At 33.2% G+C, this 112,453-nt stretch overlaps 2 protein-coding genes across 2 annotated transcripts; both read left to right on the top strand.

The window, feature by feature from the left end:
• The first annotated feature begins 13,882 nt into the window (after window positions 1-13,882).
• On the top strand, window positions 13,883-102,294 carry LOC149899537 (atrial natriuretic peptide receptor 3). Its single transcript, XM_090114028.1, has 6 exons — window positions 13,883-14,007; window positions 58,013-58,266; window positions 66,606-66,795; window positions 96,539-96,722; window positions 101,719-101,924; window positions 102,185-102,294. The coding sequence occupies exons 2-6, from the start codon at window positions 58,063-58,065 to the stop codon at window positions 102,292-102,294; spliced, it is 894 nt and encodes a 297-aa protein (XP_089970154.1). The 5' UTR covers window positions 13,883-14,007; window positions 58,013-58,062.
• LOC149899538 (uncharacterized) lies at window positions 74,079-77,240 on the top strand. The gene is made up of 2 exons (XM_090113840.1): window positions 74,079-75,087; window positions 76,890-77,240. Exons 1-2 carry the CDS (start codon window positions 74,599-74,601, stop codon window positions 77,238-77,240), a joined length of 840 nt encoding a protein of 279 aa, XP_089969966.1. The 5' UTR covers window positions 74,079-74,598.
• Window positions 102,295-112,453: the final 10,159 nt, after the last annotated feature.

Genomic DNA, 112,453 nt, shown 5'->3' with positions numbered 1-112,453 from the left:
TAGTTTGAGGGTAGTCGTTTATCGTCGTTGCGCCGACACGGCCATACTGACAGGCGGTGCGCGCTCTGCACCAGCCTCGTTGTAAATGTCTCGTTGTAAAAGCAGGTCACTAATGCGCTGGACTGACCAAGTGAAATCTGCTATAGGAATTTGTGTATCAGACTGCACCAGACAGTCTAGTAACAGGAAGACATGGCGGGAGATCGTGCGGAAAGCTGTGTCCGCCTCCACTACCAATGTGGATGTCTCAACGTGACCACGACCACTCTGCCAAGAGTGAATCGACAAAGAAGAAGAGAACGATTCTCAGCGTATTTTGTGTCGGTTCTCGGAGAGTCTCGAAGGTTCTCGTAGATTTCTCGGAGGTTCTCGTAGATTTTAAGTCTAACACGGCCATACTGACAATCGTACGTCCTCGTACGCCTTTTCTCGTATTACAACACTACGGTAGTTCATCTCGGGATTTCAAAAACACACTGCCTCGGCCACACTGACCTTTCAGAATACTGAACACTCCACATGACAGACACAGTCCGTTCGCGTATCATGTGATCAACACCTACTCATTTGTGATATAGGCAGATTCTCGAAGGTTCTCGTAGATTTCTCGGAGGTTCTCGTAGATTTATGCTTATCACAAAGAGAGGCGCAGCTCAGATAACACACACAATTCCTTCGATGAACTACACTCCCGTTACAATTATCCACGTAACAAACTTTTACTTTACACAACGCACGAAAAAACACAAACGCCAGTATGCCGTTACAAAACTACGTAAACGTTAACATTTAAAAATAGAGAGCTTGAATTCTATCCCACTTCTGATGACGGAAGAAGGGCCCCAAAGGCTATTTTTAAAAAGAGTGACGCCAGCAATTCTGACGTCACCATCATCAGGGCAGACGCTCATACTCGAAGTAGAACGCCCGTAGGTATTTTTACTGCCTTTTTTAATCTACGTGGAAATTATAGAGAGAGCTCCGAACGCTCCGACGGCCGGCGAGTGAATGTGCTCTGTGCCGTCGGTCGCTCGTATTTAAAGCAAACAATGACTCACAAGAATTAGTTTGAGTGTTGCCACTCGAATTTTTACAATGAATTTTCATCAGTTTTAACAAACATTACTTAATTATTTCGTTAATTTAATTATTTCATTCGTGGTTGATTAATGAATCAACCACTTATTTAAAAAGATCAAAGTAAACTTTAGCTAGTTATAATTATTTAGTAGTTTGAGGGTAGTCGTTTATCGTCGTTGCGCCGACATATCTAATAATGAATTTAAAACAACGGTCGCAACGGTCTTTTTGAGTTCAATCATAATTCCTGATTGATACTGTGAAATGATAGATCGTAAAACTATGTTATAACGAATCAATAGCGCTTCTAGAAGAAGTCTAATTGAATAAATAAAAGTTTGAGTTTGCGTTTGAAATGTTTAATGAGGTTCCTCAAAGGTTATTTAAAACTCGACACACAACTAAGTGTACTTATAATATTATAAATGGTACTATCTACCTTGGTATAATTTTATCAGTTTTAGTTACGTACGTAGTAAAAAGTTACTGTATTATACTCGTTCAAGGAAAGCAGAGTGCCCAAAATAAGCCACTTGAAATATAATCTTTTATCTAGCCGTATCGGCTGATAACTGAATACACAGTACATAGGATAACCATCTAAAACTTCTAACAATATGTCCGTTGTTATTTTTATTGAAAACTAGCTTTCCGCCCGCGGCTTCGCCCGCGTTTTCAGAGAAAAACCCGTTCCCGTAGGATTTTCGGGATAAAACCTATCCTATGTCCTTTCTCGGGTATCAAAATATATCTGTACCAAATTTCATGCAGAGTGGTTCAGTAGTTCAGGCGTGATTGAGTAACAGACAGACAGACAGAGTTACTTTCGCATTTATAATATTAGTATGGATTGTGTTTGTGAAACCCCAATACGAAGTCATTTACCTAGAATATTAAAGGAAACTTTACATACAGGCTGTTAATTTATATTATTATCAGTATAATACCATGTAGGTTGTGCCACGTGACGTCGAATGGTGCAATTCTATTGGTCGATATTTGGGTCGGAAAAATAATCTTAGATGTTAGATATTCATTGACTGTGTACCTACTGTAGACAACAATATTAAACCTAGTATTTCTAGAGCCTATTATTCTGATACAGAAGCTGTAATATAATTGGCTATATAATTGCCGAGTGCATCAAAATATGTTCAGTAGTTTGTTTGACAAAAATATATTAGGTACATATTGAGCCTGAAAAAACCTAAAAGATTGTTAAATTACATCTTAAGAGTTTATTTCAATTCTATTTCACATTGTTAGATGCAATTATAATAACTCCGATCAACTTGAGCAATAATCGAAGCAAGAAAAGTAAACGAGATTTATTCCACGCTTATTATAAGGTATACATTTTCCAGGATTAAGGCCTCACTTATATTGGCACTTAATAATGTTTTTACAGATAATAATAAAACAAAAACTTGTATGAAACAAAAAGTAAAATATAATCATATCATTAGACCGTTAACCTATTTGTGGTAGTAATGAGTTAACAAAAATGTAGTATTTCTCTTTCTATTGTTTTAGTCTATTACAAACCAACGGTATTTTTCAGAGAAATTTTAATTTTCAGAGAAATTTTAATTTTAATATAATAGATATGATTGTATTGCAATACCTGCATAATAAGGTGGCTAATATGTAAAAATGTATTGGTATCCAATAAATTATTTGAATTTGAAAAAATTGCAACGCATTAAATAATGTTGTATAAAAAATAACTTCCTCTAGAACTTAACTTCATGTTATTTTATCTGTACATTCTAATTTCAGCTTTACAAAATAAAGCGGGAAAATTTAAGCATCCTCGTATTTTTCTACACTTTACGACACGCTACAAAATATATTATTCCAAAACAACGATTCTACACTGAGGTTTATTTATGGTAATGTAGAATGCAAATAACATATTTAAGAAAATAATGGTTTTATATAGAATTCAATTATTTTTCATAGTTATAATACAAAGGGGAAAGCCTCGAGGAGCGGCTATAAATAAATATATATCTAATATATATTTAAATAGATTACAAAAATTACAAAAACTGGAATAATTATATTCTCTACATAAGCACACATCTATTTTTACCCGACTACGGCAAAGCAAAAGGAGGGTTATGATTTTGACAGGCTATGTATGTATGTATGTATGTATGTATATATGTATGTATGTATGTATGTATGTATGTTCATCTGTTCCCTCGTAACTTCTAAACTACTTATCAGAATTCGACAAATGACATATCATTAGAAGCGTCTTAATTGTCCGCTGGTTATAGGCTATATGGGGTTTCACAAAATCTAATGTGGCGCCCTCTAGCGGACAAAACATACAGAGTAAAAAAATAAAGTTAAGATAAATATGCCGTGTTTGGTAATTTCATTCATTTGAAAGCTTTTTACTTGCACATTTTGAATATATATATATTAAGTACTAGCATTTGCTTGTGACTTTACCTGTATTCATGGGCTGATTGCATATAATTCACATCTTTTCGTTCATAGCTTCTTTATTAGTTCATCAATTTAACTTTTGTTTTATACTTTTTCAGCGTCGTTTTTTGTCGTAGTTGGGTTTTAGTTGTTTTACTTTTTATCTTGTTATTGATTGATATCATTACAAATTTTAAGTTCTGTCAAGTTTACTTATTTCTTTTTGCTTATCACGTATTAAATACCTACTTAGCTATCATTTATTTCTAAATATCTTGTCGCTCGCGGCTTTGTTCGGTTTTATATAAATTATAGTCCAAAACTTTTCTTGAGAACCTCTCCATCTAATAAATAACATTTTAATAATGTTCAGACTATCTTTTACATACAAGCTGTACGTACCTACGTAGATTGAAAACGTACCAACTTTCGCCCAGAAAGATAAATATCTACAGAAATCAAATTCACTACCCTCATAGAGTCATATATTGCTAATTGAATAGATGTAATGAAGCAAATAAAATACTCTAATGGTGGCCATTAAACTGGCAAATTAGCTGTCTGTGGTCCTTGTTACTAATTTGAGGTTAATTTTATATTATGTATCTAATTTATTTTAATTAAATTGGATGATTTTGAAAGCTTAGAACGTTAAATGTAACACACTTATTCAAATAAATAAGTATGATAATATTATAAATAGGTGAAGTTGAGAATTTTGTGGGATCCTATTGTGAAAATTATTTCAACTATTCAGGAAGGATATTTTCAAATGAAGCAAGAAGTGAAGCTGGGGCAAATGGCTAGTTATAATATTACGACAGATCTAATAATTATTTAAACACATGTATTGTCAAAGATATTTTACGCTACTTTTAATCAGAGCAAAAAAAAAACTAATTTGTTGTGATCGAAGTTGTGCGCATTCTCTAGTCTAATGAACTTTGTACTTCCTCTGTGATTAAGTCTGAACTAATAAATTTTTATCATACCATAGCTAAATTTTTGCGCAATGATTCTTTCATTTATAGATATCTTAAAAATAATGGATAAAAATAGTAAATATCATAAGATAATACAAATTTAATATCAGTAATTGAATCATATTAGGGATTTGAAAAGATTAAATAGATACCTACTGGCGCTAAATCAAATAAGTACAAAGTTTGAAACCTATGAAATCTTCGCTAGCTAGTCGAAATTCGGCGAAAAAATTCGGCAATTCCGATGAAATACATAAGAAAACTCCAACTCAAACATTTATTTATTCAATTGGACTTCTTCTCGAAGCACTTTTGAATCGTCATGACATAGTTTAACCATTTACCACTGACGTGTAATCAAAACGCGTGGAAGTAATATTTTTAACAGATAATAATATAAATGGCATAGGGAAATGAGTATACCAGGGACTTAACAAAATCCCTGAGGGTATACCTACTACGAAATCTCAAATATTATTGTTAATTACATCTTTTGTATGAAATGTTTAGGAAAATCGCGACGATATGAAAGCATTTGTATAATTATGACAGATGGCACCGTTTATCACAGACGAGGCTCTTAATTAAACGGCTGATTTAGCTACTTGAAACATATCCAAATCACGTTCCTTACTGTTAGATTGAATATCTAAATATCACATATTTTTTAATATGCCGGTAGTATAAAGGCGTCGTTTAATAAAGCGGCTAGGCTCTAAATTAAACGACTATTTGATAACAAACTGTTGGCAGTATACATATAGTCACTGTAGACTTATACACCCCTCTTTCGGGGGTTAAAAAGTAATTAGACGAGACACAATACTGCAATATAATATCTAGATATAAATTAAATACTGGGACCTTTTTCATTTACAAACAATGTTATTTGTATACCGCCTTAAAATTGCGCTGTGTAGAATAAAATGTACGAATTGTATTTAGAATTGCTTTCACCATTTGAATTGTAAAACGTAATTTAAAAATATGCCAATGATTTTAGGAAAGTCTATGTTTTATTGTATGTTATGGATAAACACAAAAAAACGCTTATGATGTGATTTATAAGTATTGTCCTTAATTTTGTATATTTTTAACATAAGTCTTATAATACAGGATGTTATATTATAGGCAATGGTAAAAAAATAATATTATCCATACAGTATGTATTTTTATAACTTTACCATGTAAAATATGGAATAATTATAGAACATTTATACAGCTACGTTTATATCTGAAAATCTCAAAGGTTAGATATAAATCATTATTACATAAACATTCTGCATAAACTAATAAATTCGATTGATTTATTTTGATATCCGTATATTAATAATTCGTCCTTGAAACCTGAAATTAAGTCACAAAAGTGTCCTTATACACTTAAACTGTTTAAAAGCAGAAAAATGACGACTAGGCCAAATATAGCGTAAAAGTGAAGTCCCGTGTCCCAAGTAGGGTAACGGGCACGGGGCACATGCATTATGCATTAGGGTTGTTGAGGATTCCTCTTCCGCTTCCTCATAATGCGGAAGTTCCGCAATATTTTGGGTTCCTCTACCGTTACCGCATCCTCAAAAATGAAAATAAAAAAATCCTCTTCCGCTATCGCTTCCTCAAAATTTAGAGGAAATTTATGAGGATGCCGATCCGATCGGGCGGCGAATTTACAAAGCCTATTTAAACTAATATATGTATGTATTTGAGTTACGAGTCGGACTCTACTAACGAACAAGAGTAGAGTCTTACCGCCATATTTATATCTGCGCCTAACACTTATCCCTAAACATAATAATATAACATTTTCTCTCATACTCAGAAGAAACATATTTTACCAAAGATATCAAAATGATGAATCGAATGTCAAAAGTCATTTTAAATTAAAAAACAAACAAGTTGTTTAAGCTTACATAATATCTACCAGTTAGTTTATTTTTGTCGAAATCGCCTAATTTCGCTTCTGGCACTGAGATGAGATAGGTTTTTTCGAGTAATATGCATAAACAAAAGCTCATCTGAGTCCGGCTCGTGACTCAAATAGTACTTAGAGGCTTTGTAAATTCGCGATCGGGCGAGTTAACCTCCCCCTAACCCTAAAACATCAATATGTACAGACAGGAGAATGGCTTTTGTTTTAATTTTAAAAGTTTTTGTTTTTTAATTTTGATTATAATTTCCTATCATCCTCATCCTCATCCGCTTCCTCTTCCGCTTCCTCATCCGCATCCTCTTCCTCAAAAAATATCCTCTTCCTCATCCGCATCCCCTAAATTTGTGTGTGAAAATTCCTCTTCCTCCTCCTCTTCCTCATAATCACTTCCTCAACAACCCAATTATGCATACATCTGTTTCACTGATCGATTTTCTTTAGGGACAAGTAGGTGATCAGCCTTCTGTGTCCTGCCAGACCGAGACAATTTTTTTTCTTCGTCTCCACCGGGAATCCTAGGAGTCGGTCCTACAGTTTTTAAGTAATTTTTCAGCATTAGTTAAACATTGCCGTATTGGCTTTTTTGTAAGATAAGGTCATCATAATTTATTTAAGAAAAATAGACTAATTTACAAACTTTAATCACATTTTCCAATATATTTTACTGTTACCATAGTACCTAATTAGAAGGAATTTGGACACCTGCAGATTATTATCAAAAACTGTTGTGCAGATTATATTAAATTATAAGATAATAGAGATCTTTTATCAAAATTAGATTATGATGTGTAATGTTACTAAAAATATGTTATAAATTTATCAATATACAATCTTTTCGTCAGTTGATTCGTCCGCTTTATACGAAATACATATATAGGTATTGAAATATTTCTCGGGAACCACTTTATCTATTACAAAAAAACTGCATCAAAATACGCTGCGTAGTTTTAGAATTAGATATGTACATTATGTACACCACATTTTATGAATTTTGGTTCGTTAATAAATCGTCTGGGCCAACAGATTATTTATTCATACTTTTCTTTTATTAAATTATGAATCGAATTACGAAGTTAGTTTACCTGTCTTATTTGGAAAGGATCTTCAATCTAGTTATGTTACCTATATGTCTTTCACAATAATAACTCAAGAGACAAAGTTTCGTACGAAGTAATTATTTATTAGAAGGATAAATAAGTTCGTGAGTTACCCTTGTCACTAACAGTTATTAAATCAATACAATACAACACAAAATTCTTTATTTAACACACACATACAGAAGAAAAGAAAAAGAAAAGATAAAACCATATAAGATAGGTACAACATGTTAAATAGGCGGCCATATCGCTTTCAAGCGATCTCTGCCGGGCAACCTTTGGATAGGATTAGTTTTATGAAATAGAATAAGATAGAGATCAAAATTCTTGTACAGTTTTTTCTTCGATATATATTCACGGTTTATCCAATCATTGTATTTTAATGAATTAAAGGTATAAAAAATTATGAATAGATTATTGAAAGTCTTTGTTTCAACGAAATAATAATAAAGTATTGGTTTATAAATCTAAATGAATGTATTAAACAGATTAACAGTTATTTTTAAAATTGTATTAGAAATAATTTTGAGTTTATTTTAAGATTATTGAGTGAAAAAACATATTATATAATATAAAAACATAATAGAGTTACGTAGAAAATACAATTGTTATGAAATAATAATCATGATTAAAAAATTTCACGGCTCTAGACATTTAAATAAGATAAGGAACCTTATTTGAATGTCTGAGAAATTCTCAAGATTACGTTTTAAGCTAAATCATCTAAAGCGTAATTTTATAATAATAAATGTAGTAAACATTAAAAACACACTTTTTTCACACTTATTTTTTTGTAGTTTCGGAAAATAAGATAATCATGAAGTTATTGTATTGACACCGATCCTTGATAAGTGTACAAAGTTGGAATAAATCTGTCCATTTAAAGTGAGTCCAAATAGACTTCAAAATAATTGGTTACATACAAACGTACAAACATATATGTGAAGCTAATATATACGAGTGTTAAAAACCTAAAAAAAACACGCTTTTATAAGACAAACTCATGAAATTCTTGCAAGTAAAATTATTTTAAGTTTAAATTAAATCAGTCCATTTGAAGTGTGTTAAAATCGACTAAAGGAGTCGGTTACATACAAGCCAAATACAAACATACAGGTGTATCTAATATAAGGCTAAAAATAGTTTACAGAAGACACGTTTAATACGGTCAAGTGGTACTTAAGATTATTGGCTGAAGATCTCCGTTGCGAGAATCATTGATTAGCGATAAAGACTGTTGTATTGTCATTACAGTAAGATATAGTTTGTTTTTGTGTCCAATACAAGTAGACCGGGAGATACTGACACAAAATTTCGAGTCATTTGTAACAGGATGGCGGTTCTACAGGGTTCTTAGTACGCAATGACAAAAAGAAAAATGATGGTGTGAACGCTGGTACCGGCGGCTTAGTCGCGTGGGCGTTAGTCGAACTCGTCGGAAAATAGCGAAAGTCAAACGATTTGTAACAGTATGGCACTTATTTTTCCTGTAATTTTGAGGATCGACAAATATAAATACAAAATTTCAAAGATCTAGGTGTTGGAAATCTTCATTTATATAAATTAATAATAAATTTATTTTTCAAGTATGACAGCACTTTTTCCCCCTACTAGAAGTATGGCAAATATAATAATGGTCACATTTTATCAAATACTCTCCAAAAAGCCAAATGCAATACTGGTACAAAAAGACAGGCGAAATAAAAAAAATTTGCAGATTTTCGGCGGTATGGCGACCGTTTGGAATCGTCCGAAAAGTATGGCATGGCGATTTTCGTAAATGGCTGCACGACGATGGTTACCTGTGCAAAAGTTAGCTTGGTACAAATGGTTGAATAATTGTTTTTTTTAAATCAACACATTCGCGTCGGTATGGCGGGCTGTAAGTCATACCGGAAAAGTATGGCATGACACTACCGCCTACTTCTTTTTTATGGGCTATCGGTAAATTCTAAAATTTTTGTGTTACAAATCGTTTGACTTTCGCTATTTTTCCGACGAGTTCGACTAACGCCCACGCGACTAACCCACCGGTACCAGCGTTCACACCATCATTTTTCTTTTTGTCATTGCGTACTAAGACCCCTGTAGAACCGCCATCCTGTTACAAATGACTCGAAATTTTGTGTCAGTATCTCCCGGTCTAAAGGTATAGCAAAATTATTGTATTCCATATGCATTGAAATTAATTACTTTTAGTTAGTCTTGCTAAAGCTTGATTCTATAATTATTATAGATAGCTAGGTTTCCGCCCGCGGCTACGCCCGCGCATTAAAAGAAAAACCCGTACAGTTCCCGTTCCCGAGGGATTTCCGGGATTGTGTCATTTTCCCGGGATAAAAAGTAGCCTATGTCCTTTCTCGGGTATCAAAATATCTCCATACCAAATTTCATGCAAATTGGTTCAGTAGTTTAGGCGTGATTGAGTAACAGACAGACAGACAGAGTTACTTTCGCATTTATAATATTAATATGGATTTTGGTTTAATTTATGTAGTACCTAGTTATGGAAGATTTAAACGGCGAACAGTAAATAAATATTTAGAAAAAAATCATACCATATCAGGATTAAAGGTTGTCTTTATTGGTATAGTTAAAGATAATCAAAACTCACATATCCGAACTCTAAGTAGCCCAAGTTTACTAGTGTTAGAGTACAACTCTATAATAAAAATAAATGTGTGCGTGTGCTAGTGAACACACGTAAGAAGTGAAACTTCTGTATGACTTTATTTTTCAAAAAATAATATATGCAACTTTACAGAAATACGTCGAATCACGCGTGGTAGGGAAAGAAAAAGATGGCGCGTAACGGAAAAATGTCAAGCGTAACGAAAAAATGTTACACTAAATTTTTTTCCAACCCCGATAAAGAAGTTTCACTTCAATAATGATTATTGATTAATATTTCATGGAATAAAACACTTTAGAAGTAAATATTGCAAAGTTTCTAGGAAAGAGATACTGACAGACACTTTAAGCGCGTCACACACGGTGAAGATACTATCACACACTCATTTGTAACAGGATGGCGGTTCTACAGGGGTCTTAGTACGCAATGACAAAAATAAAAATGATGGTCAGAACGCTGATACCGGATGCCTTAAGATACTGTAATATAAAATATTACAAAATATTATAGTATATTCACCGTGTGTGACGCGCTTTAGAAGTAAGTAAAGTAGTGAGTAATATAGTTTGATATAGGAATCTCGTCTAAGTAAATTATACAGAATTAAATTATCATTTAGTTTAAATAAAATATACTTGATTTAATTAATCATGCACAAAAAAGGATACAAACGATTTTAAAACTTTTCATCTGTACAACATTAAACTAACTCTCGAGTGAGTAGCTCGATCGATTAATAGCTACCGCAACTCCCTGCATACTAAATTTCATAAAAATCGTCAAAACCGTTTCCGAGATCCAAATAATTTATAAAGAATTGCTCGTTTAAGATTAAGTTTAGATAGATAGATTTATCACTGATCATAAACGATACACATGTCAAGATATACAAGAAATAACTCCAATAAAATGCTAATCTTCAAACAAAAAACAAAACCCGAGTCCGTCTATTTTTAAAAGCACTCAACATCATTCATAACCTAAAAAATGTCACTATGATATAATAGCAAATATTGACCGAAAATCATGTATGTGTGAACAAACACTAATAAATCAAAGCACACATTGAAAGAATCACACAAATACCGTATCTACCACTTGAATTGTGATAAAAGGTTTATATTAAACCATCTTATCATGGGAATATATTAATTTACTTAAAATATTAATTGAGTCGACTATCTTATCGGCCGATACGTCGCCTATCTATAAATTGTTCTTTATTTTTGTACATTTCATTTAGGGTTGACAGACTGAACTGCGAACAAAAAAAAAGACATCACAAAATGTAGAGCGTAATTGAAGAAAGAATGCGTGTGAAATAAAAGAAAACAAAATATGAATAACTAAGGAACTGACCGGTATACTTTTTTCTGCCAGGAAACCTTTTTTATTAAAGAAAATAAATCCATATGATTTATAAAATACGTTATAAGTATACCATACATTTCGTAATACACACAACATTTTCACTAATAGTTTTTTTACGGACAAAATTATAGGCTTATATGTACGTATTATGTGCCTATCTAGTTACCATTAAGCAGGCATTTATGAAGATAATTTGTTTGAACATGTAGGCAGTTATCATATTATTTTCAAATTCTATTATTTATTCATAGAAATAATAGAATAGATAAAAAGTTAAATTTGAGCAACCTGCATTCCATAAAGCAGCCCGCTCCGAAAAGTTGATTTTGTATGAAAGAACATATTAAATCATTCATTCATTATAAAATACATAGTTCATTATTTTGGACATGGCATTATATTCTAGTTTTAAAGATTTAGTTCGAATTTATGTAATAAGCATGTACAGTTTCTTATCACAAGGCAAACTCCACTGTATATAAAAAAATATCACATTAAATTGTGACGTAGTAGCTACTCTGAGACGATTTTTATCTATATGATTAATATTTACTGTACGCCAATATAATTATTTGTATATGGCCATGGATAACAATGTTTATATTCGAAGATTATCCAGTAATAACAAGAAAATGTCAAGTACTGTTGATAATTTATTTTTTTCAGTTCATATTAATTTAAAAAAATCTCTGAAACTCTACTAATAATGATTCTAATGTGTGATTAAATATACAAAAATACAGTAATGTTATGTTGTTTTAATAATAAAGGATGAGTACTGAATAAATAAATAAATAAAATAAATATTTCAGGACAATTTTCACACACGGCACGATCTGATCCCATACTAAGCTTTCGCTTGTGTTATGGTAACCAGATGGCTGATAAACATACATATATAATTTTAAATAAATACTTATATAGATAATCAACACCCAGACACCGAGCAAACATCTATGTTCATCACACAAACATTTGTCCCGGGCGGGAATCGAGCCCACGACCAGTGGCTTGGAAGGCAGGGTCACTACCAACCAAGCCAACCGGTCAGTCGTATATTCTAAATGAATAATATGCAAATTCGAATGAATTATTCTATACAATATTGTTTATTTTAGTGTTAGACCGGGAGATACTGACACAAAATTTCGAGTCATTTGTAACAGGATGGTGGTTCTACAGGGTTCTTAGTACGCAATGACAAAAAGAAAAATGATGGTGTGAACGCTGGTACCGGCGGCTTAGTCGCGTGGGCGTTAGTCGAACTCATCGGAAAATAGCGAAAGTCAAACGATTTGTAACAGTATGGCACTTATTTTTCCTGTAAGTTTGAGGATCAACGAATATAAATACAAAATTTCAAAGATCTAGGTGTTGGAAATCTTCACTTATATAAATTAATAATAAATTTATTTTTCAAGTATGACAGCACTTTTTCCCCCTACTAGAAGTATGGCAAATATAATAATGGTCACATTTTATCAAATACTCTCCAAAAAGCCAAATGCAATACTGGTACAAAAAGATAGGCGAAATAAAAAAAAATTGCAGATTTTCGGCGGTATGGCGACCATTTGGAATCGTCCGAAAAGTATGGCATGGCGATTTTCGTAAATGGCTGCACGACGATGGTTACCTGTGCAAAAGTTAGCTTGGTACAAATGGTTGAATAATTGTTTTTTTTAAATCAACACATTCGCGTCGGTATGGCGGGCTGTAAGTCATACCGGAAAAGTATGGCATGACACTACCGCCTACTTCTTTTTTATGGGCTATCGGTAAATTCTAAAATTTTTGTGTTACAAATCGTTTGACTTTCGCTATTTTTCCGACGAGTTCGACTAACGCCCACGCGACTAACCCACCGGTACCAGCGTTCACACCATCATTTTTCTTTTTGTCATTGCGTACTAAGACCCCTGTAGAACCGCCATCCTGTTACAAATGACTCGAAATTTTGTGTCAGTATCTCCCGGTCTATGTCTAACATTGTTAAATAATACATTATTGGTTAAATAAGCATATTAAATTATTATAGCATTGGTTTGAACGGTTGATTTAGATGATTTCTACATTAATAAATAGTGGTTAAATTACGTAATATATTATACGCCCGTTTTTAATACAAATATTAGATAATTACCGTGAAAAATAAACATTACAATGACACCTAGAGCCGTGCGTTTTATAAATAATTTTGCGCGAGACAGCTTTTATATAAGTATTTACTATTTAGTTTCCATAAATGTAATTTATAAAAGTGAAAGCCCTATATATATTTGCATTGATAATTTTGATTTTTTTTATATCTTTTTGGTTTTAGCAGATATCGAAATCTTAATCAGTTGAATACGTGAAGCCGGCGCGGGTGGACGTGTGTCGATTTTTCCGTCGATAGCTTTTACGTATCCCGTTCTTGTGATAAATATTGTGTTTTAAGTGCTTTTAACTATTGTGAAAGTGTTTGGATAATTTTTGGTGAGTTTTTAGTCATATATGATTTGATAAAAAATATTGTAGAGGTTTAAACTTTCCACTGTATTGTTCGTTTTCCTTACATAAAGACAAAATAATGATAAGATTTCGAGTGTCTATCTAATAGATATTATGATAAATATATACAGTAAATTTTCAAAACTTTGTTGATATTAATAAAAACACAATTTCAAAGTTAATCGAATTAAACTTTTATTATATATGTAATAAAATTCAATTAAGATTATATTTATCAATATTGTATATTGTTAGATTTATGCCTTTATCGGTGTCAGTAATGCGACATATTAATTTATGTTCTTAATAAATAATATTGGTTGTATAAACAATGTTTTTATCAAGAGATTTATGAACCACGTGGTGACATGATTTTTTACATATTATAATAAAGATAGAGTTCGGCGAATAATTTACGTTACAATTTACAATAATTTATGTTACAATTAGAATTATTTAATAACAATTTGTTACGTTGTAAAAAAATTGAAATCTTCTTATATATAAAATTCTCGTGTCACAATGTTAGTCTGCATACTCCTCCGAAACGGGTGGACCGATTCTCATGAAATTTTCTGTGCATATCGGGTAAGTCTGAGAATCGGCCAACATCTATTTTTCATATGTACCACGGGCGAAACCGGGGCGGACCGCTAGTAATTTATAAAAATAAAATAAGGACAAATTAATTAATCACTACTATCATAAGCTGTGAATAAAATATAACGTGTAAAATCATTTACGGAATGCAAAGCTTTTCTGGTAGCGTAAGAATACTTTAAGCTGCTTCAATTGCCAATAAGCTTTAAGCTCCGAAAAATCAGCGATAATAAGCAATAGGGAGTAGGATACAAATAAAGTTAGTTTTACTTATGCTAGCTCTATGTTAAGAAAAATAAAATAAAATTCATCACATTGTTTACTAACACATACCAAACAGTATCAATCTATCATTTAACATACATAATCCATACTAATATTATAAATGCGAAAGTAACTCTGTCTGTCTGTCTGTCTGTTACTCAATCACGCCTAAACTACTGACCCAATTTGCATGAAATTTGGTATGGAGATATTTTGATACCCGAGAAAGGACATAGGCTACCTTTTATTGCGAAATAATATGTACCACGGGCGAAGCCGGGGCGGACCTCTAGTTTGTTTATAAATACATACTTAGATCTTCTCTTAAAGCTTTGCACTTCTTTTTATGTAGAGCCTGTAGAGAAATACCTTAAAAAAGTAAAGTAACATCAAATAATTAAGAATTCGATCGAAGTACAAAATAATTAAGTATACATATAATTGTACTACAACTGAACATGATCTTTTTGTGATAATTTTTTATCCATTAAGTTTTTATTCCCATCAATTTGGACCAAACTTATTATTGTTCGATAGTTTACGCCTGCCTATGAAACTACGTTGAAAAAGTGTTAGTAATATTACCTCAAAAGAAACATGTGTACATATAGATACTAGGTATATTATGATTTTTGTTTATATTATTGGAGGGCAAACGAGCAAACGCAATGCCTGATGTTAATAGCGAAGTGCGTCGCCCATAGACGTCCACAACGTAAGTTGTGAGTGTTGCCTACCAAAGAGGGGAATGGGATGGGATAAAAACGGAACCAAGAGATGGGAGGAGCTGTCCGTGAATTAAAAGGCCGGCTTGCTTTCGGCCTTTGAGAAACTGATATGTTCTTTTCTTAAAAGTCCCCAAGTCATAGTTCCTCGGGAACACAGCTGATTACTGGATTATCTTGCTTTTTTTTGAATTGTTATTAATTATTATTAGCGGTGGCTCTTAGCAATAAGTATTTGAACACTTCTTATAATTCTGCTGATCTAAAAATTTTGTTCAAACTTATTTTATGACAAAAGTTACCGCTTTGCTGAAAATCGCATAAAAGCTGTTTTTATAACCTTTGGTCCCGAGTTATTTTTTACAGGTATCGGATCAAGGAGGACTATTCAGAATTAATAATTTTGTATGTTTTGAACAATCCAACCAACTTTCTTCTTCTGTCTTGAAACCACAGTTGACAGTTAAGAAGAATTGATAACATAACCTTTTAAGCTATTGCATAGCTATTAGCTTCTATCGCGGGCCTTGAGCGCGTGTTAGGTTTGGCGTGTTAGGTGATTGGGTAAAGCCAAGGGTAAAGCTAACCCCGTGTTAGGTTTTTTCGTTACACACGTATTTTTTTATCTAGATGTGTGAAAACCGATAGGTGAAAAAGATACTATTTTATCCACATAAAAAATGCAAAGGTTCGAAAACTTGGTGAAACCTAGCGCTTTTTACCATCTATGTAGAGTATATAGGTCGTTGTTATTGTACGCTGTACATAAGTATATATTATACTTTAGTAAAATCGATTCTAAGCTTTTAAACCTTAATATATAACTAACTTAATAACCATTACCTTTTAATTCGCAAAAGATGGATAAAAATATTATCAGATAATAAATAACAGGGTACTACGTAAATCGTAGCAAGATGCGAATTTAAACAGTGTTTTACGTAGGTACTAATGACCAAAGTTCGGTTTTATTCTTCACTCTAATTCTTTATGAATTATGATGAATATCGCTTTAACAATTTGTTTGAGTAATTCTGCTATAAATTTTTGATAAAGAAAATTTTCTACTCAATATTTTATTTACATGAACTTGATTACGGTTTTGAATTTATGAGTAATAATAGTAACACCGATCACACTAATTCATTTGTTGGCGATCTACAATGACGGTCGATCATGATAGACATAATATAAGCCCTCTACGCTATCGTGCTTGCCTTACTAGCTCAACGCTGCCCAGGGCCCATCAAATAACGTTAACGTTTTATGTTTTCATACTTATCTATATCGGTTTAGGGAAAAATTTGAAAGAAATCAATAAAGAAATCGGGTTAGCGGTTAGCCCTTATTTAGCCAAATGTAAATATCTTCGCTTTCATTCAAACAATTATGAATGTAATATCCGCTATTAAAATTAAAAACTTGTACATTAGTACTCAGGAAATATCACAGATTAATGTGACAAGAAAGACGCTAGATTTTATGGATATAGACAAACATTTTATGATGAGATTATCATAAATTATACACGTTCTTTTTATAGAGATAACCTAAAAGTTATATGAGGTATTCCTTTATTTTCAATTAGTTTATTCTATACGTACATTGGAGTATTTTTGTGTATTAAAAAGGTATTCTTAGAAATGATAGAGGCTATTTTTGAACGGTATTCGGAGCGAATTTTGTAACATTTAATTGGAGTCGAAAAATGTGTGTTTTATTTCTACAGAAAAATATAAGCAATCCTCACTGTTATGCTAAATGTTATCGTTGCGTTAAAACAATTAATAATTAATTTGTAGAACTATAATATCCAATAACGTAGAGTCTAAGGGCTCTATATTATTAAGTCGTTATTTTATTATGTTCTATTTATTACATCTGATAATACTATTATATTTTCATATTTTAAACACTGCATTATAACGTTTTGCATTCCTCCTCTTAAAAGTATTTTCACATTGTATTAAATTAGCATTCGACATAAGGAATGATACCAACATTGATAGGAGGATCTATCTAATACTTCCTTACAATACGTCATAGTATACAAGCCTATACGTAGGTATATAAGGGCTTTGAGGGCTTTTCAAGTCCCTGAGTGACAACTGACAGCGTGGAAGGTGATTTCCTGCCTATTTCCAACCTTTGTCATTTTTCTTTGAAGTATCCCTTATACTAAAATTAGCAAGTATAATTTTAACAATTGTGTGTGATATTTCTTTGAGCATTGTTTTGATGTTTGATGATTGATCTTTCAAATTCAAAGGTAATTCAATTTATTTATTTGTGTAACATGGTTGATGGTATAGAGATGTTATGCGTGTTTTGTTGTTAACATATTACCATGGACATTTTTGTAGTCAAATGTCAATTGTTAATTGGTTAAATAAGTGTATCGTAATATTTTAGGTATATTTTTCATTCGAATTGGATTAATAGTAAGATAATTTAATTGACCGACCCGCGAAGGCGCAAAAAAAAACGAAATAAACTTTAGAATCATTTATTGTATAAAAATTACATTTAAAATTATAACCATCTTAACTCTGTCCCTCCCATTCGATGTTAGAATGAAGAGTGTCTTCGTCTTCGGCGGGGCGGGCATCACGGTGAGTGCCGTCATAAGTTGCAGGAATCGCAGGTGTACACGATGTCGCAATCTTTACTGGGTATAGCCCTCGCTGGGTGGCATTATGCTTCTTCTGATTATGTATAATATATATATTTAATGTGTTTTATATGTACTTAACAAGAGTATGAAAATTTAAATAATAAAGAGTTTTTACAAATAAACAATATGAAGTTTTCACCTTTCCACAGGGTCGGGCATATTATTTAGTTTTCCAACATTTACTTGTTTCTAAAAACTTTGTTTAGTTCGGGACTAGACTGTATTTAAAATGTCTGCGAATGTTAATTCGGGTTTCATTTAACACTGCTTATCTGAAACAAAACAGAACATATTATTGTTAAATATAAACATAGTATGTAGGTGCTATTCTCTCTTTATACGATTTTTATATCCATCAACAACAACAATTTATTAGCTATACTTTTGATTGTGTTTTACAACGAATCTTGTAGGAAAATCATAACAATTACAAATTGCTGGTTTACAAAGAAATTGACTTGAAATAGATAGGTATCGATTTTGTATTTAAAGTTATTCAGTCTTTATTGTGTGTTTAATAAGGGAAATCCACAAAGTGTAGATTTTTCAATTCAATTTTATATCACTGTCTACAGACTACAGATGTTGTTTAGCTTTTTCGTGAAATTAATATACGTATACTTATGTGATCTATTTATACATACAAGTGCCAAATTTCGATTACTTACATTATATACCTAGGCTAAATATTTAATGGCGGAATGTATTTTTACAGTTATTATTTTATCAAGCGATCAATCAATTTCGACGCAATGGAAATAATAGTTTTCAGGACCATTTTAAGTCCACCTTACTAATATATACTTATCTCATACAATTTCTATTCTGAAATTTTCTATATTTCTTATTCTAGGTATTATAACCATTAAACCCATTACAATTAAACGAAGGGACATAAAAATCACGATCTGGTAAGACGCAGTCTGCTACAAATCTATTTTAATGCCAATAAACAGTAATTGTCCTATAAAACGACCTAAGAACCATTTTAAAAGCTAGGTAAAGGTTCGATTATAGAATTGACTAAAATGAAATTTTAACGTTTCAACCTCTTCTTGTTTTAGCAATATAGTTGAAAGATCATTTATTAATATGCAGCATTTTACTGAGGCTGTGTTCATTTGCCTCAATTAATTAATATTAAGATAAATTGTGTATTTAATGTTTTTGGCAATAAATTTCTTTTATTTCTCTTTCTTCTATATGATTTATTTTATACATTTGAGCATAGGCTCACCTATAGAGGTATCCCCTTTTAATTATTATTTTTGTATATCACAAGATTGCCTGAGAGAAATCGCTTCAGAGCGATAAAGCTAAGTGTAGATGTTGGTATTAATTTATCTGTGTTCTAATAAATGTACAATAAAACATGTATTAATATATCAAAATAAACACGCAACATGTCTACAATTTCAATTTATTTTTCCTTCTATTATTTGATCCCGAATGAATAAACTCCTTCAAAAACTCCACATAGAGTGTTAAGAAAAGATAAATATAAGCTAGGAATTGAAATTGATTTTGGGCGCGTTGGTTGAAAAGATAAGGGTCAATATAGTTTTGAGAGAAATCTGGAGGTCTAGTCTAGTCCCTAGAGGCTGTATTTAGTTAAATATTCTTTAACAAATATGATTATTGAATAAAAGTGGCATTATTACAATAGAACACAATATGATAAGAAAATTATAAAAAAATACAATGAAAAATTTATGAAAATCGATCAAGCCGTTTCGGAGGAGACAAACCTCGTGGTGTGAGAATTATATTATATGAAAATATACACATAAAACCCATAAAATTAAATGTTTACATATCCATTAGCCACATAGAAATAGGAATTAAATAATTGGTATTCCATAAGCCACGGAATGGCTTTTTCATACCTACATTCAAAATAAACTTTTTCGAGTTTGGTATTTATTAAAATTTTGTTGAATATTTAAATTTGATGGGGTTTGATTATTTTTTATCAGTGCGTTTGTTTCCTGTTTATATTTTGAATTAGGTAAAAATGAATATGGATGGGAAAACAGATAGGTTTTGCATATTTTTACATTGCCTTTTGTTGTGTTTGATACACGCATTCCGCGCGTTTTTCATTAAAAAAATATGGGGTTTTTGATTTGATATTATTTATTTATTTCACGTTTTCCATCATTTTACTGTTGTATATAATATTTACTTTGCATAAATAATATTTACTTACTATAGTGCAAAGGATTCATTCGTATTTATTTAATACCAATAGCACAGATAATACTATAATAGCTACTAATTACTTTTCAATGAAGAGTTTGAATTTACTATAGTAATTTGTGATATTTTTATTAATTTAGCAATACAAATTGATTATTATATTAGATGTAGCAAAACTTTATAAATTATTTAAGCTTATAAATATTATAATCGATTATTAATTAGTTACAATAGAACCTTTGTATAGTTTTAAACAATTCAAAATATCTCGCTTCCATAAACCTATTAATAAATATATAAATGAAATAGTAACCTACTGAAAATTAATTATTTAATAATGCATAACTCACTTAAATAATCATTCCAACCTATTGAAAATACCACGAGATTTTAATAGCATGCATAATTAAAATTTTCACTTTTACTATAATTGTTACAATTAAATCCCTATTGAACTATTTATAATAATAATTGAACTATTTCGTTCACATAATAAATGCCAGAAGTTTTTACATAAATTTCTGTAAAATTTGATAAGTTATGACATGAATATGTGACGATAATTAATGAATCGTTAAATTTTAAGTGAAAGAACTTTAGAAAGAATTTCCTATTAAAAGCAGGAGCATACGTAAGTTTTCATTTCGTAAAGGAATATATCCATATGTGCATAGAAGCATATTACCTTCATATACATGCATGAATATTATGCAACAGATCGTAATGTAGCAACAATCCAAAGATATTAAGTCACGATGAAACGAAAGTTACAACAGACCTTAATTAAGTCACGATGAAACGAAAGTTACAACAGTCTCATATTTTTTTTATTAAAACATTATAGTAGTTTAATAGATTATTTTTTAATTGGGCGATCAGCATTTAGACTGCTTTGAGATATTAATTTTAATATTATTTATAAATTAATGACAATGGTAAAATTACGACCGTCTTTTGGGTGCATATATCCTAAAAATAATCACATACATGCGAACATAGTTCTCAGGTCCTTTTGTTTTTTGGAAGTAGGTTAAAAAAATTCCTTAATACTTTAAATGTAAACTTTCGCATTTAAAATATTACTATCTAAGATTATTAAGCTATTGCATAGCTTCTATCGCGGGCCTTGAGCGTGGCGACTGAATGTAAATATTCCGTAACGAAAAAACCTAACGCCCCCCACTCCAACCGGCACAGCGATGCTTCATGCTATGCAATAGCTTTACCGCGGCAGTCCTCGAGTGCCACAAGTATGTTTTTAGTTCTCACTAGCAAGGATTAAATAGCTATAACGTTTGTATGACAAGACAGATATTTGCCAAAACAAACTTGTTAAACCCAACAGAGGGAAAAGGATAATCTTGGATAACTAAAGGATAACTCGTTTTATTTCGAGAATCGACAGCAATATGCAGTTATACGTATATTTCCAAATACTTTTTGGATCAATTTCATCATAATTTTATATTGTATTTCGTCTTTGGAGATATTCTTGTACGTGTTTCGTATTGGACAGTAACAAAATTATTAGAATGAAACACTTTTATATCAAGATTTAAAAAATAATGATATAAAATGAAATATTAGATATATGGATTTAGATATACATAGTGTACATACAATTACGATGGGCAATGATTGATTTTGTTCCATTAACTCTGTATAATCAATGTTCTATAATTAGCCTATCATGCTGTTAATGCGTGAAGCTAATTAGGTATTTTATAAGTATTGTAATAAAAATGATATTTGTATGATATGGAATCGTCCCAAGTGCTTTTTACACGCTTAATATTAGCTTCACCTGTATGTTTGTTTGTAACCGACTTCTTTGGGCGCGATTTTGACCCACTTTAAACGGCCAGATTTCGTTCAAAGTTTGTAGATTTATTGAGGACCGATGACAATACACTAATTTGATAAAATTTTCTATTCGGTTTTCTATGAAAAGCGTGTTTTTTTAGTTTTTTTAAACTATTATTATTTTTACTACAACTGGCAAAGGAGCGGGCGGTGGTACATCATGTAAGGTGATCACCGCCGCCCATGAGCAATTGCAACGTCAGGTAACCTTGCGATTGTTTTGCCGGCCTTTAAGAGATCCATAGGCTCTTTTTTTGAAGGCATCCATATCGTAGGTAGATGGAAACACCGAAGATGGCAAGCTATTCCACAATTTTGTTGTTCTGGGCAAAAAAATGCTGTTTGATGCAATTAGCACCGTAATGTTCTTGTTGTTTTTCCTTTTTAATTTCCATGTCTCCATGTGTTCTTTTCGAATGTGTAAAAACTACCTCGACAATTGAATTATTCGCTTGTTTTTGTTTATTATCCTACGCAGAAAAATGTATGCGAAATGAACTTATAGTTATATTATATTAAGCAAATAATATTTCAGGAATAAGATGGTGTTCTCTGAAAATATTTCCACAAACTTTTACAACAAAAATACATAGGTTTAAATATAATATTATCAATTCGTAGTATTTTACTTTGTTTTCATTAAATAAAACTCAGACTATGAATTAGTGGAAAACACACACATACATACAAAGTCATACAAAGTCTTGAAAGACATCTTACGTAATATTTTATTAAGTTGATTATTCCATTGTAAGATTTCGTAGGATTTTCATATGGAAATATGAATGAAACGAAGAAAAGTATTTTTGTATGCTCTTTCAATACATTATTTAGTAAATATAAATCTTTAATGTAATACTGTCTATATTTTACAAAGAATCATAAAATTACTCGCAAACTAGGGATAATCTGAGATTAATACGAGAATAATGTTTTGATATGAGTTCAATCTTTTATTAGGTCCTTTTACGAAAGAGAGGCGTTTCATAGCAAATTTCGTTCTTTACTAAACGTGTGTTTTACATAATATAACACTAGCTTTCCGCCCGTTTTGCTTGCTTTATCTAACAAGGGGCCTTAGACAAAGTAACAATTACAAAACGATAACGAAGTTAGAAATCGCAAAAATGTATGGGATTGACATTAGATAGACCACGTGATCTAACGCGGCGTATGTCAATCCCATACATTTTTGCGATTTCTAACTTCGTTGTCGTTTTGTAGTTGTTACTTTGTCTACAGGCCCTGGTATATGATGTTAAAGCTTCCAATGTAATCACTCTATCTATAAAAAAAAGAAAACCGCTTCAAAATCCGTCGCGTAGTTTTAAAGATTTTAGCATACATAGGGACGGACAACGACTTTGTTTTAAACTATGTATTTTAAACTATTGTGTAAATACTAGAAAATTTATTTATTTATTTGGAGATATTCAAGAAAAAATAATAGGAGTTTATGTACAAACATTAACAATTGTTGCCTCTACGTCTCAGAGTGAACATAAATAGAAAAATATCAAATAAACTCGCTTCTACATTAGTAGCAAAGTAGCCAAATACTTAAAAACTAATTTAGACTTCTGAAATATTAACAATATTAATTAGTTTTATGTACAACTGCAAATTTCACTTAAAAATCCAATGTTTAGGATAGCATGCAAATGACAGGCTGGCGGTTCAAAGCGTAATAATGTTAATTAATTGTTGCCTGTTAATTTGTTACAAGATGCTGTTGAACGATAATTATTGAAAATACTAACAATATAGTGGATAGTTATTTAGTAGTTAGTTAATAATAAAACATTTTTTTGTTATTGTCTTTTTGTTGAAAAATGTTTATTTCATTACTTCATGGAATATGGGATAGATAGATTAATAATTGAGTGCCTTTCTTCCTGTAAATTACCGTGATAAACCTTTAAAATATGAACTCTAGCAATTATTATAATCCTAGCATATAAACGCAAAAAAATAACCGTACAAGATCTTATCCCATACTAAGGTTTCGCTTGTGTTATGGAAACCAGATGGCTGATAAACATACATATATATATCATTTTAAATAAATACTTTTATAGATAATTAACACCCAAACATAGAGCAAACATTATATTCATCACATAAATATTTGCCCTGGATGGGAATCGAACCCGCGACCTCTGTCTTTGAAGAAAGGGTCCAACTAAGCCTTTTTTTGTAATAGCTCTAGTTAACTATAAATATTAAAATCAATTCATATCTTTCGATGTTTTATAAGCTATTTTAGATACATAATGTTCCAAATAAATATATGTACATACCTACATACAGACATACTAGAAAAACGTACCTAACACAGTAAAGTCCATTTATAACAAAATATATAATGTATTCGTCCCCGAGACATTCTGTCGATCAAAATTATAGTTCGTGCATTCGCATAACTAAGCAGGGTTGGTCCGCTAGATATGGATTATCAAAAAGGAATGATTTTGTCGAAAATTTTAAAATTTTAACCTGAAAACTTTAAACGTATGGATAAAAGTTATAATGTTATATAGTTTGCCCTGAATTATTCACGTAGGTACATTTTAAACTAAGAGCAAGTAGATACATTTTTAAAAATGTAGAGTTCGTTTGAAAATATATTAGCTTGGCTATTATTCTAATAATGTACTTATATATGAACTTACTTTATTACGAATCAATAAAAACTAATTTTCATAATACATTAAAATTGGTCTGTCTATTGTAAATGTACCTTGCTTACATTTCGAGAAAAGACGCAATATGAGTGATCATATTTCTTCATTTAGTTTGAAGTTTGAAGCGTTTAGTTAAGCGATACTATTGGTTATTTACAAACACATTCCTCGCTACACATCCTCGCACATTATTGGTGGAAAAGCCCCCAGTATCGATGGGATTGTCATTTCAAAAGTTGCATTGAAGAAGAAGAAAGAAATTTTGTATGCCATCATCATCATCATCATCATCATCATCCCATATATGTTCCCACTGCTGGGACACGGGCCTCCTATGAGGGTACAGGCCATAATCCACCACGCTGGCCAAGTGCGGGTTGGCGGATGACACATGTCGTCGAACTTTTTAATTCTTCGACATGTCGGTTTCCTCACGATGTTTTCCTTCACCGCTCGAGCAGTGGTAATGTTACAACATGCGCAGATGAATTGAAAAAATCAATTTATTTCCTGCGCGCTCGCCTGGTCTCGAACCCCGGACTTATCAATTCGAAGTCCGAGGTCTCACCACTGAGCCACCACTGCTCCATTTTCCATTTTGTATGCCATTCTTAACTTATTACGCAGTGTACGTAGGCCAGAAGAAAGACATCTGAACTACCAACTATAGAAGGGTGATTCTTTACCTCCCCTGTCTCCTTCCTTATCATGCGTAATATAAAATATAAACTGTCCCAAAGAAAGTCAAGCTAACTCTTACGGTCAAGTGGCTTTCGTTATAATAAAATTCACCCTTAAACCTGAGTAGATAAATATATTTGGAATCATGAATTTTACGCTTCAATATCTTCATATTATTTCAACTAAAAGTTATAGGCACAGTACGTGTAAAAGTTCTTTTGAAAGTTACTTTCTTTACTCAAGTTATTAAATATGTTCTTGATAGCTGTTGAAGTTTTTTCTCGTTTGAAACCGAGTTAACCAAAAAACTAATTCTGTAACTTACAAAAAATATACGTTGAAATTACTTTACCTTGATTGTTTTTGTATTTTGGAATAATAAAGTTAGACTTAATACCTTTTGTTAAATAAAACTTTTGTAAAAGTGAAGCTTGTTTCAAGAACAATTAATCTTCTAAAACAATTTTTTGTTGGTCCAATACCATTAAGGCTTAATTGATCAAGCCTTAGAATTTAATTCTAATTTGAAATGTAGGTAATTTATATTTGATTACAAATTTCGAAGTCGACAGATATATATTTAGATTCCATATAGGTATATTTTGGTTTCATAGTATAATAAAATATGTTGAGTGTTCGATATTAATATAGCTCTATTATACGAAAACACTAATTTCTAAATTAAAAAAATATTTACTTATAGTAATAACTAGCTGTGCTCCGCGGTTTTGCCCGTTGCTTGTTGCTTGGTCTTTGCGAGATGATATATTATTATAGCCTTCCTCGATAAATGGGCTAAGTAAGTTAAATATTGAGGTCAGATCCTTGTAAGATATATTATGTAACTAGACACATTATGAAGGGTTAATATAAAACAAGATTTTTAGGTAAAAGCATTCACATTCTCTCCTCAAAGGTCAGGATTTACGGCGCGTCGTAATGGACAGCAAATGTCCGAATTACGAGTCAAAAGCTTCGGGAATACCTTCAGTTTTATCGCTTTTACGAGACTCTCAATTCTGAAGTCTCGCATTTGGTGCAATTTTAGTTTTTTTTGCTCGTGGAGGGTTATGTTTTTCGAGTGTATGTATTTTATTGAAACTTCTTATATTACTTTGTACTTAGTGTTTGTTCCAATATCGTATATTTTATCGGGTATTAAATAAATTGGGGTTGGAGGATTGTCATTGACCGAGCAGCTTCGCGCAGCAATTGCTTGGCGAGGCTGCTCGCTTTGTGTGGACCCGACTTGTGACATACTCCTACATATATATAAAAAAACTCCAATTATATGAAAATTGTACCAGTCACATTTATTAGTGTATACTGTTTGGTAACTCCACCTACGAGTTTTTATTTGTAAAACAACCTTTTGTACGATCAGTAATCTTTACATGCGACTCGCTCTAATCTTTAACCTATCTACTTATCTTTTAAAATAAAAAAGAGCCTTACGTATTTCATAACATTCGAAAGTCTGTTCTGAATTGGAAACATCATTCTTTACTGTCAGGACTAAATTTTTATACAAAAGAGAAACACCTAACAGTAAAAAAGGATTATTGTAACCCATAGAATGACGGAAAGGCTCCTAAGGCATCTTGTTTTCATGGGATCTAGAAAAACCGAATTTTGTATTCACACCTTGCATTGTCATAGCCGACGGCTTCGTTAATACAAAAATAATAAAAAAAAACTGAAAAAATAATCAATTTTGGCATCATGGCTATTCTAAAATAGCGTATTTCGTCGTTACGTAATATTTTTCGGCTTCGTATTCACAATTAATTCCTGCAAATGTTTGCTCGATTTAACTGATTGTTTGAACATTCGTAGATATTCGCCATTCGGCTTTACTAACAGGTTAGGCCAGTATGTTGCTGTCAATTTTAAGTAATTGAACCATCTAATCTGAAGGCATTTAAAAAACGTGATGAATTGATTTTCCATCATAGGATTGGTTCTTTACAAACATGTCCTCGCTACGCAACCTCGCACATCCCTAGTGGAAACGCAGCCTAATATAAAATTCACTCTCATTTTTCAACATGCCGCATTTGTCATACGTACAAGTCGTGTAAAGATAAATAAATCATCCCCGATCGTCCATAAAATATTATGTTCTCTCAAATAAAAATTATTTTTTTACGCAATTTTTATTGTTTTACTCCCATGTAAAAATCCGGAAAAGAGGAATATTTCATTCGTTGGCTGTTAACATATTGGCTGGATGGTTTTATCAATCTCTATTTAGACGCAAGTTTAGATCAACGAAGAAAAGTATATAGTTAATGTACCTAATTCTTATATTATAATGATGATTCAAGAGCTCTTCAAACCCAAATTCAGTTAAATAAATATTTGATTCGTACATCTTACGTACAAATTACCCAATGACAACTTATAATTGAACTGAGATACCTATAGGCTATATTATATGAATTAATGTTGGTGTAAGATATCTTCGGTCCAAACTAATCAAAACTTATAGTGTAGACGCTTATGCGAAATTGTCGGGGTGATTCTCGTATGAGAGAAGTTATCGGACTTACCACACCATCGTCATAGGATTACAGGCCAATATAATACAAATAGTAGGTAGGTATTATATTACATAGTAGGTAGGTATTTCTATTATAATATCACTACACAGTATAAAACAAAGTCGCTTTCTCTGTCCCTATGTCCCTATGTATACTTAAATCTTTAAAACTACGCAACGGATTTTGATGCGGTTTTTTTATTTGATAGAGGAAGGTTTTAGTATATAATTTTTTTATGTTTTAGAGAAAGCGGGCGAAGCCGCGTGCGGAAAGCTAGTCTATAGTATAATATTCACTCTCATTTTCGTGGTATATTAAAAATATGTTATATCAATTCGAAAGTTCTTCTAGAAGAAGTGTAATTGAACAAATAAATGCTTGAGTTTGAGTTTAAGTAAGAATATACAGCTGAAGAGTTTTTTCGATCGCGTTTATTTCAGGACCTACTGGACCAATTTCAAACGTGTTTCACTGTTGAATATGTATTTGATCCCTAAGTGCTATATATGTACCACAGAGGAAGCCAGGGAGCACCGCTAGCAGACCTACATTAGCAGAAAATAAATGTATAAGTACTAAAATAAACTAATAGCTAATTATTATTTGTTATGTATGTATTCTTAGCGTCAATTTTCATACGTTAGTTACGCTTAATAACAGTGAGATTTCCTTTGTATATTCATTACCTCATTATGTTTCTTTATGGCGAAAGGAACTTCTTATTTGGTCATAATACGGGAATATAAAAGTAAGTGCCGGATTACGGGGCCATTGGGGCCCTGTGACGGCGTGATAGTGCGTCTCTACATATAACTGTTTTGCAAAAAATTTGGGTGTATAATTTAACTAATTAGTAGATCACTCTATGAAGATTCTGATATTGATTTCGTTATCTATACCCGTATAATAATGTTTAATGAAATAAATACTTCACTTCAAATTAATAAACTTAAAATGATTTTACAATAATATAAATAAATTATCTTTATTAAACTTTTAAAATAAAATATTATTATATAAATGAAAAGGCATTATCTATAGTATTCATGTTTATTTTACAATATAACAGATGCATCATTTACATAAGCACTATAAGTCATCTGTTCCTTCATTTGAATTTTTATAATATGATAGAGTGATATTATTTAATGTAAGGCGTAAGCCATATACGCTATAACGGTCTACCATACAGGTATACCTGTATAGGTGTACCGTAGCATGTGTGATGGTTATTAGGAGGACTGCTATACGTTTTCAATGTCACACTGAGATGAATTAATTATATTTTGTATTAATTTCTCTGGGGCCCCGTGATCTATGAAGCCTTACCTGTATAACTTCAGCCCTGATGAAGACATTAATGTATGAAGCATATTATTGTGATAATGATCTCGTAAACTTTTATGTTCTGATTATATTCGCCTCTAATTATTAATAAAAACAAATAGAATGAAGATACGAGGTATTTGATTCCAACCATTGTGTATGTTGAGCGTGGGTGTTCGGTTTATTTATATTTGTTTGGTGGTAGTTAGGTATTGTTAATTTTGAATTGATATTTATCAAGGCGTGAGTATACAGTGTTGTTTGTCTTAACGTGAATGTAAGATATATTATTATTATTCTATAGATACTCGTTGATACTGTAGAGATACATGTAACTATAAAGAAAAAATATATTGCTGGTATATTTCATTAAAAAAACATAGAAATAAAACAGCTTTTCCTGAATTTTATAGTTTCTGCTTCCGAATTTTTTCCTAAAACTGAAGCAATTTTAACGGACGTCGGTCTCTGTTTCCTTTCGCTATGTTTATAGAGTTGTCGACGAACAATATTTATATTTTCCTAGTTTCAGGATACAGCCTTCGGCTCAGTTATTATTTATTTACGAAGTTTTGATTTTGAGGCTATGTATTGTGAAGTTTTCGAGAGTTATATTCACTACCCTGTATTTGACATGATTCTTTAGTACCTATCTCTTTGGGCTCATAAGTATTCGTACTGCTAATGATAATAATAATTGACTAACTACGATATAATTTAACAGAATCCTTCTATCCTACACAATATTATAAATGTGAAAGTTTCTTAGAATAAATGACCGGATATGTATGCAATTTGGTGTAGAGATAGATTAAAGTTTGGATTAGCATACCTATAGGTCATACACTTCTACACAAGAGATTCACGAGTAAGTAAGTTAGTCTTTATATATTATATAGTCATGTAAATATTATAATAAACTAGCAGTCCGCCCCGGCTTCGCCCGTGGTACATATTTACGTTTTCTCTACGTAAAAACCATCCTCGTACTTCAAGGAATATAATAAAAAAAGAATTATCGAAATCGGTTCAGCCGTTCTCGAGTTATGCGCTTACCAACACATTTTGCGATTCATTTTTATATATAAGATTCTATCATATTTTATAAAGTGAATAATAAATGAACAAACAGTGTCCGCCAGAAATCATGACAGTGTTTGCTAACTCGGCTTAATTCAGAATTATAGCTTAGTCAAATAGGTTTGGGCGAAAAATCATAAATATTAAAAAGGGTGTATTATCCTGAGATTAATTAACTAGTAAACAAGTTTTAATGAGGAAACTTTTAGTTATATTCCGTGATATCCGTGTCACATATTATGTAATTATATTTATTAAAATATAATTTACATTGGACGGGAAGATTCGTTTCTGTACGGTATTTTTTTCCTTCCCAGAAAAAAAGTTTACAGCCTTTTGATTATATTTTTCCAAATATCTTCAACCTCAGATATTTCACTTTGCCGGGGCGAAATACGCGGGTTCGAATCCTGCCTCGTGACGTCGATTCTTTTCTATTCTTTAAAAATTCCTCATTAAAAAGCATTAGCTTTCCGCCCGCGGCTTCGCCCGCGTTTTCAAAGAAAAACCCACATAGTTAGATTTCCGGGATAAAACCTATCCACATAGGATAGGTTTTATACAAGTTACTCTCTATATGTGCTGAATTTCATTGTAATAAGTTCTTTAGTGTTTGCGTGAAAGATACATACATACACATACACATACATCCATCCTCACAATCATTCGCATTCATAATATTGGTAGGATTTGAATGCTATAGAACTTTATATCAAGTTACTACACCAATTTCACAGTCACATTACTCTAAATTTAAACTTGATTAGCAACAATATAAATTAGCAGAATAAAAGTGCAGTTGTAAAAAATAGCCAATCTAATCGTAATAGATTTCATGCAGACATCGACTGTAACTCCGGAGAGTTTTTTGGAATTGGTTTTATTTTTATTTCCGATTTCAAAAACTCATTCCATTTTTATTTGGTATGTTTTGTGTATTTTTCTGTGTGTTGAATTAATTGCTGTATTTAGAATAATTTTATTAGGGTACAAAGTTTATAGGTTTTTTTTTGTTAAAGCATTACCTACCTTAGTCCTAAACAATAAGTAATAGGCCATATCCTTTCATATTACGGCGAATTTACCCCACAAATAAGAAGTAAATCCGGCTTACTGAATGTTTATAGCGATACCCCATAAATGTTTAGGTACCTTTTACGTTCTTTATGTCACTTGTGGGTCGTATTTTTACCCGACTGTGCTAGTAGGAAGGTTATATATTTTTCAAAGGAGATACTATTTAACTACGACAATGTACCACGATAGACATTTTTTTTTATTTATCACTAAGCGTTTAAGTGTTTTTCGTCCATGTTTGCCGCGATAACGGCGATTATGAATAACTAGCGGTCCGCCCCGGCTTCGCCCGTGGTACATATTTCGCAATAAAAAGTAGCCTATGTCCTTTCTCGGGTATCAAAATATCTCCATACCAAATTTCATGCAAATTGGTTCAGTAGTTTAGGCGTGATTGAGTAACAGACAGACAGATAGAGTTACTTTCGCATTTACAATATTAGTATGGATTTAGGTGCTCAACACTATCGTGATTGCCTCTATTCGCCCAACGCTGTCCAAAGAGGGCTCATTAGGGTGGTTTTCCACCAATAATGTGCGAGGATGTGTAGAGGAATGTGTTTGTAAATGCACTAATTAGCTAATCATATCGCTTCATTTAGTTTGAAGTTCGAAGCGTTTAGCGTTTGAAGCGATACTATTGGTTCTTTACATTCCTCGCCACGCATCCTCGCAAATCTCTGGTGAAAAAGCACCTTAAGCTTAGCGTAAACAACACATACGCCATTTTAAATCAATTAATTTCCTATATGTCCTGTATGTATGTTTAGTAACAAGCGTTATAGAGGACGGATCAGTCCTTAATCTGATTGGATCCTATGGCAGGCAGCTATCTCAGCTCTCCAAATACAATTGATTCGATTACGCCATTTCAATACTTTAATATTACATACGTAAATGGAAATTATTGGAGAAATTTGGTATAGCAGCAGATAATTTGAAGTATGAGATCGCATATGTTTTCTTTTTGATTATAATCAACCCGTGGCTTGAGAAGAGGGGAAAAACTCCCCTTTTATAAAATCCATACTAATATTATAAATGCGAAAGTAACTCTGTCTGTCTGTCTGTTACTCAATCACGCCTAAACTACTGAACCAGTTTGCATGAAATTTGGTATAGAGATATTTTCATACCCGAGAAAGGACATAGGCTACTTTTTATCCCGGGAAATAGGATAGATTTTATCCCGGAAATCCCACGGGAACGGGAACTATGCGGGTTTTTCTTTGACTGCGCAGGCGAAGCTGCGGGTGGAAAGCTAGTGGAAAATAAAATATTTAGTAGTAAGATGATATGTGAAGCACGAAGAGGTTCCATAGAAATATGTAGTTCTGAGGCTCTGATGATGAAAAAGGAAAATGACGCATTGTTATCCGATTGTGAAAGAAAGAGGGTTCATATTTTCGAGTGTATGTATGTATGTTTATTTCTTTGGCACGCTCTACAGCCCAAACTGCTGAACGAATTTTGATTTATGACGCGTCGTTGTAATCATCAGAAATATGCCACATAGGCTACATTGGGCTACATTAATTAGCAGTCGGGTTTTATGTTTATAATAATTGTTTATAAAAATTGCATATTCATAATTATTCTTGTTTAAATTCTTATAGGAAAGCATTAAATACCTATATTTATAAACTTCTTTCATAATTTTCTATTCATTTTAATGTTTTACTTCATTTTAAACAGATTCAACGCTACATTTTAATTCGCAAAGACTAATTATCTTCAAAGAATTTCCTCTGGAATAATATTTACTTCAATACGTCTTTGGTAAGCTTTTATAAAATTTTCTGAAGTCGAGCTTTGTGGCGCGGTTTTCTAAGAGAAATGTTATTTTATTGCTTTGCAGTCAATTTAGTTGCATTATTGCTTACTGCACTGGTTATATTGTATTTATTAGGAAGAAAAGGTATACAATATGTTATAGAAAGGATATGAAAAGGATTGGGGCATACCAGTAGATTATATAATATATTATGGCCACGGAATAGTATGGGTAAAGCAAGTACAATATTCCATAACCTAACTTTTTATTTGATTGGCAATTGGGCCTGATATAACCCACGCTATTATCATCAAGGGTAGCTTTGTGTACTTAAAAAAACTAAATTATCTGCCATTTCAGACGTTCTTTCCTAATTTTAAAAAGGAACGATAAAAATCTCATATTAACTATTATTACACAGTTAACATAACCATAGTTTACAAATTAATGGCTTGAAACATTCTTCATAATCGTTTCTTAATGTAGACTCCCATTTATCAACAAAAATATGACCCACTTTCAAATTCCATAAATAGATAAATTCCTCATTACGATTACAAAAACATAACCTCAAAACGAAAGATTATAAATAGACTGGACATTTTTAACTGACATTGAACTTACAGTGAATTGATTTGTTTGAAATACAGCTTTGTTAGTAACGAGTAAACATCTGTGTTGAAAGCGTGGATCTTATGTGTGAAGAATTGGCTCTCCTGATAATGGATTTTGATTTGTGGGCGTTAATTTGGATCAAAGTTGTGTAATAGAACATGCTAATAACGTTATACTAGGTTATGTATAGTAAAATAAATTAATGATACTGATATACATACTAGGTTATGTATAGTCAGAGGTTTGAATGTTTTTCTTAATGTGTCTGCTAAAATAATTACCTATAGTACACTGGACTGCGACGCTTTATCCTTACCGTATCAGGAAAAGATAAACGTGTGTGCTAATGCAATTTATAAACTGTTTCTTCACCAAATCTCATACAGATCTGATTAGCTTTTTTGCGTAAAAGGAAAAAATATCCACGCATCTATTGTGATTCTCACAGCTTCACTTCACTACATATTATAAATCTAAGTCGCTATCGCTGTCTGTCTATCCCTATGTATGCTTAAATCTTTAAAACTACACAACAGATTTTGATGAGGTTTTTTGTAAATAAAGATACTGGTTCTTGAAGAAGGTTTAATTTGTAAAATTTTCTACAAAACGGGCGAAGCCGCGCACGGAAAGCTAGTTAATAATCTAAGAATGAAGTAAGGTTACTAATTCTAGCTAGCTAGATTGAATTCTTGACTAAACCTGATATCCATGGGAAAATATACTTCGAGAAACAAAAGCTGTTAACATAATGTAAAGATATAGAAGGAAAATATCTATGATTGAACATTGTTTGACCTCTTAGACCAGCTATACTCAACCTTTTTTTATCTTGGGCCACATAATTGCTACTGTTTAACCTTGCGGGCCGCAGTAATTTACCTACATACCTATGTCACCTACGTCATCAGCGAATATTCTATCTATGTACCAAATTTCATCAGAATCGATTCAGTGGTTTATTCACGAAAGCGTAACAGACAGACTGGGTTTCTTTCGCATTTGTTACTAGTGATGAAGCGAAGATTATGCGACAGATAAATAAAACTATAAAATATAAAAAAATTAGCATTTATTTCTGTCATAAAATTTAATGTGATTTTTGACATTGTAACAAATTTTTGACAATTTTTGATAAATCAGGCACATAGTTACTGCATGCTACTCTCAAGACGTCGTCTAGATGCGAATCGGTAAGCCGAGATCTGTAGACATTTTTTGCATATTTCATTTTTGAATATGAGGATTCACATAGGTAAGTTGATGCAAACAATGTCAAGAGTAAATGTGCGCAATTTTTTAAAGTTTCATAGCTATTCGGTACTTATTTCCAAAATTCTTCATATTGATGTGTCTCTCTTTTCTCTTTGGGCCGCAAAAAAAGCGCAGCGGGCCGCAGGGGCCGCTGGTTGAGTATGGCTGTCTTAGACGGAGCTTTATCGCTTAGTCGTAAGGCGAGATTCCTTGTTTGTAAATGGTATTATGTTCAAAACAAGATGATAAAATATCGAAGAATACCCAAATATTGTGATTGACATTTGTAAGGGACTTTGTAGTTTGTTATTTCTGGATTCCAGAACTGCTGAAACGATTTTGAAAATTTTAAAGCATAATGTAGCATAAAATTTCCTGAGTCATAGTCTAAATATTTTATAGGATTACCACAGTTAAGTTAAAATAAGTCTATGGTTTTTACCATAATATTAATATTTTTTTTTATACGCACCACATATAAAAAAAAATATTACCAATATAAAGATTTGAATAAAGTAAGCAGTCATAAGTTAGAAGTATTAAAATACATTTCAATGTATTATCAGGCCTGTGTCACTCCGCGTATAGGTAATTAAAACATACCTACAGTTGGCGGCCATTGCGCAAGGGCCAATCTGGCCAAGGCTGCCGCAAGCGAAAGAAGACACACGCGCGCGCGCTATTTGTTCGACTTACGCTAGTTACTAGTAATTATTCTGTGGTATTAGTTACCATGTTGGCGACGAGAACCAGTTAGGTATATTTTACTCTACCGAAATTAAGTGCTTTCGACTATAGAAGTTTCCATTTCAACAAATATTTTTTTCTTTATAAAAAATTGCATTGGACTTAATTATTGTAGATTTATATCAATTGACTAGCTGGTGCGTTGTGCGCGGGCTGCAAGCAGCCCGCGAGCCCTTTTGCCCCTGGGTTGAAGCAATAGGGCAGTCATTTGAAAATGCATTCGAGTTTTCTGTCCATTTGTTACATCTGCTAACAGCGAGTCATCTACAGTCAGTCGGTAATGCTTATAAATTCCCCATTCAAGTATTTTCCACTCCGGGAGGCTGTCCACCTTCGAGGGAGCGTGGTGCGGAAGCATCCCAGGGCAGAAATCTTCAGTCATTTGAAAATGCATTAAAATTCCCCGTCAATTTGTTATTATCTGCTAACAGCGATTCCACAGTCAATAGGAAGTGCTTATAAATTTCCTATTCAAATATTTTCTATTCCGGGGGGCTGTCCACCTTCGAGGGTGCGTGGTGCGCGAGCTGCAAGCAGCTCGCGGCTCATCCCAGGGCAGAAATCTTCAGTCATTTGAAAATGCATTCGAATTTCCTGTCCATTTGTTACATCTGGTAACAGCGATTCTACAGTCAGTCGAAACTGCTTATAAATTACTTATTCAAATATTGGTTAAATTTTTGAAACGTGATCCCGAATTTCATTTATTTGAGGTGTCTTATCAATAGCGGTGACTTTTCATAATAAACTGTTCAAGACAATAAATGTGTGAAGATGTATAAAACATATTGAAAACTTCAAGTCTTTTTAGTAGCGTCGTTCAAAATCAAATTCATTATGCTTTCGGCACTAAAAATATCTAAATGCAAGGCCATAGGACTACTACAGTCAAAGGGTGTATCGAATAAGATATCGTTACACTATAAAAACTTTAGAAAAACCGACTTCAAAAACGGAAAAGTAAAAAATAATTAATTACTACATAATATTATTTAGTTGTGTTATTCACTATAATATAGGTTTGAAGTCGGTGCCAAGCACTAAGCACTTATTAAACTACGCTATTTTTTGATACAAGAACTACGATTATTTCGATACAAGAACTACCTACTTGCAATTCAATTACATTATTCGCAACATTGGCTATTTTCGATATAAAAACTACACTACTCTTGGTGTAAGTCCTACGCTTATAAATCATCTCATTCACTCAATAAATGTGTGAAGATGTGTAGATATATTATTACGTATTGAAAACTTCATTAGTAGCTTCGTTTAAAATCAAATTCAGTATGCTTTCGGCACTAAAAATAAGAACCTACTTTTCCGTTTTTGAAGTCGGTTTTTTTAATGTAGTCTTAATAGTTTTTAACCTACGTAGTTTTTTTGTTTGACTGGGAATCGCTCTAAAGTCGCTTCTGTTCAAGAGTTTACTTAACACGCTCGTCGCTTCGCTCCTCGCTACCTATTTGAATATTTACGCCGGCCGCTGACGTGAATTGCTCGCTTCGCTCGCTTGGCTAGTGCGGTAGTTCAAAAGTTAACCTAACTCACTCGTCGCTTCGCTCCTCGCTACTTCTTTGAATATTTACGCCGGCCGCTGACGTGACTGGCTCGCTTCGCTCGCTTGGCTAGTGCGGTAGTTCAAAAGTTAACCTAACTCGCTCGTCGCTTCGCTCCTCGCTACTTCTTTGAATATTTACGCCGGCCGCGGACGTGACTTGCTCGCTTCGCTCGCTTGGCTAGTGGAGTAGTTTAAAAGTTAACCTAACTCGCTCGTCGCTTCGCTCCTCGCTACTTCTTTGAATATTTACGCCGGCCGCTGACGTGACTTGCTCGCTTCGCTCGCTTGGCTAGTGCGGTAGTTCAAAAGTAACCTAACTCGCTCGTCGCTTCGCTCCTCGCTACTTCTTTGAATATTTACGCCGGCCGCTGACGTGACTCGCTCGCTTCGCTCGCTTGGCTAGTGCGGTAGTTCAAAAGTAACCTAACTCGCTCGTCGCTTCGCTCCTCGCTACTTCTTTGAATATTTACGCCGGCCGCTGACGTGACTCGCTCGCTTCGCTCGCTTGGCTAGTGCGGTAGTTCAAAAGTTAATCTAACTCGCTCGTCGCTTCGCTCCTCGCTACTTCTTTGAATATTTACGCCGGCCGCTGACGTGACTTGCTCGCTTCGCTCGCTTGGCTAGTGCGGTAGTTCAAAAGTTAACCTAACTCGCTCGTCGCTTCGCTCCTCGCTACCTATTTGAATATTTAAGCCAGCCGCTGCCGTGATTCGCTCGCTTCGCTCGCTTGGCTCGTGCGGTAGTTCAAAAGTTAATAAATATTTTCTACTCCGGGAGGCTGTCGACCTTCGCGGTTGCGCCGTGTGCGGGCAGCAAGCAGCCCGCGGCGCCGTCTTTTGCTATTGCTATGCGATTACCCTTCCTACTATGGAAATTTCCATACAAAATTTTCGAAAAAAAAAAATTTCGCTTTTTACCAAAACTTTTTAAATGCCTGGAAGCGGACCAGGTTTTGAAGCATTTTTTACTTCGGCGACCCCGACCTACCTGCCACCGGTTCAGAGAGCCGTTGAATTTCGCGATGTATGGAAAATGGAAACCGGGGGTCGGAGAGAAATTCTGAGTTTGCAGTTTTGTAAATATGGCCGATTAGAGCACAGAAGTCAATTTTCAGACCGATCGTAAAGTAACCGGCGCCACCATCTTGCTTTGAAAAATTGGCCATTTTTGAAAAAAAAATTGCGTCCAATTTGAAATTTCTCGATTGCCCTGGTAGCGCCCCATCTTCTTGATCATTTTTTAGTTCTACACCCCCCACCTATCTCGCGCCGTTTCGGAGAGCCGTCGAATTTCGCGTTGTATGAAACTCGGAAACCAGCGGTGGAAACTCGATAATGAGTATGCTATCTTAATGTGAGGCTCAATTAAAGCCCCTGTGCCAAGTTTCAGCGCAATCGGACCAGCGATGGCCGTTTTAGAATTTGTATGGCGGCGGCCATTTTTTCCGCCATTTTGAATTTTTTTCACTATCTGTGGTAATTGCTCGAGGCCTACTCCAAGTTTAGTTCGAGCACCCCAGATGTAGCTGCTACCGTTTGCGCAGGCCGTTGACCGTCTTCGAGGGATGAGGGAAAGTTTAGGATTTCGTATTTTTCTGGATATCCTGGGAGCTGGGCGAGTACGAATGCATCATTGGTGTATTTATCCGTTGCGCCACCTCGTCTAAATTTACGTTTTTATGTTTGCGCCAAAAATGGAAAAATTCCAAAATCGAGCGACCCACTATGGCTCCCTGGTAGCGTCCCAGGGTGGTGATCATTTTTAGTTCCCGGACCCCCCACCCAACTCGCACCGTTTCCGCGGGCCGTTGGATTTTACGTTGTATGGAAGTCGGAAACGGGGGCCCGGAGCCACTCGAACGGGGTACCGATCGATTCGCCGGCTCGAACAGAGCACGTGTGCCAAATTTGAGACGTAAGGATTCATAAACGGCGATTTTGGCAAAGTACGGCGGCCATCTTGTTTTCGCGAAAATCGCCATTTTTCCACCACCCCTGGTAATCGCCACCAGTTCCGAGCATTTTTTGTTCAGACACCCCCCCTCCAGGTACCACCGTTTTCGCGCACCTCCAGGGGTCCACTCGGTTTTCGAAGGTGATCGAGATCGCTATATTTTTCCTCTGGTCACTCGGCGCACCTCTACACGATCACGTCGTTATCCCCCCCACTTTCCGCGTAGTTTCCGAGAAAAGCGATGTCAGTGAGTGAGTGAGTGGTAGTGTAGCTTTATATATTATAACTAGCTGGTGCGTTGTGCGCGGGCTGCAAGCAGCCCGCGAGCCCCTTTTGCCCCTGGGTTGAAGCAATAGGGCAATCATTTGAAAATGCATCCGAATTTTCTGTCCATTTGTTACATCTGCTAACAGCGAATCTACAGTCAGTCGGTAATGCTTATAAATTCCCCATTCAAGTATTTTCCACTCCGGGAGGCTGTCCACCTTTGAGGGAGCGTGGTGCGGAAGCATCCCAGGGCAGAAATCTTCAGTCATTTGAAAATGCATTAAAATTCCCCGTCAATTTGTTATTATCTGCTAACAGCGATTCCGCAGTCAATCGGAAGTGCTTATAAATTTCCCATTCAAATATTTTCTATTCCGGGGGGCTGTCCACCTTCGAGGGTGCGTGGTGCGCGAGCTGCAAGCAGCTCGCGGCTCATCCCAGGGCAGAAATCTTCAGTCATTTGAAAATGCATTCGAATTTCCTGTCCATTTGTTACATCTGCTAACAGCGATTCTACAGTCAGTCGAAACTGCTTATAAATTACTTATTCAAATATTGGTTAAATTTTTGAAACGTGATCCCGAATTTCATTTATTTGATGTGTCTAATCAATAGCGGTGACTTTTCATAATAAACTGTTCAAGACAATAAATGTGTGAAGATGTATAAAACATATTGAAAACTTCAAGTCTTTTTAGTAGCGTCGTTTAAAATCAAATTCATTATGCTTTCGGCACTAAAAATATCTAAGTGAAAGCCATAGGACTACAGTCAAAGGGTGTATCGAATAAGATATAGTTACACTATAAAAATAACTACTTTAAAAAAACCGACTTCAAAAACGGAAAAGTAAAAAATAATTAATTACTACATATTATTTAGTTGTTATTCACTATATAGGTTTGAAGTCGGTGCCAAGCACTAAACACTTATTAAACTACGCTATTTTTTGATACAAGAACTACGATTATTTCGATACAAGAACTACCTACTTGCAATTCAATTACATTATTCGCAATACCAAAAATTGGCTATTTTCGATACAAAAACTACACTACTCTTGGTGTAAGTCCTACGCTTATAAAGCGTGAACGATTGGGCTCATTCACTCAATAAATGTGTGAAGATGTATATAATATTATTACGTATTGAAAACTTCAGTCTTTTTAGTAGCTTCGTTTAAAATCAAATTAATTATGCTTTCGGCACTAAAAATAAGAACCTACTTTTCCGTTTTTGAAGTCGGTTTTTTTTAATGTAGTTTTAATAGTTATTAACCTACGTAGTTTTTTTTGTTTGAGTGGGAATCGCCCTAAAGTCGCTTCTGTTCAAGAGTTTACTTAACACGCTCGTCGCTTCGCTCCTCGCTACCTATTTGAATATTTACGCCGGCCGCTGACGTGACTTGCTCGCTTCGCTCGCTTGGCTAGTGCGGTAGTTAAAAAGTTAACCTAACTCGCTCGTCGCTTCGCTCCTCGCTACTTCTTTGAATATTTACGCCGGCCGCTGACGTGACTTGCTCGCTTCGCTCGCTTGGCTAATGCAGTAGTTCAAAAGTTAACCTAACTCGCTCGTCGCGTCGCTCCTCGCTACTTCTTTGAATATTTACGCCGGCCGCTGACGTGACTTGCTCGCTTCGCTCGCTTGGCTAGTGCAGTAGTTCAAAAGTTAACCTAACTCGCTCGTCGCTTCGCTCCTCGCTACTTCTTTGAATATTTACGCCGGCCGCTGACGTGACTTGCTCGCTTCGCTCGCTTGGCTAGTGCGGTAGTTCAAAAGTTAACCTAACTCGCTCGTCGCTTCGCTCCTCGCTACTTCTTTCAATATTTACGCCGGCCGATGCCGCGACTCGCTCGCTTCGCTCGCTTGACTCGTGCGGTAGTTCAAAAGTTAACCTAACATGCTCGTCGCTTCGCTCCTCGCTACCTATTTGAATATTTACGCCCGCCTCTGCCGTGATTCGCTCGCTTCGCTCGCTTGGCTCGTGCGGTAGTTCAAAAGTTAATAAATATTTTCTACTCCGGGAGGCTGTCGACCTTCGAGGTTGCGCGGTGCGCGGGCAGCAAGCAGCCCGCGGTGTCGTCTTTTGCCGTTGCTATTCAATTACCCTTCCTACTATGGAAATTTCCATACAAAATTTTCGAAAAAAAAAAAATTCGCTTTTTAACAAAAACAATTATATGCCTGGAAGCGGACCAGGTTTTGAAGTATTTTTTACTTAGGCGACCCCGACCTACCTGTCACCGGTTCAGAGAGCCGTTGAATTTCCTGATGTATGGAAAATGGAAACCAGGGGTCGGAGAGAGATTCTGAGTATGCAGTTTTGTAAATCTGACCGATCAGAGCACAGAAGTCAATTTTCAGACCGATCGTGAAGTAACCGGCGCCACCATCTTGCTTTGAAAAATCGGCCATTTTTGAAAAAAAAATTGCGTCCAAATTGAAATTTCTCGATTGCCCTGGTAGCACCCCATCTTCCTGATCATTTTTTAGTTCTACACCCCCCACCTATCTCGCGCCGTTTCGGAGAGCCGTCGAATTTCGCGTTGTATGAAACTCGGAAACCAGCGGTGGAAATTCAATTATGAGTATCCCACCTTAATGTGCGGCTCGATTAAAGCCCCTGTGCCAAGTTTCAGCGCGATCGGCCCAGCAATGGCCGTTTTAGAATTTGTATGACGGCGGCCATTTTTTCCGCCATTTTGAATTTTTTTCACTATCTGTGGTAATTGCTCGAGGTCTACTCCAAGTTTAGTTTGAGCATCCCAGATGTAGCTGCTACCGTTTGCGCGGGCCGTTGACCGTCTTCGAGAGATGAGGGAAAGTTTAAGATTTCGTATTTTTCTGGATATCCTGGGAGCTGGGCGAGTACGAATGCATCATTGGTGTATTTCTCCGTTGCGCCACCTCGTCTAAATTTACGTTTTTATGTTTGCGCCAAAAATGGAAAAATTCCAAAATCGAGCGACCCACTATGGCTCCCTGGTAGCTTCCCAGGGTGGTGATCATTTTTAGTTCCGACACCCCCAACCCAACTCGCACCGTTTTCGCGGGCCGTTGGATTTTCCATTGTATGAAAGTCGGAAACGGGGGCCCGGAGCCACTCGAACTGGGCACCGATCGATTCGCCGGCTCGAACAGAGCACGTGTGCCAAATTTGAGACGTAAGGATTCATAAACGGCGATTTTGGCAAAGTACGGCGGCCATCTTGTTTTCGCGAAAATCCCCATTTTTCCACCCCCCCTGGTAATCGCCACCAGTTCCGAGCATTTTTTGTTCAGACACCCCCCCTCCAGGTACCACCGTTTTTGCGCACCTCCAGGGGTCCACTCGGTTTTCGAAGGTGATCGAGATCGCTATATTTTTCCTCTGGTCCATCGGAGCACCTCTACACGATCACGTCGTTATCCCCCCCACTTTCCACGTAGTTTCCGAGAAAAGCGATGTCAGTGAGTCAGTGAGTCAGTGGTAGTGTAGCTTTATATATTATAAATACAATACTCGCGCTAAATGCCGGTCATTATATTATTATATTGATGACAAATCGTTGCTTGACTACAAAGGGCATTGGCAACAATGATTTTCGCGATTAGATTTAATTATTATTTTATTATTGTTTTATTTTTATTGAAGAAGAATATTCCTTTTCATGATCTAAAGTAATAATAGACTTGAATGTTTTTTAGTTTATTACAATTTAACCCAAAAATACTGGGCGGATATTTTAAGGAGGTTTGTCATTAAAACTATTTCTTAACCAACGCATTATTTGATTTAAAGCCCAGATCAACTAGCTTTCTATAAAGGGGGTGGAAGCAGAAAACAACAGGCTATTTACGTTCAGACGCGTGGCAAGTTGCCTGGCAAGCAGCCCGGCAAGTAGCCCGGCAAGCAGCAAACAAATCAACACGGGCGCATGCACAAATAACATGTTTACATGCTTGTGCCCGTGCTTGTGCTCGTTGAATGTCACTTTGAACGTAGGCGTCTGAGCCCACCATAAGAAGCGAAAAGTTGTGCAGCTGATGTAATTTTGTATAGCGAAAGGCCTTAGTTGCGAAAAAAATAACTGTGAATGAGATGCTATTTTGTTGAAAGATTATCTCAAGATAAACTGAAAAAATTTTGCAGTAGGAAAGTTACTGCTTCACAATCTTTGTTGATAAAACAATAGACATTTCGGAGTCTTTGATTATTTATCATATGATTACAATCACGCTTCTGTTTTTAAAGTGATATGGCGTTTTTATACCAAGATTGCGATAATGCAGTATTTTTAAATTTTTAGAAATATACTTTTCTTTTTGATATAATTTTCGGTATTGAAAAATATCTTTAGTTACTAATCTAACGGTATTTTAGATCATTCCTGGTACTTTACGCCGTTAGTACACCGACGCATTCGCGAGCGGCAACGAAACAACGAAAAATCTGTCAGTAGTACGGCAGGTTTTCGCATATGATATGTCTCACTCTAGCACATAGATAGATGAAATAGTTGCGTCCTTGTCAGTATTGTTTCGCAAGGAACGGCGAAATGGCCATTACACAGACGCATTGCGAAAAAGTTGCGAAAACATTGCTGTTTACTAACGTTCCGCAGATATTTCGCTACGCAGTAGTTTCGCAGAGATTCGCTGCCGCACGCGAATGCGTCGGTGTACTAACGGCGTTAAAATATACACTTATTGTAGAGTGTAGACTGTAGAGACTATATTCTGTAGTCTATGAATAGTCTTGTTAGAAGATAAATTAAGTTTTAATAATATTCATAGATTTAAATTGTCGTTATATTGATACATAAAAAAACAAAAATGGTGATTTTCATTTGTTTGTTTAATTTATTAATGAGTTATCTTAATGATGGAAATTTTAATTAATTGATGGTTTTTCTTTAAAAAACGTCTTTTAAAACTCTGTTAAAAGCCGTCCAATCTAATTAAATGAGGTTTCCTATCATTCTTTTTTCAAATACAAGCCAAGCGCGGGAAATCATCGATAATGTATAATTTTGGATCATTTGATGTTTTGGTTATCAACTGAAAACAATATTCTGTTATACGAGGATTTCTAATTGCACTATGAAGGTTATTGTAAAGTAATAATAGATATCATTCATATTCCAAATAATTTGGGTAAAATGGATTTTTGATATTGGCTTTCCATTGGTAAAAGCATTGCTTCTAACATAGTTTTTTTTGTGAAATGGTAAAAATTCCCTTTTAAAAACAGACGAGGATGCCTGGTTTAGTTAGAAGGTACCTATATGAACGCTATAAACTAAATAAACATGTTAAACTTTATTTAAAAATAATTATTATGTATACACGGAGAAAAAAGCGTTAAAGGCATAATCAACTTAATTTAAAGTATAATTTAATTCAACGCGCTTTGATCAGGCTGTAAAGAGTTCGTATAAAACATTAAATAGTTTTCAATATAATGAATTAATCTAAAAGGTAACTATAGTGATACAAGTTAAATTATAATCCCATTCCCTAAGCTCTAATGCAATGATATAACTTCTGTTTAATGACTCGATTTAAATGCGCCTTATTTATGAAACCATTATGCTATTTTTGAAGTCATCTTACGTAACTAAGAACTATTAAAACTATTACAGCATAACGTTCTGTTTTGTATTATAGTGCATACGTCTTAATTTATGTGTTGTTGGTATACAATTTGATATATCATAGAACCTAATAAAAGCTATATTAATAAAGACTTTCACAATGGTTCTTAAAGGTTTAAAGAATAAAAACAAAAATTGTAAGAGACAGTGATTTAAAAATTTCCGTAGTAGGTGTAGATAATTTCCAGTTCTGATGTAGTAATATGGTATATCTATTACCAAATATATAAAAACTAGCGGTCAGCCCCGGCTTCGCCCGTGGTACATATGAAAAATAGATGTTGGCCGATTCTCAGACTTACCCGATATGCACAGAAAATTTCATGAGAATCGGTCCACCCGTTTCGGAGGAGTATGTAGACTAACATTGTGACACGAGAATTTTATATATAAGAATATCTATGAATTTTTACATCATCCAAATCTCAGTGTACGTGTGATTAATAAACAAAATAATATAAAAGTTATTTTATGCTTAAATACAAGTGTACTAAGGTACATACATTTGAAATACTTGAAGCTGTTCTGCTACTTGGTCTGTTTTCAAAAGGAATATTCCCGCTTTTAATACGTTTTTTATTGCTGCTCCGCTATAGGCTATAGCATTCCTCTATAAATGGTCTATCGAACACAGAAGGAATTTATCAATTCGAATCAGTGGTTCTTTTAAAAAACAGTACCTTTCCACAGTCATTATTCTGTGATATTAGTTATTGAAACAATGCGTGCAACTAAAAAAAAAATTCTTCAAATAAAAAAATTCTTGTGTTCCATTTTTGAAAAAAAAAAAATAACGATCAACTATTTGCATTCGAAATTTCAACCAAATGGGTACTGCTATTTGGCCGTGAATGTATACAGGCAGACTTTAGAATCTTATGTTTGCAAACAGTAACATTTTTACGTGTATAACTAACATTCCTTTCAATGTCATGACGTACCGTCAGCCATTTGTAAAACTGTAAAACATTATTAATTACAAACACGCGTAGATTGTTTCTGTCGATGAATCTTTTGTTTCACTTTTATGTTTACAGTCGGTATAAAATTTATATTTGTTGAGTTGCGTTTATTTCATCGAGTAACTCGCGCTAGTGTATTTTTTTCGATTTGTTATTGTAGTCAAATATGATGAAAATTTGTTAATTTTATTTAATAAATTTTTATATCATAAATAAATAAATAAATTTAATTACGCCTGAACTGACTTTGTGTACAACATCAACATTTTGTGTAAAAAATGTTTTCAAACAAAATTCTTTAGATACCTACCAATGATACCATTTTACTCTATGATGTGAGACAATGTGATAAAACAACAAAAAATCCCTCCTAAGGACTCTCGAGGCTAGAAATATTGGGTAAAACCCAATACCCAATATTTCTAGCCACACACTTTCGATAAGATGCTGTTCATATCAGCAACCTATTATTATGGTTAACCGTACCCGTATCCTTCAATCCATTACTCTGTAGATATGGAAAGAAACTCTAACTTTCTTTATGTATAATCTAAATCTTAAATACATTCAACCAAAATATACCAGCCAAAAATATTTGTCATTTATATTCAAACATTGTTTAAAAAATGCAGAATATTATTTAATATCGCATAGTAATCAACATGGCAAGTACGTTCAAACGGGCATTTGTTAGCGGAATTATTCTTGCATAATGAAATTACAGATTTAATCGTTTCCGTATTTTATTTTTGTGTAAGGTCGATATGTTTGAAAATATATTTTTAAAAAGTCGTGTTAGTAACGATATTACAGTGCATTTACATCAATCGAGCGTTTGCTCATTCTAACCCCACTATGTCCAATTATTTTAGTGTAAACAGGCGTAGAGCATTCTTTCGTTGTTCTTAGTGCGTTCGAAAAGATTCTATGCAATGTTCTAATACTGAACAACACTGAATAAAACTTTTCGTTTACACTAAAAGCCAACGAAAGGCTGTCCTTGCTCTAGCTTTAGCTCTATGTTCGTTTGATGTAGATGCACCGTTACAAAAAAGGCTGAATGGATTTCAGTAATTTTTATTCAATTTGTTTCTGTCAGATAATAAAATTTTTCAAATTTGTAAAAAAACTTTTAAAAAGAAAGTTTACCCAGGCCGGAACAAACAGCTTTATAATTAATAATTTGTAATAACACTTAAAATAATCGAGATTATATTCGTATTGTTTTGTGTATAGTAGATATGATTTTCATGTTTGTGTTTCAACATAAACGACCTTTTATACTTACACTTCTTTTATTTTAAAGTATTATACAAAATTTCACTCGAATTTCCTGATGTCTCTTTAAATTCAGTCGTAAATCAAATAATAATCACAATTTGATAGCGCAAAGGAAATAATTTAAATCAAAAGAGGGAATAATGGGAGTTTAACCATGGGTATGGTATCATTAGTTATTGTCGCCATTTTATTTTTCAATTTTTTTGTTTTTGAAAGTTATTCCGTTTTGCCACAAATCAATTTTTCACTGGTAAGTAAAGAAGGTTTCTATATCAGTATATGGAAACGAACCATTGTACAGTAGTTAGTGGAAAGAAAGATAGAAAGAAAGAAAGATCATTTATTTGACTAAACAAAATTGCAATAGACACGATTAGCACACACAATTAGAATAGGACAATACAATTCAAACACAACAATAAATGTACAGTAAATTCAAAATTAAAACATGATATAAAGCTAAGAAGTGGAGCCAAAACGGTAGCCACTCAGCATAAATTGCAACGCAGTTGCAACACTGATTTTCAGTGGCCCCTCTCTGGAGCGATTAGAGCGGCAGTACGTTCATAAATATAATCCTATTATTATTATAAATGCGAAAGTTTGTGAGGATGTGTACGTGTGTGTTTGTTACTGAACCGATTACAATAAAATTAAGCACACATATAGAGGGTAACTTGTATTAACACATAGGATAGGTTTTATCCCGGAAATCCCACGGGAACGGGAACTATGCGGGTTTTTCTTAGAAAACACGGGCGAAGCCGCGGGCGGAATGCTAGTGTAATATAAGTAGTAAAAACTTACACGATAACAAAAGTAGGTACCTACTACGGAATTAGGACAAAATATTTTTGGAATTGAGCATTAAAATGATTAGAGAAATCAATTAAAGTTATTTTCACCTTGTATGTTACTAATAATACAATCACACAAAAGGCTAATCACTCATATTGTCAATTGTGCAATAATATTATTGATAATCTCGCGACGATTCCATGACGTTTATCGGTAGTACAAATACAGATATCTTTTACCTACAATTTAGGTCGATAAGTATGCTTCAGGGAGTTATTATGACGTCTTGAAGCAGTACTAAATCCAGTTTAGTCAGTGATGACGCTAGACGACCTATATAGTATATAGGTCTGTCATTTTTCCACATTGTAATTAATACTGCTTTAATACATTACCCACGAACTTATGATATGATTAGCTGACCGAGGCCAGATAACAGGAACCTTTCCCGCTTTTCAAATATTTTTAATAGTTGCTATACGATGTAGGTATGTGTTGTAAAATGTAGAGTTTTTTGATTTAAAAAATGTATTATAGAATTTAATGCTGATATTATTTATTATTATAATGATGAAATGAAATTTTATAGAATAGGAAACACAAATGATTATAGAGCAAGATATAACATTATTTTACAATAAACAAATATAATTTTATATTTGAAAATAGCTGATTAATCCATCAGTCCTCGGAATCACAGACACAATAGAAAATCTATTGTGTCGCGCCCCGATCGGGCCTTACGGTGGTCAATGGGTTAAAACGGTATATGAATAACATCTCCACATAATAATTATAATAGTTCGTAATACCTGGTATAAGCCACACGTTTGAGAGCCATTCCTTACAAACTTCTGACATTGACGGCCTTTGAGCTCCTGTAAGCCTATTTCCTGTAACGCTCTTTCTGTTTACAATAAATATCTTTTCAAGACATAACTCGTTCGAAAATGCACTCTATGCCTTTAATATTTATGATTCAATTTCGCTTCACAATATTTACAATTTGACCCGTGTATGATAGCAAAAGATGGGATCTAATGTGTTATTTCATGTTAAAGATGTTGATGAAATCGATAAGTAGCATGCCTTTTATTGTAAACACTAGCTGCTCCGCGCGGTTTCACCCCCGTGGCTCCACTCCTGTTGGTCGTAGCGTGATGATATATAGCCTATAACCTTCCTCGATAAATGGGCTATCTAACACCGAAAGAATTTTTCAAATCGGACCAGTAGTTCCCGAGATTAGCGCGTTCAAACAAACAAACAAACAAACTCTTCAGCTTTATAATATCAGTATAGATTAAAGTCTATTAAACTATGGATATTGTAATAAACAAATATATCCTTCATGTCGACTTTCCAGTCAAAAGGAACGGAAATTCCACACCAAGATAATGAGCGTGATGACCTTTATATACCATAAAGCAGCTTTCCGCTGTTTATCTGTCGCTATGCATCTATAAAACTACGCAACGTTTTTTAATAGATTGAGTCATTCAAGAGGAAATTTTATGTATACCTATATAAAATGAATAATAGAAAACGGGGTGGGTCGCTGGTTAATATCTTTCTTTTTTAAATCGGGTGAAAATAAACAACTTTAACCAATGAGGAATTGAAATTGTTATCCATAATTTCGCATGACACATTGCCTTGTCACATTATCCAACGGATTATTATAGAGGTAATGCATAATGATAACGGTCTTTGAATAGTGTGATATTGTTAATGTAGGATGTGAGTGTCAAATCAATTATAATTAGACTATTTTTATCAACTTTCGAGGTTATAATCTATTAATAGATAGAGCTTATTAATATAATAATAATAATTAATCGATTAACAATGAGTATCGTTACAATAGTCTTATCGTTAATAATTATTATTAATGATAAGAATAGTTCATTGTTAATCGATGTTTATGTTTTAAAATGTAGAATGTAGAGCATATTATATTAAAACAATTTATGATTTTCCTGAAATCAATTATAAGTAGTAAATAATAGTTATTGCACATGTAAGTATATATTTCCTTTATTTGTTTAATAATTTGCGTAAAAATACAAATATTAATATCGAATGTATATGTCACGGCTAAAGGTAGGTGAGAACATAAACTTAAGATTAGCCGGCTAAACTTAGGTTTATTTTCGACGAGGTGTTAATGTTAGTTTGTTCTATCTTTAGCCGGCTAAACTTAAGTGTAACCGCAGGCCCGTGGCTAAAAATGTCGGGGTGGGTAGATTTGGTTAGCGCCGGGCCGGTGGAGGGCTTGAGGGGCCCGCACAGTGCCAGAAAACACTCGCCCTGTTCCTTACATGTATTATAGTAACCAAATCTACCCACCCCGACTCAGGGCAGAAAGCTGGTGGCTAGGTTAGGTTAGGTTAGAACTCTTAAGACCCGCACGAGCCGAGCGAGCGCAGCGAGCGTGCTGCGGCAGCAGCCGGCGAAGTGCCAGAAAACACTCGCCCTGTTCCTTACATGTATTATAGTAACCAAATCTACCCACCCCGACATTTTTAGCCACGGGCCTGCGGTTACACTTAAGTTTAGCCGGCTAAAGATAGAACAAACTAACATTAACACCTCGTCGAAAATAAACCTAAGTTTAGCCGGCTAATCTTAAGTTTATGTTCTCACCTACCTTTAGCCGTAACATATATATAGTATGTTCTATTTAGAATAAAATTAGTTGTAGAACTTGTAGGACAAACTTGTAGAACCAAAATGTTCTAGATTTTATAGAGAAACTAGCGGTCCGCCCTGGCTTCGCCCGTGGTACATATGAAAAATAGATGTTGGCCGATTCTCAGACTTACCCGATATGCACAGAAAATTTCATGGGAATCGGTCCACCCGTTTCGGAGGAGTATGCAGACTAACATTGTGACACGAGAATTTTATATATAAGAGATATAAAAAGTCTTGGTCTGGCAGTGCGCGGAAGGCTTAGGTACTTGACTGTTGACATGTACAAAATCTAAGAATGAAAAATAATATTATGTGAAATGCATTAGCCCGATATTTTATAAAAGCCTTTCACTGTACCAAAGAAACTAAGTGCCATGCCGGTTGTTCTTACTGATAATGTGCCTGATTTAAAACTTTTTTACAAATATCTACGTCCATTCATTATCATTTTAACTTATGGATAAACTAAACAGAAGCTGTGAAACCGGCTCGAAGTAATAATATTTGATTTTATCACATTAATGATGCGGACAAAGCAAATACGGAATTGTCAATTTATTTTTTTGCAAGTTCACGCAATCTCGTACCCTCACCTTCAATTAGGAATTTTATCGCTGAGTCACTTTAATATAGCTTTTCACCCAGTTTTGCTTGCGTTTACCTTTACGAAGTCTATTTTTACTTTCGAGTATTGTTTTACTAATAATTATAATCTTAAATTTTAATATACGTATCTAATAATAATTCTAAGTATTGTTTTCCCAATAATAATCTTAAATTTTAATATATAAAAAAATCTGTCCGTTCCATCTTAGGCCAAAGATCGTGTTAAGCATTGCCCTGTCGTCAGAATAAAAAGCTGAAGTGAAAATTAAACTATCACTACATAGTATAAAACAAAGTCGCTTTCTCTGTCCCTATGTCCCTGTGTATGCTTAAATCTTTAAAACTACGTAACGGATTTTGATGCGTTTTTTTAATGATAGAGTGGTTGACGAGGAAGATTTTAGTATATAACTAATTAGGTTTTAGACAAAGCGAGCGAAGCTGTCTGCGGACGCGGTTCTATCGAATACCCGCGGTCCCGTCAATACAGCGGCACGGCGGAACACAGTGGAGTTTAGTCGGTAGGTCCCTGCAATCTGCAGGGTGAGTCCGACATAACCCAGGGCCCTTTGGTATGCCTAAATGCATTCTCCACTATAAAAAAAGAAAAAAAAGGCAAGTGAAGCTGCGGGCGGAGAGCTAGTTAATTATAATATACCTCTAGTATAAAACAGCAGTAATCAATCATATAATTTCGCCTTGACCACTTAAATCTTTAAAATTACCTGAGTTTATTTATTAGCCTACTAGATTAAAGAGAGCTTCCAATAACAATGTTTCAAAAATTATTGATCCGACGATGGATTAATGTTTTCAAGGTTACTATAAAGGCCAAAGACTTAATGTATTTTATAAGAAAGCGTATTCTTTTAATAATATTGACTTATCTTAATAATATCCTTTTTAATTTTACATTGTTTTAATTTTTTAATCTCATAATATTCTCCTGATAAAACCTATTCATCATTTATGTAATTTTAATTTATTAAAATAAAGTATGATTGATTCGGATCATATCTATCTGCATTAAAAATTTACCAAAATTGGTATTTTATCTTTAATAACGTACCATTTAAACTTTTGTTAATTAGTAAAAATATTCATTTCATAGAAATCTTGCTATTTTGGATTCTATGATTTAACTACTATCCTACTATAATATTATAAATGCGGAAGTTTGTGAGGATGTGTGTGTTTGTTACTCTTTCACGCAAATACTACTGAACCGATTACAATGAAATTTAGCACACATATAGAGAGTAACTTGGATTAACACATAGGATAAGTTTTATCCCGGAAATCCCACGGGAACGGGAACTATGCGGGTTTTCCTTTGAAAATGTGGGCGTAGTCGCGGGCGCAAATCTAGTTTTTTTATATTTCTATAATATAATATTTTTAATATACCATAGTCCATAATATTTAGTCATTAGTAATTTAAGGCATATTCTATTTCATCTCTAATTATTTGCTAACCTTGAAGTCTTAAGAATTGACTCTAAAAATAAACCGTTTTGAGTGACCAATTCGTTAAAATGTTTGCTTTTTAATCAAGGTAATATAATGTGTACATTATGAATTAACTGTTTATTAGTTTGGAATTATACAAATAATTTTAACTTCTTTTCATCTGTTGTGTTATTATTATGTAATTGATATTAGGCACTTTAAGAGCATGGTGTTTGTGAAGCTTAAAAGGCCGTTGATAATATATTTTTAATTTTTATCTTGTAAACATATCTAAGATTTTAAAGTAAATCGGTACCAAAATATATTGATGAAAATTATAATGTTTTTCTTAGTATTGAAGATTTCTAAGAAAAGAAAATACTGGCCTAAATGTACTTTTTGTTTTAGCTTCTGTATTGTTATCATTAAATACTTAAATGAAAACACATATAATTTATTGAAGAAGAAGGAACTTCGTCCAATTACTTAATGGATAAATAATCTTATATATAAAAATGAATCGCAAAATGTGTTGGTAAGCGCATAACTCGAGAACGGCTGAACCGATTTCGATAATTCTTTTTTTATTATATTCCTTGAAGTACGAGGATGGTTCTTATGTAGAGAAAACGTAAACATGTACCACGGGCGAAGCCGGGGCGGACCGCTAGTATTATATACATTTGTCTCAGTGCTAAAGCTATAAAATAAATTATTTCTGAAATTTTAATAACGTATTAAACAATGCAATTTACTAAACGACAACGAAGCGGCCACTAATTTTAGTAATTACCTTCGCAATCAAAAAGGAATAAATCGATGCCTCTAAGGATTTAAATTTAAGTGAGAAATTGGTACATTCCCCATTAAATAATAATTTAATTTTTTTTTTCCGTAGAGTTATATATTCATACTTTTTTACTTATGTTTATGATTTAAAAAGATTGCAAATAAAAACGTAAATTTGAGAGCAAGAGTATGTTTTCAAGTTCATCAGTTTGTTGAAAAAACAATTGAATCTCTATAAGTATATGACCGACTTCAAAATTATTACATCGTTCTTATAAGGGATAGAAATCCCCGGTCAACCGGACAAGTCGAAAACTTGGTAAACAACGTAATTTTCCTTTTAAAGGTTTCTTCTTTCTTTTAAAGTTATTTTTTAAACGAGACATTCGGAACCAATACCTAATTTCTTGCAGAGATCATGTACATATCTATGAGTATGTATCTTTGAACATTCTTTGTGAATGACGGCATACCAAGCTTCTTTGAAGTCCTTTGCTATCAGTGAGTGAACAAAGCTTTGCAAATTCACCATTTTGACACGTTTGTGATGTTTTTAGGTTCTCAAAACGCCTTTTTAAGTCTTTGGAACAATGACGCACGGAAGATATAATATTGTGCTTTACCGAATATCCGGGTAAATTGTAAGGGCGTAAAAATTACATAAAAACCTAAATGAATAATATACCAAGAAATTTGTTTATCTTTAAAGTCCGTGACTACTATTATTAAAGTCTTAGTCTAAATTTAGATTTAGATGTTTAGAATTAACGAAAATATAATATACCTACTTATAAAATGGAGAATGTTATATATGAAATATAAAACCCTATTATTTTTAAATAATATAAGTGAGTCACTGAATTTCATGAAATTGACTGTTCGAGCGAATCTTTGTTCGCTATAATGCTATGTAGAAACAGTACAAAAATAGTAATTCTGAATATATCTAATCGCTATCATTCGTATAAAATTGACGCATCACAAGATCAAAATAGGTATCAACGTCACACGTTATGGTAAACAATTGCGATGATAAAAAATCTATTGACAGTCTGTCGATACATGGATGTTACTTTTGATAGGAGATAAAATTCTCAATGTTGTTAGTTTTATTGTTGGATGAACATTGGATCAGCAGGCTTTAGATGAATCATTGTTATAATTTCTTTGTATCTACGGAAGTAAATGTAACTCAAACATTTATTTGTTAAATAAGACTTTTTCTAGCATTGTTTAATCGTCATAATACAGATTTACTATTGGCTCGGAAAGCAGTTTCGACGGAGAAGAGGAGGCAGAAAACTCTGTAGTTCTCTTTTAAAATCTTATATTAAGTAACTGTGGTATAAATGGCTTGAACATAATAAGTTAAATGATTGCAAACGTTATGATAAAATGGATTTTCCAAACAAAGTTGTTGTGAAGGCGCGTCGAAACAATGTTTTGGGATTGGCACAGTTGTCTTATGCAAATGAACAAGTTTCAAATTTTCATTTATATAATACTAGCGGTCCGCCCCGGCTTCGCCCGTGGTACATGTTTACGTTTTCTCTGCATAAGAACCATCCTCGTACTTCAAGGAATATAATAAAAAAAGAATTATCGAAATCGGTTCAGCCGTTCTCGAGTTATGCGCTTACCAACACATTTTGCGATTCATTTTTATATATAAGAAGATAGAAAAGATGGTAGAGTCTCAATTTATTTAAAAATTTAAACTATATAAAAAATTCAAACTATATTTAAATAATTAGTAGATTTAGTCAAAAGCTCGATGATAATAGTTTACTGACTCTCTATAGTGCAGGATACTGACTATATAATATGTATATATTATATAAATAGTACATATATGTATATATATGTACTATGATGACAATGGCAATGATAGTGAAAACGTTTGAACCATTTTGCAAGCAATTGAACGGAAACTTATTGGGCCGTTAATCGTTATAATATAAACGATGGTCTTTAAAGAAAATATTTCCACGGCTACTATAGTGCTAAAACTATGACCATTATTAGTATAGTAATAATAATAATCAATTGGTTTTAAGGTTATTGCTTTACACTCTGGTCTGAAAATACACGGTCTATACCAAGATTATATTTTTATAGCTTTTTCATCTTACACTTCACTTGAAAGTAACAGAAATATACATTTTACTTCCCTTCCTAATATGGCTACAAATAATTCATTCCAAGATCCAGAAACGACAAGATGTTTGTGACTAAACATATTTCAACTTACATTGCTTCTTCCGCGAATACATTATTTATGCATTTAAACCTTCGCAAACAGCAATGGTATTTACCATTGCTGTTGTAATGTAAATAACATTTATTTATACTAATATTATAAAGCTGAAGAGCTTGTTTGTTTGTTTGAACGCGCTAATCTCGGGAACTACTGGTCCGATTTGAAAAAAACTTTCGCTGTTAGATAGCCCATTTATCAAGGAAGGCTATAGGGTATATATCATCACGCTGAGACAAACAGGAGCGAAGCACTGCGGGTAAAACCGCGGTGCACAGCTAGTTTGGAATAATCACAGCGACGTTAATTGCTGTATACGAGTTATGCACTGAAACGTTCTTGAGGTAAAGTCCACAAGAACTATAGTAAATTCCAGAATTTCTAAGTTCTTATGTTTGCTGTTTCTAATTCGATTAAATTTAATGTTGTTTCATTGTAAGGTGCAAGTATAGTTTACGGTTAAACATATTTATATCTCAAAAGTTTCCATTTGAATCATTTATACTCGTAGAGAAATATATTTTAGCGTTGTAGGTTAGACTTACAAAAGAAATAAGCAAAAAGTCTCTATGAACATAAAACTAACACACTTTTATTTTGCAAAATTTGAATGAAAATGTATTGGAAAATGACGTAATAGAATGTGATATAGGTGGTCTTTTGTAATTTGATCCATAGATGTCCCAATTTGAGTAAGCATTTTTATTTTTAAGGGGCTTGGCCTCTTGTTTCTTTAATATATAATACTTATCATTGGGGCTTGGGACATTCATGAAGTGTGTCACCTCACGCTCGAATTTTGGGAACAAAAAGTATAAAATTAGCATATTTACAAAATTAGTATCCATTCTAATATTATAAAGCTGAAGAGTTTGTTTGTTTGTTTGAACGCGCTAATCTCAAGAACTACTGGTCCGATTTGAAAAATTATTTCGGTGTTAGATAGCACATTTATCGAGGAAGGCTTTAGGCTATATATCATCACGCTAAGACCAACAGGAGCAGCGGAACACTGCGAGTAAAACCGCGGAGCACAGTATATTTTACAAATAGTATATTGTATTTTCTTGTATTTGATTAATTTCTAAATACTATATTTTTAGTTGACCTCTATTCTTAAACAAATTAAGGACAAAGTTGATATTTCAGACATAATTTGCTAGACATTTCAATTGTAGAATTGTATTTCAATTGCTTTAGTTATTATAACGAGGCTATAGAGATGGAATATCAATTTTCAATAATAATAATTAGTTATGGTTGCTTGTGGTTGTATCTATTCCTAGGCTCTATTTAGGCTAGGTTTGTGTTTATTATATAATAAATATATTGTTGTTATTCTGTAGCTTTGTACTAAGTAAATATGTATATGTACTAGGATTATATGCAAGGATGTTTTTGTTTGTTTTAACCTAATTAGCTGCGAAACTACTATACCAAATTCGAAAATTCTGGCAAAATAAACTATATTCTAGAAAATAAATTATTTGTCAGTGATATAGGGTATTTCTTTGTTTTTATTAATCGGAGAAACTAGCTTAAACTCAAACATTATTGTATAAACTTATTGTCATATAAATTAAAACTCGATAGAATCAATTATTAATATATCTTTCTTGTTTCAGATGTAGTGAAGTGCAGTGAATTATGTAGTGTATAATGTGATAGTGATGTGATGTGTGGTTATATCGCTAAAATGGGATGGCGGGAGGTTCTAGTGTTGTTGCTGATAGCTGGGGTTGCCAGCTCGCAAAATTGCAGGGGGGAAGAACCGAAGCCGAGGTCCTGTGAGAATTTGTGTGATGAACATGGCAACTGTAAGATTCGAGCTGCGTTACTGCTGCCTAGGAATACTTCGTTCTATGCGTCTTTGCATGTGGTAAGTTTTTATAAGTATATGTGTGTGTGTGTCTGTATATGTTTGTGTGTGTGGAAAGCGTATTATCTAGATTCCAGTTAATGTAATTTGGATGAAATTCAAAACAGTTAGACGTTTAACAAATTGTTTAAAAACTATTCTCACACTTATTATCAAGTGTTTTCCAAAAAATATGCATTAGCTTTAAAAATATAACTCCCCTCCGATACAGATACGTGTAAAACGAATATAAAATTGCCAAATAACCTAGGTAATTGTAATATCTTCTATTCGAACGATCTCTAGAATTAAAGCTCTTATAAATAAATAAATAAATATTTCAGGACAATTTTCACACACTGTACGATCTGATCCCATACTAAGCTTTCGCTTGTGTTATGGAAACCAGATGGCTGATAAACATATATATATATATAATTTTAAATAAATACTTATATAGATAATTAACACCCAGACACAGAGCAAACATCTATGTTTATCACACAAATATTTGCCCCGGGTGGGAATCGAACCCACGACCTCTGGCTAGAAATTTATTTGCACAATTACCGCTAAAGATAAGTAAAATAAGTTTTTCAAATTTATACATCAATTCTTATTCGAGTATATCTCTTATAATCACATACTTTCAGATGTTTTAGAAATTAAAGACCCAAAAATACGTCTTTTGTTTTACTTAAAGATTACACTCAGTATAACATAGTAACAAATTAATTCCGAATTTTGTCTAAAGTACAACAGCTTTTTCTTTTGGAATACGATTTAGCGGTTTCCCCGCGTTTGCTTTTTATGTTGACTTAATTTTTAATACCAGTGGAGCCGCAGGGATTTTATTTTTATTAAAGAGAAGTCTTTGACTTTTAGTACAATCTTTTAATGTATGAGCTTTTATTGTGAAGATTATTTTTATAATTGAAATTATTATAATGAAACGCAGTAATTATATTTTGAAATTATTGAAATACATGTTTACGGTATGTACAAATAATGGAGTATCTTCTCGGAATTTATTATTTTGTACTTTAATACAATTTAATAATACACATTGTAAAATTATGTTACTAGTTTACATAATATACCCCTTTTAGAGGGTTACAGGCATATATGCACAACCATCCATCAAACCCAAAATGAAGGCGTTGTTATTTACTATAAAAACCGGTATGAAGTAATGGTGGATGAGCCTGATTTAGTTGATGCTAATTGTTTATGCTTAAAATTTAGTAACGAGATTTGTATTTTAGGTCTTTATCGCCCTCCAGGTCAACGTAATACTACTAATTTTATTAATTCTTTAGATACACTACTGACTAAATTAAATAACTATAAAACAATAGTAATTGGTGGAGATATTAACATTGACATAGGTCCCAATAGTACCGATAAGCGCTCTTCTGAATATTTAAATATTCTGGCGTATCATTGTATACTACCCGCTCATACTTTACCCACCCACCAACGCACATGTCTAGATCATTTTATGATTAAAACAAAATTGGATACCACATGTTGTGTAGCTGCCTCATCTGTGACTGATCATGAAAGTGTTGCTATTTCTGTTAATTTGCAGACTAAACTTAACTTTAATCTATCAATCATAAAAAGAATTAATTATACTGAACTAGATAAATCTATCAATAAAATAAACTTCCAGTCAGTAATAGAGTACAACGACGTAAATTTAGCAACAGACCACTTCGTCACACTTCTAAATAATGCCATATTAGAAAACTCGTCCATTGTAAAAGTACCTAACAAAAAGAGGATTCATAAGCCATGGATTACTACAGGCCTACTGAGATGTATACGCAATAGGGACAAATTGTATAAAAAACTAAAAAAGAAACCTGATGATAATTCACTTAAATTAACCTACAAAAGATACAGGAATTTCTGCAACGCTCTACTAAAGAAGCAAAAAAGAATCTACGAAAAACAAGAAATTGAAAAAACTAAAAATAATAATAAAAAATTGTGGGACGTCATTAAAAATATATGTAACACAAATAAAAAACCAGAGTCCGCTTTAGCGCTAATTGATAAGAACAATCCCAAAAATAGTGTTGATCATGTTAACAGTTACTTTATAGGTGTTGGAAAAACATTGGCTGAGAAGATCATCAGTAACCATAATAAACCTGACATTTATGAGAATGTTCACTCTCAAATATCCAAATCGTTTGTTCTGCTACCAACTGATGATACAGAGATTGAACATATCATTATGGATCTAAGAGAAGATGCTGCGGTGGGAATTGATGACATATCAGGCAAAATCTTAAAACGTTACATCAAAGTAATATCGCTTCCTCTTTCATACATCTGCAACCTATCGTTTACCACCGGTATTTTTCCACAGGCTTTTAAGACTGCCCTAGTTAAACCAATCCACAAAGGTGGAGATATAGACTCCATTACGAATTATCGGCCAATTTCAATTCTCCCCACTATGTCTAAAATCTTGGAACGCTTGATCAATAAACGTCTGATGAACTTTTTAGAGTCTAATGAACTACTTTCTCCTGGACAATATGGCTTTCGGGCAGGTAGGTCGACTGACGATGCTGTTCACGAACTAACTAATAATATTGTTTTCAATTTGGATAAGAGGAAGAAATGTATTGTGGTTTTCCTTGACCTAGCCAAGGCCTTTGACACCGTATCAATACCACTCTTGTTACTTAAGTTAGAAAGGATCGGTGTGAGAGGCCTTCCATTACAATTACTGGGAGATTACTTAAAACACAGAAAGCAGCGTGTAAAAATTGACAATTGGGTTAGCGATGAACTACTGGTGCAGTACGGTGTTCCCCAGGGCAGTGTTCTTGGACCTAGCCTATTTCTTGTCTATCTTAATGATTTATGCCAACTTCAACTGAATCATGGTAAAATACTGTCTTTTGCAGACGACACAGCACTTTTATTCTCGGGTGACTCATGGACAGAAGTGTTTCAAAGTACACAGAATGGCTTTGATCAGGTTTGTGAGTGGCTTAAATGTAATGTTTTAACGCTAAATGTGGATAAGACTAAATATATTGCCTTTGCGCCAAAAAAAAATCTTCTTCCTCCTGCAAGTTACAACATTACCTCACATATATGCACACCTATGACTTACCGAACCTGCTCTTGTCCTTCTATACAAAGAACTGACTCTATCAAATATCTTGGTGTTTACTTGGATCAAACTCTCACATTTAAGCCTCACATTGAAATTTTAGTCACACGGATTCGCAAACTGATATATATATTTAAAATATTGAGACATATTGCTGATTTTCGGACAATAAAAATGGTTTACTCAGCTCTATGCCATTCAGTCATTAATTACTGTATTAGCTCCTGGGAAGGCGCTTGCAAGGTACACCTCATAGAAGCTGAAAGAGCACAAAGAGCCATACTCAGAGTAGGGGCTGGTTTACCATTTCGCTATCCTACCTGCGAACTATACAAACGTTGGGATGTCCTAACTGTCAGACAGACTTTTATCTTATCTGTTATAATAAGGCAACATGCACAAATAAAATATGATCCGAATTTCAATAGGGACAAGCGTAGAAAAGATATTATATGTAAAAACAACTCTTTTAATACATGTCTGTCACATAGATTCTACTATTATCTTGGGGCATTTTTATACAATAAAATCAATAAGTCTATTTCAATATACTCCCTTAGTACATCAAGGTGTAAGACGTCGGTATGTAAATGGCTGAAAAAATTAGACTATCAAACATCAGAAAATTTTATTCATACAATTCGGTAAGTAGAGAAACTGAATCATACATACGCTATCGCAATAACTCATCCACACCTACCCTCAATCACACATATACGCGCTCACACACGCAACACGCACGCACACACACACACACACGCACTCACATACGCATACACAAACACACATACACAAACACTCACATTATACACTAAGTATATCAATTCATTTTAACTCTTCACCTCATCTATAATAATTTATAATATATCCATTGGTAATTTTTCGATATTAATTTTTCATTTAACTTTAATCACAATTAATTATTATTTCTCCTTTAATGTTCACGTTCATTGTTTATCTGATAGATGTGATTGTTAATGCTTGGGGGCCTGGTGACCCGTAACTCAAGTATTTTATACTTATCGCGGGCACCAGTCTCTCACAAATGTTAGTGTTAAGATATATAGATTAACAATGTATGTGTTGATTGTGCATTTGTGATGAGAAAATAAATAAATTTAATTAATTAATTAATTAATTCAAACTAAATTTGTTAATACGTAAATTTTGGTGTAATTAACGAATAGTGAGAGTTAGTTGAGATTAGTTTTGCCCGTGTATAATTGAGATTTAAACAAATTATAAATTATAGATGTTATAAATAAAAATATAGAGCGATAAAAAAGCCCATTTTATTACGGATGTAACGTTTATTTTCTCACTAGCTGTGCTCCGCGGTTTCGCCCGCATTGCTCCGCCCCTGCTGGTCTAGCGAGATGATATATAGCCTATAGCTTTCCTCAATAAATGCGCTATCTAACACCGAATAAATTTTTCAAATCGGACCAGTAGTTCCTGAGATAAGCGTGTCCAAACAAACTCTTCAGCTTTATAATATTAGTATAGATTTAATGTTGAACAATGCAATGTTTTTCATCAATTTAGAAAGAAAAAAAGAAAAATTTACTTAAGACACGACAAGAAAACTATTCCTTTTTTACTTTCACTATAAGTCTAGTTAAGGGTTGAAGCACTTGTAGTAAGTTATTTCCTAATCATAATATTTAACCTTCCAAAAAATAAACCAAACCCGGTTAGTTTTCTCGTACATAATTTTCAACAGACCGTTATAGACATGTTGATAGGGGACAAGCAACAAATTATTTAGGACGGAAAGATCCCAAAGGAATATCCACAAGTTCAGAGCAATCTTGTTGCCAACAAGTTACGTTGTCTATGAATTTACATATAAAATTTACAAACGAAAAGTTGCTTACTTTGAGGAAAAGGTCTATGATTTTCCATGCCTTTGATAACAAAAGTTCTACAGATGCAAATTTCAAAACAAATTAGACGATTTTCCGTGATTTTGATTCTTAATGAATATTTAGAAAGATGTATATATTTCAAATAAAACATAACGCTTTGGCTTTTACAGGGATAAAATAAAATCAAACTATTTAACTTATGATGAATAATAATCATTGCATAGCATTTACAGATTCGTAGAACTCGTAGCACATTCGTAGCACGTGTAAGTTCTACGAATCCTATTAATATTATAAATGTGAAAGTTTGTATGGATGTTTATTACTCTTTCACGCAAAAACTACTGAACCGATTATAATGAATTTTAGCACACATATAGAGGGTAACTTGGATTAACATATAGGATAGGTTTTATCCCGGAAATCCCACGGGAACGGGAACTATGCGGGTTTATCTTTGAAAATGCGGGCGAAGCCGCGGGCGGAAAGCTAGTTATGTTATAAATTTAAAAGCTTGATACCTGAGTCGTCTTTTGAAGATGTTAAGTATTGAACTAAGTTCTGTGATGTGTAAGATACTTAGAATTTTCATTCTATTTTAATGAGGCTTACAAATGGACCATTTCTTTCGTAGTAGTGAATATACGATATATTATGTTCCTTCGCCCGCATTTTCAAAGAAAAGTTTGAGATTTCTGATATTAATACTATACTACGTGTTAATCCAAGTTATTCTCTATGTGTATTCCAAATAATGAAAATCGATTCAGCAGTTTTTGCGTGAAAGAGTAACGAACATCCATACATACTCACTTTCGCATTTATAATTATAGTATGATAGTATGATTAAATAACTAGATAATTCGGTTTACTAAAATTGTTCCCCACACACATATAAAATTTATTTGCTTCAAGTTATCGCCCACGGCTTTGCTCGCGTAGTCAAATGAAACTAACGAACTAATCTCATAAACTGTTACAATATAGTTACAATAGAAGTAGAATATGACATTAAAATAGTACATATTAAAAACTCGTACGTTTTTATAAAAATAGCGTATAACTGTTTGTCATTCACCAATCACTCATATAAGCTCGTCCCAAAATGTCCTATGTAAATATTTATTCGGGTAACTCTAAGTTGTGGAAAATAAGATTAGTTTGAACTATTGTACCCAGGGGGCTATTTCGTGTAAATAATTTTCCTTAGATAGGAAAGTGACCTTACCTTTCATATTTGTAAAATGTTTTACTAGTGCAGTGAATATAGTTAAATAATCTAATATCTTAAAACGCAGTTCTATTAAAAAAAAACTATATCATTTTATGAAGATATTTTGTGATTTGAAAATTAGTCTTTACAATTTCGTGTGTGTATTTTTGTTAAATAAAATATCACTTAACCATTTTATTAATCAATATAATTTAATTTTGTTAAAATAATAGGAATATTAGTTTACACGTATAAACAGCTAAAAATATATGTATTTCTACTCAATTTTTTACTACTAATGATAATATAATATTTCTCTATGTACTCTAGTTAGTGCATGTAAAATTAAACATAATATAAGAAACTACTTAACAGGGAAACCTCCCTACAAATTATCACTCAGTACTTCCAATTTACACGAGGAAAAAGTTTAATTGGATTGTCGAGAAACTTAATTACAAGTGTCAAACACCTTCCCTTTCTTATCCCACTCATTCAGTAAAAAAGATCGGTAAATTAAGTACTTTAATCTATTTAATTTGGAAGATCAACAGCTGAATTATGTAAAAGTAGAAAGTACTAGAGGTCCGCCCCGGCTTCGCCCGTGGTACATATTTCGCAATAAAAGGTAGCCTATGTCCTTTCTCGGGTATCAAAATATCTCCATACCAAATTTCATGCAAATTGGTTCAGTAGTTTAGGCGTGATTGAGTAACAGACAGACAGACAGAGTTACTTTCGCATTTATAATATTAGTATGGATTATGTACGTATGTCTATTGTAAATTATATTTAGTAGGACTAATAATAGGTTGAGTTTGTACTCCTACGAGATTAATATGTGTTATTTATGTATGACTGGATTTCCGCCCGCGGCTTCGGCCGCGTTTTCAAAGAAAAACTGGCATAGTTCCTGTTCCCCTGGGATTTCCGGGATAAAACCTATCCTATGTGTTAATCCAAGTTATGTGTGCTAAATTTCATTGGAATCGGTTCAGTAGTATTTGCGTGAAAGAGTAACAAACACACACACACATCCTCACAAACTTTCGCATTTATAATATTAGTAGGATTAGTAGGATACTCGCTGACGCCTGTACTAGCATGCATCCATACTAATATTATAAATGCGAAAGTAACTCTGTCTGTCTGTCTGTTACTCAATTACGCCTAAACTACTGAACCAATTTGCATGAAATTTGGCATGGAGATATTTTGATACCCGAGAAAGGACATAGGCTACCTTTATATTGCGAAATATGTACCACGGGCGAAGCCGGGGCGGACGGCTAGTACTGAATAATGTCGTACGGATTAAAACTTTGAAATAGTTTTGCATACATATGGTTAGAAAGACTTGTATTCGAATTCATTACACTGACTTTAAAACAAAGGATATTTATATAAATTTGTAAGAATAGAAAAAATTCGATCACGAGGCGGGATTCGAACCCGCGTCTTTCAAATGATATTTATCAGTTACCTATACTTTTCTAGAAGCGATTGAAAACATCGATTGTCAAACATCGGTTCAAAATTCGAAAAGTAGTTTTTTCAGATACCAACATGAGTCAGTATTAAATAAATAAACTGTACCTATATACAAACAACTTCATTTAAATAACTAAAAAACGCATTAAATTGAATATAAATCAATTAAATGTAAATACTAAAAATATATATAATAAATATGTATATAATAAAAATATAAATACTAAAGGATAAATACAAAATACCTGAAAAACGCCTAGCAATTTTTATTTGTATACTATTTGTACAAAGTATAAAGTTATTATTTACAATACAATAATACAATACAAAAAGATTTATTGCAACCAAACAACACAATGATAAGCATTAAACATTCTAAGACACCATCAAAAAATACAAAAAAATTACATTATATTTTATTTTATTATACTAGCTGCGCTCCGCGGTTTCACCCGCCTAGCTCCGCTCCTGTTGGTCTTAGTGTGATAATATGAATGAATGATGAATGGGCTATCTAACATCCGAAGAATTTTTCAAATCGGACCAGTAGTTCCTGAGATTAGCGCGTTCAAACAAACAAACAAACTCTTCAGCTTTATAATATTAGTATAGAATATAGATTATTAAGTAAATTCTTGTCTTCATCCAGGTGGAGCCAGTCCTCCAACTAGCGGTGCAGTCAGATGCTGTGAAGGAGTTACTGCCTCCATGGCTCAGCTTCGAATGGATGACGTATGACGTCACAGACTGCGACGCAGCGTATGCTGTGATATCAGCCATTGATGCTTACAATGACTGTGCTACGGTGTTCTTCGGGCCAGCTTGTGATTTTGCTTTGGGTAACTTTTAAATTTAATTCTTTTAAATCATCATCATCCTTATCACCATTACTGCAAAAGAACAGATCTACATTGACCCGATATATTTGCCATGTGATTAATAGTTAATTAAATTACTTATATAACAGTTTCAAAGGAATATATTAGGTACTCAACATCATAATCATCATGATCATACAAGTTTATAATAGAATTATATAATACTAGCTTCCGCCCGCGACTCCGTCCGCGCGGATGTCGGTCTTCGCGTGGATGGTTTATTTCTCCATTTTGAGTAACTCTGACAATAACATCTTATAAGCAGAGGCGGCTCGTGACAAAATTTTATGGGTGTTCACTTGAAATAAAACACTGAAAATACATGGTGTAAAGCAGTACATTTATCAAAAAAATTACTTTTAAAGGAAATACATACGTCTTTCTTTTTGGTGTGCAAAAATATCTATAACTTAAAGCGACAAGACATTCGTAAATGTATGTTGTTGCTTTCATCACAACCACACAACCACGGTGTTTTCACATATTGTTCAGATTTAAACACACGCGTATATGTTTTCGTTTTTGTCGTACATTTTTGCGTGATCAAGTTCAGGCCGTGGCGGTCCCTTAGCTTTACATTCAAGCCGAATTTGTAACGTTTTATCACACTTTTTAATGAACGCCACATTATAATTATTGTTCATTTTAACACTCACAAGTAATACTGATAACTACAGGCTATTTCAACACGTATTTTATAATTTTAATTAGAAAATTGCATGAATCGCGCGCGTGCATTGAAGTTGACTCGAGTGTTTGTTTATATTATAGAAGTGGCAACTTGCAACGTCGCAATCGCTGTCCTGCCGGGCGGTAAAAACGAACCGGCAACGTTTGCGGGTGCGGCGCTCCGAATTTTGCTACTTTTCCATAGAAAATCTTCTGTTTCACGCGCAGGGCTCTGGCAAAACCCTCTCTTTCACTCCTATTGGATTTCGTATTAGGAAATGTACTAAATCTTTTTTCATTGGAGCGCAACCGTGAGCGCTCCACTTCGCGCGTTACATAATACAGTAGGTATTATACAGGTGTATGGGATGATAGAACGATGGATATATTCATGGGTATTAACAGTTTTAAAGATTACGATTGATTTTAAATAGTAATAATTAATGTTAATAATTAAATTAAGGAGTATGATTTTATTATAATTATTTATGGGAGTTCACTGCACCAGCGCTCCTTAGGGCGAGCCGCCTCTGCTTATAAGTATCTATTGGACCCAAATACGGCTATGCCTATAATAATACCCAACGTGTGTTCGCGGTTCTACAGAACAACGTCTATGGATAAAACTGAAAAATTAAGATTGTTTTTTTTCTACGTATTTTTCCAGGATAAAAAGTATCCTATTTTACGCCCAGGATAATAAGGTATAATTATACCAAGTTTCATCGAAATCGAACCGTTAGTTTTCACGTGATGTCTTCACATACAGACAGACAGACAGACAGACAGACAGACAGACAAAAACTTTTTTAATCACATATTTGGGTTTGGTATCGATCCAGTAACACCCCCTGCTATTTATTTTTTCAATATTTTCAATGTACAGAATTGACCCTTCTACAGATTTATTATATGTATAGATAATTATATAGGTTTATATAACAAGATTAATTTTGGTAGATAATAGTTTCCTAATGTTAATTAATTATTAATAACAAAACTATGATTCTTGCTAAATGTTTATGTAGCAAATACCTTGCAAACACTCTATTACTTCTTTGTATGGAATGACATTTATTATTTCCAATTTTATATTAATTTTGTCAGCAGAGTTCATTCATATAGTTCCGGTAAAAAAATGTCCATGAACTAACCCAGAGCATTGTGCGTGACCGTGTCAAATTTCATACAGATCCAATCAAGCATTTACGTAATGGTGGCTCTACATTCGTGCCTTGAAGCTCTGTGAACAGGCGTGAGCGTGCACGTGGACAGTTTTCGAGCTGTTCGCGTGCGTTACTTGACCAGCGTCGGTATTTAGTGCGGTCTCGAAGGATTCGCGACTCCTTCAAGCGGCGTTCCCGCGTATTCATTCACTTTCGCGGCCCCGTGCCATAGTAAATATAGTATCCCATAATAATGTGGTGATTTTGGCAGGAGCTTCTACGTCCATTTCATGGAGAGTTTCACGTACGATTGCGAGCATCCTGTGAATGGAGGACATGACTTTTATTGTGAATTCGCGGTACTAATAGGGAGCCTTTATAGTGCATTTATACATTCGTGTTCGTGAAGGGAACCACTTCATACATTTGTCTTCCTTTGTTTACATCTGAAAAGTCTAAACACGAAAACGCGGATCTCAAGACGAAAAGAAATTTGGACTGTTAAAAAATGCGTATTCGTTATTCGCCTCGCTATTTTCACGAATGTGTAAAAGCACCATTAAAAAGAAGGAAAAAACTATTCATACACAATTTTATTTATAGTTACAAACCAAAAAGATAACTATTATGAGTAAGGCTAATTTTAGATGAAATCTGCTTTAACTATTAATGAAAACGTGTAGAAGTAATCCAGTTTTAGGTTAATCAATAGCTGGATTCTACCCTCATTCACCCTTTAATCCTTTTGCTAATAAATCCTACATTAATGTGTTCAGACATGGAAAAGCTATTAAATACTAAAATTAGATGTGTGAATGTTTTTTATAGCAACTTAATTTTAAATATAGAGCTGTAAATCATTATATTACAGCTGTTTATAATCCAGAATTTTATTATTAACTAGCTGTGCCGCGCTGTTTCATCCGCGTGGCTCCGCTCCTGTTGGTCTTAGCGTGATGATATATAGCCTATAGTCTTCCTCGATTAATGGACTATCTAACACCGAAAGAATTTTTCAAATCGGACCAGTCATTCCCGAGATTAGCGCGTTCAAACAAACATACAAACAAACAAACTCTTCAGTTTTATAATATTAGTATAGATAATACTTTTAATGAAAAAGTATATTGAAGAAAATACCTTTCCAATTTTTTATTAGAACTTTCTTTTAAATATTAACAACATCTTTAAATTCAATAGTATTTTTAAAGGAAGTGGGATTCGTCGAAGAATTAATTTTATACAGATATTGCATGTAAATTGTAATTGCATGTATATGAAATGTAATAAACAATTTAAAAATAAATAAACAACAATTCTTTAGTTATTTTTCTCGCAGTATTCCAGGAAGTTTTCATCACTGCATCGTATACAATTACAGTATTGTGGAACACATGATATTTTCAGTAAACTTTCACTCAAGATATTATATTACATTCCGAGTAACGAATGTTTATAACACAACTAGCTGTGCCCCGCGAATTCATCTGCGAACAAAACTACGAATTTCTTAAAATAGGCTGCCTATCCTTGGTCCTAGGTTTTTAACTATTATCCATATAAATTTTATCTAAATCGGTACTGCGGATTAGTCGTTAAAGTATAACAATTAACAGTCAACAGAGAAGTTGAGAGTAGAGAAGTAAAATACGTATTAGTATGGATAAAATTATGTATCTCTCTCTCATACAATATGTACTTTAATAAAATAAGGCAATTGAATTTAATAATATTTTATCTTAGGTTAAGCTTGTTGCATGGTATGTTAATAAATAGATATAAATGTATTGTAATATGATAATAATTCATATAAAAGACTAGATTTCATTTTAATTCATATTTTAAAAGACTAGAAGGAAAACCCGCATAGTTCCCATTCCCGTGGGATTTCCGAGATAAAACCTATCCTATGTATTAATCCAAGTTACCATCTATATGTGTGCTAAATTTCATTGTAATCGGCTTAGTAGTTTATGCGTGAAAACCATACATACATACGTTCATAATTACAAACCTTTCCTCTTTATAATCTTAATCTTATATATAAAATTCTCGTGTCACAATGTTAGTCTGCATACTCCTCCGAAACGGGTGGACCGATTCTCATGAAATTTTCTGTGCATATCGGGTAAGTCTGAGAATCGGCCAACATCTATTTTTCATATGTACCACGGGCGAAGCCGGGGCGGACCGCTAGTATTATTATAGAAATAGGTTTTATATACCTACTTATAAATAAAAGCATAATATTTTTATACGAAGTTAAAGCACTAGTGTAGTAGCCAATAAAGACAGATTAAGGGCATATTTCGAATAACGTTAAGTTACAATGATAAAAAGATACTTTTATAAGCAATAAAGGTCCCATAAACATTTTTATGTAGTTTTATTACGGTCAATGTAATAATATCATTTTTCATACGCCTATGGCATTCTATGCTTTTACTATTTTTACCTATGTTATTATAGTTTAATGTTTTTCAAGTGAAAAATAAGAAATATATACAAAAATAACGTTTAAAAATAATAGAGCATAACTCCTAATATGAATCGAAATCATCGTAAAGTTGTGTTTCTTTACTTTCAGCTCTTTATTAAGTGTTCTTTATTATTTGTTGGAATATTAATGTTTCGTTAAAAATATAAGCAACTAGAGGTCCGCCCCGGCTTCGCCCGTGATACATATTTCGCAATAAAAGGTAGCCTATGTCCTTTCTCGGGTATCAAAATATCTCCATACCAAATTTCATGCAAATTGGTTCAGTAGTTTAGGCGTGATTGAGTAACAGACAGACAGACAGAGTTACTTTCGCATTTATAATATTAGTATGGATTATTGTATTGTTAGACGTAACTTTTGATTTTTTTTTTATGTGGATGAGTAGTTGTAACTGTTTCCTGTCCGAACATGCTTAGCTGTCGCATACTATAAATTGCCGCGTTCCTTTGTCTCGTGGCGCATTCGTACGAATCGTGCCTAGGGGCTCGGACGCTGTTTATACGACGTTCGACCCAACTACCCTCACTTTACTAATAGTCGTTGACTAGCTGCGTTTTGTTATCAACTACCTACATCAATTAGGTAGCTGTGTAGAATCGCAGTACATTCTTATTACATTCAAACTAATATTTAACCCAGTCTCGCTTTTTATTTCTTACAGTATTTATTTCATCACCAAAATAACAAAGGAACATAATTTACATTATATAGGTAGGTATAATTAAAACAAATAAAACGCAGTGATCAGTATAAAGAAAATTTTATTTCAACAATGAATACATCCAATATAACAGGTTCAATATAAAATGAATGGTACATATAAAGCTCTTAGCAGCACTTCTGATTCTCTTCCGATTGTGTCGTATTTTCCCTTATATTTTCCTCTCTGGATTGAAATACGTACACATTTGTTCAAAAACAATTGTGCACCAAATGTTCCTCTCTAAAGAGATTATTTTGCTATGGTCCGTTGAGTTTCAAACCTGAAATACAGGAAGAAGATATCTTTATAACCAAAAAGTTAATTCGGCTATTGTGAGTTGAGTTTTGAGTTAGAAAAGTATCAAGATCTTCTTAACTTAAGAATTTATTTTGCTATTGTTGAGTAAGAAGATTACTAATGTTATATTATAATAGTGTAATAGTTGGTTGGTTCTAGTACCATTATCTAGATACTGCAGGATTCATATTGCGAATTGACGCGAAATTTTGTGGGTCATTTGTAACAGGATGGCGGTTCTACAGGAGTCTTAGTACGCAATGACAAAAAGAAAAATGATGGTCCGAACGCTGATACCGGATGCGTTAAGATACTGTAATATAAAATATAACAGTATCTTAAGATAAAATATTATAGTATCTTCACCGTGTGTGACGCGCTTTAGACAGTGTACGATCGAAAATTTTGTTTTGAATGAATGAATGAAAAATTCTTTATTGTACACCTTATAGGTACTGTACCATCATAACTATAGGTATTGTACCATCTAAAACTCATAATAACTTATTTAACAATGTACAGAGGGCGGCCTTATCGCTGACAGTGATCTCTGCCAGGCAACCCAAACGACTAGGACAAATGCTGAGTCTGGTGGACAGTGGTGCATAATAAATTAAAAAAGTGAACGAAAGAAGTTGTTTTGTCTTGATTCTGCAACTATTTAATTCACTACACTATTAATAATCCACGTATTTTATTTTACAGAAGCAGGTACATGAAACTTTATCCATTTTCACAAGCTTTACATATCTTCTTATATATAAAAATGAATCGCAAAATGTGTTGGTAAGCGCATAACTCGAGAACGGCTGAACCGATTTCGATAATTCTTTTTTTATTATATTCCTTGAAGTACGAGGATGGTTTTCATGTAGAGAGAACGTAAATATGTACCACGGGCGAAGCCGGGGCGGACCGCTAGTTTTCTATAAAATTAAAAGAAAATTTAACCACTTTAAGATTTCATAACAAAACTTGACTGTGTGATCTAAAATTAATGATTTTAAAACAAAATTAATAGTCACGAACTATGACAACGAACTCATGCTTTTTGTATAGTAAATGCAGTGCTCATTTTTTATCGGTTGTCCATTATCTATTTATATTATGCATCTATATAATAATACTTGCGGTCCGCCCCGGCTTCGCCCGTGGTACATGTTTACGTTTTCTCTACATAAGAACCATCCTCGTACTTCAAGGAATACAATAAAAAAAGAATTATCGAAATCGGTTCAGCTGTTCTCGAGTTATGCGCTTACCAACACATTTTGCAATTCATTTTTATATATATATAAGATTATATACTTAATATTAATTTATTGATGCTAATAAGCCAAAGAAAGCATTATAAATAAATAAAGCCTACGAATTGTCTGAACTAAACTCAATTTTGGGACTACTTAAAAAATCGAAAGTTCAGTTGGTCACAAACCCAAATAAAGAAATAAAAAAACAGTCAAATTGAGAACCTCTGTTTCGAAGTGAGTTGAAAACATATTGAAAACAACATAAACTAAAAACAAAGAACATTTCAGAGAGATCAAAAGCACTTTCGTTCAGACACCCTTGACCCAATTCTGTGTTTGCACGAATTCTTATGTCACTTCATTGAACACTTAACGGCTATTAACGCAGAGATTATGTTACCTTGGATGAAATAAATGTTTTCATTGCAATTGATATATTGTTATGCTAGTTTGAAGTGTTTTGAAAATGCTAACCTCAGATTTACTTATTACCTATGACAATTTCTATAGGATCAATTATTATTACAGTCTTATGGGATCACCTATGACAATTTCTATAGGATCAATAATTATTAGATCTATATATTGTTCAATTACTTGCTGAAACCTACTAGTTTGGTTAAAGGAAGCCTGAAAGGAAGGATCTGCCAATCGGGAGGGCGCTACTGTGCCACTGTTCACTTCGACGTCTGTGTTTTAATTAATTATCAAATAGAAATAACGGTGATAACGTGACAAAACAGTGATAAATCAATGAACAATACTAAGAACCACATGGACTAATGTTTTCATATTAAAAAAGTGCGTAAACAGTGATAAAATCTTCAAAACATCAAGGGACTTGGATCTGTCATTTTATACATTACTCTAAGTGTAAACTATCTAATACCTGCTAAGTTCAGTGAATAAGACACAAATAAACATAAAAAACACTAAATTGTTACTGTGAACTCAAGAAATCTGTTTTTGCATCAAAATACATAACCTCAAAAATTATTATTCACATAGTCACGCAGTTTTTCGAGTAAACAACGATAAGCGCCATCTAGCGTCGAGTAGCCGAACTCTCTAGACATAACTCGATAAACTGAACGCAACATCTGCTATTGGCAACGTAGTTCCGCTACCAACCACAAGAGATTATAGAGGGCGCTACGAGTACCAAAACAAACAAATACTATGGAGGAAATTATGAAAGCCCTACAGAACATTCAAAAAGAACTAAACTTACAAAAAATTGAAATTCAAAAAAGTGGTGAAAAGGTTACAGAACAAGTAACACTCAACATAAATAAGAAAATAGATGAAAAATTTACCATTTTAGAAGAAAAACATCAAACTTTAAAGGGAAAAGTTGAACAACAAGAAAAAAGAATACAATATATGGAAAAACAAGCAAGACAAAGAAACATAATTTTCTTCGGTATTGAAGAGGGCGAGACATCCTACCACAACTTGGAGAACATTATGTTACAGTTCATTAGTGAAAAATTGTCCTTAAAATTCGATTGTAGTAACATTCAGGAAATAAAGAGAGTGGGAAAAAAAAGCGATAAACCGAGACCAATAATTGTAACTTTTTCTACCCTTGGTTTAAAGATCAACGTTCTCAAGCAAAAGAGATTATTAAAAGATACCCAATATTATTTGAACGTAGACTACCCTAAGTAGGGGAGACCGGGGATGGTTGGCTATAGGGGCAGGTAGACTAAACAACAATAACTCGCCACCATCACGTGTTTTTCATCAACCAATCACGAGCGACGATGCCTCCCTACAACCCGCTAACTTGTGTGAAGTGAGTCGCCGCAGTCGCGTGGCGTTCGTGAGTGGCATCACATGTTGTATTTTGGGTCTCGGTAAGTAACTTTTTTCGTTCGTACTTTTTTTGTTATTGTGTCTTTGGATCTGTTAGAAACAATGCTGTTGTTATGCCAAATGTAAATATAATAATTTAATTCTATATTACACAGTATTGCTTCCATGTTAGTGCCAGAGTTTGCATATGATACGCAGGTGAAATTCAAAATGGCGTCAGGGGTTGGTTGACGTATTTTGTTCGGGGTAGGTAGACTAATTGGTCAACCAACCCCTTTATAATAAGTATAACATTTTATCATTTATTTAAAGAATTGTGTGGGCTAATGGTTAATGTGCATCATAAATGTAAACACTATTATAGTCTTCTCTCACATACTTAATTACAGTTGTATTTTACAGAAAATGAGGACGTACAAAAGAAAATCTGAAAGGGGTGATGTACCAAAAGATATCATAGAAAGAGCTTGCCACGCAGTAATCTTCGATAATAATAGCATCAACGCCACATCAAAGAAATACCAAATTCCATACAAAACGTTGCATCGTTATGTGACTAAACTTAAACAAAAGCTAGAACGTTATCCGAACCTCGGGAAAGCTGATTTGACCCTGGACACGGCGGGGTATATAAAAAATAGGCAGGTATTTAGCAATGACGAAGAAAATAAACTGGTAGTTTATTTGAAGACGGCTGCTGACATTTATTATGGATTAACACCGTATGAGACACGCAAGTTTGCATTTGAATACGCAAAAAAGAATAATAAAACTGTAACTGAATCTTGGAATACAAAATTAATGGCTGGCGAAGATTGGCTTGGTAATTTCTTAAAACGTCATCCCTCGATATCAATAAGATCACCTCAACCTACAAGCCTGTCTAGAGCTACGTCGTTCAACAAACAAAATGTAAGTGAGTTCTTTGTTAACTTGAAAACAGTTTACGAACGATTAAATCTAAGCCCAGGTGATATTTGGAATGTTGATGAGACGGGACTTACAACAGTCTATGTGCCTAATAGAGTCATAGCTCGCCGGGGTATTAAAAATTTGGGTAAAATGACTTCGGCTGAAAGGGGCACTTTAGTGACAATTGCAGTAGCAATTTCAGCTCTCGGCAACATGGTTCCCCCGTTTTTTGTTTTTCCAAGAGTACATTTCAAGGAGCATTTTCTTAAGGCGGGTCCTATAGGTTCAGAAGGTGACGCTAACCCATCTGGGTGGATGAAAGAAGAAAATTTCATAAAATACGCAAAGCATTTTGTGAAAAACGTGAAACCCAGTAAAGAAAAGCCTATTCTCAAATTTAAGTTTGTTTATAATTAAATAAAAAGTTTCTATCATTTAGTACATTTTAATGTTTTATTTTATACTAATCCTCTTTATTTACACTAATTACTGCCTAGGTCAACCTACCCCATGCCTATAGTCAACTTACCCCGGACATGGGGTAGGTTGACCAAGCGTCAGGGGTTTAGAAAATCGACTAAATAAATATTATAATGATAAATATATAGATTATAGATTAGTATTTTAGGTACCTGAATAGTTCTTCTATCTGTATCAACTGCTATTTTTCTTATATACAGTTAAACATCAGAGATATACGAGCTTAAGTCAAAAGTTAGTCAACCATCCCCGGTCTCCCCTACATATTGGAAAAAAGAAAAGAACTTCAAGAAGAAGCAAACAGAGAGCGCGAGAAAGGAAACAAAGTCTCGATAAAATACGATAAACTTGTGATATCAAAATCAAACAACAAAAGAAATATGATGACTTCCCCAGAGTCAGATCCCAGAATTCAAGCACTAGCTGGTAATAGTACAAAAAGACCTATGAAGAAAAATAAAATAAAACAATCAAACCCACCTATACCCAGATCAAACAGCGTCCCTGAAGCAGTTCTAAAACCAAGCATTCTAAGCTACCTAGTAAACAACAACGTCAACACAACACAAAATCAAACCAACGACAATATAACCAACAACCCACACTCATAGCAACCAACACCGCCCTCCCTCAAGAATGTAACATCAAAAAAATTTCAACTAAGTAACAAAAACCATCTTCCAATCCGGCTGGTCACCGTGGAAGATCAAGACCAAAACCCTCTAAAGAAGATACCTCAAACCTCTTCAAAAACAAGAAGAGAGACACGAACCGAAGAAATATTTAATTCAACTAAAAAGAAGAGAGACCTGTTATACATAGTAACCTACAACGTCAGAACCTTATCTACTTACGAACGTTTAATCGAACTAAGCGAAGCTCTCACTAGAGTCAAATACGACATAATTGGATTATGTGAAATAAGGAGAACAGGCACCAGGATAGAAGAATATAATAATTTTATACTATGTCACACAGGACACACACCTGGCAGAAACGGAGTCGGTTTCATAATTAATAGAACCCGCAAGAACTGGATCGAAAGTTTCATTAGCATAAATGATAGAGTAGCATTATTAAACTTAAGCATACAAGGACTGTCCATGACAATTATACAAACATATGCACCGACTGAAGCAGCGTGTGAAGAAGAGATTAACACCTTCTATTCGAATATCAATAGAGCCATAGATCAATCTTATAAGAATTATATAATAATAGGCGATTTTAACGCAAAAATAGGACAACCAAGACAGAATGAACATTTGTTAATGAAATCAAATGGATTTGGAGAAAGAAACCAGAGAGGCCAAAGGCTAATTGATTTCGCGTTCGAACACAAGCTTGCCATCTTAAACACTTTTTTTAATAAAAAACCAAACCAAAGATGGACCTGGCGTTCACCTAATGGTAATTACAAAAACGAAATAGATTACGTTCTGTCAAATCAACCAAACATCTTCCAAAACATAGAAGTATTAAATCTGAACTACCCGTCGGACCACAGAGCAATCAGAGCAACAATTTCCATCACAAAGCAGAAGAAAAAACGCACAGCGTTCAATAACAATCGATACTCATCACTAAAAACAGAACAAGAAATAATATCTTATAAACAAAACATTTCATCTCAACTACAAGACCTACATAAATGCCAAGAACAAACATCAGTACAGGCTTTCTATAACACATTAACCAAGACTATAACCCAGAGCTTACAGGACGCCAGAACCTTCAACGAAAAGTCAAAAAGTAACCATAAAGTCCTAAAAGAACGTACACTGGAACTTATCAAAAGAAGACAAGAGTTACAGCATGCTAAGGAAAAAACTCGAGCCACAAAAAACGAACTATCAGCTCTATACAAACTAATAAGTAAATACATTAAACATGACTACAAAAGCTACAGATTAAATACTATTAAAAAACACTTAGAAAATGCAGGAAGCTCAAAAAAGGCCCTTAAAGAATTAAAAACAAACAAACATTGGATAGATGGCTTAGAACGCAATGACATAACCGTAAATAACCGCAAAGAAATCATAGATGTAGCAACCCAGTTCTATAAAACCCTATATAAAGCACAAGGCAACGAGTGTAACACCCTTACCTATGCAAAAGACATCTATAGCTCTACAAACAAGAATGAAAACATAACACCAATAACGGAAGAAGAAGTCTTACAAGAAATTAAAAGGTTGAAGACAGATAAAAGCCCAGGACCAGACGGCATTACAAACGAAGCCATAAAGACTGCCTGGCCGCTGCTGATTTCGCCATTAACACTCTTGTTTAACCTAATATTAAAAACTGCTGAAATACCATCGCAATGGGTAGAGTCGGAAATAATTTTAATTTACAAAAAAGGAGACTCAAAAGATATCACAAACTACAGGCCTATAAGCTTGCTCTCATGTATTTACAAACTGTTTTCCTCTATAATTAACAAAAGAATAAGTGTCACAATAGAAGCAAACCAACCAATAGAACAAGCCGGCTTTCGCAAGCGTTATTCAACAACTGATCACATACATACTCTAGAGCAAGTAATGGAAAAATACCAAGAGCAGCAAAGAGCGCTCTACATCGCATTCATCGATTATAAAAAAGCTTTTGACACCGTGTCACATTCAAGTATTTGGATGGCCCTGCAAGCTCAACAAGTTGAACAAGAGTATATAAATATAATCAGGAACATTTACAAAGATAGTACAGCAAAAATAAAACTGGAAACCACGGGCCCTACGTTCCCTATCGGAAGAGGCGTGAAACAAGGCGACCCGCTGTCTCCAAAATTATTTATATCCATACTGGAGTTCATAATAAAAAGATTCAACTGGGAAAAAACAGGACTAAACATTGATGGCAAGTACTTATCCCACCTTCGCTTCGCAGATGACTTAGTCCTGTTATCAGAATCTAGCACACAATTACAAAACATGATTGATACACTAAACACAGCTAGCAAGCAAGTAGGGCTGGAAATGAATCTCTCGAAAACAATGGTCACAACAAATAGTATACAGAGAAGAATATCAGTGGACAACGAAAATCTGAAATATACAGAAAATTACATCTACCTTGGAAAACAAATAGGCTTCAACAGAAAACAAAATGAACTAGAAATAGATCGAAGGGTAAAAAGCACTTGGAATAAGTACTGGTCATTGAAAGAGATTTTTAAAAGTAACATGCCAACAAGTATCAAAACGAAAGTCATGACGTCATGCCTCCTACCTTGTCTAACCTATGCATGTCAAACGTGGAAATATTCAACAAAAACAAAAAACAAAATCACTACCTGCCAACGTGGAATAGAAAGAAGTATGCTCAATATTAAAAAGATATACAAAATACGTCATACAAAAATTAGAGAAACCACCAAAGCGAAGGATGCTCTAACCCACGCTAAGAGACTAAAATGGAAATGGGCTGGGCACGTAGCGAGGCTAAAGGACGAGAGATGGACCAGCAGGGTAACAACGTGGAAAGGCCCTATCGGCAAACGTCTCAAAGGCAGACCCTACACAAGGTGGGCAGACGATTTGATAAAAACAGCTGGCACCTGCTGGCCACAAATAGCTCAAGACAGAGATACATGGAATTCTTTAGAGGAGACCTTCACCCTCACTTGAGGAGGGGTTCATGTAAACAACTTTTGCACAAATTTATATACTTACATTATTTAATATTTTTTTTTCCCATTACTTTACATGAAATAAAAGGTTTTTTATTTATTTATTTATATGTGCTTATCCAGATTATATTTCTGTACCAAAATAACTTATCTGATGAAGTGTGTTCGATCGATGTTTTGCGTGAAAGAGTTATTCATCTATTTATCCCAATACCTATTCATGTAATCTCATTTAAACATATTAATAGGATAGCAGAATAGCATACCTAGTGTACGAACAAAAAAACGTCTACTATAATTATTATGAGTAATCTGACCCAAAACATAAGGTGACAAAGGATTTCACACAAAATTATAATGTTAAAATTTCACAGCAGCTGTTCAACCAATCTGAATATTATGCATAAGTGGAATGATACAGTGTATCGGAATACATAAATCTTCATAGCATTACGTTGTCAAAGCAATTTCGTGGAGAGTCGCCTGGAAAATGGCATGTACCCCTTTTCAGTTTGTATTAAAGTTCGTTATAGTTTTCTAAGAAATCGTGATAAGTTAGTTATGAACACTAATTGTAATTTAAGACTCTGGATTATAAATTCAGGATTTATTTCTAGATTTAATCGAATGTAATTTAAATAGTTTAAGTTTTAGATTACGTAGCGGCGGGACAACAAGCTAATTAGATTACTTTTATTGCTGTAAAAAAATTCAAACGATATTAAAACATTATAAACAATATGTGAATTGTAATTTTATCGATCAAAAATACATGCAAGAGCATTTAATGAAACCACGTTGGGTTTACACTTTGTGTGGACTGTGACGTCACCCTTTATTGGATTCTGTTACAAAGTTCTGTAGAGCGAGTAAAGCTTTTCGTATGAAAAGCAATTTTTTTGACATAAATATATTGTTATTTTTAAAATGGCTATATAGTATTCTAGTTGTTCACCCCGGCTTCGACCGTGATCACTACATAGTATAAAGCAAAGTCGCTATTTCCGTCCCTATGTCCCTTTGTATGCTTAAATCTTTAAAACTACGCAAAGGATTTTGATGCGGGTTTTTTCGATAGATAGAGTGATTCAAGAGGAAGGTTTTAGTATATAATTTATAAGTTTTATACAAAGCGGGCGAAGCTGCGGGCGGTAAGCTAGTAGATTATATAACTGAAGAAGGAAGTATGGATCACGGATGTATACATCGGTGATTTTTTTTTGATCGGTGCAGTAGTTCCTCTGCAGATTAGAGCGTTAAAACGAACTCTACAGTCTACAGCTTTATAAAATTAGTATTTAATAGGTATGTACCTATAGACATAGAATTTACAGTATATAGGTACTATTTTAATACGACATTATAATAAAAAAATGTTGTGTGGTTTTATGAAACCACGGTAAAAGTGAAACTGTTCGAACGGTTCCGAACACTGCTTTGTGTAGCGCATGTCGCGTGACGGTCGGCTGCCGAGTAGGTATACCTACCTACTCGGCAGCCGCGATACACGCGACATGCGCTACACAGACCAAAAAGTTTGAGACGATGCAATAAAAGTTTCACTTTAAAAAAATCATATAAAAACGCGTTATATTCCAAAGATGTTGTATATATTCAATGTAGTAAATAAAAAATAGATGGAACTACGCTCCAGGAATATTCAGAAGCAGTAAAACGAGCGCAATAAAAGCCGCGGAATGATATTATAGCTATAAAAACATCAATAAAAATAGTATTCCCTATAAGTTATTAATTCAAAATTCATTGCCAACAAACTGTTTTACAGTTTCGCGAAAATTTGTTAAGGTTATATACTTAGTGTTAATAAAGTGTAAAATAAATAAAAAAAATACAAGTTAGGTATTTACGACATGAAGCATTATGGCTTATTTAAAAACTTGGTGCTCTTACAAATTTGATTACTAGACTAGACTTTAATCTTGGACCTCATTTCATGCAAATGCATTTTTTATTTCTTTAGCTAAGTTCTGCAGTATCATCTCTAGTGAATTCATCACGAGAAAGCCAAATTTCTATGATATATGTATGTACGGACGGAGCTTTCATTAATTAAATTAGGATGTATGACTTTTTTATCATAAATGTTAATTAAATTCATGTTTGCTATCTTCTATCTAGCTTTGTGTGAAATGTAACAGTACATGCAGACAGCAGAATAACATCTATACTTATATTATAAAGCTGAAGAGTTTGTTTGTTTGAACGCGCTAATCTCAGGAACTACTGGTCTGATTTGAAAAATTCTTTCGGTGTCATTTATCGAGGAAGGCTATATTGCTATATATCAACTCGCTAAGACACTGCGGGTAAAACCGCGGATCACAGCTAGTCTTTTATAATTATTACGTACAATATGCACTAGAAAAGTACAGTTATGACTTAAAACTTGATGAAATATATCCTTGAATTTCCAAAACAAGTTGAGACTCCAAAACCTTTCAAACATAAGACCTGCAATTAAACCGTTCCAAGTACGATCCAATTTAATTTGTTCCTTGTGTCAATAGACGGAAATCCTCAGTCGATACTCGTCAATGGAATAAAGGATCTGTGCAAGTACTTGCAAGTGTAGAATTGTATAGAAGCATCTTTAGTCTTCAAAAGGTTTATCTTATAGACAGTGGCGGGGCAAGACCTAAATTTGATGTGGGCAAGACAGATTTCGCGAGGCCCTGTTCTATGGCGACCTGAAGACGGATTTTATAAAATAATAAAAGCAATTAACACTGCCAAGTTTTTATTGCGTACTTTGATTTGATTGGTTGTCTTCCTAGTCAAGAAAGTAAACAAATAAAACCAGGGATACCCCGCACTCTGGTTGTTTTTTTTTTTTTTTTAATTTATTAAGGTCTCTCTGGTCTGGTTAACTCTGGTCGGTCGGCGGCAAATGTTGCCAGACTAAGAAACCATGTTTCACAACAAAATTGATTTATATCTTTTTTAACCGACTTCAAAAAAAAGGAGGAGGAATTTATCAATTCGGCCGGTATATTTTTTTATGTATGTACACCGATTACTCCGAGGCAGGGTCGTTTCACTCAGTACATTTTAACTTCAGTACAAAATCGTGAACACGGAATAGTTCGAACATTCGCTATAAGATGGCACCACCTGTAATGCATTTTGAACAAAATGATAAATACATATAATAGTAAGAAATTAATTTTTAATAATGAACTCAAATAATGTAAATAATATTTTAAAAGCAAACTATTGCATACAAAAGTTGGAAATATCTAATTAGTATAAAACCGAAAATTGCAATTTTATAACGCTTCGTTCTACTTTAGTATTAAGAGGTTACTTGACAATTTGTAAGAATTTCCCTCTTGTATGATCTTTGTTTAATACTTAACATTATAAACGTAAAGATATCACTTATTTTATATGAATTTTAGTCTAAAAAGTCTTCGGTATGTGTAAATAATATAAAATAAATTTTGCGCATACTTGTTGGAACGGAACGTCAACATCTCTGATCAAACAAATTACATGTGTCAAATGTCAATGTCTCAATGTCATGTTCAAAAATCAAAAAGTTTATATTTTTATTGTTATGGTGGTTTTCGCGTTATTTTGGTTTTTCTCATGTCGATTTGGCTTTGTTTTATGGACTTTGGTGGCTCTGTTACATTTATTTGACCTGTGCACAGGCTGTGCTCTGTTTTGGACTCCGACAACTCTGTTTTTTATCCGAACCCGGCTACATTTCATGGACTCCGATTTGCTACAATGGCGGAAGAAAAAAAGTGTTGTGTGCCAAATTGCGAAGAAGTGAAAATTACGTGCAGATTTTTTACATTCAGTTGGTGTAAGGCCACAAATAAATTATTAAGCGGTATCAATAAACACTTCGGTTCTGAAGACTCCATTCAAGTAGAAGCTTTTAATTATTGCAATAAAAGAAGCGGAAATAAATGATATTTATCTCATTTGAGTGTTTTATTTGGATTTAACCCCCAGAAATCGAATAAAATTATAAAACTAGAAATTATTGAAAAGAAAAGCCTGGGGAGTGGGGAGCGCTCTACTAGGTAATGAGTTGTAGTTCGAACATTGCGTAATAGATGTCGCTAGTAGGAGACCCCGACTGAAGACTCTATACCTAGTTATAATAATGTACTCTGTGCTCCGAGGGTTCTGAACCGATTTACGTGATTCTTTTTTGTTTGATAGGGAATGTTGTCGATTTGGTCCCATAAAAAATTTATTCGGATAGGCCCAGTACCTAGTTAGTATTTTATGAGCATTTTCGTCTGATCTCGATGACTTAATTGAAATGTAGCAAGTAACTTTGATTCACTTCCCGATAACCGATTGATTTGAAATTTTGTATACGTATATAAATTGGATAGCGATTAAACATTATCATGACATAGAGCTGATTTGATGATGGAATCGGAAGGTGGCCATAGGAACTCAGTAAAATATTGACTTAACTTTAACGAGTTTGGGCTCGTTTGATTCGTGTCGAAAAATACACTAAAAAGTATTAAATAAAAATAACTACGTTAAAAACAACCGACTTCAAAAACGGAAAAGCAAAAAATTAAAATATTTGATATTATTAATTACTACATATTATTCAGATGTACTATTTATTAAATAGGTTTGAAGTCGGTGCCAAGCACTAAGCACTTAGTATTAAGCCCGTGCACCGACATCAAACCTTTTTAGTTTTTAGTAAATTAGCACATCTAAAATAATAATATTTAGTAATTAATAATATCAAATCTTTTTTATTTTTTGCTTTTCCGTTTTTGAAGTCGGTTGTTTTAACGTAGTTATTTTTATTTTATTTTATTCTTGCTTTAAGAAATTTTGAGGCGCGAGGCCCCTTGTACCGCGAGGCCGTAGGCGGTGGCCCACGTCGCCCACGCCTTACGCCGCCTCTGCTTATAGACAATGGTTGTAAAGCACGATGTTTTTGATGTAAAAGTTCTTTAGGCGTTGAGAGTATAATTTCAAGGTCGCGTCATAGCAATACCGTCACGTCATGGAAAAAGGTGACGATTTTGGTATTTTTGAACCTTGCTAAAGAAGTTTCACTTCTGACACGTGTGCTCGGCACACACGCTCTTTTTTATAAAAGGCGGGTTCATACAGAAAGCTTATACGAAGAAAATAGCGCACGTTTTAGAAGTTTCATTTAGATTGGCGGAGACGTTTAATTTACGAATGATTATATCCAAAAAAGCAATGAAACCTTATAAAGGAATTATAGTCGAGCCAATTTAATAGGCAACATTTGACGTCTATCAATTTTATCTTCGAAGAGAGGTAACCTGCTTAAAAACATCGATTAAAGTGAATTAATCGATACGGATTTGAATTTTGAAACATTTGTCAATCGAATTTATTAATTTATGATGATTTTTATTCACAAGTAATCAATGCATTCGATTCTAGATGTCAGATTTCGATTTTTAAGCTGGGTATCGACTTCGCGCTCCTGGCGCGCGCGCCATGAATGACCGCGCCGAGAGTGCGTTCCGCGGAGCGCGTTCCAAATAATTGAAGTATATAAACTAAGCGCGCCTGGCGCGCGTGGCAACTGTTCCAGTGTTTGACCGTTCATCATGGAAGCTAGTCGTGTACGAGCAGCAGCAGCATTTTTTTCTTTAACTCCGGCACAGGGACTCCCATTTCACTACTGATTTCTCTCCAACCAATAAATCGCTTAGAGAAGATCTCTAAGCGATTTATTATGATACGAAGAAATTTTACTGTTCCACAAAACTTCTTTCGTACCATATAGCTGAATTAATTTACGGCAACTTTGGTTATCCATAATAATTATTAATCGGAGCGCAACAAACACAAAAAATACGACAAACCCGTCTCCATTGGCGCGCGCGCCACGTTTGATGCGCGGTAAAAAACCGACACCCGACGGAACGGACCGCTCCGCGTTCGACCGCTCCAACGAACATTTTGGCGCGCGTTCCAAACTGGTATCCATTTCACGCGGCTGGAGCGCGCGCCAATGTTCGACCTCTTGGAGCGCGAAGTCGATACTCACCTTTAGAGTAACGTCTCTGGTATTTAAAAAGAAAAAAGGTTTATTGACACAAAATTGTAGCGACGTCAGTTCTTCAATTCAGAAATTGTTTATTATGTTTAGAATGGTTTATCAGTAAAATGAAATCTTAAAATTACTTGTATCGGTCATTATTATTATAAATATGTAGTCGTAATTGAAAAAAGTTAAGCAAATGTGCAGTTCTAACAAAACGAAATATCATGTTATTGTATGTCGTCGTTACTAGGTTACGTTGTTGAATTTTGTTGAACTGTCAAATGTTGCCTATTAAAATGGCTCTACTATAGTAGTTGCCCACACAACTATTCATAAGGAATTGAACGCAAACATTTTTTCAAAGGTTTCTTAGATAATTATTTGCGTTGCAGCACCTTGTATTGCTTTTAACGTAGTTTACAGTCTTACGTCCTACGCATTGTTGAACACTTTTTAAATGTACTAGGATGGTGTATGTGGCTATTTTATTTTTAAACTAAATTTAAAGTAAGCCTGTTTTCTCTTTGTTTGTATTTTTCTCATGTCTCAACGGAGTGATTGTGTTGTTGTATATGATTTAGAGCGAAAGAAAGGACTTGTTGACAAAATTTAAAAAAAATTTTATGAATGTTGGTGCATATCATAGCATTCTAGCTGCACCACACTCTGATGCAGCTAGAATGCTATTCAACTTTAAATTTCAAATATAGTTAATATAGTTTGTTAAGTGTTAAATATTTGTACAAGGTACGATGGGATTGTCCTTTAGGACAAAAATCCCTAAATAAAAAAAGATTTATGAACAAAAACGTAAATATAATATACAATACCTTGATATTGAGTATGTAAATTTTATTTATTTGAATTCGATTCTAATATAATATTTTCGTAAACATTAACATTGGGACAATGTATTAATTTACCCATTATAACATCAAATAAATCAATTACGAATAATCCAACCATATATCAATGATTTATTTGGGATTACGAGGATCGGGGGATAAGCCGTTAACGTTTCATTCCAATTCGAATCTTATTCGAATATATTCTATCCATTTTTATTCAGAACTAGCTGCGTCCCGCGTTTTCACCCGTGTTGTTCTGCTCCTGTTGGTCTTAGCGTGATGATAATACTATAATATATAGATACTAGCGGTCCGCCCCGGCTTCGCCCGTATACACCGTATACGCCCGGTACATATGAAAAATAGATGTTGGCCGATTCTCAGACTTACCCGATATGCACAGAAAATTTCATGAGAATCGGTCCACCCGTTTCGGAGGAGTATGCAGACTAACATTGTGACACGAGAATTTTATATATAAGAAGATAGATAGATAGATAGATAGATAGATAGAATATATATATATATATATATTCCTCGATAAGTGGACTGGCTAACACCGAAAGAATTTTTGAAATCGGAAAAGTAGCTCCTGACATTAGCGCGATCAAACAAACAAACTCTTCAGCTTTATAATATTAGTAAAGATAAGGCAAAGAAAGTACATCCAAAAGTCAATAATGAGATAAGCAATTGTTCATAATAAACACTAAAATATTCATATCGCAAATGTCAGTTTTCATACCTATTTTATTATTTCATCAAATATATAACGGAAAGTAATTTTGGTTTAAATGATGTATACTTTCGTAGTATTAAAATTCTAAGATATAATACTTACATAAATTTTACGATAAGTCGCTATTTGAACACGTTTACTCTTTTTTGATGCCAATAATAATTCGCAAATCAGAAAATCGTTATAAGATTTGGTGTATTTGCGTACTAAATATATAATTTTATGTTCAATTGTCTCGAAGATTGATTGTCGTAGTCAAAAGTCAGTCGAGGCATTATTTGCACTAAGTACTAAATAATATCACATGATTTATAGCCCATCTGCCTCTGTCAAGGAACACGATAGATGAGTGTAGCAAACTTCAATGAGAGATGTCTTTGAAATAAATAATTAGGTGGTCTTCATAGAGCGAGCAGCCACGCGAAGCAATTGCTGCGCGAGGCATTTGCAGGAGGTGCATTTTCCTCGGATGACCTAAGACCAAAAGGCCACGAATATGAGCGGAAAATCCATATATTAATATTATAATTGCGAAAGTAACTCTGTCTGTCTGTCTGTTACTCAATCACGCCTTAACCACTGAACCAATTTGCATGAAATTTGGTATAGAGATATTTTGATACCCGAGAAAGGACATAGGATAGATTTTATCCCGGAAATCCTACGGGAACGGGTTTTTCTTTGAAAACGCAAGCGAAGCCGCGGGCGGAAAGCTAGTAAACAATAAATATTGAAAAAAATGGTAAAATATACTCCTTTTGAAAGCAATTTCCTTATCAGCAAATTTTAGTACCTGTGTAAATTTATTTCACACTAAATTGTTGGTGAATAATTAATTTCTTATTAGACAACCTTCATAATAAAACAACCCTTTTAAATTGAACCTTTACCTAACGTAATACAGTTTAGTTTCCTTTAACTTTTGAGAGGGCCCTTTTATTGAAATAAGTAGGGGCTTATTTAAAAACTTGGGTCTTTTTGTTCCTAATTAGTGAATTAATATTGTGTAAAAGGTACAGGGTCGTAAACTTATATTGTTTTTATAATTGTATTGCCTACAGGGTAGTTATGATCTAGATTCAAGTTTGAAAAGTATATAACAGTGGAAAAATACGTTTTTAAACTATAAGGTAATATGTTATAAAATGTAAATAAAATTATAAATAATAAAATTATTAATACCTTCTAATATGTATAAAGTCTATGTTGTTATCATCGATACAAAATATACGTATATGTTTGCAAGTTCATATTTAATACTTTTGTAGCTACATCACACTTAAATATTTATGTAAAGATATTATGTACATAGAGCGCGTCCCAAAACCAGAAAAATTAAAAAATGTTTTGTTAATATTGCACGACTCATGATGCGAAGCATCAGAGAGTGCTTTACGATCGAAAAATTTTTTTCGCCTCATTTTTGCAGCTATTCTTATTATTATAGCCTTGTTAGTTCACGGAATCAAGATATTTTGCAAACTATTGTCGAGATAATTTAATGGAGATTAATCCCATACTTTTTAAAAATTGATTTACTTCAATAGAATTGGAAAAAAACACCGAAATAGGTCAAAAAATTTTCCTGTCCGTCATGTGTGAAACCTGAAAACACTATAACTTATTGAGTTAATTATTTTTTAAATATTCTAATCGACGATTGTAGGTCACTGAATGCGAATGATTAATTAATTCAGTGTCGTTTAATTGCAATTAATAAAAAACGAAAACTACAATAAGTTTTTTTTTTATATATTTCATAATTAAATGAGCATTATGAGTCGTGCACTTTTGTATTTTCCAAACTTTTTTTTAAAAACTTACATTAATTTGTATTGAACGCGATCTGAAGCATAATATTCATGAAACAATTACAAAATAGGTGGCCTGGAAGAAATCGCTTTTAAGCGATAAGGTCACCTTTTGTACTTTACCTCGCATCTATAAAACTATAAGTATATACTGTACATTGTAATGTAAATTGGTGTGGTACAATAAATGGTTAAATAAATAAATAAGTAAAAATATACAATATATTAAGAAAACAATTAATAAAATTATGTTCTAAATATTAAACCAATTAGCCAAATTGTTATGAAGAGGCTTACTTCTGAACATAAATTAATTTTAATGTTAGGAACCACTTCAAATGAAAAAGGATTCAAAGGTACTTTAAAAAGGTATCTCCGCTGGCTTTGTTTGTCTTTGTATTGTTTAGTTTTCGACAATTGTTTCCAAAATTGTGTCTCGATTCTCTTTACAATATTTGGTAGCCCACTTCAAAGCGTAGGTACAACTGCGTACGCCTCGGCTTCACTCGTGGTACATAATACATAGCCTATACTCAGGAATCATGTATCCAACAGTTAAATACATAATTTAAGAAATTGGTTCAGTAGTTCCTGATATTAGCGCGTTCAAACATACTTTGCAGTTTAAATTATGGATTAAAAGCAATTATTTCGACATCTAAATTTTCTAATAATTTACAATGATGAAAGGTTGTTTATATCAAATATTCAAGTAGTAGTTAAAGTTAAAGAGAGGATTATTTTAATGACTGACTTCTACCAGAGCGGCTTTCAGTAGTCGGCTTGTATATTACAAATCTTGAGAATATTCTCATACTATTAATTAAGATTAGTCATTTCACTAGAGTGTTATTTAACCAGTAATTCTGGAACAATAATTGAATAGTTAATTATTTAAAGATATTTTGTGGAAAGTATTATGCGAAATAAAGCGTTTGTAAAAGTTAAATCAAGCTAAATTCTTATATTATAAATTAAAAATCACCTGTAAAAGTGAGTGATATTAGTAAAACACATTCATTCAAATTGAAAAGAACGAAGCAAGTTTATTGACTTGCAGATGCAATATACAGTAAATTAAATACAATAGACGTATATGACGTTAGGTTTTGTCGCGGAAACAATATTGCGAGGACTGGAAATAGGGAATGGAAATTCCTACGCAACGGCTATTGAAAGCACCGACAGGTGAAACAAGGTGAACCAACCAAACCACTTTCAAACTAGTCAATCAAATAGTTCAAATAATCCTCATTCACCAATACCTTCTAAAAGACATTGTCATGGGCCAATTTCGCTAAATCTTTTGAGCCCTTTGTGGTTATTGTACTCTCCCTATTATATAGTATAGTATATATTATCTGTGCTATTATGTCACTTGATAAGGGAATGACCTGAAATCCCTTCCTGAGATTACTAAAGGTGGGACGGGATACACACATTGCTTCTTTGTAAAGAATGTTGGCTTAAGTATAATAGATCTTTCTAAAATCTATATAATGAATGCGATATTTTGCCTGTTAGGTTATAAGTTATAACACTACGGATAATTCGAAGTACCTTTTTATTTTGGAATTAGCTGTGCCCTGCAGTTTTACCCGCATTGCTCTGCTCCTTTCAGTCTTAGCGTGATGTAAACCACATAGCCTATATATAGCCTCCCTCAATAAATGGGCTATCTAACACTGAGGAAATTTTTCAAATTAGATCAGTAGTTCCTGGGATAAGCGCGTTCAAACAAGCAAACAATCTCTATATAATACATATAATAATATTAGTATAGATGAAAATAGTTGAAGACCCAGGATCAAACATAGACTTCTTTATTTTAAACCACACTCTAGTAAGCGTAAAAGGAGGATCAAAGTTTTTGTCAGTAATACCACTGTAATATTATGTTAATTTATTTAATTAAGGACCCTTCTAATTGAACTTTTCTTTAATTATTATATGCTAGAGCAAAAAAGAGAATGCCGTTATTTTTAAATTTATTTGTATTTAAAATATTTCCTAATATTATCCCTATTGTAATTTAGCGGAAAATTACCTTAATGAAGTATTGATAGCGGCCAGTTCAAATGCAAATTTGACTCGATTAACATTTTGCTACGTGAATTGGTAATTGCTTGTTGATTCGCTTTAACGTGAACATAATATTAAAGCGCTAGCGATCCGCCCCGGCTTCGCCCGTGGTACATATTTCGCAATAAAAGGTAGCCTATGTTCTTTCTCAGGGTCTAAAGATTATCTGTGCCAAATTTCATCAAAATCGGTCCAGTAGTTTATGCGTGAAAACCATACATACATACATACAAACCTTTCCTCTTTATAATATTAGTATAGATAAACAGTTTCAATCCTTTATATTATGAGGTATGTTTCAATATGAACTGACCAATTATTATTTAAAAATATAAACTCGAAAAGAAAATTTCCATACCTACTATTTTTCTAGTATTCAAATTGTTCTTTTATTTGATGAAAAATTTGGTAGAATTTATAGTAGAGACAGAGAGTAGTTTTATTTTATTTATTCTTTAATAAACGTTAATTTCCTTTTCATTAAATTCGAGAAATACCCTACAAAAATTTTATGTCCAATGGGTCCATAATATGTACAAATACCGTTTTCAAAGGAAAACCCGCATAGTTCCAGTTCTTGTGGGATTTCCTGGATAAAAATGTCTTATTCTGGGTCTTTAGCTACCTACATACCAAATTTTATTGTAATCGGTTCAGTAGTATTTGTGTGAAAGAGTAACAAACATCCACCCATCCTCACAAACTTTTGCAATTATGATATCAGTAGGATTGCATAGAGCCATAGAGAAATTAGAAAATACGTCGCTGGGAGGAGCATTAATAAAATATATAATATTATTAAACTATGTATAAGCTAAATAAATGAAAGACTTTTAGTTGCTACCATTCCGTGGTATAATACCACATTCATAATTAAAAGTTTTCGCGATAAAAACTTAGCATAAATACTCTACTTTGCGAGTGAAAGCTCTCATCACATTTGTTAACATTTAATGTTATAAACACAGGGATATAATTACAATTTTAAAGTCTCTTTGAGAGCAGATACGTGTTCTGACATTAACAGTATTATATTTTAAAATTATATCTGTATGTTGTGTACTTCTTACTTATACATAATATTATGTACAGGCAAAATCTAGAAAGAGAAATTCTATAAAGCTGATGTAGCCAACGTCTTTATAAAATTAGTATATGCAATGGAAAATGTTAAAAATACGAAATATTCTTACTAATACTATACTTACTATAATATAATTATTCCGAAGTTGAGTTTGTTTGTTTGTCTATCTTTCACGTCGCAAATTATTTATGATACAATATTGCTGTCTGAGTCCCTAAATAGGCTAGAGAACAACATAATTATTTTACGCGATGTAACATCTCTTTCCTATGGGAACTTCCTTTGATTATGCGGGCGAAGCCGCGGGCCTTACCTACATTACTTGGATTTAAATATTGTATATTAGGCACATTATTGTTATATAATATTCATGTGTGTGCAGTTATTAACTTTTTTAGACCCCTGCACTGGGAGTGTTAACTTTGTAATAGATTTAATATTATAATAAATTAAAATGATTATAGAATAGATAATTATTATAATTAATGACGGAATTAATATCACTTAGGTATAGCAGAACGCGGGTAAAACCGCAAGTGAAAACTAGTCTCACATAATAAAAGTAATAAAAGTATAGTAAATTAATTAGGATAATTTAATCCAATTACTTCACAATGTTTTCAGTTAATCAACAAGCAATTAAGAAAATTGAATTCATCGCAAATGTGTTGTTGATGGCATAAAATTTGCATTTAAAAATTATGCAGGTGATATAACCCTGTCTGCTTTCGTTATTTTTCATATGAAATAAATAGTGAAAAAAATAAATAAAACAGGTAGGTAGTTAATGTCTATTATAATGCACTTAGTCTAAATGATAAGTTGAAAATGGCGAAAAATAGAGATAAGTCTCTTAAAAATACGTGCGATAGCTCATTTGATTCGGAGTGAAAAATTTTACCGACAATTATTTAAACATTTTTTTTAATGTGCAATAAGGACGGAAGTTCGAAAAAATTTCGTTAGTTAACATTTGTCTAATTTGTTGAAAAATTAACTTTAAATAACTAACTACAACCATAAGTTTTATTCTCTCTGTCGGATTGGCATGGTGAAATGATAACATAACATAATAAATAAATAAATAAATATATAGGACATTATTACACAAATCGACCTAGTCCCACAGTAAGCTCAATTAAGGCTTGTGTTGTAGGTACTAGGCGACGATAAATATAATATTTAATAAATACATATATATAGATAAACACCCAGACCCAAGAACAAATAATTGAGTTCATCACACAAATATTTGCCCTGACCGGGGATCGAACCCGGGACCATCGGCTCAGTAGGCAGTTACTTACCACTTATAATAAGATATAGGTATCTTAATAATTGTATTAATAATTTATGTATTACAATAAAGTATATTTCATTTCTTGAATAGCTAATGTAATTCTGACTTCTGTCTAGTAATACAAGTTTATACGTAATTAATTCAAACATGAATTACGTTTAAACTTTGATATGAACTGATTCAAAACAGCCTATACAAGTTATAACAATAATTTAAAATAGTTATATTAAGCTCATGAATTTACAGCACGATAGTTATTTCACATAACCACAACATAACTTTCATAATATACTATAGGCTTGATATTTCAATCCTTGATTTTAAAATTCGTCGAATATCGTAGGAATGACTTACCTGTAGGTAGTCAGTAGACAAATCATTCAAAATTGTGTTTTATTTTCTCTACTTTTCAAATTTTGCAGGTCATTTCTTTTATTAGATCTTTCTGATGTAGATCTAAGATCGCATAAATTTCTTTACAATAATACTAATTATTACGTAATAGGTACATTCTCGGTCGAGTTACAAAGGATATAAAAATTGTCGTAACTACTTACTAACTACGACATTAATACAATTTAACTAGCAATCTAATCCCTGTCAATCGTGAGGGCTGGGTGTGTATTTCAATACAAACAATCACCTGATGTCTTCAACAAACGCCCACACCTTCAAAACATTGTCTAATTAACTTTGGCAAATAAATATTACTATGGTTGCTTTATTATAGACCTATATATTTAATATTACTATAGACCGTCTCCTTGGTACAGTGGTTGACGCGTGAGCGTAGAACCGAGGGCTCCTGGGTTCGATTCCCGTGTGTAGACGAAGAAAAAAAAAATGTCTCGGTCTGGCACGACACAGAAGGCTGATCACCTACGTGTCCCTAAAGAAAATCGATCAGTGAAACAGATGTATGCATAATGCATCTGCCCCTTACCCCACTTGGGGACACGGGACTTCATAGTTTAGGTAGTAGAATTATATTGTCTGTGGCTTAGGTTGTCTCGTGGTAAGAATAGAATGAAGTTTCAAATTATTATCATCGTCGTGGATATCGACCAAAAAAAGTCTGTCTGTTTTTAGATTACACTCAATTTAATAACAACTGTAGACCCGGTCAAAGAAGAATTTCTGAAAACACATAATCCCACCAAAAACATTTTCATGTAAAATGTTACCAAGACGAGCCCATATGACTGGCACTGTCAAAAAGTTATCAGATCTCATGTAGAGCCAAGCTTCTAACACTACACGCCCTAACTCTACAAGGCCTAACTTCACAAACTCTACACATTAGTCAAAATATGTGGCTTGGCCATTTCGCTACATTCACATCGGCGTAAGGTGAAAAATTAATTCACTGTTCATTACTTTTGTGTTATACAATAGTTCTTGTAGTAACGAACGGCCAAGCCACATATTTTGACTAATGTGTAGAGTTTGTGAAGTTAGGCCTTGTAGAGTTAGGGCGTGTAGTGTTAGAAGCTTGGCTCTACATGAGATCTGATAACTTTTTGACAGTGCCAGTCATATGGGCTCGTCTTGGTAACATTTTACATGAAAATGTTTTTGGTGGGATTTCATTTCTTTTTGTAAGTTGTTTGTAACAATTTTTTTTTAACAAGGAGGTTCTCCTTGTTAAAAAAAAATTGTTTATACATATTGTATATATCTAGGGGAACCAAGTTTTAGATTATTAGATTAGACATCTAGCATAGCGTCATCAAAATTTAATTTAAAATTACAGTTCTCATACAAACTCCCATCCCCTAGTTTAAGGGGTTGGGGGATGAAAGTTACAAGTTTTATAATTTTTTTGTTGTTTGTGTGCTAATACTAGCTTACATACAAAATTTCAGCTTTCTAGGACATTAGGAAATACCTTAAGAATTTTGATGATCATCAGTGAGTCAGTGACGAAATTAGCGTTTTTTAGATATAAATAAAATCTGAAGTATAAAAGCTAATGTAATTAAAACTTAATATGTTCAATAAGTCCGCTATTGACAATATATCCCGAAAATGTTGTTGATCTAGCATAATCCAAACCCAAGTTATGAGGGTTCAAAAAAACGTCGAAGCGCTTCGAGAAAAGGTAGGTAGTGCCCGTGCGCCTCGCTTGGCTCGTCTTGGCGGGGGCACTACCGTGCCCCCAGATATAGTTTCACTCAATTTCACCTCAATTCTTATATAAATATAAATCAAGTTAACAATATTAAACGTGGAGGAAAAGTGGATGGATACAGTAGTACAATATCCTTTTTAGCATCCATAGCAAGAACCACTGATTTTCATTTCTTACAAGAAACTGTGCTCTGAGTTTTTCTTTATTCTTTCTTTCTAATTCACCTTTTTCTTCCAGCATCCGTGGCAAGAATCACCAAGTTCCTGGGCATGTCTGGTATCCCGGTGCTCACAACTGGCGGCTTCACCTTCGACTTCGTGAAAAGCAAGCAATCCTGCAAGGACGAATACTACATGCTGGTCAGGACTAGCCCTTTGGGGTTCAAGGATATGGCGTACTTCATCATTGATGTTATGAGACAGTAAGTTTCACTTAAAAGCTAAATACCAGAAATCTTTTGAAAAATTCGATCAAGGGCGGGATTCGAACCCGCGTTTTGCTGCCGTGCCAGGACAACGCCTAGCCTCTAGGCTCTGCTGTAAAACCTAAATATTGTTAAAAAACTAAACAATTAAGTTAAGTAAGTTTTTTATAATAAATATGACCAGTTTCACAGCTTCTGATATATTCTGTTTAGCCTATCTGTTAAAAATAAAATATTATAAAAATATTACATAACGTACTAACAGCTAGCTGTGAAACCGATCTTTATTATTAAAAAAACTCAGAGAACATACTAGAACTTTACTTTGGGAAAACTTATAAAATATTACCTTTCTCTTTATAAAAGTAAAATTGATTGCCCACTAAAAACTTCACAGGCTTATTTCCAAAGGCGCGTCGCTTGAACATAAATTTCTATCCTATATTTCACTTCTACATGTTTTATTGTCCTGACAATAAACTTATAACTTTTGTCAAAGTTCCAATCAGCTTACTACAAAGTTAAGTATTTCACAGTTCATAATATTATGTGAAAGTATAAAATGTTATCTACAGTTAAGAAAATTGTAACTTTGCGATTAATTTGATACATAATTTAATTAATTAAATGAGACGATGCTGTAAGTCGTAATTATATTTATTATGGTGTCCCATTACATAATATTACGTTCTGATAATATACTATTAAGTTATTTATGTGTTTGTGCACACTATGCCTTGAATAAATTCGAGAATGAAAAATCATTTCACTTTAATTACGAAAAGCTTATTGTCATTGCAATAAATAATAGTCCGGGATACATCGCCCATTTTTGCAAGTGATTACTATCAAGCTAATTTTTCGTGAGTAGCTTTATTTTGATGAGATGCCCAATAATTTCATGTACAAAACTCTCGATTGTGGTAGCTACCAGAGGAAACAAGGATAAAATATTTTGATTTGATGGTTCTCAAATATTAATAACTAACTGAATGTTTTTTTTTGTTCAATCTCAAGATAATTATCTAAGTTATTCGAAAAATCAAATCAAAAAAAAATGCTGTATCAAAGTGGTCTTATAATAATTCATTAGTGTTGAACCCAAATAAATCGAAATACATGATTGTTGGCTCTAGGCGACAAGTACAAGCAATAGAGAACTCTAACATTTCTCTTTATATTGAAAATTTTCCTATACATAAGGTAAATGAGGCTCGTAATTTGGGTGTTACTTTCGATAAACATCTAAAATTTGAAAGTCATGTCCTTGAAGTTGTGCGTAGTTGCTTCTACCGATTAAAAGTTATTTACAAACTTCGGCCTTACCTAAACACTAATCTCCGTATCCTTTTAGCTGAATCTCTAGTTCTATCTAAGTTGAATTATTGCATAAATGTGTATGGCCCTTGTTTGCTTCAACGTTCGCAACGTCTTATTCAGAGAGTACAGAATGCTTGTGTTAGGTACTGCTTCAATGTCCCTCCGAGAACACATATAACACCATTCTTAAACTCCGCCAAAATGCTTAACATGAAAGGTAGACAAGATCTATATTTGGCTTGTCTACTTTTTGATCTGTTTAAATCTAAGCGTCCCTCGTATCTGTACGAAAAATTAAGATGGAGAAAAGATAATGGTCGGAACCCAGTAAGGAGCGTAACCAGCGCACTTTCAGTCCCTCTGCATCGATCGCAAGCTTTCCGTGGTAGCTTTAAGTACTGTGCTACAAAGTGTTGGAACAATATCCCTCCGCCAATTAAACAAGTGTGCTCAAAGTACTCTTTTAAAAAAATGTACAAAATCCACTTACTTAACATGCAAAATCAAAAATAGATTTATATTACTCCGCACTGCACAGACTTAGGGCTGCCACGAGAAACCATTTCTTTATCTTATTATAGGTACCTAAAACCATTCAAATTTTACTGCTATACTATCCGATCGGTATTTTATGTATCTACTATTTATTTATTATCTATATATATATTATTTATTCATATCACTTTTATGTAACTATCTATTCATTTATTTTTTTATGTTTTTATTGTATATACCTACTTACTTTTTTCTATTATATTATATGCTAATATTGTTCTCACACTATCTATAGTATTTATATTTTATGTATGGTACGGGTATGGTATGGGTCTTGGCAGAATATCAGCGTTATGGTTCTTAGAACTATGACAATGTGCTGAGCCAAGACCTTTTCAGGGAACATTTCTTGTATTCATTTTTGTTTAATTTAACTTTAGATTTTAAGTGTATTTTGTTTTTTTTTCTTCTTTTTAACTGTCTAGTATTTAAGAATTGTAAATGTTTTCCTGAATAAATGAATAAATAAATAAATAAATAAATAAAAAATATTTGTCCTACAAAATCTATGGTTTTATCAAAGAGTCCCCCTTTCCAATGTGTATCGATAACGAAGTCATCATAAATGATTACTAACCAGCTGATTTTTTTATTTTCACTTATTTAATACTTCTATAATCCAACAGACATATTGTCCTACAAATTGCGTAATAAATATTTGAGAACCATCAAATCAAAATTTTTTATCCTTGTTACCTCTGTAAGCTACCACAATCGAGAGTTTCGTACATGAAATTATTGAGCATCTCATCAAAATAAAGCTACTCACGAAAAATTAGCTTGATAGTAATCACTTGCAAAAATGGGCGATGTATCCCGGACTATAAGTCTATAGTAATTAATATAAGTACCAGTAAATACTTAGTAACGTCATAACCGGATTTTAAAACAATATTAAAAATAGTATATATCTCAATTCTCAATTTATAACACTGATCATCAAAACTCAATCAAACGTTTACAAGGACTACATACAATTTAATTAAGTAATAAACCTACTTTGAAAGAGAATTTAATAAAATCCTTGTACGAACAATGTTACGATTAAAATAAATGAAATTTGCTCAAAAGTTTCTCATAAAATTCTAGTATGTTCTCTTATCTCTACATAACTGGCAGAACAAATAGAACTAACAAATGTAAGTATTTTGCTTCTAAATTAAAACCACTTTTGCATTCGTAATCAAGAGGAGAATTTTTCGTTATTTTATTGAAAACGCCGCTCTTTAAAACTTAAAGCTCTGTTGTGAGTTATTGGCAGTGGTGGTCATTTTATTATTATTTTCTTTGCCTTTATAGTGGTTCTTACTTTTTATACATTACTAGATTTCCGCCCGCGGCTTCGCCCGCGTTTTCAAAGGAAAACCCGCATAGTTCCCGTTCCCGTGGGATTTCCGGGATAAAACCTATCCTATGTGTTAATCCAAGTTACCCTCTATATGTGTGCTAAATTTCATTGTAATCGGTTCAGTAGTTTTTACGTGAAAGAGTAACAAACATCCATACATCCATATATCCATACAAACTTTCGCCTTTATATTTTGCACAGACAACATTTTCAAGGAAGGTGCATTTAGTAACAAGTATTTTTACAATCTATTTACCTGTCCTATATTATGTTATGTATAAAAATAAAATGATCTATCTTACTCACTTTAAAACAAAGGCAAAATCAAAATTCTATACATATTTTACAAAAATAAACCATTTTTTAATTAATTTTTACCGCATCCATGTTTCACACTCCTTGTAAAATTATAATAGTATTAAGATATATATTTTATTACCAAACAATATAATTGAGAAAATCTTATGGAAATCATAATATTATGGTTCCATAACTTCTTATAATATCTACGGTTGTGTTGAAATTTTGCTTTCATGTAACAAGGTTAAAAGGTAAGTCTGCTTTGCACATTTGCACCAAATACACTTAACATAAATATAGTAAGTACAGACTACATAATTTGTTATTATTTCCGTCTTCACACTTTCTCTATAAAAGCTTCCTACTGAAAACTAAATATTATTAGCTTTAAAATTAATGTAAAGCAAATACACCATATTCCGATGCGCGCTTTTTTTCATACTAAGTAGGTTTTAATTCATAGTATACTAGGTTTCCGCCCGCGGCTTCGCCCGCGCAGACAAAGAAAAACCCGCATAGTTCCCGTTCCCGTGGGATTTCCGGGATTGCGTCATTTACCCGGGATAAAAAGTAGCCTATGTCCTTTCTCGGGTATCAAAATATCTCCATACCAAATTTCATGAAAATTGGTTCAGTAGTTAAGGCGTGATTGAGTAACAGACAGACAGACAGAGTTACTTTCGCATTTATAATATTAGTATGGATTCTAAGTATCCAAAAACGAAATATAATGAAGGCTGGATTCAATCACGCGTCTCTCTTCACTGTAGCTTTTTCATTGAGTTTATAGCTGCTCTATATTAGTGCCGCAAAGCTTTATGAACAAGCGTGAATTCGAATGCTCTGTGAATGTAAATATATAAGTGATATTTATTAATAGCTTATTATTAGGTATATACAAAGACATCCCCACTAAAAAAGTTCAAATACCTATCCTTATTTGAAACGTTAGTTAGGTACGTTTAGAGATTCCAATCTAGTGAAGGCGGGTTATTATTTAGCTAAACATGAAGAAGCTTTTAGATTAATAATAAACGAAACACAACGAAGCATTAAAATAATGAACTTTCCAGAATGAATAATGGAGTAAAAATTAAAATTAATGAAATGAACGTGTTCAAATTAAATTTTCCAACGGTAACATTTTCTTTAAATTACTTAAGTTGGAATCATTCTTTGTAATTAATTCATTCTATCTTAGGAATAAATTTATTATGATAGGAGTAGGTAGTAAGTAGATTGTATGTATCTCTACGACGATATTCTAGGAACATAATATTAAAGTCTATAACAATAATAAAAATATACAATTGATACAAAAAAATTAGAAAATAATTGATTATGATGTAGCTCTAAATATTTATTATACATTATTAGTTACATATATGTACCTAGTTCCATTTATTTACACAGTTTGGTTTTCTGCACGTGTGATATTGCACTAACATATTTGAATTTCGCGCCATCTAGCTACGACTGGCGGCAACTCCTGCTCATCAACGAACCTGAAGCGCAACTCAGCGTTGCTGGAAAGTCCACCTGCCATCTCATGATGAAAACCTTCGCGAACTTTCTGAAAATAGAAGAAATGATTTATACACCATGGGATACGACGTCAGATGGCGGCCTCAATTATACTGAAAATCTCAAATTTTACCTCGGATTGAAATACACAAGTAAGTGGATAGAATAGTTTAAGTTCGGTACCGGGTTAAATTACGGCAACGTTAAACGTCTAAAGGTATGTTAGTTTTAATATTTTAAGGTATATAAATTATTTTAAGCATTTTACAGTTTAATTTAAGTCAGATTATAACATGAAAAACACAATATCGCCACGACGATATTTCGTAACTTGAAAGCGGTTGTACACCACATAGTAGTTAACTGTTACATCAATAGATGGCGCTAAAATAAAAGCGTTAACATTCAACAGATTTGACTGGAGACGTGCCGCGCTTTTGTACGAAACACAAGCCTTTGTTGAGTACGTCGGTTCAAGAGGGGGTTACTTGTTGGCTAGTACCATACACGATTACATGCTGATTGAAGGCATGCATGTGTATGGAAGGGAGTTACAGTCGCATGTACCGTGGAACGAAACGTTATTGCGCCATGTTGGAAATAACTACGCTAGTAAGTCGGTTTTGGTGCGGGTTTGCGGTTTCAGTATTCATATTACAAAACGCTTTGTTACACTTTGAGGTTTGATATCGCACGTTTATAGCTTTACACTTTGAGGTTTGATATCGCACGTTTTGCAGTGTTCTAGCTCTTATGAAGAATAAAGGGATGCATTAAGTTGATGGTTTTAAAGTTAATTAGTTAGTAAAATAGCATTAATTAATTGCGTGGGTATAAAATGGTATGAATGTTACTGTTACTAACAAATATTTTATTTTACTAGAGAATATTTTATAACAAATAAAAATGTAAAAATATACGTTGCATCAAAGGACAGTGTAATAATCGTACTTTAACATGTTTTTTAAGTCACCGTGATCACAAAAAGAAAATCAACGACTACCTATCGCTTCAATCAAAGGTTGTCGCCATGGAAACGATTTTCGGTATCAGGAGAGTTAAAAAAAAATATTAACTTTTGATTCAAAAGGATGGGACTGAGGGACTAAAATATATTCCTATAAATTATTTATGAAAGTTTATTATTAACTCTTTTGAATTAAGTGAGTTATTTATCCGGAAGATAAATTGAATGTTCCGGGAAATGGAACAAATGAGAGTAAATCTAGGAAATGGAGCCAACACAAGTTCAAGGAGTTATATTTTCGTCCTCTATTCACTGTGTGGAATTTATTAATAAATTTAATGCTACTTCTCTGTAAAACGTTGGATATTAGATACCTGCTCAAAATATGAGATACTTTGTAGTTGGATAAACTACCGAGTAGGATCTATTTCAAAACTCATAATGTAGTTATTCAATAACGATTGACTTAAACTACCTTTTAGTCTATGTATTTGAATTATTGATCATACCTACTTTTATATAAATTTATTTCAAAAGCATTCAGCTCTATATCATATAAGAAATTATTCATTTAAGAAAATTAATACCTAGTGTCTACGTTAATTTTCTACAGAAATGAACTGAAAATTTCCTTTGTATTTTTTTTTTGTTTATGGCTTAGCTTAGACCGAGATCGCTGTTTACTTTATTGTAATTTATCGGAGCGATGACATCAGTTTTTTGAATGAAATAATTTGGTGCATAATCTGTTTAGATTTGCCTGTATTAGATATTTTGATTAGAATAACCAGTTTCAGATTATTTGTTGATCCTACATAATATTATAGAATATAAAAAATGTATTACACGACTCCTCAATTGTGTATTATTATTTTGTTATCAAAAGCTTTTAACTTTCGTGTTTTTGCAAAATTATGTTAATTAAATAACTTTGAAAAAAACTAGCAGTGCATGGTCCGTAGTATAGGAACGGTAAATAGATAGAATATAGGCATTCCATGTATCTATATAAAATACTAGCTATTGTCTGCAGCTTCACCTGCGTGGAAAAGATAAATTTTCATGACACAAACTTTCATGCCCTATTAAATCCCCTTGGGAGTAGAATTGATCAAAACACTTAGCGGATGCCTACGTCCTAACATCTACCTGCAAGTCAAATTTCAACCCGATCCGTCCAGTGGTTTGGGCTGTGCGTTGATAGATCACTTTGTCAGTCAGTCAGTCAGTCATCTTTGAGTTATATTGTATATTCAGATAGTAGGTACCTGGATGATACTAATAATTAATTTATATACCCAATAAAAATGAAGATTCAAGAATTTATAAAGTTTTATTTGCAGCCTACAGTTGGTGTGGCGCATTTGAATTTAATTTTTCGCATTAACATTACGGTTATACAGATGTAGATCATCCATATTCTAGTTAGGCAAATTTCAGTTTGGTCACAGAATACATAATAGTAGCTAAACGCGTTTGGTATCAAACATGTAAAAGGCTGACTCTTATTGATCGTTAAGATAAAGTTTACATTTACCTTAACTTTTTACTACGGAACCCAAAAAAATTATACAACTACTAAAAATAATTTTGACATGATTTATGTTGGATACATATTTTGGAATGGAATTCTCAAAACCAGCCTATTCTGATTTATTTCTAATAAATACGGAAGAACGGGATTAGAGATTAGCATCTAAATTCTAAATATTCAAATTTTACATTTTGCAACTGTTTTTCACTATTGTAGAATATATTATTTTTCGTAAGTATATAATTAATTGAAGATGTATCTATTTTTAAATAAGTTATTGGCAATTAAAGTTAACGTTAATTTATTATCAGTAAGCTTAATTTCATTCGAGTACGCGTATTACATTAGGCGGGTTCACAGTTCACACAGAACGAGCAGCCTCGCGAAGCGATTGCTGCGCGAATTAGCTCGATCGAGGAAAGCGCTTGCTGTGTGCTTTCATTTTCCTCGCTCGAACTACGTCCACACTGACCGAGCTGCTTCGCGCACCAATTGCTTCGCGAGGCTGCTCGCTCTATGTGGACCCGCCCTTATATTAAAGCTGTTCTTTTAATAATTATAGGTATGCATAATTGAAAATTCGGTACGGGGTCGCGTTAGAGTAAGTATATAATTATTTTCTATGGTACGGGTCTGGAGTCATTTTTACGGAAGATTAACTGTTATGTTCACTTTATGTTAAGCCTCACACCTACAGCACATTCTTCAAACTCTAACTCAAACATTTATTTATTCAATTACTTCTTCTAGAAGCACTTTTGGGTCTTCATTAGTCATTACATATTATTTTTAACATTTACCACCTTCAAATTTTATTCAAATCAGTAGGTGTGTAATGTTTAAAAACATAACAAGAACTAAAATAATTTCTTAAACTTATTCTTCTAACATAATATTAGAATGAAAGTAGATCATGAAAGCATATAGCATATACCTACCTATTTATATGGTAAATAGACTGTAACGAGGTAATTATTACATTTAAAAACTTTTTCACATTGCTTAAGTGATAGTTCTTAATATTTATATCCTAATTAGTTGACATCTATAGCAGATATATCCAAGATTTACTGCATTATATTTTTCCTCATAATCTCGCATACACATTTAAAAAACAAGATTATAAACTCGTTATATTAACACAGGATAGTTGTTATCAAAACTGAAAACACTATAACGTGTATTAATTTATTTAACGTCAACAATGAACAAAGATTAATCTCGAAGATTCCAAAAACAAATATATTCTGGAACGTTGCAGATAATTTTTCACCGTCAAGGTGTAGTCTAGGCTTAATATTTAACACACTGGGATGTTTTCCTGCGGCTGACGTTTTTCCAATATCGATATTCAGTTTGTTTTCGAATTGAGTTTGTACACTAGGGTAGAAGCCTTTAAAAATAATAAAAAGATAAAAAAAAAATCGCAGTAGGATGAAACCCATTAGAAAAGGAGGGGAATATGATAAAAATAAAAGGAAAAATAAATTACGGTCAATCCGAGTTCGGGAAGTGGGAGGGGGGAGCTTTTAAGTGAAAAAAATGGTTTCTCTCAATTTCCGACAAAACTACAAGTCCTACGGAAAAAAGTTCAATGGCAAAGTTGTAGGTAATAAAAGGATCTAAACGATCGAACAACTTTTTTATTAACAATTTTTTCACATAACCTCAAAAATTAGGTGAAAAATTAAAAAAAAAACAAGTTTTTGGTCTTTTATTTTTATCTACTTTAAAAAATTTTTTTTCTACGAAATTTGGTGGAAACTTACTTTATTATGTCCCAAATACACTGTAATTTATTTGATTGAAAATATTTATTTTTTCGCCTTATTTTGAATTAATACCAAAAAAAAAACAACCTAATTTTCAATCGAAAAGTCACCCGTCAAAATATCAGCTTTTTTCAAAAACTTGGGGAGCTTTTTGTTCATTGAAATCTCTTCTTTCATATGGTGTAAAAAAAATAAACATTACCATAGTAAATGTTCGCAGGAAACGCATACAAACAGTGTGATAATGAGCTTTTACTAAATCAGGCAAATTTCTCAAACGACCTGAAATGTTTTATCGACATCATTTTGCTTTTGAATATGCTGTAAAATATTAGTTGTATCGTAACTTACAACAGATGATTTATTTATTTTAAAAAGCCGATACAAGAGAAAATATAGAGTTCGAGAAGTGTGCCTTTTTGTTGAAAGAATTACAGTGTTAGATAGCCCATTTCTCGAGGGAGGCTATATATCATCTCGCTGAGACCAACAGGAGCGGAGCACTGCGGCTGAAACCACGGAGCACAGCTAGTATATACATATAACTATATTTTGTATCTATCTCTATTCTTAAGTATGGTAAGACAGAAAGAGAAAAGTTAAGTAATCGAACTTAAAACAGCTAATCAATTTGTCAGAAATGTAAAAAATAATATAAAAAATAACAGCAGATTTAAACCATATTTGGCTATTTATTTTAGTGCAGTATAGAGGAGAATTCGTAAGTAGTTGGCAGAATAGCAAAAGCAGAGAATTTTATTTTAAACCAATGTGGCATGTTATTGCTTTGAAAGATATGGCAGTTGGAATACTAAACTAACGCTATGCATTTATTTAAATAATTTAAATATTAATGCTTTCAAATTTCAAGTGAACTTTCAAAACTCTGACATTTTCTAGTTTAGAACGCGTGGAATCATTTACAAGCATTATTAATTCCATCAAACACTGTAAGTGATCATTGAAAATCATTTATTGAAAAAAACAATACATTTATTATTTACCTTTACATTTAGGAGGCTGACTTACGGAATACTTTCTTTTCCGATAATTCGAAACCGACAGGGTGAAGGCAATTACATTATCAACGTAAATAATGTAGATATTCATCTAAAACATGTATTAAATAATTATTTGTACAATTATTTTACTTACACTACTCTACTTCTACGTTTCGTAAAGAAAAAAGACTACCTTCTAACATTTGAGTATAAATGCGGTCAGAGCGATTTGAAGGTATTTAATTACTCATTCTAAGTACCATTGATGTACAAATTATTATTACGTTATTATTATATACATTTCACTATAAGTCTATACATTTCTGTTGCGGATGCTCTAATTTAAGTGATGTGTGATAGATATCAAGTGATGTGTGGTGTTGTTTGCCCAGTATCATGACAAGGAATAGATTGGCACAAATGGAACGAGTCTTGTTATTTATAAAATAACTACATACTATACTATTATAAATATATAATATGCGTTTTGGTAATGCTTGTGCTCTTTACCTCGTAGTATACACTACAGGTACAGTGCCAATGTACTTAATTGCAAAGATACCTACATACACAGAAAAACATTCACATACAATAACACATACAAATGACAAAATATTAACGAAACATAGAATATTGCATATAAAGAAATAATAAATGAACAATATTAAGAGCAGAAATCATCGTTACTGTTATTATACTTAGTTTTATAAACCCTCTAAAAATACAACGTTATAGAACTAAGCAATAAATAACGAAACTTATTAAGATGTACCATTCGGAATTTATTAAATGAAATGTTGAACAATTCAAATGAGTTATGTAAAATTATAATAGTAAATTTAATACCATAAAAATTTGAATTTGATTTGAAAATGGTTCTTGCATCAGCAGTAAATGTGAACCACTCAATCTATTAGTTGGTGAATGTCTCGTCTCCAGAGACATCTACTATAAACTAGTTGAAGTTCGCGACTTTATCCGCGAATTTTTTTTGGATGTTAATATTAAATAACTTGATAGATTTTAGTAATATGTAGGTTCAAGTTATTTATGATTATTAAGGTGTATAAAAGGATACGAATTCTGCTGATATGAATCATGAAACTGATATCGGCGAGTGGCGACATATTTCCAAAATTAATATGCCTATAACGTAATTTAATCTACATAATATATGTTTACAATAACACCATCGTTTCTTAAGTTATATTATTTTTGGAACGAAAGTATAAACACTATAGGTAGCCCAGGTATGAATAACACTCCCTTAGCGTACTAAATATTATCCGACTTATTTTCGAAGTAACACACCATTCAACAAATAGTGAAACTATTGTTGAAAACAAGGGGAAAAACATCGTACATCATGATTAGTTATAGAGCTTTTGGCTTACAAGTTCTGGAAACTACGAAAGGTGTTCCAATCTCTATGTAATAACTTAGTAATATGTGGTTAATGTATTGCTTTGCTTTTAGTCATTAAGGTAAATTGTTTTCTAAGCCGCGAACCATATTGTGTAAAACTGAAGGGTTTGTTTGTTTGTTTGAATGCGCTAATCTCAGGAACTGCTGGTCTGATTTTTTTTGGTGTTAGATAGCCCATTTATCGAGGAAGGCTATATAATATCATCTCGCTGAGACCAACAGGAGCGGAGCTACGCAGGTGAAACCGCGAAGCGCAGCTAGTAGTTTATATAAGAAAGACAATATAACATATTATTACAAGTTACAACATCAAGAATACATAAAAATAATATTTATAAAATATGACTCATTTCAATTTCAAATAGGCACTTGTCTTTCATATTATGTATGCGTATGAAATCGAAATGACCTTGCTTAAAACAGTGGGTTAAAAATACTCGCAACTTTAATATATTCAAAGATTAACATTTTGATTAGGAATAATTAAAATACATTATGTCGGTTTAACAGATACCTACTTCTCGTACTTATAAGTCGTCTGTTATTAAAGCAAGTAATAAATAAATTAAATGATTGTATATTTGTCAAATAGTTTTGTAGTTTTCCGTCCGCGGCTTCGCCCGCTTTGTATTAAACCTAATAAATTATACTAAAGCCTTCCTCTATCTATTAAAAAAACTGTATCAAAATCTGTTGCTTAGTTTTTAAGCATACATAGGGATGGACAGAGGGCGACAGCGTTTTTGTTTTGTCTTAGAATACAGTTTATATATATTATTTATTTAAACTCTTTATTGTGCTGCCAAAATACAAAAAATACAAGCAAAACTTATTCTAAAAGAAAAACAGCACAGAAGGCGGCCTTATCACTTAAGAGTGATCTCTTCCAGGCAACCAACTGATAGAAGGATAAATAATAAACTAGAAATAGGAGGTAGGTAGAAAATATACGCAAAGATAAATAAATAATAATGTTATACAAAAATAACAAAAATATTATTAAATAAAAATTATAAATAAACTAAATACATATTATATAGTGATAATATAATAGTAGCTTCGATTACATTATGATTCGAAATCCCTTATTGTTATTGCGCTACAACGAACAAAGGAAATGTTGAAAGTAAAAAATATTCCTATTAGAGACGCTGACTCGTTAGCAATTAAGTTTTCCTTCCAATTACTTGGATTCGCTGAGCATGAGTGTTCCTTTTGTAGTCAGACGGACATTTTGATTATTGTATCTTGATTATGTTCGGATTATTGGATGAAATCGAGTGATTGAATCGTTCATAGCAGTTATTGTGAATGATACTAATGGAATGAAATTCTTGGTATGATTTCTACTCTGTATTTTTTGTATTTTTACCGTTTTATAATCTTCATGAGTATCTATTATGGTGGATTTTCCTCTCCTTGGATTATGGTAAGAACGATAAAAAATTGAAAAAAGTTACAAAACAAAAAAATGTTTACATGGACGCATTTATATAGGTAGGTCATATAATTTTACAAGACATGAATAAAAATAAAAATTTGCAAAACTTACAAAACAGTCAACTCCGAACGCAGCCAGGTCGGGAAGCTAGTTCAAACACAAATATAGAAATGATGAGATTAGTATTGAAAAAGTATAATAAAAACTGTCCAAGTTTTTTATTTGATTTTTTATTCAGATGATTTGGTATGCTTAAACTTTCCCTGGTAATCTCGGATATCGGATTAATATATTCGATAAAATATACAGATACAAGTATAAAATGAAAGATATAATAAATTGTTAGCTCTGTTGAGAATTTCTTGACTAGTTAGTTTTATTATTTCTAGTTTTGTTCGTACAAAATATTCGTCGGTAGTTAGGTATTTTTTAATTTTCAAAAGTAAAAATATTCTCTTACGTTACTGTAGGCACACGCTGGCTTCACTCTTTAGCTGCTTTCACATAATTATATTTAGTTATATTGTAGCTCTTAGGCTAGCCGCACACACAAAATAATATTGTCAATGCAAGATTGTCAAAAATCTTCATCAATATATGGTCCCCGCACACTACGCAATATTATTGGCAATTTTTCATGGTAAAATCTGACTCAGTCGTTCCGCAGCTAGATTACGTGCGCACGTATAACATAATGAATAGAAAGAAAAAAATCGTTGCATTGATTATTGCATTAATTTTACTATCTAAAAAAAGCAATCAAGAAAGAAACGATGGATTAAGGACTGGATGAGAAAAAAATTAATAATTTAATTTAATTTAATTAATTAAATTAAACAATAATTAAATTAATAAAATTAAATTAATTATTAATTAATTCATTCAAAATTCAATTGAATTAAATCTTTAATTCTTTCCGAAAATTTGTTCGTATAAGAATTAATTTTCTTCTTTACGTCTTCTCTTCTCTCTTTTCTTATTTGGTTTGATTTATTTATAAATATCGAGCAACTTATCAAGCGCATTATTTTTCGCGATATGATTTGCAGGATGTATTCCATAATTCTGGATAAGTTTCCCATGTTTTAATAAACACTGACAAATATTCTCCTCTCTGATACTGTTTTCGTCCTCCATTTTGAACAAAAAACACGAACGTCCGCCTGCCTTGAAATCTTTTTCTCAACTAAAATATTGCCGTGCGCCCGCACACGTCAATATTATTGTCAATACCCCTTTTTTTTTTTTTTTTATAGTGGGGAAATCTTCCAAAGATACCCACGGCCCCCGGGGAAGGAGCCGTGGGTTATGTCGGATTCTTACCGACTAAAACCCCACTGTGTTCCGTCGAGCCGCTTTAATGATGGGGCCGCGGGTATTTGTTGGAATTCTTCCGCGACATTGTCAATACCCCTGCCTCCCCCCGATATTGACGTGACAAAATCTGAATTTCTGGATAATCCACAATAATATTGAACAATACCGCAATACAGGCCGCACACACACAATAATATTGACAATACGTACTTTATTGTCAATATTATTTTGTGTGTGCGGCTAGCCTTATGTTAATATACAATATTTTGAAATAGATATAATTTACTACGCTTGCACTTTTGCACTTTTGGTGTCTGCGCCGATTAAAAACTCGCGGCCATCTTCCTTTTCACCCGACCAAATGCGTATTCGCGATTGGTCCGTGCGAGCTAATTGACCAATCAGGTCTTAGCTCCAATGTCAAAGTCATTGTCAACACAGATAAACAAAATGCAGTAATTAATAAAGTTAAACTAAAAATATAAATCTTAAATATTATAAAATTAAAATCAACAAATAAAAAGGATTTTATTCATTTTATCACACACATTACTGAAATAAATAAATATCGTATTATTTACTTCTTGCCAGCATTTCTCTGAAGCTTCTAAATCTAATTGCTATACAATACATCTGTCTTATCTTCAAAAGCGTATATATTCGAAGTCAAGTGGAATAAATAGATAATTTTTTCAGTTTGATTATCTTTAAATATTAAGTCTATCTATAACCATTCAGCAGAACGTGACAGTCTTTTCTTCTCTGTAATTTTCTCTACGTTTGAAAATTAAGCATTTAAACTTGTAAGCCAATAGTTGGCTCATTCCTTTTTCAACTCGTTACTAAACATTGATGATTGCAAATAATGTTTCAGAGGTTTCAGTAATCTACAATCGAATATTACTTCGTCGTCATATTATTACAGTCGTAAGCAGGTGTATGGTAGGTAATGATTACAATATTTAAAAGAAACGTAAGTGCAGCAAAATGGGATAAAATTCACTTATATCATTACTAGCTTTCCGCCCGCGGCTTTGCCCGCGTCTTCAGAGAAAACCCCGCATAGTTCCCTTTCCCGTGGGATTTCCGGGATAAAATCTATCCTATCTCTCAAGTTGGATCGAACTGCACATGGTGTGCGAATTTTATTATAATCGGTTAAGTGGTTTAGGAGTCCATTGAGGACAAACATTGTGACACGAGATTTATATTTTTAATATTATG

Source organism: Colias eurytheme, chromosome 20 (genome assembly GCF_061535395.1).
Source record: "Colias eurytheme isolate Ceu_HAF_F1 chromosome 20, ilColEury1 Martin Lab GWU primary, whole genome shotgun sequence".
Classification (NCBI taxonomy): Eukaryota; Metazoa; Arthropoda; class Insecta; order Lepidoptera; family Pieridae; genus Colias; species Colias eurytheme.
This window is presented reverse-complemented; position numbering and strand designations above follow the sequence as displayed.

Bases quoted from the DNA above. Each gene is read 5' to 3' on its own strand.
- LOC149899537 (XM_090114028.1), top strand. From the start codon at position 58,063: ATGTGTGGTTATATCGCTAAAATGGGATGGCGGGAGGTTCTAGTGTTG. The intron at 58,267-66,605 runs GTAAGTTTTTAT...GTCTTCATCCAG, and splicing joins TCTATGCGTCTTTGCATGTG to GTGGAGCCAGTCCTCCAACT. The intron at 101,925-102,184 runs GTAAGTGGATAG...AACATTCAACAG, and splicing joins CCTCGGATTGAAATACACAA to ATTTGACTGGAGACGTGCCG.
- LOC149899538 (XM_090113840.1), top strand. From the start codon at position 74,599: ATGGAGGAAATTATGAAAGCCCTACAGAACATTCAAAAAGAACTAAAC. The intron at 75,088-76,889 runs TAGGGGAGACCG...CCCGGTCTCCCC, and splicing joins TGAACGTAGACTACCCTAAG to TACATATTGGAAAAAAGAAA.